The 144,179-nt window shown below is 38.3% G+C and overlaps 4 protein-coding genes and 1 pseudogene across 4 annotated transcripts; 2 read left to right on the forward strand and 3 right to left on the reverse strand.

Annotated features, from left to right (window-relative positions):
• The first annotated feature begins 7,556 nt into the window (after positions 1 to 7,556).
• LOC139725405 (uncharacterized) lies at positions 7,557 to 49,536 on the forward strand (annotated as a pseudogene).
• LOC139725398 (uncharacterized) lies at positions 21,195 to 21,701 on the reverse strand. Its single transcript, XM_071636476.1, has one exon. The coding sequence runs from the start codon at positions 21,699 to 21,701 to the stop codon at positions 21,195 to 21,197; it is 507 nt and encodes a 168-aa protein (XP_071492577.1).
• On the reverse strand, positions 21,715 to 22,344 carry LOC139725399 (uncharacterized). Its single transcript, XM_071636477.1, has one exon. The coding sequence runs from the start codon at positions 22,342 to 22,344 to the stop codon at positions 21,715 to 21,717; it is 630 nt and encodes a 209-aa protein (XP_071492578.1).
• Positions 49,537 to 60,310: 10,774 nt separating the features above from the next.
• LOC139725406 (uncharacterized) lies at positions 60,311 to 97,019 on the reverse strand. Its single transcript, XM_071636483.1, is given in 15 exon segments — positions 60,311 to 64,986; positions 67,810 to 67,884; positions 69,007 to 69,189; positions 70,269 to 70,374; positions 71,042 to 71,168; positions 72,284 to 72,367; positions 73,682 to 73,777; positions 75,988 to 76,097; positions 77,246 to 77,383; positions 79,398 to 79,447; positions 79,449 to 79,469; positions 79,471 to 79,493; positions 80,859 to 80,979; positions 83,103 to 83,179; positions 96,706 to 97,019. Coding segments are annotated over 15 exon segments (1,365 nt in total). The 5' UTR covers positions 96,776 to 97,019; the 3' UTR covers positions 60,311 to 64,902.
• An 8,085-nt stretch (positions 97,020 to 105,104) lies between these two features.
• LOC139725397 (uncharacterized) lies at positions 105,105 to 115,162 on the forward strand. The gene is made up of 5 exons (XM_071636475.1): positions 105,105 to 105,184; positions 107,698 to 107,783; positions 109,218 to 109,312; positions 111,627 to 111,752; positions 113,770 to 115,162. The coding sequence occupies exons 1-5, from the start codon at positions 105,158 to 105,160 to the stop codon at positions 113,925 to 113,927; spliced, it is 492 nt and encodes a 163-aa protein (XP_071492576.1). The 5' UTR covers positions 105,105 to 105,157; the 3' UTR covers positions 113,928 to 115,162.
• Positions 115,163 to 144,179: the final 29,017 nt, after the last annotated feature.

The raw sequence follows: 144,179 nt of genomic DNA on the forward strand, positions 1-144,179 counted from the left end.
TGTGGTGAGACATCATGTCCCTTTCGGTATGTTATATGACCTATAACATATCACTATAACATATCAAGACAAATTTAATCTTAACTAACCCATTGGTACAGGCAAACAGACATAGATATACATATGGCATCATCTCATGGTCACTCATTCCCAGACATATTAAGACATCTTTGTTACGGCAAACCATTCTGTATACCGCCTCTAAACTACGGAATGAATTGTTAGATAATCATAAGAAATTGCACACATTAAAATCCTTTTCCTTTAGTATAAAAAGTAGCTTACTCAGTAATGGTATATATATATATATATATATAATATAATACCTGATATATATATATATATATATATATATATATATATATACATGCATATAACCATAACAATGAAGATAATATATGTAAGATATATACATGTATATGTATATTATGTATATATAATACATTTACATTTTTACATGTGTTATAATGTTAGGTGTGCTTGTGTTTCTTGATGCCATGCCACCTTGTACATCAGTCAAACCTGTCTATAATGGCTACCCAAGGGAAAAGACAAAAGTGGCCACTATAGACAGGTGGCCACTATGCTGGCCGCAGTAGGCAGGTGACCGCTATAAGGGTCTGGTACACCAATTTTGTGCTGGGGATTTTTCAGTGGTCGCTATAAGCAGGTGGCCGCTATACAGAAGTGGCTGCTAAGACAGGTTTGACTGTACATAAATTGTAATTGTACAGTATATAATATATATATATATATACCATTAAATTTTGATATTACTGATCCTTAAACTAAACTAGTTAGGAACAAAGTGCCAAAAAATCACAAGAAATTGCCAACATAAAAATCCATCTAAGTACATAAACGTGTTGCTTAGTTATACTCAGTTGTTATATTTGATAACTCTGTACAATTATTGAAAACGGTATATAACTATTATGCTTATAATTTTTCCTATCATTATACATAGTGTGGTGAGTTGTTTTGTTCGTTGTTTGTTTCCTTTTCCTTGTTTGTTTGTTTGTTTATTTGTTTGTTTTAATTGCCATTGATGTCTATCCGTGGTGTGTTAATTGCCTGATCCAACAAACTGTGCTTCTTGGTGCCACACCTCCTTCATTTCCAAAATTCATTTAATTTCCAACAACACAATAACACTCATATCAATAGTAAAACAAAACCAATACGATGTTGTAACAAAGAAAAATACTGTGAATAGATGATAAATACTGTGGCCTCTCTTATCATACTGAATTAAAGCCAAAACATAGTTCTGGTACGCCTGCAAAAGTTGTCCAATTTCATTCCCAAATGTGCACGTATGCCTAAGAGATGTGTGGAATAACGCTGTAATAATAAGATATTCAATGGTTAACGACGAAAATGCGAAATAATAATCAAAAAGGTTCGCCGGAGTCGCAGTCTCAGAATTTACCCGATCGGGGTCAGGCTAAACTCGGACTTGGGGACAACTCGGCCTTTGACGGCGGGACGAGTTGTCCCTCTGGATTATACAGCATACTATGGGAGCGGCCTGTAGCCCTTCGCATTCTGGCTGGTCACAGTTATGGTCCGAGTTGATACCAAAGACGTTTAACTGAAAAGACAGGAAAGCACGCGCTAATCCTGTTGAATTCATTTCCATATGTCTTTGTGTGTTTTCTTTTTTTTCTGTTTTTTTTTTCTTTTTTTCCTGAACCAAAAGTCACTCGTATATCCTTTGTTAATTCACCAGTCTTGTGTCCTTCTCACTCTCCCTCTTCACCTCCATATATCCCTTCTTTCTCTCTCCTCTCTCTCTCTCTCTCTCTCTCGTCATATTTCCCTTTCTTTGTTTTTTTTTTCACTATATATCGTGTATATATTGTATATTTCTGTACATTTTTTTTTCTTTTCATCAATCGCATTTCATTCTTATTTTGTTTGTTATAGTTGTTTTGTACACTTTTCAGAGTTATTTGCAATTATTATTTATTGATATTATAATGTGCTATATGTTTTTCATTGGACTCCGATACCCAGAGTTTGGGTTGTGAGTAAATAAACTTTCAACTTTCAACTTTCAACTTGTTCAAAACAAATGGACAGCGCGCGGTCCTCAAGCGTATTTATGCACATCACCTGAGACGCGCTGTCTTTGAAGTTGTTTTGTTGTTTATCAAGCCCCTTTGATTGTCTTTTCAGTATGGTGATCACGAACTGCGTGTAAATTGTCTGAAATAGGGCCGAGTTTTCCTTGAGACCGAGTTGGTCTGGATCCTTCTGGAATAAAAGTCGGTATACCCTCTTTACGGAATTCCTGCCCTGTTCTCAATTACTAGGTTGTTTGATTACAAAATTATTCTATCATTTGAATTTGATCACTTTGACAGAAGTGTTTTAGTTGATTATCAAATACATGGAACTCCGTTACACAGGTATGTGTATTTTTTATCTTACTTATATAGATTACCATGGATCACATTGAACTGCAGACAAAATATGCTGTCTTAAAAACAGACACAAATTGACATGCACACAAACCATATATGGGTGAGTGTGATGTGTGTAGTGTTTGTGTATCGATCAAAACAAATAACACCGATAATAAAGGTAATAATCATGTAGTATTGATAATGATGATGAACTACTCAAGACTTCAGCGAATTAAAATGAATGAATTAGTTAAATAGACGACAAAGGTAGAAAATTTTCTATATACATCAATAAGGTTTTATACTAAGTATACCTTTAGAGTTAATTTGGCAGGTTACATGATATATATATATATATATATATATATATATATATATATACATATATATATATATACATATATATATATATATATATATATATATATATATATGTATATATATATATATTAGAAGAAAGAGTCTCAAGTACGCCATGGATCCAACGATTACAACAAATTTTATTACAAAATTTTCAGTCTGCCTCAGACCTTCGTCAGTGCAAAGACAATCAATTTATATATATATATATATATACAATTGTATATATATATATATATAAAGATAAGTAACAAAGCTGCAACAAAGTTCATGCTGTATTCACCAACGGTTTATTTCTTCACAAAGAAATAAACCGTTGAAGAAATAAACCGTTGTGTGAAGAAATAAACCGTTGGTGAATACAGCATGAACTTTGTTGCAGCTTTGTTACTTATCTTTTTATCTTGCCAACACGTGGACTACCTTATCAATATATATATATATATATATATCGTTAAAGGCATAATTTACCATTTGCAGATGAAACAAAAACTCAGCATTAGTGCTTCAAAATGGTTCTAAAATGTGAGTTAGGGATAGAAACAACCACTGTAAAAATTTGAATCTGTATTATCAATGTCAAGTATTGTTAAATGCACAAAATGTGAACAATAGTTATAATAAAAATATTTCCAGACTAAACCGTCTACAGTTATGGTTTATTGAGAAAAATACTGATATCTCTTTGTATTTTAGGCTTTATATGCATCATATGTGATATCTTGAAAAAATTTTTAAATCACTGCTCCCGAAGGTAAACTGGATCTTTAAAGGACAAGTTCACCTTCATAAACATAATGATTGAGAGAATGCACCAATATTACACATCAGTGAAAGTAGGGGCTTCACCAGCTTTTTTTTCAAGGGGGTGCGTTTTGACAGTAAATGTAAACTGTGAGGTTTTCTTTTATTTGATTTATTGGCTCCTGTGTCATCATGTATACATTTACACATACTCTATTGTACCAGGGAGGTGAGAGGACGAATCTTTCGCTATGAAGGACTATACGGGGGTATGTGACGGTGTGGTGTGAGATCCTCGGCGAGGGAGCGAAGCAACCGAGCGGGAGAGGGTGTATACTAGGAGGGGGATACCCCTCCCACGGAAGGACTTTTTGTGAAAAGAAAAAAAAAAGAGGAGAATTGCATAACAATTAAATGCGAGCGAGCTTGAAAATTTTGATATTTTACAATCCCAAACTGCGGTTTGTAGCTATATTTTTTCGTTTGGAAATGAAGGGGGGCACCGGGCGCAACTGCTGGCAATTACTGGCAGCAACATGAGGATAATGGCGTAACGATTAAATGCGAGCGAGCTTGAAAATTTTGACATTTTACAGTCCCAAAAATGCCGTTTTTAGCTCTATCTTTTCGCTTTGGAGATTAAATAGGGGGGGGGGGGTGGCGCACCGGGCGCAACTGCTGGCAATTACAGGCAGCAACGTCAGGAGAATGGCACAACGATAAAATGCGAGCGAGCGAAGAGAGCGAGCTCGACAAATTTGGCATTTTACTGTAAACTAAAGATGTCGTCTTTAGCTACATCTTTTCGCTTTGAAAATTAGGGGGGGGGGGCGCACCGGGCGCAACTGCTGGCAATTACTGGCAGTAACATCAGGAGAATGGCAAAGCGATTAAATGCGAGCGAGCTTGAAAATTTTGACATTTTACAGGCAAAAAATTACCGTTTGTAGCTATATTTTTTCGCTTTGGAAATTAGGCAGGGCGCATCGGGAGCAACTGCTGGCAATTATACTGGCAACAACATCAGGAGAATGGGATAACGAGTAAATACGAACGAGCGGAGCGAGCGACTTTGAAAAATTTGACATTTTACTGTCAAAAAAAAGCTTCCGTTTGTAGCTATATTTCTTCGCTTTGGAAATTAAGGGGGGCGCACAGGGCGCAACTACTGGCAATAATTGTACTGTCAGTAACATCAGGAGAATGGCATAACAATTAAATGCGAGCGAGCGGAACGAGTGATCTTGAAAATTTTGACACAGTCAAAAAATTGCCGTTTGTAGCTATATTTTTTTGTTTTCGAAATTAAGGGGGGCACCGGGCGCAACTGCTGGCAATTACAGGCAGCAACATCAGGAGAATGGCATAACGATTATATCGTCTGTATCACTTCAGTCAATCAATTTTCCTTACAACGTTTTTGTTACCCCAAGGTTCCACAATTACGTTTTCTCAATTTATTGTTTTGATTATGCAACCTTATTCTATGTTACCAAAGAAAGTGAAATGTTTATGTTCTTTTTGAAAAATGAAGTTTGAATTGAATTGAATTGAATTGAATTGATTAAAATGCGAGCGAGCGGAGCGGAGCGAGCTGGAAAATTTTCACATTTTACAGTCTAAAAACTACCGTTTGTAGCTATTCCTTTTCGCTTTGGAAATTAAGGAGGGGGGCGCACCGGGTGCAACTGCTGGCAATTTAATACTGGCAGCAACATCAGGAGAATGACATAGCGATTAAATACGAGCGAGCGGAGCTAGCGAGCGTGAAAATTTTGACATTTTACAGTCCAAAAACTGCCGTTTGTAGCTTTTTTTTTTCGCTTTGGAAATTAAGGGGAGGCCGGTGCGCCACTGGTAGTCAAGGATGTCGGTTTATGTTCATGATTGGGAGAGGCATGACTCCAGCGAGGGAGCGTCGAAGTGACCAAGCGGGGGAAGGATGTCCAAATCTGCACTTTAGAGCATCCCCTAATTGTTTGTGTTTGTGTGTGTGTGTTTTATATATGGAAAAGCTGGGGAATAGCCCAGGTCAAGTCTTATTATTGGCAATGCAAGGCATTTTGATATAGACTATACAGTATGTAAAGCAACAGTCAGTGATCTAGCTTTGATGTAACGAAGAGTAAGGTACAGAGGTGTACATTCCACATCACATTGCGCAACATTGCAGCGACTCTTTGCCGTTCGGATGTTCTGAGTACACTGCTCCATCCTCCTTGTCATTCAGAATGCCAACCAGGAATCACGCTGAATCACAATCTTTTGTCGGCTCCGGGCTTTTTGAACAATGTTTCACACTATTGATGTCTCTTTAATTATGGTTTTAAAAAAAATCTTAGAGAAAAAAAAATAATTTCTTGCTCACCCTTTCATGTCAATTTCAAAACCATTTTGATATTTTTTTTTTTGGTACCAGCGGATTGGGGGGGGGGGGGACGTGCTTCCCCCCCCCCCCCCCCCCCGCAGTTACGCCACTGATTGGAGACCTGTAACGGGGGAGGAGGGTGTGGGCGGGGTATCTCCCTCCCATGCGACTGAGCTTTTGCATTTTCTGAATTGATAATCCGTTGCACAATGAATGAAATATACCTTACGTATACAGTACGGTCGATAGATATAATAGATAGTAAACACTGTATGTATAGCATCAGTGCTGCCAGAGCCGGGGCGCGATTGTTTTTGTTTTTTGTTTTTATTTTTGTTTTGTTTTTGTTTTGTTTTGTTTTTCCTCCTGGTGCAAAATTTAAAAAAAAAAAAAAAGAAGAAAAATGAAAAAAGAACAATTATTTAGCGTAAGGCGTTGAGGTCGCTCGCAGACTGAAGCATTTTTTTGTTTTTTTTGTGTGTGTTTTTTTAGGGTTCTGAAGGGGGGTGCGTTCGCACCCAGCGCACCCCCCCCCCCCCCCCCCCCGTTGACGCCCATGGAAAGTTTGAGGAAAATTGGACAATTGATGCAAAAGTTATGCATTTTTAAAATTTTTGTGTTGGAACCACTGGATGAGGAGACTACTACAGCTTGTGATGCCATATATGCGTAAGAAAATTCAACATATTTTCATTTTTTTCATATAACAAAAGAGCACTTTACTTGCCTCTTTCTAAACACAGGGCGAATAATATTACCCATAACATATGTTGGTAACTAGTCAAGGTAATCTGTAGTTTTTTCAAAAGATGAAATTTTGTGAAATTCTCTTTATATTTTCTTTAAAATTGTTGTGCGCGTGTAACATCATACACTGCAGTAGTCTTCTCATCCAGCGGTTACTGCACAAAAACTTTTCCTCAAACTTTCGATGTGTTCTACTGATATTGCTACATTCTCCCAATCCTTAAGTTTATGAAGGTGAACTTGTCCTTTAAGTAGAAGGATGAAGGATAGTGTGTATAATATTCATATACTTCTGTATTTTTTTTTATTGTAATTTCTGATGTAGATTTTATGTACGACAGCTCAATGTGTTCTATCTAATTTGGAGTTATTTATATGTCATTGCAATGTAGTTTTAGCCTTCGGGCTACGAGTTTGCAAGTTTTTACCAAATAAACCATAATAATGATAATAATAATAATAATAATAATTAATAATAATAATAATAATAATGATAGTAGTAGTAGTAATAATAATAATAATAATAATGATAATAATAATAATAGTAATAAAGATAATAATAATGATAGTGATAATAATAATAATGATAATAATAACGATAGTGATAATAATAATGATAATAATAATAATAATAATAATAATAATAATAATAATAATAACAATAATAGTGTCTTTACTTAAAATTGACATGGACTTTTAGTTTTTCAAAAGTAGCTGGTGTTAGTGCATGTAACTGCTTTCACTGTATCGTTGAAAAATGAATCGAGAGCGTCATCGACAAAACGAAAAGTTCTAACTGTTACATGTTACTAGTCTAGAGTTCTAGAGGGTGATGTCATAAGCGGACTGGAAACCGCTTTACCCAACCAACTGGCTACGCTGCTGCATCCTCTAGCTAGCCGTGTGTCAAGGGTCATAGTGGCGTACGTGAGCAGCACCGAAATGATCTTGCTTTGTCGGATGAAAAATTTGGAAATGACGGTCTTCACATAAGGAGAGGTATGATTTTATAGTGACATAGGCCGAGATCTAGTGCTAGTACTATTTAGAGTTGAAAGTATTGTCACCCATCTCTGCCCCAAGGCATTAAAACACGAATAAGACGACTCTACTTCACGTAAAACTAAAAGCGGTCAGGCAGAGCAGAGCAAGACATGTTCTTGGGAGGGCCAGGGCAGGGGTGCACAAGCCATCGAGACCTAAAAGCAGTTACATGTCTAACGTTACAGTACCTAGTGGCGAACGGCGAACAGATGCCGATGACAATGCCAATTGAAATGGCCCGGCCCAGCTAGCTTAAACGTTAAACTTAAATTTTACCAATTTCTAGTCGTCACTTACATGCGTAATTTTCTAGTAGACTCTAGAACTAGTACTGTAGTAGCCATTGTAAAATACATCATACATGTTTTGTAGCGTATTTAATTTAAATTTACTCTAGCTAGCCTAGGTCTGGAGTAACAACCCCGTGCTGTGGCTGTGCTGTGGATGCGGCAGGGTGCCTATTTCTGGCAGGGGCACTTTCATCGTTCATTCATCAATAAAACGGCTAATAAACCTTTGCTTTGTTAGAGTAAAAGCACCCATTTACAGACACTTAATGGACAAGTTCACCTTCATATACATGTCAGTTCGGGAAACCCACTCACAAGGGGGGCCCCTCCTTATAAGTAACCCGTCCCCCTTATAAGTAACCCCGTCCCCCTTATATAAGTAACCCCCGGGGCACCCCTTATAAGGAGTCTCCACGCTTTTTTGCAATGTAACGCGAAAATGAAAGGACTGCGGCAGTTCGCTTGATTATGTCCATAAAGCTTCACAAGTTTCCTAGTTACTCACGAAATTTGAGCAAAATCGGTTTGAGGCATCATATCTAAAATCATGGATTTAAATGCGATGTCAAACGACCCATGCGAATGCTGAAATGCGAGCGATTACTGGCGTGAGTGTCGCCAGGCGCGGCGGCGCGGCAATGCTTGAGTGCAGACGTGGCGACTGAGTACGTACTCAGTCGCCACGTCTGCACTCAAGCATTGCCGCGCCGCCGCGCCTGGCGACACTCACGTGTACTCAGTCGCCACGTCTGCACTCAAGCATTGCCGAGCCGCCGCGCCTGGCGACACTCACGCCAGTAATCGCTCGCATTTCAGCATTCGCATGGGTCGTTTGACATCGCATTTGAATCCATGATTTTAGATATGATGCCTCAAACCGATTTTGCTCAAATTTCGTGAGTAACTAGGAAACTTGTGAAGCTTTATGGACATAATCAAGCGAATTGCCGCAGTCCTTTCATTTTCGCGTTGCATTGCAAAGAAGCGTGGAGACTCCTTATAAGGGGTGCCCCGGGGGTTACTTATAAGGGGGACGGGTTACTTATAAGGAGGGGCCCCCCTTGTGAGTGGGTTTCCCGAACTGATGTGGATTGAGTGAATGCAGCAATATTAGTAGTATAGTACCGTAGTTATGGGTAAACTCGGCCTAGCGGATAAAGTCGGCCCCCAGCGCGCACAGTACAACTACTTCAACGTAGGCTACTTGTACTGTGCGGGCTGGGGGCCGACTTTACCAGCTAGGCCGAGTTTACCCATAACTACGGTAGAACACATCAGTGAAAGTTTAGGGAAAATCGGACAATCCGTTCAAAAGTTATGAATTTTCTAAGTAGATTTCTATCTGCATAGTCACTTCTGGATGAGAAGACTAAGTTTACTACAGTAGACTCTAGGTACCAAAAAAACAAACAAACTGGTAATCATGTAGAAATGCACACCATGCATACCTACCATTTCCTTCCTTAATTTGTTAATGAAAACTTCTTGTAGCTATCAGAAATGTCAAGATGGACCATATCTGACGGTTTCATGAAATTTCATAGAGTAAAATATCCTGTTTGCGGCAGCTTGAGCATTATTAAGGGTTTTTCCAACTTGTAAACAAATCTGGCAAATTATTTTCAACCATTTCATTTATCATAGACAAGATTATTCATTAACGCAGTTGTTTTCATAAAAGAAATTTACCATTGACCAACGCAGTTTTCATGATTTACCAGGGCAAAACCCGGCACATTCTCGCCGATAAGGGCGATATGCGACGTAGTATTTCTGCTTGCGGCACGATGTACAATCACTATGCAATACGCACGTGCTCCGCGATCTTTAGCTGAACGCCTTCACATGTCTCGCGAACATTGCGTAAGCGCCAATTCCCATTGTGAAAGCACGTGAAAATAGCGGGCGCACATGCATTGGCCGCAAACAAGATCGTAATTCTGGCGGTGTTGTTGATGTCTTTCTCGTGTTTTTCTGAATTTTTTCGATGGTAACATCCTCTTTCCGAACAAAAATGGCGGCCCACATGGGCTCGCGAAAGTTCTATTTTACGTGGGGATATGTTTTCAAAATCCATGAACATCGGGAAAACGACAAAAAATCAAGTTTTTTTGGACCATTATTCCTTATTTGTTATGTTAAGAAGTACCGGAAATTTTATTTTGGATGCGATATGTTGTCATTTAGGTGAGAAAATTTCACTTTCATCAGAGATCGTGCCCATTTTATCGGTTGGTTTTTGTTGATTGCTAGTGTGTTAGTATAGTGCGCATGTATCAGTGCAATGCTGTGTTTAGCGGTATATTACCATGTATGTTGTACCTGCCGCGAACAGCTGCACGGCCGCTTACTGCCGCAGTTACTCTAGTCAATTACAGAAGAAAAGTAGCTAATTTTGACTCAAAAGTACACCGATCGACAGCTGTGTCAGTGTAGCATGATGGATGATCGATTATGTGGAAGAGCGATATAACGATGATAATCGATCGTTGTAGTCTGTGATACAGCGGCTTGTTTGGTGTTTAACCACAATAATTACGTTGGCTCAACAGTAAAATGTGGAAGAAAGAAAGTGATCTTGATGCGTCTGTTTTTTTATCATATAGTTAATTTTCTCCTGCGTGTGACTGTATATCTGTCAACATTTTTTCCTGACTAAATGATGGATGGATAATTAATATGTGTACAAAATGTCAGTAAAATATATATGAAAAAATGGGAATTATCCATCATGAATATTGCTCAATAAAATGGATTTTTACTACAAAACAAAAGCAAATACTGGGGTTGCAGTTTTTGTATACATAATTAAAAAAATGAAATGGAAAAAGTAAATACTATCATAAAGACAATTACTTTCTACTATAAGATGAACCTATCAATTAAAAACAAATTACTATTTCAATTTCAATATTCTGTTTCTTTTTAGGTAAAATGAGCACTTTATGAGAAGTCCACCATATTAATACATGATTGTATAACATAACATATACTTTTTGTAATACTATTCTCATTAATTTATTAAATTAGGCCTATAAATTATGTAGATTACTAGAAACAAATCCCCTTTGAATTCAACTTCCTTCTCATTTTCTTTTCTCTCTCTTCTCTCTCCCTCCTAATACCGTAATAGCCTAACCATTTTCTTCCACTTTTCCTTCAACCTCATTCTATTCCCTTCAACACTATTCAAATTGAATTGTTATTATCAACTTTTGTCATGATGAAATCAATACTTGCCACAATATTTAAAGAAGGGATCGATGTCTAAACCCTGGTATGAATAATCTGTATCAATAATTTGAATAGTGATAATCATGATAGTGGCAATGAAAACAAAGAACTATCACAATAGCTCACTTGAGCCTTCGACTCAGGTGAGCTAACAATTAAGAAAAAAATATGAAAAAGAAAGTAGGGGCTACACGTATTGCACGAGTCAAGTTCGATATTGTTAGTAAGCGGCTAATTAGAGACTACCAGAATCGATTATAATCGTTGACATCGTTCTCTGCGAAATCGGTGCACTACTTACATCGGAGACTATGTTCGCGACCGACGTACTTTTCAACTCCGATTTCTCATTTTTCTTACCTTTTCGGCTTTCTAATTCCATGAAAACTCTCTGATATGGTTCAATTTAGCATCTCCAATAGCTGCACAAAATTTTATTGACAAACGGCGAAGCGAGTGGTAGGTGTGCATTTCTACATGATTACCAAAAAACTAAATCATACTGACGTTAGGCCCAACGCTGAAATTTCACGTATAAGAAGCTTAAGTACTCCAAAATGCATCTCTGACACTGTCACTTCACAAACTTTGTTAATATTCGAATTAAAAAAATATTTTTTTCTTTTTTTTACATGTAATTCTAGCATGCTTTTACGGGCCACACGCACTTTGTAACCGTGAACTTGAAAGAGGGAGACCGACCATTATTACATCATCATGTGCGTCTGTTATGCGCGCTGAAAAAATGAGTCGGCTGCTAGCGCTGTGTAGCATGCATGCATACCAATGGGCATTGACGCATAGCGAGCAACCCCCAGAGCAAGCTTGGCAGCGCCGCGGGAGCAGATGGGCTGAGAACAGCGGCGCGAACCTTTTTAATTTCATGCACAGACAGACAAATTTCATTAATCTATGTAAACAGTCATGTCTTTTGTCAAAATAGGTTTACAGTCTATGTAACAACTTCTCATTGAGTCGATTTAAAACTTAACCCTTTCAGTCAGGATTACATGCAAACGAATGGCAACTTATAATACATAAGACTGCACAGACATACGCACGGTGATTTTATTGTATCCTGCAACAGTTGCCATAACATACAAAATTCTGGCCTAAAAAGTAATCCAGATGGAGTATGGGAGATGGGTTCGGGGGATACATGTGCTCGATTGCGAGTGCTCTAGTTTCATTAACTATTCATAACCACATGTTCGTCAACTTATCTTCCCCATCTTACGAGTATACATTCCTTTGAATACCACTTTTGCCTTCAAATATTGATTCTGTGTTGATTTACTTCTATTTTTCAGAAACTGGTCTATCTTGGTCAAATCTACATACATGTCTAAACTTAATGTAATGCTCTTTCATGGATCCTTTTTTTTTTTTTAATTGGGACAAATATCACATTTTCATTTTTGTCTTGCTTCCTCTCCGGCAATCACCTTTTTTTTTTTTCAGTTGATTCCATTTAGACTTGTAAGGAGTATTATACATCTGCTTTACTCTGCCTAATTTTTTTTGTCGAGCCCACCAGAGGTGTGGGGAGACTAAGGGATCACCTGTGGCGTCTGTCCGTCCGTCGTCCGTCCGTAACGCTACAAAAACTTGAATAACTCTCTACTGAGAACTTCAATATCAATCAAATTTGGAGGGAAGAGTGGTTATACTTAGGCCGTGTTTATAAGATTTTGCGTGCCTAGAATCACTGTTTTGAAACACTGTTTCAAATCACAGTTTCGTCAGGAGAGCATTTATAAGATTTTTTTCCGAGCGTGTTGAAGCTCTCGCTCAGACTGTGCCATTGCGCAACTCACTCTGCGCAGTTTTTCCTCGGCAAAAGGTCAAACAGGGTAAGCGCAAGGCATTGTGATGTCATTTAAACAGTGTTTGAGATCGCGGTCGCGTTTATAAGATTTTTAAAACACTGTTTGTACAGAAACACTGTTTTGAAACGCACTATTTTGTGCGATTTGAAACAGTGTTTCAAAACACTGTTTCAAATCACGGTTAGCGTTTATAAGATTTTTTTCGACCTAGAAACACTGTTTGTGAAGAAAAATCTTATAAACGCACCCAAAGTTACACATTTTACCTAACATGAAGGTCACCTCAAGGTCAAAGGTCACAGACAGGGGTCAACAAACTTTTAGGGCCCAATGTTAACTTTTTACGGCGCGTTTTGATTATGACTCATAACTTTTGATGTATATGTCCGTTTGTGGCCAAACTTGGATGGTAGATGTCCCTTGGGGATTTGAAGGTCATCACAAGGTCAAAGGTCACAGGGATCAACAAACTTTTAGGGCCCAATGTTAACTTTTTGTAGCGCATTTTGATTATGACTCATAACTTTTGATGTATATATGTCCGTTTGTAGCCAAACTTGGATGGTAGATGTCCCTTGGGGAGTTGAAGGTCATCACAAGGTCAAAGGTCACAGACAGGGATCAACAAACATTTAGGGCCCAATGTTTAGTTTTTACGGCGCGATTTGATTATGGCTCATAACTTTTGATCCCTTTGTCCTTTTGTGACCAAACTTGGATGGTAAATATCCCTTGGAGAGTTGAAGGTCATTACAAGGTCGAAGGTCATAGGCGGGTCAATGAATTTCTTCTACGCGAATGGGCGAGACACAATTTGGTACTTGCCTTGTATTCTGGTACTGCCTCAGTGTTCCATCTTTTTAGGTCAAATGTCGCATTATATGTCTTGCATGCACTTGACAGTTATATTTTAGACTGACTTCTTGCAGATTATATATAGTATACATCATAGTTTACTCTTCCACAGTTTTTGATGCTCCTACTGATGTTCCTTATACATGGTCAAATATCACATTTTAAGCCCCAGTCACACAGTCACTCAAACAATCCTCTGCGTCCATTGTTGCATCCAAAAAGTCCATTTAAAAATAACACTTTTTACGATGTGACGCCAGACGCAAAGCATTGTTTGAGCAAGTGTGTGACTGGGGCATTAGCGGCTATCCTGTAGCCACTCTACATGCACGTGACATATCTTCAGATATAATTGTACCCCCGCCCACACATAGTGTGTATGGTGGTACAGTCAAACTCGGATACCTCGAACTCGGATAAGCCGAATATCGCTTACCTCGAAGGCAAAATGAAAGTCCCGATTGTTCCTATGGAGTTTTCGTGTTTATAAGATTTTTTTCCGAGCGTGTTGAAGCTCTCGCTCAGACTGTGCCATTGCGCAACTCACTCTGCGCAGTTTTTCCTCGGCAAAAGGTCAAACAGGGTAAGCGCAAGGCATTGTGATGTCATTTAAACAGTGTTTGAGATCGCGGTCGCGTTTATAAGATTTTTGAAACACTGTTTGTACAGAAACACTGTTTTGAAACGCACTATTTTGTGCGATTTGAAACAGTGTTTCAAAACACTGTTTCAAATCACGGTTAGCGTTTATAAGATTTTTTTCGACCTAGAAACACTGTTTGTGAAGAAAAATCTTATAAACGCACCCAAAGTTACACATTTTACCTAACATGAAGGTCACCTCAAGGTCAAAGGTCACAGACAGGGGTCAACAAACTTTTAGGGCCCAATGTTAACTTTTTACGGCGCGTTTTGATTATGACTCATAACTTTTGATGTATATGTCCGTTTGTGGCCAAACTTTGATGGTAGATGTCCCTTGGGGATTTGAAGGTCATCACAAGGTCAAAGGTCACAGGGATCAACAAACTTTTAGGGCCCAATGTTAACTTTTTGTGCCCAATGTTAACTTTTTGTAGCGCATTTTGATTATGACTCATAACTTTTGATGTATATATGTCCGTTTGTAGCCAAACTTGGATGGTAGATGTCCCTTGGGGAGTTGAAGGTCATCACAAGGTCAAAGGTCACAGACAGGGATCAACAAACATTTAGGGCCCAATGTTTAGTTTTTACGGCGCGATTTGATTATGGCTCATAACTTTTGATCCCTTTGTCCTTTTGTGACCAAACTTGGATGGTAAATATCCCTTGGAGAGTTGAAGGTCATTACAAGGTCGAAGGTCATCGGCGGGTCAATGAATTTCTTCTACGCGAATGGGCGAGACACAATTTGGTACTTGCCTTGTATTCTGGTACTGCCTCAGTGTTCCATCTTTTTAGGTCAAATGTCGCATTATATGTCTTGCATGCACTTGACAGTTATATTTTAGACTGACTTCTTGCAGATTATATATAGTATACATCATAGTTTACTCTTCCACAGTTTTTGATGCTCCTACTGATGTTCCTTATACATGGTCAAATATCACATTTTAAGCCCCAGTCACACAGTCACTCAAACAATCCTCTGCGTCCATTGTTGCATCCAAAAAGTCCATTTAAAAATAACACTTTTTACGATGTGACGCCAGACGCAAAGCATTGTTTGAGCAAGTGTGTGACTGGGGCATTAGCGGCTATCCTGTAGCCACTCTACATGCACGTGACATATCTTCAGATATAATTATACCCCCGCCCACACATAGTGTGTATGGTGGTACAGTCAAACTCGGATACCTCGAACTCGGATAAGCCGAATATCGCTTACCTCGAAGGCAAAATGAAAGTCCCGATTGTTCCTATGGAGTTTTCGTGTGTTAAAATTCGCGTAGCTCGAAAAAAACTAACTCGAAGTTCGGTTACCTCGAAGGGAAATCTCATGTCCCGATCTTAATTAACTTATTGTTTTTCCCAGCACGTTGCTCGAATTAGAATTGCAAACATCACTCAGCATTTCCGATGAAGCGCGCGTGGACAGCGAAGACATGTCACAAATCTTTTCACACTCGATTGTAAATATTCTGAGCCCCAGAACGATCGTGCGCTCAAAGAAATACCCGGTACACAGCAGACAAGGAAAATCCCCAACACCTACTGTACCTGCACACGTACACAGTATGCATATAGCAGCCGTGCAAATGGAGTGCTTACAATAGCACTACGCTCTGCCCATCATCTTTCTTTGACCACTCTGTTTTGATTTGCGATCGTGATAGTCATGCCGTGCGCGTACATTTCTTAACCATCGTGGCGTACCTGCTTAGGTGTTGACAGTCATATATCTTTGGCATTAATCACGGTCCACTGTCCAAACATCAATCTCCCGCTAGTGTTTTTTTTTTTTTACTTTTTTCCTTTCACGAAGTTTGTTTCATTAATTCTCCCCCGAGAACGCAAGCTCTGAATATTTTTTTTTTCCAGCAATGCGATTATGAAAATAGTGTGGTATATGATCTGGAAGTATAGGCCTAGCATAATAAAGAATAGTATAGATATGATTTAACAACAGTTTATTCTGATAAATTTCGAAGTAACGGAATAATATGCTTTACGATTTTCAGACCAAAAAAAAAAAATCATCATGTATTTTACCCCTGTTTTGACTTGAATCTTTTTTGAGTTTTCGGTATTTTTTTCTTTTCTTTTCTAGCACAATCGTCAAGGCCCCCTAAGATTGTTTCGCTTTTTTTTAATGCGAACAATCCTCTTCGGTAAATGTTTATGATTACAGTAATAGCAATGTCCTCAGAAGCCACAGCCGGAATCTGATCTTGCAATATTACTCACTACTCAAGTAATCCTTCTGATCTTGCAATATTACTCACTACTCAAGTAGCCCATCCTTCATGTACTGTGCTGCACTTATTCAGGGCTCGACACTTACAGTGGCCCGGGCCACCAAAACGCACGCCGGGCCACCAAAAAAAGTCGGATGTTTGCCTTTACTTTTGGAGATGAACAACGGTAACAATCGGCCCCGAAAGTTGCTGCTATGAATGTCAGATGATTGCTTTTGATTTTGGAAATGAATAACAGTAATATTCGATTCCATATATACGATACTAAAATAAATGTCGGATGTTTGCTTATACTTTTGGAAATGAATAACGGTAAGATTCAGCTCTGTACGGTGCTTAAATTAATGTCAGATATTTGATTTTGCGTTTGGAAATAAACAAGGATAACATTCGGCTCCGAAAGATACAAAAATAAATGTCGAACGATCCCTTAGACATTCGGAAATGAATAACAATGGTATTCAACTCCGTATGATGTTTGCTTTTATATTCGAAAGTAAATAGCAATAACATTCGGCTCCAGAAGATGCTAAAATAAATTTTGAATGTTTGCATTGACGTTCGGAAATAAATAATAATATTCAACTCCGTACGATGATAATATGACTGCCGGATGTTTGCTTTTACGTTCGAAAGTACATAGCGATAACATTGAGCTCCGGAATAGGCTAAAATGAATATCGAATGATCCCTTTTACGTTCAGAAATGAATAACAATAACATTCAACTCCGTACGATGATTAAATAAATGTCGGATGTTTGCTTTTACTTTCGAAAGTAAATAGCAAGAACATTCGGCTCCGGAAGATTCCAAAATAAATATCACAGTCTTGATTGCTTTTACATTTGGAAGTGAATAGCAGCAACATTCTGCTCCATACGATGCTAAAATAAATGTCGGATATTTGCTATTATACATTTCGAAATTAATAACACTAACATTCAGCTGCGTGTGATGGTAAAATAAATGTCTGATATCTGCCTTGACGTTCAACAATGAAAAACAGTAACATTCAGCTCCATTCGACGATAAAATGATTGTCAGATAATTCATTTCACTTTTGGAAGTGGACAGCAGTAATATTGGTCTCCGTATGATAGTAAAACGAATGTCGGATGTTTGCTTGGAAATTTAGAAATGAATAACAGTAATATTCTGCTCCGTACAATACTAAAATAAATAACTTATTGTTGCTTTTACATTTGGAAATGATTAACGGTATCGTCTGCTGACTGTGAGTGCTGCTGGTAGACACATGGAAGACCGTTGCGTAGCGGTGCGACATTGCGGTCGCTCCCTGTAGCCCTAAACAGTCTTAGTGAGCTACATGTACACCCATAGTTGTGCGAAATTTTAATAGCTTGCAAAGCTAAGACTGTGATTCTTGTGTTGGATATTGTGTAAGAGATGATGACTTAGAGAGAGAAAAGGAGGAAAACGAAAAGTAATCGAGGGGGTACCTACGCCGACGCGACAATGTACATTCAGCACGCATGTTCTGCAACCCTGTCTTGCACTCGATTACGTACCGGTATTTTCTTTTTGTTTTTATGGTGATAAGTCATTTAATTGTCCACCAGAAAACACTGATGAAAGAAGAACATCGATTTTCATTCAATTCATTCATATTAAAGTCGATTCAAATCCAATTGACAAGCATACAAACAATCGGTAGGCACTGTAACAGATACCATGTTGAACATCAACAAAAATCGGATAAGTCGAAGAAAATTTGACGTACGCGTACCTCGAAATTCGCGTACCTCGAACCAATTTCTTCAGTCCCGACGACTTCGAGGTATCCGAGGTTGACTGTATATAGGAATCACTTGGATGGCGGGTGGCCGGGTGGTAGGTCCATTGCAAAAAATCTTGTGGATCGAACTACTCTCTCATTTTTTGAGCAGTTGACCCCAAATTTGGCATGTGTGACCGCTATCAAAGGTAGATGTGCAAGACACCTTTTTTGTCAGTATCAAATAATGCATTGCCATGGCAACGGAAGATTTTCATGAAAATTGTGGATTGAACTACTCTCTCATTTTTTGAGCAATAAGCCCCAGATTTGGCATGTGTGACCACTGTCAAAGGAAAATGCACAAGATACCTCTTTTGGTAGCATCTTATTATGCGTTGCCATGGCAACAGCAAATTTTGTAAAAATCCTGCAAAATGTTGTGGATTGAACTACTCTCATTTTTTGAGCAATTGACCCCAGATTTGGCATGTGTGACCACTATCAAAGATAGATGTGCACGACGCTTTTTTCGTTAATATCACATAATGCGTTGCCATTGCAACAGCACATTTTTGTAAAAACTTGTGGATCAAACTACTTTCTCATTTTTTGAGCAATTAACTTCAAATTTGGCATGTGCGACCACTATTACAGGTAGCTGTGCCTGTGCAAGACATCTTTTTTTATTAGTGTTTCATAATGCATTGTCATGGCAACAGAAGATTTTCATAAAAATCTTACAAAATGTTGTGGATCAAACTACTCTCTCTACTCTAGTTTTGTAGCAATTCAGTTTGAATTTGGGACATGCGACCAATTTAATGTGTAGTTGTGCAAGACACCTTTGATGTGTGTATTGATAAATCTGTTGCCATGGCAACAACAGTTGTTTTTTTTACCAATCATACAAAAATGTGTGGATGAACCTAACTCCTTCAGTTTTTAAGCATTTAGCTTGAAAATTGGCACATGTGAGCACTATGTTATGTAGATGTACATACTTACTCTTTCGTCATTGTTGATCAGTGCGTTGCCATGGTAACAGCATATTTAGAATGAAAAATCATACAAAAATATTGTGGAAAAAGTAGTCAAAAGGGGCCTGAGCTTTCGATCCTAGCAGAATCTTCGTCAGAGGCAAAATGACAAACAAGCAGGGAAAGCAATCGCATATAAGGACTTCACACAACAAGAACAGACAGGGACAGGCTGGGTACACAGAACAAAGAAAACAAAGGAGAGGGTGGGAGGTCATGGGCAAGGAGCCCAACAGGTGAAGGGAGGGGGATTAGAGCAGGAGGGTGGACAGACAAAAGGCAGAGGAGGGTCAGTGATGATCATGAGGATCAAGGGGGCAACCAAAGAAGGAAAAGGATGTATAGGGAGGCAACATCAAGGAAGATAAGGAACACCAGTGGGATAAAGAAAGGGAAAGAGTGAAAAAAGCAACAACAAAGGGAGGGGGGCTGAGAAAACAGTGAGGCCTGGAAGGTGTACCAGGAGGAGGCAACAAAAGGAAGAGATCAAACATATCAAAGTGTATACACACACACAGTAATAATAATGACAATAAAATAACAGTAATGAAAAAGATATTGATAAAAGGAATAAAATAAAGCACATATGAAAAACTGGGGGAGAGAAAATTGTGTACATTGTATGTAGATAAGCAGGCAAGGCATAATAAGCACAAGTATGTATAAACAAACAAAACCAAGTGTGTGTGTGTGTGTGTGTGTGTGTGTATGTGTAGGTGGAAAAAGGCTGTATAAAAGAGACTCGGACTAGAGGAAGGAATCAATTGGGAATAAAAGGGTCTGCAAATGGAAAAAAGCGCAAAGAAAGAACAAAATGAAATTGAAAAATGAAAAAGCGAATAATAATGGTAATAATAAAATAATGGTGGTTAGTCATTTCCCTCCTGGATGTTGAGGCCATGGGGTTGGATGGTGTGAAGTCGTCTCATCCAGAGCTTCTCTCTGCTGGTTCTGACTGTGTCTGGACTTGTGGTGCCTAAAGATTAAATGCCCTGTAGAGTCATATCAGTGATGGAATGATCGGGTAGATTGAAATGGTGGCCCACTGGAGTGTCGAGCTTGGCTATGTTGACAGTAGATCTGTGTCCATAGAAGCATCTTTTGAGTGTTGTCTTGGTTTCCCCAACATACTGGATTCTACAAACTCTGCAAGTGATGAGATACACGACATTAGTGGTAGTACAAGTGATGTTTCCCTTTGTGTGGTGAGAGAGGCCGGTAGAGTTGCTGGTGGAAGAGTTACTCTCGTGGATGTGTATGCTACAAAGGATGCACCTACTGGCTGAACATTTGAATGTGCCATGCTGTAAAGAGGAAGAATTGTCAGTGAGGGAGGGTACTTCAGCACGAACGATGAGATCCTGGAGGTTGTGGGGGTGTCGGTATGCCAGGATGGGAGCATCTGGGACGGCCTGTAAGAGACGATCAGAGGTGTGAAGGATATGGTGATTATCACGAAGGATATTGTGGAGAAAGGGTAGATTGGGATGGAAAGTGGTCACGAGGGGTATTCTGTCAGTGATGTCCTGCTTGTTGGTTTTCGGTTTGAGAACTTCAGATCTGGGGAGAGAACAAACTTTGTTGATGGCTTGTTGAACTCTCCTGGTACCGTAGCCCCTGGCTGCAAGATGTCTCTTCAGGTTCCTGGCATGGAAAGAAAACTCAGAATCCTCAGAGCAAATACGGCAAAGTCTGAGGGCTTGACTTGACTGTAAGGGATACTGGTTTTGCAGTGGCGGGGATGGCAGCTGGCTGAGTGAAGGTACTGACGGGTATCTGTGGGTTTAGTGTAGAGAGTGGTGGTGACATGGTTAGACTCCTTCCTAACGGTGACATCAAGGAAGTTGGTCTCTTCTTGGGAGAAATCAGAAGTGAATTTGATGGTTCTGTGGAAAGAATTGATGTGGTCAATGAAAGTATGGAGGCTTTCCTCCTCCCTGGTCCAGATGAAGAAAATGTCATCGATGTAGCGCCACCAAATCCATGGACGACAGGGGGCTGAATCTAACATCTTCTGCTCTAGCTTGGTCATGAAGAGACAGGCGAAGGAAGGAGCCATCCGGGTACCCATAGCTGTGCCAGACACCTGTAGGCAGTGCTTGTCCATGAATGTGAAGTTGTTCTTCGTCAGTACATGTGACATGAGGGATTTGATGTCAGATATATATGGGGGGGTTGGAATGGCCGCTGCAAGTCAAAGCCTCACAGGAGTCTAGAATACCTTCATCGTGGGGAATATTGGTGTAGAGAGAGGAGACGTCGAAAGTGCCGATGATTGCTGTCTCGGGTATCTGGTCCTTGATGTCATCGAGTTTCCTGAGAAAGTCTGGTGTGTCATGAATGTAGGAGGGTGCGAGTGAGACAAGAGGTTTAATGTGGTGATCAACAAAGAGGGAGATGTTCGCTGTTGGGGAACCATTTCCAGAGAGGATGGGACGACCGGGATCGCCAGGTTTGTGGATCTTGGGGAGGAGATAAAATCGGGCAGGTTTGGCATTAACGGGGGAGAGAAATTTGTGAGCCTTCTTGGTGAGGTGTTCATGTTCCTTCATGTCATCTAGTGTCGACTGGATCTGTTGGGAGAAATTATCTGTGGGATCAAAGTCAAGAAGTGTGTAGTGGGAAGGATTGCGGAGATGTTTCATGGCTTCATCAATGTACTGCTGGCGGTCCATTACTACAACAGCTGATCCTTTGTCTGCGGGCTTGATGATGATGTCAGACCTGTTTTTGAGAGATGAGAGAGCCTGGCGTTCTTCCTTAGGGAGATTGTCATGTGATGCCATGTCGAGGGTATCTGCAGAGTGGACTTGAGATGAGACAGCTTCGATATGTACGTACGATTCCAGGGAGGGAACTCTATTCTTGGGGGGAATCCAGTGAGCTTTTTTGATGAAAGGCAAAATATTGTGGATTCAGTTAACTCCCTCAGTCTTTGAGCATTTGGCTTGAAATTTGGCACATGTGACCACTATAGCATATAGATGTGCAGACTTAATCTTTTGTCAATGTTAAACAATGTGTTGCCATGGTAACAGCATTTTTTACTAAAAAGCATACAAAAATATTGTGAATTCAGGTAACTCCCTCAGTCTTTGAGCATTTGGCTTGAAATTTGGCACATGTGACCACTGTAGTATAGAGATGTGCATACTTAATCTTTCGTCATTGTTGATCAATGTGTTGCCATGGTAACGACATATTTTGAATGAAAATCATACAAAAATATTGTGTATTCAGTTAACTCCCTCAGTCTTTGAGCATTTAGCTTGAAATTTGGCACATATGACCACTATAGCATATAGATGTGCGAACTGAATATTTCATTAGTGTTGAACAATGTGTTGCCATGGTAACAGCATTTTTTCACCAAAAAGCATACAAAGATATTGTGGATTCGGCTAACTCCCTCAGTCTTGGAGCATTTAGCTTGAAATTTGGCACACCTCACCACTATGGTACGTAGGTGTGCAAACTTAATCTTTTGTTATTGTTGATCAATGCATTTCCATGGTAACAGGATATTTTGAATGAAAATCATACACAAGTATTGTGGATTCAGGTAACTCCCTCAGTCTCTGAGCATTTGGCTTGAAATTTGGCACATGCGACCACTATAGTACAGAGATACGCAAACTTCATATTTCATCATTGTTTAAACAACGTGTTGCCATGGTAACAGTGTATTTTAAATGAAAATCACACAAACATTTCGATTCTCCTAAATCTCTCAGTTTTAGAGCATTGTGGCTTCAAATTTGGCACATGTTACCTCTACATTCACACCTAGATGTGCAAAAATTATCTTTTGTCAGTGTTGAAAATGTGTTGCCATGGTGACAGTATATTTGGAATGAAAATGATATACTGATATTGTGAATACAACTAAGCCTGTCAGCCTTTTAGCATTTTGCTTGAAATTTGGCACATGTGACTGCTATGATATATAGTTGCGCAAACCTCATTTTTTCTTAATGTCCAACATTGTGTTGCCATGGTAACACAATTTTTTATGAAAATCGTAGAAATCTTCAGTTTATTTATCTTGCTCACTCAGTTTTTGAGCACTTGACTTGAGATCTGGGACATGTGACTAACAGTGAGCAATACATTTATTCACTGCTGAACAGTGCATTGCCATGGTAACAATTTTTTTTCCATTAAAAAGTAAAAAAATCAATCCTGGTTGAGCTAATTCCCTCAGTTGTGGATAGAGGTCTATCAATCACAATAAGTGATAGTTCTAGTTACTTTTGAATTTTGTATAGGCCTACAGATGCATTATACTCTAATTTATATACAGTACATAAATATTGTTTTGTGAAGCTGCGTCTAGTCTTCATAATATTCACCTTTATGTTTGAAGATGAAGCAAAAGCTGCTGCTAGTGCAGGGGGATACAACTGCGTTGCGCAGCAATGGACATTTCTAGTTTACATGTCATATGATTCCTCCTTGATGAACATTTTATCGGGTTTTCCCCTCAAGGTACTTATTAGGAAACGCAGTATGAAAAAAAAAAAGACAATCAATGCCTATTATACATCGAGAGATGACCTATGAAAACATACATGCAACAAACATATTCTGTACGTTGTGAAAAGGAACTGTTCTTTTTGAATGACCTTGATCTTGGTTGGTGGAAATATGAAAAAAAAAAGGAGTACAGTGTATCACTATGTTATCAAATCCAGATGATTGCGATTATGGTGCATTCTCACCTTTTCTAGACAGGTGAATGATAAAAAGCTTCATGGTATGCTATCATATAAAAGCCTAGAGCCAGAAGAACTGATTCGCGATAACCTTTAACCTTTCATTAAGTTTACCTCTTAACTTAGTGACGATAGCTTGTAAGAGATAAAGTGAGTTTAATAGCATCCCTGACATTAACACACAAAAGAGAACTGAACAATCCTTGTACAAATTAGCAGACATCATGCTGATTCTCCAACAATACCATCCTATTACGTCACTGCGTACGTTCACTGATTCTTGCTATCAATGATGAAGAAAGAATGATGGTTGCTTGCCCTTGATAGCAGGAAACTCGCCTTTCATTGTTCAAGGTTTTGTTACACATGGTTTATTCAGATACAGGGCATGAACAGCGTTCTCTGAGTTTTTTTCATTCAGAATACACATTTCAATAGGCAATTAGCACTGCTATTTCGCAAAGCTGTTGAGGCAAATTCTTTCGTTAATGAAATTATCATTTTGTCGACATAATGTTAACATTTCGTAACTAAATGAACACTTCATCGACAAAATCGACGAAATGACTGATTTCGTAATGAGATAGGCCATGCGACACATGCCCTATACAAAACTGTGGTCTTTGTCCATGGTTTAAACCATGGTTTCAATTGTACCACCTTCGTGAATTCGGGCCTTAGTGTGCAACTTATGCAACATGTACAGACAAAAATGCAACAGTGAAATTTTACAATAATTGAAAATCATGTGTGGGTGAAAGGTGCCAAGCAATTGGACAAAACACCAGCCAGAACAGCACTGAAAAAAAAAAATGCCAGCTGGAGTGTAATTCTTTTAACTTTCTTTCGGGTTTGTCTGATGTTTTAGCACTGAGATGAGAATGTAAACTGCAGAAAAATTGTGATATATTATGTCGAGTCTTTATTCCTACGCAAGAAATATGCAGCAAGCTGATTAAGCTATTGTAACATATTTATATGCAACAAATTTCACATTCCAATTGTGCATACATGTGCCCAACTCACAATATTTATGGTTTTGTGATTTTCAATTTCAGAGTGAATATCAAGCTCAAAATATTGCAATTTTCGGTGTCACAATGTTTTGCAATGAGAATGAGCCTTACATGTATATCATCAACTGCTTGGGGCAGTAGAGTCATATCATTGTACACAACACTAAACATTGGATGGTTGGGTGTTAGAAAGAACACATAATGTAAAAGAAAGAGAAAGGCAGAAAAGCAGTGTACACAGCAAACTTTCCTTTGTACATTACTCGCTCACGCCTGCTATTGTGATTATTCATTGTGCGACATCCATTATTCTTTCTGAATTTTACTGTTTACATTTCCAGCTTCTTCTTGAAAAACCCCATGGTGGATTTCTACCAAACTTGCCAAGTACAAAGTGTAGCATCTCAAGAGTAATAGGATCTCAGTTTGTTCAGTGGACACAATACCCCCCCCCCCCCCCCCCCCCCCCCCGCGGCAAAATTAAGGAATATACCGGTAATATTGGAATATCTTCTTCTCAAGAACCAGAAGTGATAGAGCTGAATTTTTGTTATGAGCAAGTACATTGGTAACTATAATTTCAGGTTTGTTCATGGTGGATGTATGGGTGTCCCCTTGGGACCCTGCGGGAGACCATATTGGGGCCCAGTTTTCACATTGTCATTCTCTTCATGAAAATGCATGGTCAAATAGTATACACTAGGCTGGTGTTATGGCTTTGCTATGTATAAAATACATACATTGTGTGTGTGGTTTTTTTTTACAAATAGCACCATGCCCCACTTACCCAGAACCTGCAAGTTTGAGAATCTTATCAAAATATTCTATAAAACCAGAAATGCTCTGAATAAACACAATGTACATATGAATACCTTAATAAATGTACTTTCAAATTTGTGGCAGATTCAGAGGTGGCAGCCTTTTGGCCAGGATTGATTTAAACAAATGAAATGAAATGAAGACAGGGGGCACACATTATATAGATGATGACTGGCGGGAGGAGGGAACATACCAAATGTTCCACCCGAAGGGTTTGAAATGCTGTTGAGGGAGGTTAAGTCGAGGGACTTATAGCCTCCCGAAATAGCATTTCAAACCATGAGGGTGGAACGTGTGGTACATGTTCCCGACAACAAAAGTCATCATCTGTTATATTACATACTAATGGGTTAGTCAAATCTGCTTTTTCACATTGTATGGAATAGGCAAATTTATCCTGTCGATTGCGTGAAAAATATGATCGTTCAATCATTTGGTATCATTTGTCATTTGTTGCGTGAAAATGTTTTCCCATGGGAGAACATTACAAAAATGTTCTGCCCATGGGCAAACATAACCAATGTGCCTCCATCACGTGACTGTGTTTAGCCAATCACTAAGTGGTATTTGACCAACCCAGTTAATCTAACTATTTGTACATCATGTCACTGTATTGTATTCATATCAAATGTAATTATAATTTCCAATTTAATCACACCAGCTCATCTAAAGTGTAAGCAAGGATGGGATCTCTGGAAAAACTTGTGCTGACCTGCAAAGGCCACTACAATGACCCTGAACTGCCTTTCAAGTTGGCATGGCTAGTTAAGGAGCTTTCTCTTCTAGCTGAGACAGGTGAGAAAAAGATGGACTGCATTGTTGCTCCTGGATGTCATGTGATCAAAACCATTTATCTTTGCATAAATGCAGTTGTGTTTGGGAGATTTTAGCTCAACTGAGCCAAAAGCTCAAGACAGTCTGATACTAGCATTCATCACCTGGCGTGAGGCATGTAAAGCTCATTATGCATTATAAACATTTTAAGTTTTCAGCTTATTTTTGAAAATCCCTTCACCCGTTGAAGACGAGTCCCAAGTATACTCGAGCAGGTGTCTAATGGAAATGCGTGTTGTAGCAAAATCAGCCCGTCCTCAATGGGTTAACAGATTTTCACCAAACTTGGCCGGTGTTATTGCTAGGATGATGGAGATATTTAAATACAAATGGGCACCATGCCCCACCTTGTGGCCCTCAGGGGGGCCCAGAACCCCCAAATTAGAAAATCTTTAAAAATGTTCCATAAAGACTGAAATGATAGAGCTAAGGTGCTATAAGTATGCATACTTGTGAATGCTGTTTTAAGTTTGTTCATGTCAGACCCAGGGGTAATCTTGTTGAGACCCAGTAAGGTAGGGTCAAAGTGATTGCCAATTTTCACATTTTCATTATCTTCTTGAATACACATAGTCAAATTAATCGGCAATCTGTGCAGAAATGCATGGAAGGTGAATTTCTGACACTTGGGTGAGAGCTAGAACCACTGGGTCTCTTGCCTTTGGTTTGTTTGTTTCTTTTTGTCAAAGTGATAGATGAAAGGTGAAAGTGCAAGCTTACTTTAATAAATATCCATTATATGTCATTTTCTCACATTTTATTGGTCTTGCCAGCATAAAAGACAAATTCAACTTTCTCCCCATGTTGGCATTAAATTTTGTTTAATTGTCATTTCCAAGATGGATGGTACAGTACTCTCCGCATAATCGGGTAGGCTCGGGCAGAGCGTTTCTTACCCGATTAAACGCAGTACCCTATTAACAGAAGAACACGTCTCATTCACATTGGACACACATAATGTGCATGTACATGCATTGTACCCTGCACCAAACACCTACACTGTATGCTTAACACGCGTGCTTGTAAGGCACATTCGGAGAGCAAGTGAAGTGTGTTCAACTCCTGTCTGTCTGTGCAATTGTGAGTGCCAGCTACATGTGTAATATTCGTTTACGTGTGGCAAGTCGGTACTGGTACATGTGTTTTCATTTTTAATCACTCCCAAAATGATCGTCTTCTTTGCTTAAGCAGAGAATGCCATTAGCCGTGGAAAATTTGACTTTCATGATATCTTAAAGTGTCATATCTGCGATAAAATGTGGGTAGAAATTAGATTAGAAGAAAATTATTTACCCATTTATGCAGAGAGGCAACCCGATTATCAGGTAATTTTAATGTGCATTGGAACTGATTTTGACATTACTACCCAATTAAACGGAGTACCCGTTTAAGCGATACCCGATTACGCAGAGAGTACTGTATCCATCAATTAATCTTGGATAGGATGGAACTCCTATGCTCTAATGTCTGCATCTGAGTATGACATTGATAGTACATGTATGTTACATTCTATTACATGACCAAGATAGAAATATGCTTGTGAACTTAGGAATAATTGTTAAATACTTGTGCTGAATTGATGACCTTGGTAGTAACATTTTGAAATATATCTTTCATGACACAGAAAACTTAGTAGAACTTACAAGATTGCTTAATTACTTTATTGACAATTGACATTTCACAATTCTCTTCACAGACTCACTGTCACTGCACAAAGTGGAACCATGGAACAGTATCAAGGTCACTTTCAATATACCACGCCATGCTGCTACTCACCTTCGTTCACTGGCACAAAATGGTGACCCCTCTCTTAGAAACTTGGGAATTCTTTCTGTACAACTTGAAAATGGGGATGTTATCCAACTCAACACTGGTCCACCACCGCCACCACCTCCACCACCAGCAGCTCCACAGCAACCAGCAGCTCACTTACAACATCAAATTCCACAGCAACATCATCAGATTCAGCCACAGCAACCACAAATTCACCAACAGCAGCATCAGCAGCAACATCAACAGCAGCACCACCAACAACAGCACCATCAGCAACTTCAGCAACCACAGCATCAACAGATCCACCAGCAGCAACAGTTGCAACAACAACAAACCCCTATTAATCAAAATACTGGATTTCCTGCAACACTAAATCAGAATCAAGGTCTTGGGACAAACATGAGTGGCCCTCCTCAAACTATAACCTCTAGAGTGACAGTCAATCCATCCCCGGGTCCCATGGGAATGCATGGCAATGCTATCACACCCTCTCAGTCTCCTCTTCCACAGAGTATGGTACGGGGATTTAGTCCTAATGGAAGTCAATTTCAGCAGAGAGGAACCTTTCCTCCAAGACCCAATACCCCAACCGTGCAGTCTATGTCTCCTAGCCCGATGAGTTCAATGGTCAGTCTGGCACAGGGACATGGTGTTCCACCAAATACTCATCTTCCCCCAAGTAGCATGATGCAAGATAACCAATCAGGGAACATTTTCCCATGGGGCCCACTGCCTGGATTCCAGCCAAGAGGACAGCCACAGCAGTGGAATCAAACACCATTTCACCAACAGCAGCAGCAACAACACCAGCAGCAACAGCAGCAGCAGACACAGCTTCCTTTTAGTGTTCATCAAGGTATCCCACAAGGCATGGATATTGGTATGACTCAGTCCCAGCCTAATACAATTGGAAATATGCAACAGGCGGGCATTCCATCACGCCCTCCTCCACCAGTTCAACAGACAAAGCCACCTGCTCCACCTAAAAAGAAGCGTAAAAGCAAGAAGAAATCACAGCCCAAGGGTCCACAAATTCCTCTGCCACCGCCTCTGATGCCGCCTGATCCCCTGACAATGAACAATCCACCTCCTCAATCTCTCAACCAGAGCAAGCCATCAAATCTTGCTTTGCCACCTAGTCTTGTGAATAATCCAATCAGTCCAAACACACCTGTGCAATCTGGAGTATTACAACCATCACATCCTCATTCACACCATCCTCAACCTCAGGTAACAGATACTGCATCAACATTCTCTTTTATTGGGGGATCAATGGCTAGGATGCCTGTGTCACAAGGAACGCAGACACAACCTAGCCAGCTGCCACAGCCTCATGTTGCACAGTCTGATATGACATTCCCTCAGTCCCCGCAAACACAGGTGCCTTCATCACAAGTGGCTCCTGGACAAGTCACCACTGCTCAACTCCCCATAACACAGCAAAGTATTTCACCAGCTCATCATGCTGCACTGGCCCACCTGCAAGGTCAGCATCAAAAGAAATCAGCTACTGCATCCTTGACCAGCCCTCTCCTTGTAAATCTACTGCAAAGTGACATCACTGCAACACAGTTTTCATTTTCTTCAGAGGAGATTGTGAAGTCCAAAAGAACATCTGTGGTTGCCTCTTCCAGTGATGTGACAACTACACTTAGTGAACAAGCACTGCAGCAATTGCAGCATGATCATTTGCAGCAGCAGCAGCACCACCATCACACACAGCAGCTGCAGCAGCAGCATGCACAGCAGTTGCATAGCCAGCAACAGGTCCAGCATTCCCAGTTTCAACAGTTGAATCCTCAGCAACATCAACAGTTGCAACACATATTTTCAAGTTCAGGACCTTCCCAGGTATCCTCTGCAGCTAGTCATCCACCATTCTTGCAGCAGACATCAAGTAACTCGCAAGTTCACAGCACTCCTCCTTATTCCATGTCGTATCCACAACCAATATTTAGTACCCCTCCCATTCACATGGGGCAGATTATTCCAACTCCACAGAGTACATCCTCTGTATTAACATCATCAAATAAAACCACCTTATCGACTACTGCTGGATTCCCTGTGTCCCTGCCAAGCCAAATTGTACCAAATTTGGCAAGTCAGCCAAGCCCAAGATCAGACCCCCATGCAGTACCAGGAGGTCCTTCCCCACGGATGTCTGCTGGTTTATCTCCACAGTATGATCTTGGTAGAAGTCAAAAACCCCCTGTTCCTCCATCTGTAGTTGCTCTCATGGCAGCAGGGTCTCAAACACCATCAGGCATGGGGACAAGGCCTCAAACATCATATTCTGGTCCAGTAGCACATACAATGAGGATTCAGCCTGGATTCTTGCCACAATCTATCACATCACCTCATATTACTGCAGAACCGTCAAAGGTGTCATCAGTTGCCCCAAGGTCTGTCACACCTGGAAATTTAACATCAACTGTTCCAGCTACAGCTCCATCAGTAAGGGCTACATCCTACATTTCCAAGATTGAGCAACCAACTAAGAGTTACACTGAGGGAACTGACACCTCAGATTCTCCTGGGGCTAAATTAGAAGAAGACCATTCCTTTGATGAAGAATCTGCAATGGCATCTATGACAGAAGCTGAGAGAGACACCTTTGCCATGGCAGCAAGGATAGCACAGGAAGCTAAAGAGGAACAAGAGCAAAAACACAAGCTAGTTTCAACAGCCCAAAAGACTGTAGCTGATCAGAGCAGTAAGCAGTCCTTACAGACAGTCACAACAAAACTCTTGTCTCATCCAAGCCCTTCAATACCTTCCCCCATGAGCCCAAATCCACCAGCACCACCACCACCTCCCAGCACAAGAGAACTGCTTGGAAACATATCACATCCTATTAGTGGTGGTCAAACCCACAAACAAGAGACCAGTTCCAATTTCGCTGGATTGCCCTTCCAAAGAGGTTTTCGTGGTCTGCCCACCTATACATCAGGGACTGGCCAGCCTGGTACTTCATCACAAAGCTATGTACATCCTTTCATAGGAAGCACTCAAACCAATCCGATGATATCCCTACCTCCTCCACGCCTGGCAGCTCCTCCTGTGGTTACTACTTCATCAGGACAAAACATGGGATCAGCAGCTAGACCATCACTTCCTACAGGTGTTGATGGAGGCATTGTCAATCCTGTGTTAACAACAGAGAGTGAACAAATATCCCAGCCTTCTAGTAGGAGCCTTACAAAGACACAAGGAAATTTGATTGAAGGGGGTAAAACTATGGATAAAATGGTAGAACTTGGTCATCACATGAGCTTTAGTTCTGTGAGTGTTGCTGATCAAATGCATGGAGTTCAGGGGCAGCCAACTACAAAGATTAGTCAACAGTCACTTCCAGGTGCCATGCAGGGTAATAAAGTTCCAATGACATCAGCCCATGCACTACCTACCCCTCCAAACACTATTAATTTATTGCCAAAGGTACCTTCACAAAGTGACATTCCACCACCACTGAACTGGCCCTTAGGTCTCAGTGCTAAACCATCTGCTAATATGACAGCAGAAGGACTTCTGTTTATGGAAAAGCTGGCAGACAACCCAAGGGATCCTTCTTTATCAACTACAATCCATCCCTTGTCCTGTATTCCTCAAGGGGGAGAACTGAATGAGACAGAAAAGAAAGATGACAAGTCACAACTTAAAGCCCTACTGAGTGAAATTAATGTTGTTCCCACTGGAGCTGTGAGTGCTTCATCTACACTGGCACATTCTTCAAATGTATCCACACCATATTCATCAGTTTCCAGTCAAACTCTGGCAGGAAGTCATCTCCCCTCTCTTTTGCCACCACATAGTTGTGCAAAGGTTGCAGATCAAAGTTGCGATCTTCTTTCAGCGCAGAGCAGAACAGAAGGAATGGGTGTTGAACCTAGATCAGAGGTTAAAGACTTACTGAAAGAAGATAATTTGCTGAAAACCGTGATTACGCAGTCATTTCCTTCAACATCACTCCCTACAAATGCCCCACAAGGAGGAGTCACAAATGAAAGTGTGTTCACACAAGATACGGCAACAAAGAATGAAGCTGCAGATGGTGAAGCAAAGCAAGATGATATGCCAGTATTGAAGCCATATGGTGGTGCAGCTAGCCAGGTGCAATGTTCAACTGTCCAAATGCCAAGACTGGCTGGCAACGGCAATTCCTCCTTGGGAACAGATGCTAATAGAGCAGTAACATCAAGTCTGCCTGTGCAATCAATACCAACAGTGCCTGCCACATTACCTCATGTTCCCACCATGCACACTTCCCCTGTTCAACAAACTGGTAACCAAGGATTACAGGCACACCAGCAGAGAACGGAATTGCCCTTGGGACCAGCTCTATCATTTTCAGATTTATCTTCTGCTTCTGACATAGCTGATTCTCAAAAGAGCCATTTGCAGGACAACAAAACAGGACATTCTTCCCAACTAGCGCTTCAAGCTAATCTTCCACCTTCTGGTGTATCAAGTATAGCTAATGATGACAACAGTCAGTGTGAAACAGCGAGAGTGTCATCTGATACACAATCTTCATCTACACAATCTTCATCTGCAGAGAAGTGTTTGAGACGTCAAAGAAGCATTAGTCCCCAGTCAGAGAGGTCACATGCTATCACACCGCCTGCCCCAAATTTGAATTCATACAGCAGTGCTAGTGCATTGCTGAGCTCTATAGCAAAGTCAGCAAGTAGTCGCACAGGCACTGCTACTGGAGATAAGTTGTCTTCCTCAGGCAGTGTAGTGTTGCAGAGAAACAATCACCCATCACTTCTGAGCCTTCCAGTGTATCACCATCTCCAGCACCAGCACCACAAGTGTCTTCGCCGATGCCAATTCTACAACCTGCAGAGGCACTCTGCAGTATACCAGACTCTGCAGACCTTACCAAATTGGCAACATCTGCTATTCGAGGCTTAAGTCCTCCACGCATTCATGATGAAGAAATAAAGCCGCCACCTCAACATACCATTGATTTTCCAGCATTGAAGCAAAGAAGGAGACGATCATCGAGTGGGAGGTCATTGACGCCACCAAGATCTGGAACACCCCCTTCAAGTTTGAGACAAGCAATGATGCAAGGGTCTTCAGTAATGAGAGCTGGAACTCCGCCATCACAAACAGAAAGAAGACATTCACCAACAGTTTTAGGTGAAGTCATGGCCGGTGGCGGCCATGGCATGAGGTCTCTGATGTCCATGCCTCAGAGGCTGATGGGGCCTGTCGGGGAATATGCACCTTATGGAACACACATTGTGAAAAACATGCAGTCACAACATCAGTTACCCTATCAGGATCAATTTTCTGGACAACTACATGCCTCTCCTAATCTTCCATCTGGCCTGATGGATCTCCATGGGCAACACACAATGTCTCAACATTTTGTTAGTGGTGTTATACCAGCTCCAGCAAATTTGCAGCAACAGAACTCAGTGCAAAATCAACAAGGGCAATTGTCAGCACATTCTCTAGGTTCAAGGGGACAGCATATGATACCTTCCATGCAAAGTTCTGGCTCTGTGCCTCATAGCATGGTACCATCTGTTGGTGCACTGCAACAATCTGTAGGTAGCCCTGTTGGAGGGCACAGACAGTTACAGAGCAACCCACCTGGTGCCCAAGCACAGCAATATAATAGGAACATTGCTGAAGGGGGTGTACTAGCCCAACAAGTAAGCCAAGGTATATCCCATATCTTGGAGCAAACACACAGTGCCATTCAGCAGACCGGGGTACAGCAGAGAAGTGACATCAGTGACTCTCCTGAGGGATGTCAACCTGTGCAGAGAGCAACAGAGGCTGAATTCAGTGCAATCCTCCCCTCAGACCACTCTGTCAAAGTGCCAGTTAGTGTCAGCACTCTTGCTGCTCATTCTGTCACCATGACTGGAGAGGTCCCAAGTGATACAATTGACTTGTCATCTGTTCCTGTACCAGCAGTGATCCCATCAACAATTGCAGATCAGTTTCCAGCAGTTACAGAAGAAATAGGCATGTGTAAAGAGAAGGAGTCTGGCTTTCTCTCTGACAAAGAAGTGGTTCATCCTTCCGCTCAAAGTAAGTGTATAGTGCCATCATCTCAGATACCTTCAGTAGAACAGATAAGTAACACAATTTGCAGTGGAGATACTGGGATGACAGATACAGCTGTGTCTTCAGTGCATCAACAATCTGCTCAATCTCTTCCTCCACCCTCTCTGGCATCTTCATCAGTTCCAGATCCTTCTGGCTCAGCAACTGTCTTGGACACCATTAATGCCAACTCACAGGAAAATAAGGCACAGATTCCTCCAGAACTCTTTGCACCAGCAGCTTTGAATGCACCTCTTGCCACATCAAGTGTGACTGGCTCATCTGGTGATGACATAGGGCCTACAGATCAGTTGGTGTCCGAAATAATGCAGCAGGATGTGGCACCCCCATCAGTTCAAATGGAAGAAAGACCTGTTCAAGACTTGACCAAGAGTGATGAAGAGCCATCATTACCTGTTCTTACAAGGGAAATGAGTGATCCTCGTAAGTGTCTAACATTGAAGCATGTTGTGTCATCACTAAAGATTTTCCTTCTCCCCACTTGAGTGTTTCTATATGTGTTGCTTACATATCACAGCTAATCCTGACGTGGCCCCATGTAGATATATTCCTGCAGCAGGCTTTTAATGGCAAAATACTTACCGTGTAAATTGAAATAATTGGAAATTACTGTGCTTTTGTCCAATCTTTGGAAGATGTATGGACATTCATATTCAGCACATTATTTTATATTCTTGCAACAAAGTGTAGTAAGCCTCGCCCATTTCAATCTCGCACGAATCGAAAAATTTGCCAAGTCAAAAGAGAAATTATACCTGGGATGGATGTAAACATATGATAACCTTATTGTGTAAGTCAAAGGATTTTTTGCGGTCCCATAGGATTCAACTTGGGCGAGGTTAACTGTCATTCAAATATAAGACTTGTCAGAGCAATGTTGTGAAGCTGTATTGTTTATTGTTCAGATGACCCCTAGATCAACTAAGTCTGTTTATTTCTTTACACTTTCATAATTATGTCGTATTTTGAAATGAGAATGTCTTACCCTTTTTTTACAGAAACCTATCAGAATTCACAAATATGTGGCGTGTGGATCGCATTATAAATTTACTTTTTGAAAGATGACATTTCCTAAACAAGGCAGTCGATATGGAAAATGCAGAAAGATTAATGAAACACTGCGTGAATGTGTGAATGATATTGAACAGTCTATTCAGAAGTTATTATCTTTTACACTTTTGGTTCATTCCATGGCATGCCATTTGTAGATGAGAACTCTACAATTTGTGATGTTACAAATATTAGAACAATATAAAGAAAGTTGAAAAAGTGTTTCACAAATCTTCATTCAAAGGTCAAGGTCAAGTGCTTGTTTGACATCCCAGACAAAAAAAAAAAAGTGTATTCTGTTTTCTCACCATTTTGAGAAGAAAATCTCTGAAATATGCAGTTTTGTGATTTTTTTTTATTTGTATATATTGTCCCACTATCTCACTTTCACTATCAGCTGTGGAGTTCCCATCCATATATGGCTGCACATCAGATGAACTAAAACTTAACTTTTTTTTTAATTGACAGTCTGATTTTCTTCAGACTTTTACTGGTCGTTTCGCTGATTCTTTTGCATTCACTGAATCCATGTTTGGAAGAGTGCCCCTTTAAAGAACCAGTTTTAAGAAAAAAAAGCAGTTTTTAGAATTAAAGAATGCTGGAAAAAGAAGCTACCTAGAAGATCAATACCAAGGGGAAAAAATAAAGAAAAACATACTTGGGATATTGATATTTTGTATAAAAAAGACAGCTTGATTTGATTAGTGAAATTAGATTGGACATTTTGGCTTTGAATTGAACTTGTGCATGATCAAAATTTTGTATTCAGATGCAAATGCTGAGGAAGATTCATCATTACAAAGGCAGCCTCCAGAAGTAGATTCTCTTGTGAGCTCTGGACCAACTCCTTCACCATCAGCGAATTGTCCAGACTCTGTTGAAACTACATCAAAAGCTGCAACTGATGAAGAAACACCTTCAGAACAGTCCAAAACATTGGCAAGTCCCCCTAAGGTGAGCATGGAGTCTGAGTTGGGACAGGCAAAAGATGATGGACATGTCCAAGAAACCTCTCAGGCCACTACCTTGGATCCTGAAGACACTGACTCCACAAGTTCCAGGCCAGACACACCACGTTCGCACCAGTCAGATTATGTGGTAGAAGATACTTCCCCAAATCTCAGATCACTGCGATCTGGTCGCAAGTCGCCTGCTGCTGCCACAGCTCCAGGGCTCGAAGGTGGGCCTATAGGAACAAGGAGCAGGAGCTCCAGTGGAAGCACAACAGCTTCTGCAGAGAAGGAAGGTGAGGGAACATCAGACCAAGAAGGTGTGACTACAAGAAAGCGTAGTATGCGACACAATACCAGAGGTATGTTGCAAAAGTATCTAGAATATTACTACCAGTATGTACCAACATTATGCATTTATTTAATTTTTTTTTTCCAAATCACAAGAGTTAGAGTCTGTATAATTTGGAAAGTTTTTGCAAAAACTGTACTTGAATTAAATACTGTATACGCGGTTATTTTCGCGAGGGTTTTATTTTCGTGAATTTTGCGAGTTTCGGGCTGATTGTGAAATTAAAAACACGCGAAAATATTACCTCGTCATACCTTAAGTACAAATCGATGACAAAATGCATCCAACGCTGGCCAGACCAACGCGGCTGTTACACCGGCCAGTACGTAGACACACTCCTACTAGTACGTACACTATGGCCGTGGGGCTGCGGACTGTAGAATTTAGGATCACGACAGAGTAGGATCGCGGACAAATATCAACTTGATATCAAAAAATTTCTTCAATTTGAAGACTTACCAGTAAATAGTCCAGGCTAGAAGGCACCCAACCTTGTTTTTTGATATATACAATGTTTTTTTATGGTTTCTTGTCAATTCGAGGGTGCTGATTCCAAATCCGATTGATGCCACTCGCGTAACCTTGAGCATTTTCGGCAAAATGCAAAAATCCAAAATGGCCGCCAGATATGCTAATGCGGCCGTGATAAACACAATAATGTGCCTTATATGACCAATTATTCCACCAAACTTTATACATTTCTGTTCCTAGAGTTACTCCATCTGCATTTGCAAGAGAATTTTCATTTCATATAGGTTCATGTAGTATTTAAAGCTCATTTTTTATTCAAAATGGCCGCCATTCCTATGCTTATGTGCTATATGAATGGCAAAACATATGCATGGAAATACAGAACAAATTTACTGTATTTCCAGTCCCGTACCTACGCTGGCATGAAGTATTGCATGTGTAATACAAATATGTTGGGTGTCACTTACAATATAGAGGGCCTCCATGTATATTTGAGCATTTAGTATTCATAAACCTTACGATGTTTAACACAATTTCTTATATACTTCATTTTGTCTCAACAACGAATTCAAGTTCACTAAACGTCTCGCAAGACCATCATATTCTACATGCAGGTTGAATATAGAAATGTAATACTAACACAATATATTAAGAAGTCTACATGAATGGTATTTATCAAATAATGTTGAAAGTGGAGGGGAAGCTAGAAAGCAAAGCTTCTAATATGCATTCCCCTAAAACCATATCAACAAAGTACAGAAAAATCCAATACAGTAAGTGCAGAGATATATGGTTGCAGACAAAAACACATCGGACATTAATGACCCAACTAAAAACCCTTTACATTGTAGATTTGTTTTTACCAGCAAGGAGTTGGGGGGGGGGGGGGGGGGTGCGGGGAGGGAGGAGTCCTGAGGCGAGTTTGAAATGGATCATAACCTCCATCACTTTGATATGATATAATTTAGAAGTACCGCCTTGCTATTATCGAGCAAACTTGATTTTCTTCGTGAATTAAAACAACAAAAACTGGTGAAGGCATAAACGAAACTATCCAAACGCAATATCGTACAAATTATTCATTAAACATCAACCAAGGAGCAATGTGAAATACCTCTTTCAGTTCTCTCACAGTTCCCAGGTGTTGATAATATACACTTTGACATCATGATCTCATTCAGTCTTGTCTTAAAAATAGAACTGTCATTTTTATTGTCTTTAAAGAACCCTTGGATGTTTGGTAGCAGGCGACATCAGCTCCAAATTTCAAGAATTCTCAGGCTAAAGATGCATATTAGTCCTGCAATTGCTTTAATTGCAACCACATCTGGTGATGTTCAGCACTTCCTCAGGAGTCAGAGGGCAATTATTTGCCATAGAAACAGAATGAAGACATTAGGACATGCTTGATCACCACCCGTTGAAGCCCTATGGCTTTGTTGCCAGGCCAGAGACAGTTGTAGGTAATTTGGGTGGTATCGGAGATGACATCAGACTAGCATCTGCACCAACCTGTTTTGGGGTCAAAGCTTTCAAGTTACGGGAGGGAAATCTAGGTTTGTGGGATTTCAGACGCATTGATGGCAGGTTGTTCAAGGGGGCATTTCACACTATAAAAAAAAAAATCCGGGTCAGAACTGACCCGGAACTGGGTCCGTTGGGGTCACACACCGTTCCAAGTCAGAAATGACAAGGAATGGGGTCAGATATGACCCAATCCAGAGTCATGATTGGATCAGGGTGACCCCATTCCGGGTCTTCATGACCAAATTCCAAGTCATTTTTGACCCGGAAAGGTGTGTGACGCCAACGGACCCAGTTCCGGGTCAGTTTTGACCCGGATTTTTTTTAGAGTGCATGAAGCGCTTTGTCAGATCTTTTCTTTTTGACAGCTGTTATAAGCTACTAAAATCCTTGCATCTGATTGGCTGAGAGCAAATTTGTCAGACAAATTTGTCAGACAAAACGCTACATGAAATGCCCCCATGCTATCGTGTTTAGAAGGTCAGGGTATGCGTTGACGGCACTGGTGAGTGGTGACACTTGTCATCCTTTCCTTCCAGCGTGAGGGAGAGTGATCGAGAGCCAGTGAAGGAGGGTGGACTTCCTTAGCCTATGCTTGGAAGGCTTGCCACAGAGCATAGCATTGGCAAGATGGTTATTAAGATGGAAGGCATGGGTCTGATGATAATCTTACAAAGGTTGGGGCAAAGTCTCCAGAAGGTGAAGTACTCCTCTATTGTCTTGAGATGGGTCAGTACTCAGCTGATGTCATCCAAGGACTTTCTATGAGACGTTATAAAGGCGAGATCATCTGCAAACTTCCTACGTGAAGCGAATGTGATGTCACCATGTATTTGTATGTTAGAAGAGCTCTAGTGGAGTTAGTTTACAGCTACCATTAAGGAGGCCATCATTCAGAGTCCTAACAAAGCTGGTCTGGTTACCTAGAGCAATCATGAGTCTGCAAGTGCTGAAGATTAAAGACAAGCAGTGTGAAGTTGTTATAACACTGCTTTCAGAATGAGGCAGCACTGTACAGATCTCAGAGTCTCCCTTGACATCATTATACGCAAACACATTCACTTCGAAAAAATGGTGGTAAAATTCATCTACCATATATAATTCATCTGGGTTAACATGAAAAATTTTGGGGCATTGTTTTCATTTCAGAGATTTGACGACAGGAAGTGAGGTGGTCTGTTTTTTTCCTTTTTCCCCTGCCTCATATTCTTTCTCGGATGAGGGGACTGAAACGTTTGTATAATGTCGCTTTTAGATAATGTAGAACAGGACAGGAAATTTGAATTTTCATTTGTCTCATCATGTAGGATTCAGCCTTTTAATTCAGTAAATCAGAGTGAATATTGTGCTGTCAAACATCTCAAGGCAAGCAAGTATCAAATGTTCATATCTAATAATGCCTGATAAACAATCTCGATGTTGGCTTCAATTCAAGCTTTGGTGGATTTTTCCAAATTCCTAGGGAAAAATTCAGATTGAGGTACGTAGCAAATTCAGATGTTTGCATCAAAAAATAAAACAGTTTTTGTTACTAACAACCTTCTGATTTATAATCAGCACACAAATTGATAAACAGTGTACCTGAGTGACAGAAAAAAAAGAAAATTTGTTTATTTCCATGTACACTTTGCCGTTCATATTGTGCAGGGGTATATGAGTGGCATCCATTTTGAAGTTTTGTATTAAGAAGAATATAATAAGCCTAAAAACAATAGATTTTCTGTTTGTTTGCTTGTTTTGCTATCGGCACTCATCAGATTTGCATTGCACATGCAAAACTTGATAAAAGTGAAGGTATGTGACTGAAAATTCGTCTTCTATTTCTATGCATATTTTTTTTACCATTCATATAGTACATGAGTATAGGAGTGGCGGCCATTTTGAATTGAAAATAAGCTTAAAATACTAAATGTACCTCTTAAAATGAAAAATTTCTTGCATGTGTAAGTAGAATTATTCAAGGAACAAAAATTTAAAAAACTTTGATGAAATGATCAGTCATAAAATTGACATAACTGGGATTATCATGGCCAAATTAGCATATCTGGCGGCCATTTTGGATTTTTGCATTTTGCCGAAAATGCTCAAGTTTACGCGAGTGGCATCAATCAGATTTGGAATCAGCACCCTCGAATTGACAAGAAACCATCAAAAAACATTGTATATCAAAAAACAAGGTTAGGTGCACTTTCTATGGAGCCTAGCCTGGACTAGTAAAGTTAAAGTACAGTCAACCTCGCCTAAGTCGACCTCGCACAAGTTGAAAACTCGGCCAAGTCGAAGCTCCAGAAAGGTCCCGATTTTCTCTTTACTTATTTCTTTAAAATAATCTTTCACAAGTCAAAGTTTTACAAGTCGAATTTCGCCTTCGTCGAAGATAATTTCAGGTCCAGATTTGTCTAAATACATGTTATTTCCCTCGCACAAGTCGAAGTTTTTTTTTCCTCCGTACGTCATTCAAACATTGAAGTAAAAAAAAAAAATTCTTTCATTCTTTAATAAACAAACGAAGGAAAAACGCACTACTGTTGTAATAAAATACTCCCAAGGGTCGAATACAAGTTAATCCTAATATCCCTTGTATCCTCGATGTCCAGCTGAGAAGAACATAAATCAGAATCATGTACCAGGTTAGAGGCGAGCCATGTGCGGGCGGTGCAGCAGGGTTTGTGGGGAAAAGACAAGAAGAAGAAAAAAATCCTTGCACAAGCCACCAATCAGCGGCGAATGTTTGCGAGCGTAGCGTGTTGAAAATTTGCAGCAACAAAAACTGTTTCCGACAGTAAAAACAGTCTGCGAGTTTGACTGCATTTGTTTACGAATTTGCTTGCAAATTCCCTAATGGAGTGCGCTACGCTCGCAAACATTTACAGCTCAGTGAGATTTCGCGGAGCACGCGAACAATTTGCGAAGGACACGAATGGCAAAATCCAAAATTCGAAAATTTTTGTCCGAATGTGTAAAAGCACCAGTCTGTTATTTATCTTATCATCGTACGGAGCAGAATATTACCGTTATTCATTTCCAAATTTAAAAGCAAACATCCGACATTTATTTTATTATCGTACGGAGCCTAATGTTACTGCTGTCCACTTACGAAAGTGAAATGAACCATCTGACAATTATTTGAGCATCGCACAGGGCCAAATGTTACTGTTTTAATTTTTGACCGTCAAGGCAGACATCATTTACCATCAAACGCAGCTGAATGTTACTGTTATTCACTTCCAAACGTAATAGCAATCATCTGACATTCATTTTGCCATCTTCCGGAGCCAAATGTTATTGCTATTTATATACTTTCGAAAGTAAAAACAAACATCCGACATATCATTTAATCATCGTACGAAGTTGAATATTATTGTTATTCATTTCCGAACGTAAAAGGGATCATTTGACATTTATTTTAGTATCTTCCTGAGCTGAATATTATTATTTACTTTCGAACGTAAAAGCAAGCATCCGGCATTTATTCTATCATCGTACGGAGTTGAATATTATTACCTGGTATTATACATTTCCGAACGTCAAAGCAAACATTCGACATTTATTTCAGCATCTTCCGGAGCCAAGTGTTATCCTTTTTCATTTTCGAAGGGACAATCAAATATCTGACATTAATTTTAGCACCATACGGAGCTGAATCTTACCGTTATTCATTTCCAAAAGTATAAGCAATCATCCGACATTTATTTTAGTATCATATGGAGTCGAATATTACCGTTATTCATTTCTTAAATTAAAAGCAAACATCTGACATTTATTCTAGCATCTTACGGAGCCGATTGTTACCGCTGTTCATTTCCAAAAGTAAAGGCAAATATCCGACTTTTTTGGTGGCCCAACGTGCGTTTGTGACTGAAATTTAGTTGCCGAATTAAAAACGATATCCCCAAACACATGACGACGCCCCGAACTCCCGCGTTCGTTTGGCGATCTTTGGCAGACATTACGTGCAACGCATTTCAATCATCGCAGTCCAATTATTGGGCTTCAGGATTCTTTTTTAAAACTTAAACAAAACAAACACACTAATTATAACATATTAATACCGTCTACTATAATTTCACGGCCAATAAAAACATAAAAAGACATTGCGTTATGAAAATTCGTCACGAAATACAAGTCGAAAAAAAATTCGACTTTCGCGGAAGTCGAATTTCGCGTAAGTCGAAGTGTTTTCGTCGGTCCCAATAGATTCGACTTAGGCGAGGTTGACTGTATTGACAACAGGGTTCGTGCAACGTTTGGTTCTGCCAATAGCCCCTTTCTGTTTGAATTGATGACTTAATGTGACTCGGTCGAGAGGAACCTGGGAGAGCTTGAGAGCCACGCTGAATTGACGTTCCTCTGGACCGAGTCACATTAAGTCATCAATTCGAACAGAAAGAGACTATTGGCAGGACCAAACGTTGCACGAACCCTGTTTTCAATACTTCATCTTTACAAGTAAGTCTTCAAATTGAAAAATTTTTCGATTTCAAGTTGATATTTGTCCGCGATATTCCCCTGTCATGATCCTGCATGCTACAGTCCGCGGCCCCATTATACGCTATGCGTACGGGGCTGCTGGTCGCAGTTATGTGCTACGTTTGCCTACGCGAACGAACACCGGCTCGATGTGGTTGGGTGAGGCCAATTGATGCATGTAAAACTTTCGCTAGCGCTAGCGCAGCTACATTTTGTTGCAACATTTGGTAGGTACTTGTGAATGCCGTGTGTGAGTGTCTCGCTGCAAGTTCCCGTAATTGTTTCATTTTATAAATCTTCTACTGTGTCTTTTCTATTGTCATGTTTGGGAAGTCACAATGCAAATGGAAAAACGTTACGAGTACGTTGGCAAGTGTTTGAACGTGTTTCTTGGGCTTGGTAGTAGACCCTACTACTAACGTTACTAGTATCAATCGCGAATTTAACAACACGCGAAAATGCCGCTGATACCGCGATTCGCGAAAATATCTGTACGCGAAAATATTGGCGTATACAGTATTCATTCTGGCCAGAGCAATTGAATACAGCCCACCTAACATGTATTTGTGAAAATAATTCTGAGCAAGGGTGATAATGGGAACATTTTCAAAGTAGCTTGGACTGTAATTCAGTCAAATGAAGTTTTTTTTTTAATGCTATTATGTCCCAGTCATCTATTAGTTTTGTGAAGCCAAGAAAGCAGATGAGACCGAGGCCTGCAACAAACAGTAGACCACACAACACACCTTCAATAACACTAAACAGTTTCAGGTTTAAATAATGAAACTGATGCACATTCTTAACTTTGAGCTTTCAATCATCATGCCAATATTGGCTTGTGTGCAGTCTTTAAAGCAAAAGACTTTCCGAGCAACAAGAAAGTTCAAGCCTGACACACATAGTACCTAGAAAAGCACTCGTAGAGTGCAGACCTCGGCCAAGCAGCTTGTTTTCAGCCATAATATGCTAAAAATGGCATAGATGGAAAATTTGATGTTAATTGGTCAAGTCATTGTTGAGATATTGCATTCTCAAAATACATCAGAAAGAAGAAAGAATGAAAGTTGTCACTGTGACGACATTGTAGTATTGATAGTTGAAATGTTATTTAGAATTCATATGCTTCTGGAATATGCAATAAACACAGGGGGTACCCTTGCATGTTGAGGAGATTGGCGAAATGAAGAAAGGCAAGTTTTGTCACTATAATTGCACATAGACATGCACACGGAATTTCAACTTTGGCGTATGCACATTACCTTGTTATTGGTCAAGACTGACCAGAAATGGTACTCCTGGAAGTATCAGGAATCCAAATATGGCAAAAAAAGTTTTTGTTTTTGTTTTTTGTTTTTTGCTTACGTGCTGTGTGCACAAAAACCGTGCAGAAATTTTTAAAGCACTTAGAATTGTCTAAAACGCATGGAAAATTGTTTGGGAAGTGATTTTGAGCATTTTAAAATTTTGATGTGCACCTCATGATAGCCCGACTGATAAGGATTGTGCAGGAAGACCGGCAGTCACATGAACTAACTACAGTAAACCTCGCATGAGTCGAAGCTCTTGAGACTGACAAAAATGCGTCGACTTAAGTGAACTTTTTTTTCGACTCACAGTTATGTACATGTATTATAGTACATTTGCATGCATGTGTGTGTGTGTGTGTGCGTGCATGTGTGTGTTTGAATTCAAATTTGTCTGTTCTTGAAGATAATGTTCTTATTTTGTTCTAAATTGAACATGGAATTTGTATCAATACTAGTAGTTAAACGTAGTTCTGAGAATGTCTGCGCTAATGTGGCAATGTGCATGTGCTATGTCTTTGATGCAACATAGGTAGCCATCTCTGTCAACCTACCCTGAGACAAACACTCTCCCAGGCCCATCCCACCTCCATTGAACAAAACTATACAGCCAGACGGGCACGCACAAACAAGCTCCGCCCACTTGGCCTGTCACTAAAATATTAAAGCAGCGATTGGTTGACCAAGGAGTTCTGGCTTGACATGGATAAAGTATGGATGTGCTGTGTGTATGGATAAAGTATGGATCGATGTGCTGTGTGTATACATGTATACGTGTGTATATATTCGACATGCGTGCGGAGCGGTAAGGTGTAAGATATTGAGTGTGCATGCTTACCTGCAGCAGGTCAGGGATGGGGTTCTGCGACATGCCGATTTTTTTGTTCTCCTCTAAATGTAATGAGAATGCCAGACAAATCTTCGGCTCAAGTGATGTAAACTACGTGTATTTTGTACAAAAGGGACTGAATGTTTTACTTCGACACAGCCGAAATTCGACTCTCGTACTTCGGCTTATCCAAATATTTCTCAGAGAAAATACAAAGGGAAAAATCAGGACTTTTTATTTTGCTTCAAGTTAAGTGATTTTCGACTCACTCGACGTCGACTTATCCGAGGTTTACTGTATTAAATGATATAGATATGACATTTAATTTATGAAGATACGATCGATCATTTAATGTCATGACAAAATCACAAAATGGCGCCTAGTTGTAGATGACGTCACAGATAAGTTAACTTTAGGAACAAATTTCTTTATCTTTATGATTTCTTTATGTCATTGACATGACATAGGATAATAGAAAATTTAATGTTAATTGGTCAAGTCATTGTTAAGATACTGCATTCACAAAATCAGTCGAAAGAAATGGGAATAAAAAAAAAAGGACGATTCTGTACGGATACAGATCACGATGCACTTCTAGTGTATCACCTTATTATCCATTTCTTGTGTCATTATCAACTTTTCACAAAAATTTCACCCAAACCTGACAAAACTGACAAACAAACTAGATAAAACCAACATTGGCAAAAACATAACCTCCTTGGTGGAGTGAACAATCGATGCAAGTACAATGTAGCTCAGCCTTCAGCAAGAAACTCACCAAATACTTTGTGAAAGCCAAAATGTCATTTGTTTGGAATGATGTCTTTGTTTTGCACACACTTTAGAAAACATCTGGTATCAGCCAGGCCAGCAGGAAAACCCCTTCGATTTAATGTTGATACTTTTTGCATCATAAGGCATTTGCCTGTTATTATGCTAGGGACATAAGTTTGAAATTCTGCAACTTTCTAATTTTAGATATGACAGACAACATTTGACGTCTCATGAACTCAATCTTAAGCAAAAGCTGTCACAATAAATTGATATCTACAGAATATGCTTACTGTGTAAGATTTCTTACCTTGTTAAATTACATTCCACATCATCCATGAATTCAATACCTTGTGGTTATGCGATGTGTCCCTGAAGTACAATTTAATAGCAAGGGGAAAATGTATAACAACCTGCCAGTTAATAGGGAACTATAGGTTTTCCCATCCATTTTCGCACTTTTGTCATTCAATTTCAAAGATTTATTATTCAATTTCGTCCCGAGAAGCACGTGGAACGCAAATCCTAACTTCAATTTCGTCAATTGTCATTGTAATTCGTTTTTCGTCAAACATTTTCGAAGACATAGCATTCAGAATCGTCAATTGTCATTCAAATTCATCCCTCCCACTGACGGACCGCAAAATGTGAAGATCAAATTCGTTTTTGTTCACACAATTTCATGAATTTTTCATTCAAATTAGTCAGATGTTGTCGATTCTTTATTTTGATGGTGAACCAACTGTAAGCTGACATATTTTTACTTTCTCTCGTAAATGGTATCGTTACACATTATTCCCTAACCATTTGCTTAGACAATACACATGAAAAACATGACTGCCAACCAAAATTGATTGAAGGATAAACAACAGTCAAAAGTCATAACCCAGGACAGTATGTCAGTGTCACCTTTTGAACTTTAACTCGTAATGTTCAGGTTTTCGCATCGTAATGCATGAAGCAAACTTTAAATTTTGTACCCTGGAAAGCAGCAAACATAATTATGTTATCCATTCTTTGACATTAAACAGGCTACAATTCTACACTTAAATTTTGTCTTTAATCATGTTTGCCTAGAAATCGTTTGTCAGTGTTTTCGTTTGCGAGACGGTACGTCTGCTTGTATCAGTGTGTACTCGGATTGCTTGTGTGTGTGTCTGTATCTATGATTCTGTGTGTTTGGGGGGGGGGGGGGGAGGACACTTGTGTGTATGTCAACTCCTGAATGTAAAATGTGAACGGTTACAGGAAAAAAAAAAATACATGAATGACTGGAAAATCACACCGGATAGAGATACTAGACGAATATGAATGAAAATTTAACGAAAATGATTGACAAAAGACGAAATCGATCCTGCTGTTTTGAGTGCTGCAAGTGAGACTAACGAATTTGAACTGTAAATGACGAAAATGTATGCCAAATGAATGGACTTTATTTGAAAATGAACGACGAAAGACGAATTTGAAAGTAAGATTGGCCTATTCCCAACATCCTGCGACGAAATTGAAGGAAAGATTTGTGAAATTGAATGAAAAAAGTTTGAAAATGAATGGGAAAACCTATACTATGATCCCTATTTTCTGTCCCTTGTGCTCTGTGTAGTTAAGTAGCCGTGAGTTGTATTATCACTGCTCTGTTCTGTATTTTCTTGACAAGTTTTCTTTCTGATTTATTTTGCTTTTTTGCTTTTTTGCTCATCACTTCAGTGATCCCTCAAATTTATATCCAAGTTGATTTCTATCCCTTGGTTTTGTGTCCAGTTTATTATAGCTTCTTACCACACGAGCAATGAAAATTAAGGGGTTTCAGGGTCCTAGGGATAAATACTGTACTAGGGGTTTCCATTGCTCAGTTGCTAACAGCACTAATCTAACAATCCTGAGGTCTCAGGTTTGGATCCCCAGAGTCCCATATCTGTTGTATTTTTCCCCTCATTTTCATCCAAGTTTAAAACATATGTGATAGATTGGGATGAAACTTGCTGAGGGCTTATTCGTGACGTTCTCCATACAGTCTTAACTTGTTTCATTGATGTGTTTTAATAGCATTATTTTTTTATTGCCTTTTCTCTCCTTGCTCTTCTTCTTTACAGCTGAGATGTATTATGGGCCAATCCCTGCGTACAAGCGAAGGAAAACCAATCAGAAGTGAAGAATGGATCTGAAATAGAAAGACTGGTCTAAAAGTTGTAACCATAAAATAGTGACTATTTCTTAAGTGTTAATGTTATGTGTCTAATTCAGTTTAGAGCATTGGTGTTTATCAGGAGACATTTTCAGGAAAATATGCATTCATGCAGATGAAAATCAACAACTTGTATTGCTGCACTCTAGCAAGCTACAGTGACTTATATTGCAAGTCTCTTTACATCTGATGTGGTTAGATGTAAACTGCCCATCACAAAAAAATTCTGATGAAACTCTACCCCCCCCCCCCCCCATTTCTTTGCAAAGGAAAGAAAGTCTTGTTAGGTATGGCACTGGAGAAACAATAGTCCAAACATAGTGGGGAAGAGTCATACACTTACAAATGTACCACTGTACTAACCCTTAATACACATGTCATGTTAGCATTGCTAAAAACAAGCTCAAAGTGGTCACTGATAGTGACACCTTTTTCCTCGACAGTTTTGATAAACAGTAAACATGAAGATACATGGGACAGGAGAAAATCTTTCAGCTGATACAAAAACTCAGTATGCATGTTTTCACAGAGCTAGGAGTATCTCCATGAGTCACCTTTACTTGTTAATTAACATGTGTATGGTAGGAGGATGATTTTAAATTGACTGCTAATGTTGTGAGCTCATGGAGGTTATTGGTCTTTGAATTGATCTCCCTTTATTTAGGGAAACCTTTGGAATTGTAAGGCAAGTTCAGCTATGAGTCTGGTAAATAAACCTCTACTGGCCGACATGTATGATCAGCTGCAGTTTGAGCCTTTCACAGCAACCCATTCTGAGCATACAGACAATCCATTTTTAACAGTAAACTCTTTCCTTATCAACAATTGCCCATTTTAAATCATCATGAAGGTCAAGAGGAATTTAGTTGAGTTTTCCCACACTTCAGTTTGAATTGAGGCTTCAGAAAGTCAGTAACAGCTGATCATGCAGCACAAGTCAAGGAGCATAACAAACACTGGGTGATTTCAAGTTCGGTGCTAGTGCTAGTGCTAGTGCTATCTCAGCACTAGCACCGGCGATAAAACCGAACTTGAAATCACGTTGGTGTTGGGAGTTGACCTCAAAATTATGACGTATTTCTAGTTGCTAGTGCTGGGCTCGGTGTTGAATGTTGTCTGCTGAACCGAACTCGGCCGTTTGTGTTAGCGATTTACGTGCTTTTTCCCCATTGACTAACACTAGCCCCTAGGGATTATCATTTTCGTAATTTCAAGTTCAGTGCTGGTGTTAGCATTGCTGTGCAGACCCGCATTCACTCCTATAATAGATGCCCGTTTTACGTGCAAAGCCTATTCTAATACAGCAGTTGCCCACGTAACGTACATGAGCACTGCAGACGTGGCTACATAAATTTGAGCCTGGGAGCAAGATTAAGATAGTTGTGTTTTTAGGAAGGGATGAAATTTGAGGCATTTTGATTTGTTTTCCTCATTATGAGTCTAAAACTAAGCAGTCATGGCTGCATCTTTTAATATTTAACTGTAATCACGCACAATAATTTTTTTCGTCACACAATTCCCGTGGACTGCGCAGTGGTGCTATGCTAGCACAGCGGTGTTGGGATCGATAATTTTGATCGGTATCGCTTCGTTAATAATCTGACCGTCAATGTTGGAGCTCGATTTAACGCAGTTATTTGGGAGCTAGCACTAGCACTAGCACCGAACTTGAAATCACCCACTTGCATCGAATATACATGTATGCATTTTGCACAATCACACTCATGGTTGCAATGTACTGACATACAAAATATTGCTTTTTAGATGTGACACTGCAGAGCATAAAATTACATTGTTGAACAGTCTTGTTATCATAGTTTATGTGTTTATCAATGGGAGCTATCAAATCATGTTGACATAGGTAATTTGTTGGCTTGTTGTTGAAGTTCCCTAAGAGTCTTTTTATATAAAAGGCATCCTCTATTTGCATGCATTACTCAGTATGGCAAAGGGGACATTCTCATTGACATGAATAAGGACAGTTTTCAATACAGTGCACTCCCGTTATAACGAAATGCTCGGGACCGGCAGTTTTCTTTCGTTATAACGAAATTTCGTTATAACCGAACAAATACAATATATAACGAAAACAAGGAACCACGTATATATATCCTATTATGTTTGCTTAATACTCATCAAACACTGGAAAGCTATGTGAAATGTGATGGGATAACTGTATTACAATAATAAATGCAAGTTCCCCTCAGAAACTGTGCGTGACACTAGGAGCGAACACACAGTGGTGTGAAGCGTTCACCCATGCAGAGACGCTATAAATGCATGTTCCACTACGTATTTTCGAAAGCAATTCGCATTTCGTTATAATGGAGCACATTTCTTTTGTTTTTCTTTGTCTGTGGCGCTCGGAAAAGACTTCGTTATAACAGAAATTTCGCTATAACCGTGTTCGCTATAAGCGAATTTTGTACCATAGACTTTAATGGTGATAATTTTGGGACCAGAAGATTTACTTCGTTATAACGAAATTTCGTTATAACCGTGTTCGTTCTAACGGGAGTGCACTGTACACTCAAATGAAATAGTTGCTAAATAGGATTCAATCTGTGACATTTAAAAAATTCCTGATACTTTCTGTGAAAGAGTAATGGCTTGTGTTTAGTAGAGGACATCTGACAGCAACCCTCCCTTTACGTGTACAAATGCCATACAGTATCTGGTATATTCCATAGAAAGACTGATTTTCAACGCACTGAATGAAATGTATGATAATTTTGTTATCTGCAAGAGAGAGCAGTGATATTTGAATTTTGTATTCTGTGAATGAAATTATCATCGTTTATTAAAGTCAGAATTGTGTTTTCCTTCATCACCTTGAAAATTGTGTAGTATTAATGGAAATTATTTGATATGCTTTTTGTTTTCTGTAATTCCTCGTGCTTGGAAATATCGATGTTTTTTTTTTTCATGCCTCCACCACTAAGTGTTGCCAGAGGCATTATGTTTTCGAGTTGTCCATCCGCAATCAATTTTGTGGACAGCATAACTTAAGACCCATTTGATGTATCCAAATGAAACTTGACATAGGTAATATGTATGAGTGGACAAAGTTGTGCCTATCAAGTCTTGAGTGCACATGCTTAAGATCAAAGGTCAAGGTCAAATTCTTAAGATTTCACTATTTCCCCCATATCTATGTAGTGACTGAAACTTTGTAGTATATACATGTACATGTATTAAAAGATTATGATTCCCTATGGAAAGGGTTTGGCCATGGGATCAAAGGTTGAGTGAAAGTGCTTAAATTTCACTTTTTCTTCACATCTCAGAAATGACTCAAGGTATCTTCATGAAACTTAGTACATATACATTTACTGCATGGAAATTGTTGAATCATGGAGTCAAAGGTCAAGGTCAGGTTGAAATGCTAAACTTATACGATTTAGTGCTGAAATTACACTTTTTTCCCATACACTGAAGATCACTCAATGCATGTACTCGATCAAACTAGGTATATACAAACATTAATGCATAGTGATTCCGTAGGGGAAAGATTTGAGCCATGTGGTCAAAGGTCAAGCAAAGATGTTAAACTGTCACAATTATGTCCCATATTTGGAAAATAGCTCAAAGTAGGCCTATACTGTGAAAATTGGATGTTACCCGTTAAAGATAATTTGAAAAAAGTTGTGGGCCATAGGGTCAAAGGTCAAGTGAAAATGCTCAAATTCTTGAATACTTGCCCTCTGAAACAATATAGCCATCCATCTAAATGGAACCTAATTCAAGGAATGTAAACACTCAAAACATTGAAATGACATGTTTGAAAGTTTGACACAACCACAAATGTGGTTGTACCAAACTTTCAAACATGTCATTTCAATTTGTTGCCAATCATATAAAACTGTTGTATCTCATTGTCAAGATATACTCTATGCCGATTAGGAGAACCATGTGATATGGTGGAGGCATACCAGTCGCCATAAGAACATTTCTGTTTTGTCATATACTGTATCAGTCATGTAGGCGAGATTAGCATTGCTGTGATCACAGTGGAAGAAGACCAAATTGGTAATAACAGAGTTACTGTTATGTTGGGATCTGTATCTCCCAAGTAGCCAACTTATCAGAAGTTGTCTTTCAGCTTTGAATGGATTTTATTCCTCTATTGCAATGACTATGAATGGAATGAGAAAATCTGAAATCCAGCAATGGTTGTGGCATGTCACGTTTTATAATTAATTTCAGTCATGGCACTGTATGAATGCGACAAATTACACCGAATATTTAGTGTTAAAGCATTGTGATTACATTACATGCTTTACAAGTTCAACAAAACAAAGAATGTCAGCATCCAAGGATGCCAACATTTTATTGTATGGTCAACATACACAAGCAGGTGTCTCTTAAAAGTTACAGTAGTGGTAAAATCACAGCTGATGGGATATTCCCTACCTGTTGCCATACTTAGGAACTGCCATTATCACAAGTGCTTTATAAAACAGGGCCCAGGTCTTTCACACTTTGAAGATGTTGACAGACAACCTGACACAAGATATCTTAGTGGCCTTCAGGGGCAATATCTGTAGTGAGTATGAGTACCCTGTTTTTCTTTTTTCTTTTTTTTTTTTAAATACAGTTCAGGTTTATGTAGGTGTCCCAGACATGCTGCACACACATGATCTTGGTGCAGACAGTATGTCATATTTTGTGATGAAAATTTGCTTAAATGGGAGTGAGAGCAGTGTAAATATTGCCCTCTGGACAATAATTTCAGTAATACCAGTATGGTTGTGCATTATTGAAAATCAAACTTAATTGCTCTGTTGATTGTTAAGTTCAATGCAGAGATATTATAATTTTTATTTGATGCAGGTCACAGTGAAGAAAAACATCATAGACTCATTGTCTCTGATCATTTATGCTAATCATTTTTAGTCACATCACTTCAGCCAAAAATTCTTACCTGTATGAGTGCAAAGCCCTACTCACAAAGTCCATTTTTTAAACAATATATACACAGTACATAACAGTAGAATTAAAGCATAGCAGTAATTCTTTGACTACATGAGTGGATGGTTTCCTACAAGTGTTAGCACAATGGTAACGGCAAGAGTTGAGCATTGGTTTCTTACATGATTTGAATTTGAGTGATGTACAATTTAGTGACTTTCAGAAGGGAATGAACATGCAAATATCATTCTAAACTGACCTGACATATCCACTTTTTCAAATTCACATTTTCATGTGAGTTGTGGTTACAACCAGGGAGGCTCACCTCTCTGTTACAACCAATCTTGTGAATTGAAACAGGATGAAGTTGATATGTGTCTAAAATCCTGAATGGCATAAATGTAGATTTGATTTGTGTATACATGTACATTAGTAAATTTGGTAAAATTTGGATGCTTTTATTAAATGGGTCAATCCATGTCAAATCATCCAGTGCTTGTCACCCGACCCCCTCCGATTTTCTTTAAAATCGCACCAAATGTTCCCCAAAGTGTCTGACAGAAAATCCCAAAATATTTTGCCCCAAGGTCAATTGGTTGCTAAGATACAGCCTCACATAGCAACCAATGCGCATTCCAAAATATTAGTTAAAAGAAAATTATGCATTTTTGATTGATTGTGGTAGCATGGATATTCATGCAAAAGTGTTCATTATCTGGAAATTGAGAGAACTTTACAGTCTTTGCAAGAAAAACTGACTGTGACGCGGAATTGACTTTTCGTTAACGTGCACGAGGTCACCGAAAATGGTGTTAAATGTTAATTTTGACAATTTTAATGCATATTTAGAGGCTAATATCTTCCGCATTTCATCACCTTAGGTTCTAAAATATTATGCTGTTGAAGGCTTTGACTTGCTCAGTAATTTTGAAAAAAATCAGCGGATTCGTGCCCACAGTTTTTATGGAGAGCGCCCTCAAAGTTGACAAAAATGAAAAATGTGCCAAATTCAAGGTCACGGATCACCCTTCGTCCCACCTAGGAATGACATCAATTTTTGTGTATTGATAGACATTTACCTATATTATCTTGGGTTACCAAAGAAATTTTGCTACCGAAATGTTCAATGGTATATTTACCCCACTGAAAATGGTCGTAAACGGCCAAATTCCCATGAAATATCACATATTGGGTTTAGAGGACATTTCAAATGTCCATGCTTTCAAGATGAAAAGCCCTAGCCCTGTGATATTTGCTGTAGGGATAGTCTGTTATACATATTCTAGTAATATATACCACAAAACACTTGTATTACATAATAATGACCTTGAAATTTAACCCAAACTTTGATAAAAACAATTAGTCGTTCCATTTTCCTCATTGCACTGCATGTAATATGTGCTTTGAAAGACTTTTCACAGAGCAATATTTCAAGAATTATGAAAGCTGACAGCCTACCATATTAAGGTTCTAAACTATTTGTGCTCTTCTTTCAGATTTAGTGTCAATTTGATCATGAATGTTATATCCTTGACCTTGAAGTGCTTCTAAAAATAGCTGTAAATTTGTTAACTACAAATTACACACACGAGAGGTGTTTTATGGCATAACATACTAGTGATTCTTTCACAGACACAAAAGTTTTTATGGTGTAAATGTTTTATACTGGAATAAATCTATAGGTTCTTGCAAGATATGTTACAATTAATTACTTTGTTCTGACAATGGCCCTGAATTTATGACCTTCAAAATCAGGAGAAATGCCTATTCCTGCCCATAAAGACCTGTATTTAAGTACATAATAATAGTTGATATTATGGACATTGCGCCCAACACATAAGATTCTTATTCTAGCCTGTGAAACGCACATTAAAAGCACTGACAGTCTTCTTTTTGGGGGGATTTGTTCTGTAACTTATGACAACTTCCAAAATAATTTCCATTCTTATGTATTTTCTTGTTTTTGGAAAATTTGTTATGTATTTCTTTGTTTTTTATTTTCTACAGCATTTGTGTTTTTTTTTTAATTGGAAATTGTCACAGCCCACTTTATCTACCATAATTTGAACAGAATTAATCAATCAAAGTGATAGGTAGTAAAAATGGTCAAGTTTTTATGAGTTTCACCACACAGCACTGTTTTCCATAGGAAATGCACACAAAATCACAAAATATTACTGTCCCCTTTCGTGATTGAAATTGAGGGTCATTGTCAGAACAAAGTAATTTATTGTAACATACTTGCAAGCACGTATAGATTAATTCCAGTATAAAACATTTACACTATAAAAAGCTTTTGTGTTTGTGAAAGAATCACAAGTATGTCATGCCATAAAATACCTGTCATGTGTGTAATTTGTAGTTAACAAATTTACAGCTATTTTTAGAAGCACTTCAAGGTCAAGGGTATAACATTCATGATCAAATTGACACTAAATCTGAAAGAAGAGCACAAATAGTTTAGAACTTTAATATGGTAGGCTGTCAGCTTTCATAATTCTTGAAAGATTGCTCTGTGAAAAGTCTTTCAAAACACATATTACATGCAGTGCAATGAGGAAAATGGAGCGACTAATTGTTTATATCAAAGTTTGGGTTAAATTTCAAGGTCATTATCATGTAATAAAAGTGTTTTGTGGTATATATTACTAAAAAATGTGTAACAGACTACCCCTACAGCAAATATCACAGGGCTAGGGCTTTTCATTTTGAAAGCATGGACATTTGAAATGTCCTCTAAACCCAATATGTGATATTTCATGGGAATTTGGCCATTTACGACCATTTTCAGTGGGGTAAATATACCATTGAACATTTCGGTAGCAAAATTTCTTTGGTAACCCAAGATAATATAGGTAAATGTCTATCAATACACAAAAATTGATGCCATTCCTAGGTGGGACGAAGGGTGATCCGTGACCTTGAATTTGGCACATTTTTCATTTTTGTCAACTTTGAGGGCGCTCTCCGTAAAAACTGTGCGCACGAATCCGCTGATTTTTTTCAAAATTACTGAGCAAGTCAAAGCCTTCAATAGCATAATATTTTAGAACCTAAGGTGATGAAATGTGGAAGATATTAGCCTCTAAATATGCATTAAAATTTTCAAAATTAACATTCAACACCATTTTTGGTGACCTCGTGCACGTTAACGAAAAGTCAATTTCGCGTCACAGTCAGTTTTTCTTGCAAAGACTATAAAGTTCTCTCAATTTCCAGATAATGAACACTTTTGCATGAATATCCATGCTACCACAATCAATCAAAAATGCATAATTTTCTTTTAACTAATATTTTGGAATGCGCATTGGTTGCTATGGGAGGCTGTATCTTAGCAACGAATTGGCCTTGGGGCAAAATATTTTGGGATTTTCCGTCAGACACTTTGGGGAACATTTGGTGCAATTTTAAAGAAAATCGGAGGGGGTCGGGTGACAACTTTTCTGAAAATTGGATGATTTGACGTGGATTGACCCACATGCAAGGATTTTGCTAGAATGAAAATATTAGGTGGTATGCACAAAGCAAGAGTTTGTTGCCATCAGGAGTACCAATTCACACTCTCCAAACACTTTTGCTTGTAACAGAGGCTGAAAATGAAAATGCCTACACTATTGTACACTCGTACACTCGTGAAATTCATACTTGGGAATGCCTATTGGAAGCCAGCAAATGATAACAGCACTTGTCTATGACAAATTCACTTAGACAGACCTAATGTACATGTATTAATGCATTAGTTGTCGTGTTACTGTTCTTGAGACAATTTTGCATGTACGAGTAGAAAAAGAGCTGTAAAGCTGTCTCCAGTCTGTATGGCAAACCTTTTGCGATAAAAGTTCCAGTGTTTTGAAAATGCAGACCATCACCTGGTCTTGATGAATTACACTGTATTTTATACATATGCATCTCTGAAATGTCAAATCAAATCCTTATTTGGGTGACTTGTGTAAAGATGAAGGTAAAATACAAGTGTATGATTATGCAATTTAAATCTGATTAGCCTTGATAGCAGACACTTGGTTGCGAAGCCCAAGTTACACAATTTATCTCAAAGCTGACACAGATTAAACTGTAAGCCAGTTTTGAAATGTTAAAGGAAGTCTCAGATATTTTGTGTGTAAATACATAATTTACTAAATGTAGGTGCAAAGACACTTGTAAATATGCATACATGAAAAAGGTTTTGATATGACTATATATTTAGTTTGGACAAATTTGAGTAGCGATGTACCCGTAGTATGGCTGCTTAAAAGTGGTGGTTACATCACTACAGGCTGATGCAAAAGTTGCTAGAAGTTTAAACAATAATAATAATCAGCATTCATTGTCCCTGTACTTGTCAGAAGGCAGTTCTGTCCTTAAATGGTTATACTATATATGCCATGAAAACAGTTTGGGACTTACAAATTGACTCCATTATTGCACACCGTTATGAAGGTGTGAAAATGAGATGATGGAAGTACATACGCTCTTTTTAGAACATGTACAGTGATTTTGGGGGGCATCACTGAACACATATACGTGTCAATAGTATTAAACTACAAAATTGTCATATATGTGTGTAGTCTTTCTCTGTGTGTTCCTTGTTTATAGAAGCTTTCCTTCTGTCTGAGTCCACTTTTGTGAGGAAGTATGCATATGTAGTTGTGAAGCTTTATTTCTATCCAACTGTGTTTTGTCAAAAAATGTAGTACAATACTGGTTATTTTGAGTAATTACACTCACTTTATTTAGTTGTGCATTATGTCATCAGATATTTGTGCTGTGATTCGTTTTGTATGATTTTGGAAATAAAATTGTTTTTATGGAGAGAAATTGTTTTTATGGAAGTATTACATTTTTGTTCTGCTTCTGAAGCTAGTGCATAACAAACAGTGTGTTATGACACACTACATAAATCAGTCAACATAATGTACATTGTATGCAGTTGTACTGGAAGGAGAAGAAAGAGAAAGAATGATGTTAAAGAGTAACCCTAAATAACTCGGGCTGTTTTGAAACTGTGTACAGTACCTTCTTAAAGTGTGATAACCTAGATGTCATATAATAATCCATTTCGTGTTGTGGATAAAATGTACAGTCGACCCTGCTTAAGTTGATCTTGCATGGAATAATCGCCTATGTTTGGTTTGTTTTTTAAGATTTTCATCCCTCATAACTCAAATTTTTCTAAGTTGAAGCTACTTCTTCAGATCAAATAGATTCGACTTTGGTGAGGTTGACTATATGCTTTTTTAAAGGCATACAATCGTGGCGAGTGGTTTGTGCAGCACAGAGACGAACGCAACACACTGCTTCCCCCATTCTGTTTCAAATGTAGTAACCCCGAATGAGAATAGCGCTGGCTCAATGGGTCAGCAAACAACACTCTAGACTACAAGAGTTCTGTGCTACAAATCTCTTGACCCAAAATGGCTGTCCGAGCGAGTCACGAGAGCTTCCAAATGGACGCACATTCTCAGTGCACATGCGCATGAAGAGAAGCCAAAAGAGCCACGCGTCTTCTGGCCTCTCTCCTCCAATCACCGCAGCTGGCGGTTACAATGTTTGTGTATGATGTGTACACACACACGTGTCTCAGTGGCAGCATTGTCCCACACGTTTATGGATATAGCACCGAGTCTGGCATTGCGCAATTGCATGCACAAACTTCAGTTGTTTGGAGTTTACGTACCATTAGGGATTAGGCACTTTTTCTCCATACCTTGAAAATTACTCAGTGCATAAACTTATGAAAGGGTCAAAGTCAAGTTAAAGTTCTTAAGTCCCCAAATACATGCTCTCCTATTCATCCAATTAAACACAGGTCAAGGAAGGTGAACATTCAATACATTTGTGACAAACATGTCATTTTAATATTTTGCCAATTTTGTGAAAATATAATCACACATTGTCCACATGTACTATAGACCTATTAAAGGAATCATGCATTATGGCGGAGGCATACCAGTCGCCATAGCAACATTTCTAGTTCCATTTTGATATATGGTGAAAATGCAATCAGATGTGCCATGTTTGTATAGCTCATCATATAATCTAAAATGCAACGTAGTCATATGTATTGAAATTTTGTATCTATAATTGTAACTGAGCAAGTATGCTAATTTTGTCTTAATTCTGAATTTGCGAGCATTTTGATTATGTCAGGGCAGAAATCTTTTTTATGCCTCCGCCACGAAGTGTTGCCAGAGGCATTATGTTTTTGGGTTGTCCGTCCGTCCTTCCGTCCGTCCGTAATCAAATTTTGTGGACAGCATAACTAAAAAACGGTTCGAGGTATCCTAATGAAACTTGGCATATGTGTGTATGAGTGGGCGAAGTTGTGCCTATCAACTTTTGGGTGCACATGCTCAAGGTCAAAGGTCAAGGTCAAATGCTCAAAATCTCACTTATTTCCCCCATATCTATGCAATGCCTTAAGGTATTTTCTTGAAACTTAGTGTATACATGAACTACCAAATTAAGATTCACCAGAGAGAGTTTTGGGTCATGAGGTCAAAGGTCAAGTGAAAATGTTAAAATTTCACTTTTTTCTTCATGGAACTTAAGTATCTTCATGGAACTTAGTACATATGCATGTACTAACTGGCAGTGATCATTTAGGGGTCATGGGTCAAAGGTCAAGGTCAACTCATCAAAATGTCACCATTTCCCTCTTATCTATGCAATGCCTGCAGGATTTTTCTTGAAACTTTAGTGTTTGCATGTATTACCCAATAGAGATTCTCTTGGAAGTGTCTTGCCAAAAGGTCAAAGGTCAAGGGAAAGTGCTAAATTTCACTTCTTCCTTACACTATTAAAAAGGGTCAAAAGTCAGGTACAAATCCTCAAATCCCCAAATACCTGCACTCTTAGACAGTATAGCCATTCTTTACAATTAAACCTAGCTCAAGGAAGGTGAACATTCAACACATTGGTGACAAACCTGTCATTTTAATATTTTGCCAATTATGTGAAATTGTCATCACACATGGTCAAGACATTGTACTATAGACCTATTAGGAGAACCATGCATTATGGCGGAGGCATACCAGTCGCCATAGCGACATTTCTAATTCTACTTGTAAATTGAAGAAAGTTGATTTTTCAGTGTATGTTCTGACTATACATGTATGTCATTGAAAAGTGGGAAATGCCTCTGCAAATTATAGACAAAAGATTATTCATTAGCACCAAGAAAGTTGAATGTTTCACAGTGATTTATTACAAGCATATATGGTTAAGTAATACTTTGCTCAAAGGCAATGAAGAATGACAGTTATAGAAGGATGTTCAAAGTCTACTGGTAACATTTATGTAAATAATATGCATAATTCATTATAAACCACCATCTACAATCTGAAATCATTAGACTATTAATTTTCTTGTTTTTCTTTTTTCCTCATTTCTTATGAATCTCTATCTAATATGAAAACTCATGCATTGTATGTACATACAAGAATCATCGGAAACTGCCATTTTTTGTGAAGTCAAGTCATGAATATGTGCTATTATCTCTGCCACCATAACCCTGATTTTTTTTTTAATAGGGTCTTAAAAAGTGCATATATAGATGTGATAGAAAACAAGTTGTGAATTTTAGCGTGGGATCTTTTTGTATTTAAAAATTATCCCAAATGATGTTGAGGGGGACTATTCCAGCACCCCCAACCCTCAGGCTATTGAGTGCAAAGTGTGTAATCAGTCCACATGATCATTACATTCCATGATGTTTATTTCTTGTACACTGTACATAGTACATGCGCAGGAACATCTTCAAGTCTGATGCAATCCCTCAATATGACAGAATAATACAGTCATCCTTGCTTAAGTCAACCTTGCGATAGTCGAATATTCGTCTAAGTTGAAGGTCTTTTCAAGTTCTCTTCTCTTTATATGCTATTGATTTTAATCCCTCATAAGTCAAATTTAGTGTAAGTTGAAGCTATTTCTTCAGTCCAAATAGATTTGACTTGCGCAAGATTGATGGTAGAATTGATCACACTGGTTTGTCAGTGAGTCTGCTTTAACAGCATAATTACTCATTCACTACTTACAACTGGTGTAAAAGATCACAAGGACTGTTTCAACGTTCTTTGTAACACAGACTTTACTTAAATGACAAATGAAAAGTAATTGTACAGGGAATGACTAAAACACCCAGTAGTTCCATCCCTGGAACTATTCAACACTGTACTAAATAGATGTACAGTACAAATTGTACTATATACACTTTTTAATACTGGTATTCTGCAAAGGTTCACAACAAACTTTCCTTGCACCAGAAAGCTGCCAGAGGATTGCCTGACATAGTTACAATTGCTGCATGCAGAATGGATTCCACAAATTGAAGAGTATTTGATCTCTGAACAGGGGGTGTATTCAATAAACCACTTGAGCATGTTTAAGACATGAAATACATCATACAAGTCATTCCGCTTACCTCCATCTCACAATAATCCAAAAACTTCAGACTACCAGTACGAGTTTTGACTTTGCTTGAGATGAGAAAAGTCTTATTCTTACCATAGGTATACCATAGGTAAAAATTAGCCAGTAAAATAACACTTTCTACTATGAAAATATAGTCTCAAGATCATTGTCATCAGTTTACACATGCAAGTAAGATGCTGATCTGTCACTTGTCTATACACAGTACTAAATCTTGCATCTTCTGCAAGTGGCAGTTTCTCACTTTCTGAGAAATTGGCTTTTTGTCTTTTTCGATCTAGAAATGCCATTCTTTTTTACATTCAATTTTATTTCTCACAGGCTCAAACTGTCGATGTGAGATATGATCACTCCTGCAGTAGGATTGCCATAAACCACACAAAATACTGTAGGGAAAAAGTCAAAATAGTGACTGCTTTGTGAAAAGACTGTGTGGAGTATTTCATGATGTCATCGAAAATTATATTTCTTTTTTGGCTGCAGTTTTTTTAAAAAAGTTGCTTGACTCTTTGGTAAAGAGTATAAGCATTTTGACTGAGCTGTAGAACATTGCTAAATATTCATGCTCAGACTCAGACTGAAAACAACTGGAGCTGAATCACATGATACATGTAGGCTACTAGGTCCTCTGGGTAGGGGTATAAATCTATTTGAATACATTACTAAAGTAGACTAGCTTGTTGGGAAAGGATGAAGACCTTGCACCTCAATGCAACCACCTCCCTGAAGAAACTGACACTTAAATTGCAAGGTGATGACTGTCTCATGGTTGGCCACATAGACACATGGAAAGGGGTGAGTGATGCTGCCACTTGTGGATAGCCCTAAATGAGTCGTGCGAAATTTCAGAGAACAGTACCAACTAGACAGAGGGTGCCTTTCAAGAAGAAGACATGTAGAGCACACCAATAGCTACCAGAGTTTCACAAAATGGAAGAGTACCTCTTGGTGTTGACCACTTGGATTGAACAAACCTACCTTGGCAAAGAACTGTATCAAAATAGTGCTTCACACAAACCATACTACTGCTGCCATGTTCCTGTGAATTGTACTGAGTGTACTTGTGTACCTTACAGTTTAGAATACGTGTGTACTGCACTGCTTATGTTAAATAACATTTGTGGGATTTTCAAACCTGAAATGAGAATTCTACTGTAGACTTCTTCCATATCACTCCTCATACACTCGACTTTTACTTGCTTCTTAAATTCAGGTCACTGGCAAACTGAATGCAAGGTCACAGCTTTTCAGGCTAATGACAGCAAAGAGACAACGCACTTAATTTACTGGACTACAATGTAGTAAAAACTCAGCACATCCTTACGTAGACATTGTTACTTCCAGTTACAACTGAGACACAAAGTGACTCTGTAATCTAAGTCCCACAGGCAAGAAAGAGATAGACAGTGCAGACTATTGTAAGTATCGCTGATTGAAAGATGTATTCACACACGTACAATATACATGTAATTAGTTTGATATACATGTATGTAATAATAATAATGATAACAATAATAAGGTCTTATCTATCCAGGGTAGCCTCTTAAGTGTTGCCACTGCTCTACAAGAGGGCCCTGCCATTATTATTACCCCAGCGTTGCCAGGTACCCATTTATACACCTGGGTCGAGAGGGACATGGTGGGTAAAAACATATTGTTTAAGAATGTATGCACTTGGCGGGAATCGAACTCGGGTCCTCCAGTTGTGAGTTGGGAGTCTTATCCACCATGCCACAGCGCCCCCACATGTACATTATACCATGTTCATTATAATTTCAAGAAATGATGGAATTAGACATTTTCCTTCTCCAACAGCACTGATGGATATGTATGCATACTGAAAGAAATTGAGCCTTCTTCCATTGCTCTTGCTGGGTATTTGTCAAAAGACTTATTTAAATTGCAATTTATTTCAATTGATGGCAAGATATTAACAATTGAATACAATAAGGGATATTAAACATTTTGTCAACAAATAAACACAGACAAAGAAGTTTTTACACATCAGCTTGTCATGCTCAGGGAAAATGTGTGAAATTTTTTTGAGCATAATTTTCTTCTATCAGCTTGCAGTTGCACAAAAGCCATACTGTACATTAATCAATAACATCAATACATTGTACAAACAGTGAAGTGTAAACCGATGTATATTACAAAAAAATAGAAGTCCAATATATCTTTATGAAAGGTATAAAAAATAATTGTTCTCACACACATTCACCTGATGATGTATCACAAGAGAAATGAGGTTACTCAAAACTGCATACACAACCTGATCATATACAATGTGTAGGCACTTACATCCTTAAAGTAAGCAGTAAGGATACTGTTGTGTACTGGGTGTCATCAAATTTGGAATAATAGATTGATATTGCCCTAAAATTGTACATTTAGCATGTATACATGATTATGCATAGTTTGCTACAAGTTTCATAAAAATTCTCCATGTACACTGCATAAACCACCAACATTACGAATGTACACATACATTATCACTTTAATAATGGAAGGCTGATAATATGTTATTTGATACAGTATGTTTACCGTAGTATTATCTAATAAAAGGAACAAAAAAGTCTGATACAAGTTTATGACACATACAATTAAATGTTTTAAAAAAATGAATGCAAAGGTACACATACAGAAGAAACAAATTTACTCTAGATGAATGACTGGTGTAAACATTTGCCAATCCAACTACACATGCATATGGGAGGCCTTTTTTGAACTGCCTGAATAGACAGAAACACTGAAAAACATGCACTAATAATTGGAAGTGTTATGTCTCTCTCACAACATGAGATATATTGAGCTGAGCAATAAAGGCTAGAAGTGGAATCTATGCATCTATATGTAGCGGTTGAAGAGGCTCTCATATTTTTCCTGCTCTCCAGATGTAACAGCTGGTTCCCCAGTCTTCATGATGAATGCCTGCAAAGAAAGAAAACAACATTTAGAATTGGCTCTAAAGACATGCCAATAGCAAGTTTCAAAGTTCAACATAAATTTAGACTATACGAGATACGTATACGTATACAAGATATCTCAATTTCAACTTTAAAAAGGCAAAAGCTCCCTCGTAGGGTAAGGGTGGGGATAGCACTCTCCCACGCTTTCTCCCTGTTTGCCCCCCTCCCCGCTCTGCGTATACAAGTAGACTATGGCTACACTTTAAGTTTGTCAAATATATGCCACAAAATGTGTGCACCAAAACGTTTAACTGCGATCAGAAAATACAGAATCTCCCTCATGTAGGAGGGAGAATAGGGCTTATCCCCTCCCATATCATCCTGCTATATCTCCTTCCACAGACTTGCACTTCTCTGATTGACAAATTTCCAGATATTCCAACAGAAGTGCGTGCAAGATTGTTGAATTTCAGTTCTAAAAATGAAAAAAAAAAAGCTCCCTCGGATATGGGAGGGATATGTTGCCACCTCCCATTTATTGGTCCCCTCTATAGACTTGGTACACTTTGGGGAATGACAATTTCCGAATATCCCACAAAAAGTGTGCTTCAGATCACTTTAATTTCAATTTTAAAAAACGCAAAAGCTCCGTCGAGCGGGAGGGGGCATCCCCCTCCCACACCCTCCCCCTCTACCTCATTAGACTTTGTACATACACACAGATGATGCACACGCGGAATAAGAGCTAAATGCCGTGATTTTGCTATTAACACTTCTCTGAAAAAAACCCTAAATTATTTCCATTATTATTTTTTTGTAGGAGGGGCAGCTGGAAAAATGTCCAAGTATGGCACCAAATGTTTACACCAGATCGCTGAATTTCGCACCAGATCGCTGAATCGCACCAGATCGCTGAATTTCAGAAAATGTAAAATCACCTTCGTGTGGGAGGAGAAATATCCCTTATGTACACCCTCGTGTGCATGCTTTTTCTGTTTGATTGCTTAACAGACAACGTTCATGAGTTTCATTGTAAGAAATAATATAAGACGTTTATTTAAATGCTACCACTTTATAATAATAATAATAAGAATAAATGACAGTGCTTATATAGCGCATAACACAAAGTGATAATGTCCCTATGCGCTGAAAAAAAAAATGAAAAGATTATACAAAAACATACAATTCCAAGTTGGTCAATAATAATCCACATCAAAATATCCTGCTACCTTAAACAAGTGGGGCCCTTTCAAGTCAATAAAACATGCATCAAATTGAACCATTTACAACATCAAAATGCAAAAAAGTTCTCACCCACCGTGGGAGGGGGAATACCCCCCTCCCACACCCTCCCCCTCTCTCTCGCTCCGCTCACTTGGGCTTGGTCGCTTCGCTCCTTCGCATAGTAACTGCCGTCCCGCAGCCCCCCCCCCCCGGCCTCTGATCATTACTCTACACCCTATTGTGCCCATTTCCCCTTTTCTCCTAGAAGTTCCACATTATACAGTCACAACTACAGCTGGTATATACAATTTATTGTATTTTGTGCAATACCAGTAGGCCTTATGCACCATCAAGAATCAGATGTAACAGGTGTGTATTTATTCTTTGGACCCATGGAAGTTAGTTGCCCCTGAATTCTACAAGGGCTAAGTCTTAAAACTTCTAAACTGTCTTTGTGCATGAATGAGGCATAGTAGACCCTAAGAGATAGACTTCAAATACTAGTGGGAACACAGCACAAGTCCCTCAGGTTGACAAAGTCAGTTTTAAGTCAGCTGTTGTAAATTCTACTGCTGACATCTTGAAGCATTTTGACAAGACTACCAACATTATTAAAACTTTGGCTACTTGGTGGCACACCAGGGAGATTGACCTTGTAGATAATTTTGCACTGCTGTCTCATTCAAGCAGAAATTGAGCATAGTTACAATATTCATTTGTGACAAAGTCATTCCTGGCTCAAAATATAACTCTTGATAAAGTGTGAAGTATTATAATATCATTTTTCTGTAAATGCTCACACCATATCAGCACAAGGCAAGATAATGATATGTCAAGCAGATTCACAGAGGAGCTCTTGCTCATGGCTTGGGTTATGTAAACCATTTTTCCTTCCATAATTACTCCATATCAATTAATTGCAAAATATTTTTTTTTTTCCTAAGGAGATGACTCAGAGCTTCAGTAGTAGTTACAGCATTTTCAGGCATATCAGAGAGGTTGCCAGTCACATGATGAGGATGTTGCTTGTTTCTAGAAAAACAAATTTTCCATGAGAATGTACTCTACAATTATATATCAGGGATTTTACCAAATTATGATACTTTAGACATAAATTAGTCTGAATGCTTCAATCCAAGAAAAATCAGTGTTTGTTTTCCTTGTGTCCTGACAAATGAATATTGTGTTTGTGTAATACCATTGACACATAAGAAAGATGGCTATTCAGAGCTCCCGTTCACATAACTGGTATTCTGTCTGTAATGAAATGAGTTGCTTAATATAATTGCCATGTTTTATGCAATGTCCATAGTCTCTGATAGAAGTGATTTATCTTAAGTATTTTTCCTTTGAAATTCTATATATCTTTTAGGCTTTTCAATTATCATTTTGTTGTTTTGTGTAAATGCTGCGATATAACTTATATTATGGAAAGCATACCATAACTATAATATTACTATTATCATTTGATATAAATCCCACTTATAATCATTCTCGTGACCAAAGTGGGTCATTTTTAAAAAAAAACACATTTTTAGCAGGTTTGCAACAATTCTACACACACACTAACATAAATGATTACAATGATATTTACGTGGTGGTACATAACTGTAGTTCTTACCTCACAGTCTTGGAGTGTGGCTGTCCCTTTGGCAATCTTCAGACCAATGCCTTCTGTGAAGCTTGAGTAGCGATCCTACCAAAATCAAGAAGTAGCATTGATGTAATGCCCACTGGTGCTTGTGCCATGATTAGGAAAGAGGAATACATCATCTACATGCTATTCCAGGGTATGAAACTATAACTTGTTACCTACATCTTGCAGAAAATTCCATTCTATTTACTCCAAGGATCAAGGAGAAATGTTGATGTTTATAAAGCATGTCATGGGTTCATTTCTTTCAAGTTTTGCACTTCGATGCTCTTGGCATCCACATGAATGAAAATATTTTATTCACAAGTGACAGAGTAAACAACAAGCAAATCTAAATTCTGTGCATAGATTTATACCAATGGTGTGTACTCATGTGAAGTTTTGTTGTTGAAAGATGTATTGATCTCTCAATTGCCATTTTGCATTTTTTTGTTCCCTAATCTGTCGACAAGCATTTCACTTTGATTCTTACCTATCCTATTCTCAAACTGCAAATTTGGTATGGTTAATCAGCTATGTAGAACTCCTGTTAAGAGAGCACTCAATGTGTAAAGGTACCCTGAGTCAAACCACAATATTGGCAGGGTAAGGGAGGAGTTTAGAGAATGGGTTGATTGGAATGCCCTAATGAAAAAGACAATTTTAAAGAAAGTCTGGAAATGAGAAACGAACTGTTACTCTTTCAAAAGAGATATTATTGTGCAAGAACACAACAAACAACTTCATATTCGTAAGATGTGAACACAATGGACGACGCATCTTCTTACAAAACTTGGAGGGAACAAACTTCTGACATGCTTCACAAAGATCCACATTTCTCTGTGACATCTGAAGCAAATGCACCAAATGGGATTTTCTGCAAGATGTCGGTTACAAGTTATATTTTTATACCCTGAAATTTCAAGGTTAATGATTTATTACTATTTATTAATCATTACTATTTTCATTTATTACTATTTTAAAAGTTATCAATGCAGAAAGTCCTATTGTAATTTGGAGGGAATATACAGTACGCTTATATTCAGCTGATATCGCCATGTATAATTTTCATTAGAACCATTCTTACAATTGTGATGCCACAGCATTTAGATCATTACAGGCTCTATACAAGATTGTAATCAAATTATTTGACTCCTTTCAATTGCATAAATTCTGAAGACTTACAGTCACCAGTTTTTCCAGGTGTCCGTCAGTCACCAGCTTGGCAGCATTGCGCAGACCCCTGGCAAAGGAGTCCATAGCCCCAATATGGGCGTAAAACATGTCCGCCAGAGCAGTAGACTCACGGCGAACTTTGGCATCAAAATTGAGTCCTCCTGGTGCAAGGCCTCCTTGATCAATTATGCCCTGATCAAAGCAAAGATATGATATATTTCCATTAAATGACACAGGACAGTACACAACACATAATCATCCTTGAAATTTGTGCAATTTCCTGGTCTATGCTTATCCCAGTATTCATCTGATTTCCTCCAAAAATGTAGATAGTAAGGTGTCTGTCTGATAAACAACATTTACAACAATATCTTCACATGCAGAAAAAATTGGTCATTCATTGATGTTCATAAAAAATGTCAAAATGATAATGTACCACATTGTTGATGAAACATGTGTTTGTGTGGAACACTTGGTACAAAATATAGCAACTATGGAAATACAGTGCACTCTCATTGCAACGAACACAGTTATAATGAAATTCCGGTTACAACTACTTAAAAAATTCAGAACACAACATTATCCACTGTATGTGGCATGAAGTGTAAACTTCAGGTCATGAAAATATCTTGCTTCACAATATGTACCTGTGATGTGAGTTTGATGGTCATAGCTTAAAGCTGAGGAAAGTTATTGAGAGTACACCACAATACCATCAGTATAGTGCTTATCTGGTTAAGTTCATTGAACTTTTGACCTTTGACATTGTCAGACCTTACCAATATTCAATCCTGGTTGGCATCATTATGTGATGTACCTGTGGTGTGAATTTAGTGGTCAAAGATCAAAGCTCAAAGCTGTAGAAGGTCAGTAAGAGGAAACCACCATACTGTGAGTACAGTGCTTATCAGAGAAAGTTCATTGACTTTTTGACCTTTGACCTAGTTGGACTTCACCTATATTCAAACTTTTACAAACCAGAATTTATAGGTTATGTACCAGCGGTGTAAGTTTGGTGGTCATAATTCAATGCTGCGGAGTTCCTGAGAGCAGACAACACTGCCGACGTCAACGACAATGATGATGACAGAAAAGTGACGCTAGCTAGGTCTCGCTTCTGCTACACAGATAGACAAAAACGGTTTCACTGATAGCTGCAGTGACTACAGTATTCTTGCTTTCTAGGACCAATGATGTTCTCATATCATGTGAATGTGTGCAAAAATGTGGTTGAACTACAACTGATCACAGTGAACACCAAGTGCCATTACCTTGCAGATAGCAGTAGCTCCTCTGATGTCCATAGGGAACTGGTCAGTGTCCCAGCCAAGATCTGGAGATCCTGTGTTGGCATCAATGGAGCCCAGCATCTGAAGCCTACAATCAGCAGTTGACACAATAAGTGAAGCAGGTTGTATTAGTGAATGCCATGTTGCTTACACGTGTGTGTGTGTGTGTGTGTGTGTGTGTGTGTGTGTGTGTGTGTGTGTGTGTGTGCACATTTCAGAATACATCAAATGACCAAAGATGGTCTTTGAAAAGACTACAAAAAAATGAATTTTACATCCATGCATGTGCGTATGTGAAATACAATCTATCATGAACATAACATTAACTGCTGCTATCTAAATCAGTGTATATACAATATACTTGTAACTCATCCCCCTTTCAAATCCTACGTTTTGCTCTGTGTCATAATAATGTCTCTGCCCTCATCACCTTTGTATGTTGCAATAGCAAATGTTTCAGCGACCATGCAGGTCTAATACACCTGCATCTAACATAGTCTTAGGTGAGTAGACTAGACAAATTGATTGCATTTCCAAATTTCTCTTTTCAATTTATTGTAATCGTGACATTTCTGTTAGATGCATGGGTTTGTTGTTGATATTGTTGTTTAGTGCAAATATCTCTGTGAAAAGAAAGCTTTCCTAAAAAGAAAAATATCATTGAAATTCAACTTTCAAATGAGTAGTCTTTGCATAAGAGATTTTATCTATACAAACAGAAGCTTTTACCAACTGTGAAAGGACACCAAACTTACGCAGAAGACATAATAATGTCGTGTTCATAGGCATGCCCAGCTAGCATGGTGTGGTTGGGCTCGATGTTGAGCTTGAAGTCATTATCAAGTCCGAAGTGCTTCAGAAATCCAATCACAGTCATAGCATCTGCCAAAGACAATATATTCTACATACATTGTATATGTAGTCTAGAGGTCTCATTCAGTGGCATAAAAATTGACACATTTAGCCAAATGCATAGATGTATATCATCATACATCAGCGTTTTGTATCTTTGTGCTAGATATGAAGCAAGTTCATGAAATCTATACCCTGAATTCTACAGACTTGTACCTGAATGTATCAATATCACAACTGTTTGTAGCACTTTATTGTAGAGAGCACTGGCTAATGAGTAGCACATCCTCGTCTGTCCTATCTCCATTGAGTTGTGATTATATGCCTATCACTCCAAAGGGTTGCACAGTAATCTCAATTGATTCCCCTCCCCATCCTCATACACCACAGACATGAATAAAATCTACCCATACGGGACAATGACATTGCGATCATATATCATATTAAGTACACTCTCAATAGCTTTATTCTGGAAAAGAGCGCTAATGTGATAAAATGCCACTGCATACAAACATCATGTAAAACTAACATTCTACTTGTTTGCATAGACACCAATAGGTTTATAATCCATAAATGCCAATTCATCATGACATTATCAAAGCAAATTACCTTTCCTGCTCAGATGCAAATGGCAAAATTCATATAATGGGAATACAAAGTGGTGTTTTGTGACATATGCAGTAATGTACATAATATGAATATCTACTTCTTTATATGATAGTCTACTGCACAATAACACCAAATAAAAACACCATTTATGACATTATTGCAAGGCACAGTCCAGAAAGATATTAACGTGAAGAGACAAGATAGTAATAAAAAAAAGGTGCTAATAAATGTGGCAGATGAGGACCTAGCGACAACAAATTTGTTGCAAAATTTCAGTTCATAATAAAACTTTTGAAAAATATTGCTAGAGGTAAATGGTGGCATGACAGCTTATATCATATGCTTTGAAATGTTTCCTTTATGAATGCAAAAATAACATTTGTTACCATGGACACTGCATAAGAGCATGAAAAATTGGCAGTAAAATAATTGACCTTGCAAACCTTGATATCAGACTAGCCTTTTCTAGGTTGAACCATTCTCTTCAGTTCTGACAGAGTTGTGTGATTAAAGTAAAAGCACCCTGTTACTCTTACCATAGTCATACTGATGCTTTGTTGGTTCCTTTGGCTTTGGCTCAATCAACAGCTGCCCTGTGAACCCAATCTCCTTCTTGTATTCTAGACACATCACAGACAAGATTATTTAAAGTTACAAACAGTTGAAATGCTTATGTACTGCACAAATAATACATGAATAAATTTTTTATAATCATGCTATGATTGCTATGAATACACATCTGTTTATGAAGTCTCAAGCTATGGGGTGCATAAAAATTTTGCATCATGTGATCAAAGTTAAAGATTAAGCATATTTCTGCCTAGCTGTTTAGATACACACATCACATGAAACACTGAAGAGGGTTGAGCATCTAACACGTATGAAATATAAGACAATTGCACATTGATTATTGTAAACCAAGTATACTTTGGAAATTTACGTAACAACCCCCTCCCCACCAACAACAACAAAAAATGAATTCCACCAACTAAAAAAGGAAATAGAATCTTTTTCTCTCTCTCTCTCTTCAAGGTACACATTACATGATAACAGAAGACATTTGTAAGGTAATTGTTTGGGACAAAATGTAATTTCCATTAATGCAATTTCCAATGCTACGATCATACACACAGGTTCCCGATTGGATAAGATGAGTTTGTGAATGTGTCTAATTTCGCAGTCTAGGTGAGCACAAGATACACAAGATGAATGAACAGAACTTCTTGAAATTTCTCTTAAAAACAACTGTCATTATGAGAAATTAATTGGAGTTTTCCAAGTTTGCACTGTTCAATAGAGGAGAGAATAGTTCATCAAATTTGACAAAATCTAGATGGCAGTAGATGACAAAACAACAGACCAATGTCACCCTGACATAAACATACTTGAAATTGCACTAAAAATGCACTCACTTACAGCATTTTAACTCCATCATTTCAGGTTACAGAAAAGAAAGTTTATGAAAATTACCTTCTAATAGTGTGGGGCTTTGGGGCTCCCTGCCCCCTCCCAGGGGGGCATGGTGCCTATTTGAATAATTGAGATCCTTCTACTCTAGGGATGCTACCTGCTCAGTTTCACGAAAATCCATCATGAGGTTTTCAAGAAGTTGAAAATTTATGAAAAGTTTACACACAACATACACCGGATGGTGAATGACCACCATTCCTCATTTAAGCCTTTGGCTCAGGTAAGCTATTAAAGTCGGTAAGCATTATATTTCTATGGAACATTATGTTTCTTGTCCCTTCCCTCCTCCACTCTCCTCTTTCTAGGCTCTTCTTTACTAAACCAATCTTTTCAAGGACTACATACACATGGTGTTACCGCAAACCTCTCTTACTCTTTTTATATTCATACAGCCTCTATTTTAGCCTCATAGGTTTTGTTACAAAGAATGCGTAACAGGCATATATTCATGTACATGTACTTACTGACAGCCATCTTGAAAAAGTTTGCCATGTGGGAAAGCTCACTTTGGAGATCTGTGTTGAGCAGACTTTGATAGCCCTCACGGCCTCCCCAGAATACTATGAATGAGAAACATGTTTCACACATCAAACCCTTGTCATTTGCAAGTCATTGATTGTCAACTCTGCAGAATACTGCTTCAAAAGTTTAGAATGTTTCAAAGATCATAATGTCCTGATATCAGGTAACCTTGTTTCAGTGGATTTAATGAGGACATGCCTTTATATTACTATGCTTTCCTTGTTTGCTTCTTGTTTACAAAAAATGTTTTAATGCTGGAGAATATCCAAAGACTGTTCTACCCACGATAAACATAATAAATGGTATGCTTTTGTGTCAATTTGTTTATTCAATTACTGACTGGATTTTGGCTACTCACAGCTTGGCTTTCATTGGTGTGGTCAACATGTCATATTACTTTAATAGGCATCTTGTGTCATGTAATTCAATAGTAAGATTTAAAATCTGTGTCTCTAGGCATGTACAGTGTAGAAGATGCCTTGATTATCAAAAAATATGAAGCAAAATTTGATTAAAACTTCAGGAAGAGGCTGTAAAATCTTGTGCATAAAGCAAATTCATTCAGGGTCCTTTAAAACCAAAGTCAAGCGGAGCATAATAGCAACCTCTCCTTGACTGAGCAGAGTGCTACACATAATGTAGTTAAATAGCCTCATCCATCTAAGTGCCAGGGATCCTGTAATAATTATCTTTAGGACAGATGAGTGAGTGTAATAAATGGAAGTCTGCAAAAGTGAACTCTCTCCCATAAAGTAGGTCACCGATTTAAAGTGAAATCAAAATGCTGCCAAATGCTGCAAAGACAAAATGTACACTTGAGAGAATCTGTAAGCTGCTGACAGGAAGCAGGCTACAATCTAGGGACTGACTCATAAAATCAACAGCAATGGACGTAAGGCAGTAGAGAATGCTGGGACTACAATCATCCATGTTTCCTTTGACTACAGTGATGCTTGGTGTAAAGAAATATGAAATCACAAATTCACATTGACCTATTGTTGGGAAATGAAGAATGACAATTCAAAGTTCAGAGATGACTCTTCACGTAAATCCATTTGTAGTTTATTATGACTGATCAAAACAGTCAAAACTGAAAAATTTCATACAGGGCATATGCGGAATTCAAAAGCGATTTTGGTAGTGTCAATAAGGCATAAATGTGCCTGAGAAAACTAGAGAACAGCTTAGATTAGGGAGTATTTCTAAGAAAATTGCTCAACTTGCACTGACATCATGAGGTCATCCAAAGGTAACAAAGTATACTCTTCTGGAGAAAAATACAGAATAAAAACACGGGGTACGATGTCATACATGTAAGATATAGGTCGTTTCGTGCAGGTTGACTTCTGAGAGGTAAAGTAGCATTACATTTGCCTTTTGGGAAAATATGATATTTCTCGAGTGAGACTAATTTTCTGATAAAGAAGAGTGATCAGGTCAAAAATCTTCCTCTGGTCAGCTTGGTGAGCATGTGTGACTTTCATTCAGTCTCAAAATGGCCAGAGAAAGAAGACACGTTTTTGCACCACGGGAAAGTTCAAAGTTTTGGACAACCATCAAGATTTTGTTGAAAATCCAGGTTTTGTCAAGACTACTGAAAGGCTGGAGCTAATAAACAAAAAAGATTCCTGTATTGGATTCAGGGATTTTTTTTTAATAGTTTTTAGTTGGATCAATTTAGTGAGATTAAAGGCCCACGTTCCCTTAAATTGAAGTGGTTTCTCTATACTGAAGTCTCCATACATTTTCATTTAGTGTGAACCCTGTGGACCTCACACACCTATATCCCATGAAGTTACCCCATTTCACAACAATACATTTCACGTTTCACGTGCTATGGTCAATGCAAAACTAATGGGTGATGGCTAGCATTTTGAATGTTCATGCCCCATCTGCTTTCTATGTGGGCAAGTCTAATCCTACAACAGTTCCAACTGAGACTAATCCAACTGAGGAGGTAATTTCAGCTCACATTACATAGACCTAAAATGATAATGGCTGCCACTGTGGATGCATCTCGCATACATCTTGAACAGACAACAGCCTATTCACATGGACCACACATTTATATCGTTGCTCATCACAAGGTATATCACTGCCACTATGTGAAAATGTCACCTGTCCAACATAGAAAATTGTGTTTCCTTCTGACTGAAGAAATGATTGCTTGGAATTACTATTTTTGTAATTGTAGAAAACAAATACAGAAACAGATACACAAAATTTAGGAAAGGGCAAACAATATTACCAAAGTTCTCAGCTCCAAGCTTCTTGCCAATTTCAAGTCCCTTCTTGACTGCAGTAGCAGCATAGGCAACGACATGGGCATCAGGGTTTGAAGCTGCACCATTCATATACCTGATAGTGGCAATATAAACATATCAGCACAGGAATGACAGCACATGTCACTGTTATTATCATCACGAAAGTCATAATGCAAATCATCATTTATCTGTCACTTTGGCTTTCTGATTTGCAGCTGTAAGGCTGAATTGCATAGTATCTTTACCCTCAATCCTAGTGGTCACAAGTTCATCTATTTGTATCAGCATTATGAACCAATTCATTTATCACATTAAAGGGATTGTGCAGTTTCGTTTGAGACCTAACTTCAGATTTATAACATTTTTTGGTGAGATAATGAAAAACCTCTTATGAAATATGAAAGAGCATGTAATTTTATGAGGAATTCAACGTTTATTTGATGAAAATTGGTTTTGAAATAGCTGAGATATCCAAAAAGAGCAATTCTAATAAAGTGTGGGACCCACACTTTCACACAATCGCTTTGTTTTACCTTGTTTTTGGATGTTTCCGTCATTCCAAACCCGATTTCCATCCAGTAAACTTCGAATTCATCTTAAAATGGTATGCTCTGTACTATTTCATAAGTGTTTTCTTGGTATCTCGCAAAAAGTTAAAAGCCCAATTCTCACCTCCACCAAAACTGTACTATCCCTTTAATTACATTGTATCTACAATATGAAGTACAATGTATCTCTAGTTACCAAACAGTCATTGTGAGTATATGTGATGCAATATTTGGTACCCTGGGGTACCAAATGAAAATTCACCATTTTGTTGATTTTTTTTCAGCGCTGTACCCTTGGTTACTAAAAAATGTGTAAAAATCATTTTTAGTATTATTATGCACAAAATGTTTTGTTTGTGACTATACAGCAATTAATGCACGTGTAACTGTAAAAAAAAGATAATAATTAGATTCTGAATACTAACTTAATAACTCTGTGAAATTTGTATTATCATTCTGATTAGATTACACAAGTTGACATGGAAGAAAATCGGCATTGGGACTGTTATCGCTGCGCCGATTTATGCCGGCACCAATGATGAAAAAATAGTTGCCGTGACAACATTGCAGAAATGTATGATAATGGACACAAGATGGAGATACACAACCTCTTAACCCAGGGTACAGTGTGCCGAATCATGTAGCTTGGCTCTTACCGCAAAACAATCTGCTCTGAAATCAACTAAACACTGACCTCTTGTGAGAAAACAGGTTACAAGTGTTCCACAGTAGCTTGACTCCTGTCTGTTCCTGGAGTTCTAAGGCTAGGTCAACAATCTCATCTAGGTTCCTGTTTGTTTCTTCAATAGTGGCACCCTCAGGGGCAATGTCTCTGTGTTGTAAATAATGTTAACAGCAGTCACAAGTTCAGCTGTCATTTTGTTTTCTTGCCACTGATAAAGGCGCAAAGACTCTCACTGGTCCAGTTGCAGAAAAAAAAAATACATACATAAGTTTATTCAACAAACATATCTAATTTACCACAGCAGCTATGAGTATCTCAATGGTACCGGAATTTCATTTTTAATGTGAGTTGTTGCATTACAACTAAATTTATATTTTTTGGTTTTAAATAAGTGTAAGCAGTGCTTTTCTTCGAAGATTTACGCTATGTCATTTACATTATGACATTAAATATTAATAGCAAAAACACGATTTGGAGTCAAACTTTTAACTTATTCGAAATGAAGAACATGCTACCAAAATTTTTGCACGACGGTCCAGTATAATGGTGGTCATTTTAGATGACACACTAGATAACATGATGTCGACCTGTAATGTCAACAATGCATCATAAAGCCTTCCTGTGCTAATGACCATAGGTTATATTGCTTGCCAAGCTTTTTCCATCACCATTCAGTTAATCCCTCTAATCTGAACCTAGTTGTGAAGTAGGGCAATCCTATTCAAGTGCTGCAATGTGCCTCAGTCTCACAGGAGGCCATGGTGACACAGAAGGGATTAGAGGGATTACATAATCTCTATTGGCAAGTAGTTTTCCAGACATTTCTTCCAATCAGTGAACAAAGCACAGTAAGGATGAATGTCCACACTTATTCAAAGGAGACTCCAAACCTTAAAAAATATTTGAAGTTAAAAGGTCATGGACAGCTTGTTCATTGTTTGCTTCAATGAGACTGAATAAAAGCTCTCTGTCCTTTGAGGAAGAATACATTCTAACCAATCCCATCCCTTACTAATTTACATGAACTCTTTTTTCCATATAAAGCCTCCTATCTTTGGCTCTAAATTTAATTAGTGTTGCTACCTATCAGTACTTGGTAGAGTGACAGAAGAAACAGACTTTTGCACATACTGATGTAACTGCATTTCTAAGCACAAGCATGTTGCACAAGGTTTAGCTTATTAACCTAGAAAACAGCTCTGATAATAGTTGTTTAATTCAGTGATGCAACACTGTTTTGCTGCATAGGGCTTATCTCACAATTATCAATGACAGGTAAAGCATTTTACAGATTCTGTGTCAAAAAATATAAATGTTTGAAAGAAAGAATGGCAGATGATCGTATATGTTGTCCTACTAATCAGTCTCAATTCAATAGCAATATGAATATATGACCCACTTTGGGCAAAAATCCAGATTTCATTCCATGAAACACCCAACTTCATAGAGCATTTTTGTAGAGCAAGATGAATGGTTCCCTATGATTTCATAAACATGAAGATGAGCTAAAGTATAAAAAAAAAAAAAAAAAGATCACAAGTTTACTTGTTGAAAAAAAAAAATTGATCCTATACTCCTCTTTTAAAATATAAATGTGATGGCATCTTACAAAGTTTTGCAAACGAAAAATATATCCTTCACAATCAGGTATTTGGAGTCAGGACATCAGTCCAAGCCAATCAGACAGTCAATATACCAAGCTGTGATTAACTTAAAAGTGGTTAGGTAAAAGCTTAGAGTTCCTTAAAAGTCTGTTTGGAAAAGTAGGACCCATATTCTTTTTTTATGCTTGATATGAATCCTAACTATTATTTACAGTCCATTTTCAAAAACCTTCTGTCTATATCAAAATATTTTGTGAATTAGGACTTCTAAGATAATTTCATGTGTGGTTTTAGTTTTCTAATGAGGAACTAGTTATGGAATGAAGAAACAAGTATCATCCCCTTTTCTGGGAAAAGAGTTAGTGACTTCTCATCTGGAGACAATGAAACAGCACATTTCAGGAGGCAATATGTTTTGCAAGTTTATTTCATTTCGACCCTCTAAATAATAATAATAATAATAAGAAGAAGAAATAGATATACTCCAAATAATTTGCATACATGTAGTACATGTATGTTAGGGTGACCATGCCTCAACTGGCCAACATTGCAGGTACCTGTCATGAAAGGACCAGTACTTCACACCCAACTTGGTGAAGAACTCAAAGGGCTACTCTCATCCGCCGCTTTTGCATTTTCCAAACTGTCCGTCCCTACACATGAGTGCAAGTACACACATTACAGTCAAATCACATGTAAGACAAAAAAGAAGAAACAAAAAGCAATAAACAGTTGATTAGGATTCTTCAGCTCTCTAATGGCATAACCATGTCTCCTATAACTACACTGTACTCATTTTACACTTGATAAATGCACAGATTTTGACAGTAAGGACTGACTTTTAAATCTCTCTGCACACTGGGGACAGGACCTGTGTAAGAGTGTAATACCACCATTTCACTGAGATTTTCTCTCATTGGTCACTCATTGGAAGCTACGTTTATCGCATAATGCCACCAACCAAAGTGTATCAAATAGCAGCAGTCCTGATGGATCCGATTTGTGTTGGTCGACTATCAGGTTCAGTGTCAGACATGTTGGGGGATTATCCGATGAAGATCCTCCAATGAGGAATCACATGCAAAATGTCTGACACTCACCTGATACTCGATCAACCAAGTCGGATTCATCCGACTTGGTCCAACTTGGTCTGACATTCAGTTGGATTCATCCGACTGCGGTCCGATACACTTCGTCAGGTGGCCGGAAGCAAACAATTTTTTGCTTCCGATGAGTGACCGATTTGAAAAAAATCTCTATGGAAGGGGGGTATAAGAGTCCACTAAAAACAGTTTCTTCTTTTGCTGCAATTAAAAAAAAAAAATGTCACATAAAAAAATCTTGCATGGACAGACAGGACAGATGGACACCTGAAAAATGTAATGCCTCTTGGCACCCTTCAGGCGAAAGAATGGGAAAACATACTGTATGACCAAGCATGGATGGCAAAGTAAAACTAAGACAAATTCAATGAAGACCATGTATGTGAGTAGGTGTGCACTATCATTCTTAAATGATTATATTCTACTGTATTACTTCACTCAGAATAAAGAATCAATACACACATTTATACATGAGAAATAACTGATTTGCATAAATCATGGCAACTGATAAAACAATCATAGCAGTAACAGACTATGAAGGGCAAGACAAGTTTTACCGTATTTTCAAGCCATAATCAATCATGGAGGTTAACACACATATGGATTATGTAACAATGAATTAACAGACCATAACATAATTGGCACAAAGAGCTTTTGATTTCCATGAATACCTGATTAAACATTATCCTCACCCATGTGATATCAAATACAACTGAACATTTCCATATATCATAACACAATCCAAACTTCATTCATTCTCAATAGGTGTGTAATTGTAACTCAAGTAATGCATCATAATCTAGCAGAACAGCATCTTCACTTTTAGGAGAGTACTCGTTCATTCAAGAATAAGTAGAAATATCTTTAATGTCTTCCACTAAACTTGTCAGAATATTTTGAAAATAAAATCTTTACCATCCTCCCATGGTCTGGAGATTGTTGGTCCACCAAAGGGGTCCAGACCAACCCCTCTGAATGTGTGCCAATAGCAGACAGAGAACCTTAGCCAGTCCTCCATGGAACGTCCCAGGACTTCCTGTGTGAATCACAACAGTTGAAACGGTTTGCTTCCCGTTGATTGCACATATCGAACAACTGTCTTACGTGACAAAAGTTTAATTACCGGTAGAAGGGAATTTAGACCTTGAGGAAGATGACATGGTTTTGAAGAATTCCAACTGAATTCTAATGTTGCAATATACCTACTATAGTACTAAGTGAAAGTTTTACAAAAAAATAGACCTTTTTATGCAACATTAGGGGCAGAACTCTCGGAAATCATGAATCTACTTACACTATAAAGTATAATAGAGGAAGAAAATATACTTTAAGTTTCCACTCACTTTATCCCATCTTTTATCTGTGCATCTTGACAAATGGGATGTACTTCACCGATGAGCATGCCTATAAGTAAATCATTTTATTGACCAATGTCCATATTTTTTTGCTGCAAAACTCTTGACAAATATAACTCACAAGAAGATATGAAGACTCAATCATGAAGTGTTACATTAAAGATAATAAAAAGTTTTGGTACCTCAAAAGTTTCCCTGAATTTCCTTGTCTTAGTTTGTGTTTCAGGTTAAAGTACCTTTCATATAACTAACACTGTGAGACTTACTCGCCCCAAAGTGCTCTCATGTCTTAGTTATCATGCAATTAACTGCGACCAGCAGCCCCATATGCACAGCGACATGCAGCCACATACGCATAGCGTAATGGGGCTTCGCATTGTAGCATTCAGGATCATGACAGATTTAGTATCGCGGGTAAATATCAACTTAAAATCCAAAAATTTCTTCAATTTGAAGACTTACCAATTAAGTTAAAGTATTGAAAACAGGCTTCGGGCAACGTTTGGTTCTGCCAATAGTCCCTTTCTGTTCGAATTGATGACTGAATGTGACTCGGTTGGGAGGACCTTGGGAGAGCTACATACACTGAATACTACGGCCAGTGCATGCGAACACATCACATGCGCACAAATTTCAAATCCATGAACGGATAAGATGTTTGTGTGCGCATGCGCTGGCCGTAGTATTACATACGTAGTATACATACACTGAATACTACGGCCAGTGCATGCGAACACATCACGTGCGCACAAATTTCAAATCCATGAACAGATAAGATGTTTGTGTGCGCATGCGCTGGCCGTAGTATTCAGTGTAGGAAGCTCTCCCAAGGTCCTCTCGACCGAGTCACATTCAGTCATCAATTTGAACAGAAAGGGACTATTGGCAGAACCAAACGTTGTCCAAAGCATGTTTTCAATAAATTCAACTTAATTGGTAAGTCTTCAAATTGAAGAAATTTTTGGATTTTAAGTTGACATTTACCCGCGATACTAAATCTGCCATGATCCTGACTGCTACAATGCGAAGCCCCATTACGCTATGCGTATGGGGCTGCACGCGCTGCTGGTCGCAGTCAGTGGTTTCGTACAATACTACCTCGCCGTCGTACGGCGGCGGCTCTGGTACGAAACCATTATTGCATGATTACTAAGACATCAGAGCACTTTGGGGCGAGTAAGTCTCACAAACAACGTACTATATACGCTATATATTTCGCGGGGGTTTTATTTTCGCGAATTTCGCGAGTCGGGAGCTATTCGCGAAATTAACAACACGCGAAAATATTACCTTCCAAAATGAATCCCTTGCCTTGATGATACGAACATTTCAGTACTAGTATACCATGTCACGGCTTACCGAATAGACCATATGTACTGGCTAAGCTTGTTTACGCACGTCCACGTCTACTTACGAATACTGTAATGTTAGAGAGCCAATCCATTATCGCAAGGGGACCACTCGTCAGAAGTCTAGCGCGATGGATTAACCACTTCAAAAATGTTGAATTCTAACTTACTAGTTCGCAGAGTTTGGTAAGTTTTTTTCATGCAGTGTATAACTAGTATCATTCTTATTTGCTAGTAAGTTGAAAATTCACACTTTCTTTGCCACTTCATATTTTCTCTGGTCCCCCAATCGCGAATTTAACCACTCGCGAAAATGTGTGACAGCGGCAATTCGCGAAAATTTATGTACGCGAAAATTATAGCGTATACAGTACTTAAACCTGAAACACAAACTAAGACAAGGAAATTCAGGGAAACTTTTGAGGTACCAAAACTTTTTATTATCTTTAACCTACCTCATCAGCCTTGTAGTATCTGAAGCACAGTAGGTCTGTTGGACTTGCATCAGGTCTATATTGGATTTTACTGATCCCTGAGAAGAAAAAGAAAATGGTTCAACACTGAAATTTGATCATGAAGTTACATTGAAAAGAGAGAAACATAAACACAAATGAAGGAATGAGATAAAAAGAAAAATGGCATAAACTTTGTGTGTTCTATAAAGAGACAGACAGAAGAATTGTCATAGTGTGTGCTATGTATAATATGAAGACACTGGGAATTCATATACATGTAAGAGAGGTCATTAATTACTAAATTGTTGAAACACACACTTAATGGCTTAGCAAATCACTCAGGGATCTTATTATTTGTGTTTGTACTAAGTCCCACAGGCACGGAACACATTACTCAATAATGCCTATTTGTCTTTGCTGCAAAGCCAACACAAATAAGAACTTAGCCTTCAAAGGCATACTGCAGATATGTTCTTTCATTATTTCAAACATAGTTATCACTTATGATATCTTATTTGGAAAATACAAAATCAAACAACCAAACAATGCAGAAAATAACACTGAATTAGATTAGTTTCCGTTGAGACATGTACTGTACATGCCACTGTTAGCTATTTTAGAATTTAATGGGCATTTGTGCTGATGAAATAACATCATAACCATACAGTGGATCATCAAAAGGTAACTAACTGGGAAGTAATACATCTTGATCTCACTCTCTATTGTGTATGCAAGCAAATGTGTGTTCATTGTGGGACTAGTTGGCTGCCTTCTTTCACTAAACCACAACCAGTAATTCAAATTTTGTTCTTTTTTTATGCAATCCATTGCCTAACACAGTGGAAGCACTGTCTATGAATTTGGGGCATGTAAGGTATTGTCCTGAACAGGTTTCAGTGGTGTTAATCAAAAGTAACAGCAATCACACAGAATATAAGGAATGTGGTTGCACACATCCTGTGCTCACCACACTGAGATTGTGGTTTGTGTGTACAGAAAGACAAATTTTTTTGATATACAATGACGTATGTGCCACAACTGTTTAAACAATCAATCAAAACAATACCAGTATCTCATGTACCAGAGCTATCAAGTCTCAAGGGGTGATTTCAAGAAGCACATGAACGATTTACGAATGACGCCAATGGCAATATCCAACATTAGTATTTCAATCTGCAAAACATAGCCAAACTAACGTGGGGATTAAAAAGCACTGTCAATTGCTCATGGATGTTGTTTTTACTTTCATTGGTAAGAATTACCTTTTCCACACACTAGATGGTGATTTGCTCATGATTTATTCTTGGAAATGTCTTTAAAGCCTTGTCATACGCACAAAACCTTTCCACGATGTTTGCAAAATCTTTGTGACACCCCAAACAGACCCTGAAAGTTTGAAGAATGTCTTGTGTATGTTTTGTGAAATCTGTGAAGTTCTTCCGATCATTTTACGACATAGCCTCAAACTGTTCGTGTACCCTTTGAGACATTCTCACGAACATTTGGTGCATGTTTGGGGGCAAATCCCCACCCTTGATGTATGACCTCTTCAAAGCATGTTTTTTACAAATCAAAATTGTAGAATACATCCACACATTAAACAGCCATAGGGGTGTATAGTAACAATTTTTTTTGTAAGCAAAGAGAACGAAATGGGCGATATGAAAACAAAATTAAAGAAAACAATTGAAATGACTCTTAAGTATGCCAAAATATTGTGGGGGAACCTGCAAAAATCAAATGCTTGTGGGGTAGGTCCTTAGAAAAAATGTCGGCACACACAACAGAGAAATGAAGGGGAAAAAAGAAGATATAGCTACAGGAAAGAAAGAAACTTCAATTCAAGACAAGTATCAACTCTCCTTGGAAACATTTCTCCCAAGATTATTAAAAAATCTGAGCTGTTTGCATTTCTGTAGCATGTTCTTCGTCCTCGTAACTAGCCATACTTTGGTAATGGTACACATGACATTCGCACATACGTCATGAGAACTTCACACAAACTGCGCAAGAATGGTTTTTGGCTTAATTGTACAAACACAGGTTTTGCCATTCACATCCTTCTCAAATCGTTCGCGTGCTCCATGAAATCAGCTCTTTACATGAACATGAGATCATGAGGGGCCACTACATCAGTAGCATTCCAAAATAATATTAATTGTATACATGCCCAATGTACATCTTTTACTATATATTTGGTACATGAACAGTGTAGTAATGCACACCAAAAATGTTCTTCTGAACTATTAGCTTGGTAATGGTATCTGAAACTCCATGTAGCTTTTTCAGATTTATAACAACTTCAAGCGTATGTTGTTATTGTTCTATTTGCACTTTGAACACAGAAAAGAAAAGAAAAGATATTGGAAGAAGAACTTAGACGATTTGCACTTGAACAAGGAAGTGCCGAAATGTGCGTCGCCTACAAATGTACAACACATTTGTAAAAATTGTGACCTTTGTGACCTTTGACCTCTGGTGACTTTCAACTCCCCAAGGGACACCTACCATCCAATTTTGGTCACAAATGGACATACCAATCAAAAGTTATGAGCCATAATTGAAACGTGCCGTAAAAACATTGGCCTCTTAAAGTTTGTTGACCCCTGCCTATGACCTTTGACCTGAAGGTGACCTTCCTGTTTGGTAACATGTGTACTTTGCATAAACGCTCTTAATTCCAAGTTTGATTGACATTGAAGCACTCAGAACAAAGTAATTCAAGTTTTTGTAGCGTTGCGGACGGACGGACAGACGGACGACGGACAGACAGACGCTGCAGGTGATCCCTTAGTCCCCCCTTACCTCCGGTGGGCTCGACAAAAATTAGAGATAAACACTCTGAGAGCGCAGACCTCCACCAACCAGCTCATTTCCACCAGTGATCTTGTTCTCCAATTAATATCAGTGATTTCCACTCATATAAAAATGCATGCTGAAAAATCATCTGATTTCCCAATACAAAAGCCTTTTGTAACGTCATCAGCTTCCAGCTGCATGGCGCCTCGCCTGATCAGTGCATGCATTTAGTGTGCATTTAAGCAAACCTCAAAAAATGTGCGGCTTGCACTCCCAAGCTCACTAACCCTACCTGCCAAAATGATGCAAATCCTTCATAAAATCCAGAAAGATTCCCGGCTCACTACTACATTAAATCATCTGTTCCTTGTGCCATTCTCAAACTTTCCTGCAAGTAAATATCGAAATTGGTTCACAACTTTTTAAGTTATTCTGCACACAGACAAACAAACAAACTAATGTCAAAGAAAAAACAAAACTTTTGTAACCACCTTGGTGTGGTGGCAGGTAATAACCCAGCAAACACAGACTGTTTTTTGACATTTCCTAAACGTTTTTTGGAGGTACCGTATGTCATCGTACTATGGATGTTTTTAAAACGTACATAAGTCAAATTGGGGACTTAGCATTTACCGCAAAGCACAGATGTTTTGGAAAACGTTTTAGAAACGTCAATGGACGTTACAAAACGTTTTTTATTATGTCTGCTACGTGACTTCGTCTTTAATGAACGTTTAAAAAACATTTTTATTTCGTCCTCTGTACGTCTCTTTATCATGAATATTCATGCATAATTATGAATATTCAAATTAAGGTGTGTGTGATCTAATTTTAGTAACCATGTCTTCATGCATCACAACATTTTGGTGGTATTAAATGAATGTGATACAGATTCATCAATTGTGAACAGGGTGTTGTAGGTGGAGATAGGACATTAGGAATAGGTTAAGATAGGATTATATAGGATTAGGATACTGTAAAAGTGGATATAACCGCGCGACTAATTTTTCGCACTCGGCTAGGTAAGAAGACTTTCGCATGTTTTTAATTCCGCGGAATCACGACATCACACACAGGAACATATGGCAAACAAAAAATATTTGTGTGCTTTTATTTTCGCGCTAGTTTCTGGTTGCGCGAAATGCGCAAAAATTTCAACACTGTGTCTATAATCTGTACGAGCTGAAATTTTCGCGGTGGTGTTATTTTCGCGAATTTCGCGAATCGCCTTTGAACTGCGAAAATAACAACAAGCCCAAATGACTAAGTTCAGTTAGAGCCTCGCAACCGCGAAATCAACAACACACGAAAATGTTCTTCAAGTAGCAATTTGCGAAAATATCTGTACACGAAAATTTCAGCTCGTATAGTAACTACAAATTTTTTTAAATACCCTATAAAAAATAAACATTTGACATTCTTAAAAGGTTTTCTGGACGTTCTAGACGGATATGGAAGGTTCTCTGAACGTTCTGGAAAGGGTCATAAGACTTTTTAGACGTTCTTAAAACATTTTTTGAACGTTCTAGACGGTTTTCAAAGGTTTTCTGGACGTCCACAAAACGTCCACAGAACGTTTTGAATATTCTTAAAAGCCAAAAAGGTTTTACTGACATCCACAACGTTCAAAAGGTTTTCTGCAGGTCCTTAAAAATTCTGAAAGGTTTTTTTTTATTAGTTTTCTAAACTTTTAAAAAAATGTTTTTATAAGGTCCATTTGAAATGTTTTAAATACGTCGAAAACCTTCCACGAACAGACGTTCTGAAAAAGTTTTGACAAAACGTCCAAATAACGAACTTGGAATGTTTCAAGGACGTTCAGAAAACGTCCTTGTGTTAGCTGGGAAATCCCTTATTGGATCTGTATATGCACATGAATATTCAGAAATAGTACAATTTAATTGATTAAAACCATTTGGAAAAGTCTATATATAGCAGGTATGTGGCATTTCATGTAGCCCGACCAGATGCTGTGCAAATAAAATATACAGTGACTGGGCTGTGTATATAAACATAAGTTACATTTCATGAAGCATTTTGTCCAACAAAGTTTGTGGACAAATTATGTTTAGCCAATCAGATGCAAGGATTTCAGTATGGCCTAGCTTGTAACAGTTTGTCAGAAAAATATCCAACCAAAACGCTTCATGAAATGCCCCCTGGGCCCCGTTGCAAGAAAGTTGCAATCAATTGCAAATAATTGCTAATTTTGAAACAACCATTCTGATTGGCTCAAGGTCTACCCTATTAAGAAGACATGCACGCAACAATGATTTTGATTGGCCAGAGACAATCAGTTGCAAGTTGCGTTTAAACGCAAAGTTTCTAGCAACGGGGCCCTGATGCGATTTTTTTTTCCGTAACCCTAACGCGTCGAAATTGCCCATTGTGTCACTTGAGCAAAGACTATCAGTGTACAAGTTGGTTTTTGTACGCATGTGCGTGGACTTCGCAGTTAGGCGTTGAGTTCGTACTGTTTGTTACACAGTATACAGAGTATACCAGTGGCATGGTCGTCTGTTAACTACAGAATCAGATTACAATGTGAGAATGGGACGCCGTCCTTCAAGCAGAAACATAACAACGGGTTTGTGTATGGGTATGTGTATGCGCGTGTGTGAGTGTTTGTGTGTGTGAGTGTGTGTGTGTGTGTGTGTGTGTGTGTTTCCACTTCACATGTCATCGCCATCGCGTTCGGCTTTGCCTTAGGTGGTATTTCTGTAGTTTTGTTAGCCGTCTGCTGACACTTTTCCTGTGTCTCGCGAGACTTGCGTTACTAGGATGCATGCAAACTCGACGTCGTCATCAATATCTTGCAAAAAGTAAATTGGAAATCTAATTGAAGCTTGGAATAAATCATAATCAAAGTATTATGTATATGTATCATAGCGACACGTAGCGGTATATAGGTTAGTGAAGGAACCTTCTTTGTCAAATTTGTAATCTGCTAGTTACATGTAGATTAACGTCTGTATATCTGTTCATTTTACTCATGTTTGTATTCCCATATACGCTATAATCTTGTATATCCTTTGTGTCGTGTGTAATCTTTGAGTATTGTATTCACTGGTTTGTTATATTGTTATTTATACTCTTTGTTTGCTACTCTCATACCCTGAGAGGAGGTCGAAAGAGTCAATAAAATTCACAAAATTCACAAATATTTAGGTCTGCAGCGATTGCTGTTGTTAACATTGATCATGTTTATTAAGCCCCACAAAATCAGATTCGAAGAGGGAATTTGGTCTTGGGTAACATGGATGAACTCCTAGGTTAATTTGGGTTTATCCTCCAACTTCACAATGATTCAGAAAGGCGTAGTATAGGCTCCTTTTTAGTTCAGGTTCTTATATCAACGTATATGATTACATTCTCATGCAATAACATCCATGATGAAGATGGGGGAGGGAAGAGAAACTGCGGGAGGGGGGGGGAGCTAATAATCATCGATTTTGATCGATGAAATCTCTCTATAAAAGTGAAAGCAGCAACATTAGTAGAACACATGCAGTGAAAGTTTAAGGAAAATCGGGCAATCGATGCAAAAGTTATGAATTTTTAAAGTTTGGATGTTGGAACCACTGGATGCATGACATCATGTGTGGGCAACGACATAAAGAAAATATAAAGAAAACAAACATATTTTCACTTTTCTTGAGTAATGGAAGAGCATTTGATTAACCACTTTCAGAAAGTAGGGGGAATGATACCCTTAACATAAGTCAGTATCAATTAAGTTGATGGAATGAATTCTCTTCATATTTTCTTTACATTGTCGCCCATGGTCTCTAGTAGTCTCTTTATTCAGTGATTACAACACAAACAATATAAAAACGAAAAACTTTGCATCGATTGTCCGACTTTTCCTCAAACTTTCACTGATGTATAATGCTAATGTTGCTGCGTTCACTCAATCGATATTGGTCTTTGGGTTTTGGTTTCCTTTAATATCAACCAATCATCACTACCATCATTGCCTTTATTAGATTACCATGCACGACCATAAACATCATTACTATCATTTCACAATGGGATATCCTCTTATCATCATCACCACGATTATCACTCGTATTACCATCGTATACATATCACCACAAGCAATATCTTCCACCACTATCAATACTTTTTTCCATGTCATCAATCCATCAACAACTTCACGAAATCTCTTTCAAAGTTTTCAGCAGCATCATCATTATCATAAGTCTAAATAAGCATTGCGACTGGCAATATATTCATACTCGATCCCTCCCTCCATTGCCCACATGGCCTAGCACCCGTAATTGAAATGATGAAGAGAAACGATTGAATATTAAAACACTGATTTGTTGGTTTGTTTGTTTGTTTGTTTGTAAGAACACTAGCTGCATTCACACGTACAAAATAGCTGGTTACCGAGCGAGCTCCAAAACTCGAGAGTTCTTGTTATACTCGCAACTTTTTATAAACTTCATGATCGATATATTATAGAAACAAACACCAGGCTTTATCTGGTATCAGATTCCCAGGTGGGTTCATGACTTTAAATGTGTATAAACCATTTGTTGTCGACTGACACCCAAAAAGGGAAGCCATGCGTGATTTGTTGTCTCGAAGTCGTGCAGTATCGTACACATAGAGCTGTGATAGTAGTTTACCAGTATATGAAGTTTATCAAAATGAGCATAGCCATATGTTTACTATATATGTGAGAGAGAGAGAAAAAAATCAAACCCACAGCTCCGATTCTCAAGTAAAACACATTTGTAGAAGAGATTTGAAACGCTCGTTTTATAATGTGTTAGTTGGCACAAAATAATTTCACTTATTTTTAATAATATTAATCGATAACCAAATGAAAATCAATTTGCCCGATAGTAGCCAAATTTAAGATCTTTTCATTAAGTTGGAGCAACGAGCATTAGTTCAGAGTCACAGAGGCTACTTTCGAGTTTTTATGAAATACATTCATAGGAAACTGATAACTATAAGTTTGAACGATGATAGCACCCAAAATATCATGGTTACAGTTCGTTATTGAGAAGGTTCGTTATTCAGAAGGTTCTTTATTACGAAGGTTCGTTATTCCAAAGATTTGTTATTCCGAAGGTTCTTTATTCCGAAGGTTCGTTATTCCGAAGGTTCGTTAATCCGAAACTGAAACAAAGCTCGTTATTTCGAAGGTTCGTAACGGACCCTATTTCATTGTCGGATCAATGAACCTTCGGAATAACGAACCCTATTTTATTTTCGGATTAGCGAACCTTCGGAATAACGAACCCTATTTCATTTTCGAATAAACGAGCCTTCAGAAAGCGAACCCTATTTTTTCGAATTAACGAACCCTCGGAATAACGAATATCCGAAACACACAAATTCCCTATATACTTAGAGGTTTGTTAACCCTAAATTAAAGAAAGGTTCGTTAATCCGAACATTTGTGACGCTATTCCGAAGGTTCGTTAGTCCTAAAATAAAATAGGGTTCGCTATTCCAAAAGGTCGTTTATTCGAAAATGAAATAGGGTTCGTTATTCCGAGATTCGTTAATCCCAAAATCAAACAAGGTTCTGGAACGGGTCATAAGACTTTTTTTGAACGTTCTTAAAACGTTTTTAAACGTTGTAGAGGGTTTTCAAAAGTTATCTGGATGTCTATAACGTCCAAACGTTTTTCTGTCGGTCCTTAAAACTTTAGAAAGTTTTTTTAGTGTTATCTTACCGTTTAAAACAACGTTTTTATAACGCCCAATTGAAACGTTTAAATACGTCGAAAACCTTCCACCAGAAGACGTTCTGAAAAAGTTTTGACAAAACGTTCAAATAACGAATTTGGAATGTTTTAAGAACGTTTAGAAAAAGTATTTGTGTTAGCTGGGTAAAGACGTAAAATTCAAGTCAGTTTTGAGACGCATTATTCACTTCATATTTACGACATATTAGTGAAATAAAATTTACTTCGCTTTGCAACCTATTTACCACGTCATATTAATGACGTGACGTTAAATTTACGTCAGTTTTGCGACGTCTTTGTGACTTCATATGATAAGGCCTAGGAATTATAATTTTATAGAGTTATATCAGTTTGCGACATATTTATTGTCGTCAGAACGACGACAATTTCACGTCAGTCAACTGTCAAAAATAAGATCTTTTTTTTTGCTCAAATGGAAGACATAGAGAGACGTCATTATCTAGACTTTATAAAAAGACGTAATAACTGTCGTTTGTTTGCGGTAAATAAGCAAAGAAAACAGACGCTATTAAAATGTCTCAAACTGACGCCAATAAATCGTATTGTTGTTTGAACCCATATCTAAAAGACGTCATATTTGTGACGTCTTTCTGACGCCTGGTTGGTTATACGAAGACGTTGTAAAGACGTGTAGATTACTACTTTAAAGTCTTATAGACGAAAATAAACACAGATACTTGACATCATATATAATAGGGCCTAAACGTTTCAAACTGACGTGAATATGTCGTATTTTTGCTCAAATGGAAGTTGTCCCAAAGATGTCATTGGTGGTCATTAGATTCGTCTAAATGACGTGTAAATCACAATTCTAAAGACAAGATTTACGTCAGAATAACGTCAAGAGCACGTCATCTACACGTTAATTCATGCCTTTTTGATGTATATTGGAAAAGAAAAAAAGGAAGACGTCTGAAAGACGCCTTTTTCACGAAAACTATGTAAACAAGAAAAATGGACGTGATTTTGACGTCATTTTTAGATCGTGGGTGGTTAAGGTCTAATAAAGCGCATGTGAGTACCTCAAAGTACAACCATGATACAAATCTGCATGGGTCCTAGCTGACATTTGGACGTTTCTAAACGTTCTTGAAATGTTCCAAGTTCGTTATTTGGACGTTTTGTCAAAACGTTTTCAGAACATCATTTTTCTGGAAGATTTTCGACGTATTCAAAACGTTTCAATTGGACGTTATAAAAACGTTTTTTAAACGTTAAAATAACAAGAAACCATTCTAATTCTTTAGGGACCGACAGAAAAACGTTTGTATACGTTATAGACATCCAGATAACTTTTGAACAAAAAAAAAGTCTTATGACCCATTCCACAACCCTGTTTGACTTTTGGATTAACGAACCTTCGGAATAACAAACCCTATTTCATTTTCGAATAAACGAGCCTTTGGAGTAGAACCCCTATTTCATTTTCGGACTAACGAACCTTCGGAATAACGTCGCAAATGTTCGGATTAACGAACCTTTCTTGAATTTAGGGTTAACAAACCTTTAAGTATAGGGAATTTGTGTGTTTCGGATATTCGTTATTCCGAAGGTTCGTTAATCCGAAAATCAAAAAGGGTATGTTAATCCGAACATTTGTGGCGTTATTCCGCAGGTTAATTATTCCAAAGGTTTGTTTCTCCGAAAAAATAGGATTCGCTTTCTGAAGGCTCGTTTATTCGAAAATGAAATAGGGTTCGTTATTCCGAAGGTTCGCCAATCCGAAAATAAAATAGGGTTCGTTATTCCGAAGGTTCATTGATCCGACAATGAAATAGGGTCCATAACGAACCTTCGGAATAACGAACCTTTGGAAAACGAAACTTCGGAATAACGAACCTTCGGAATAAAGAACTTCGGAATAACGAATCTTTGGAATAACGAACCTTCGGAATAAAGAACCTTCTGAATAACGAACCTTCTCAATAACGAACTGTAACCATGACATTTTGGGTGCTATGCATCGTTCAAACTTATAGCTATCATTTCATAAAAACTCGAAAGTAGCCTCTGTGACTCTGAACTAATGCTCGTTGCTCCAACTTAATGAAAAGATCTTAAATTTGGCTGAATATCGGGCAATTTTATTTTAATTTGGTTATCGATTAATATTATTGAAAATAAGTGAAATTATTTTGTGCCAAATAACACATTATAAAACGATCGTTTCAAATCTCTTCTACAAAGCACATGTGTTTTACTTGAGAATCGGAGCTGTGGGTTTTTATTTTTTTTCTCTCTCTCTCTCTCTCACATAGTAAACATGGTTATGCTGATATTGATAAACTCCATATACTGGTAAACTTTTATCACAGCTCTATGTGTACGATACTGCACTTCGAGACAACAAATCACGCATGGCTTCCCTTTTTGGGTGTCAGTCGACAACACATGGTTTATACACATTTAAATTCATGAACCCACCTGGGAATCTGATACCAGTTAAAGCCTGGTGTTTGTTTCTATAATATATCGATCATGAAGTTTATAAAAAGTTGCGAGTATAACAAGAACTCTCGAGTTTTGGAGCGCGCTCGGTAACCAGCTATTTTGTACGTGTGAATGTGGCTAGTGTTCTTACAAACAAACAAACAAACAAACAAACAATCCAACAAATCATTGTTTTAATATTCAATCGTGTTTCTTCATCATTTCAATTACGGGTGCTAGGCCATGTGCGCATTGAAGGGAGGGATCGAGTATGAATATATTGCCAGTCGCAATGCTTATTTAGACTGATGATAATGATGATGATGCTGAAAACTTTGAAAGAGATTTCGTGAAGTTGTTGTTGATGGATAGATGACATGGAAAAAAGTATTGATAGTGGTGGAAGATATATTGCTTGTGGTGATAAGATGATATCCAGTTGTGAAAATAAATGATAGTAATGATGTTTATGGTCGTGCATGTAATAATCTACTAAAAGCAATGATGGTAGTGATGATTGGTTGATATTAAAGGAAACCAAAACCCAAAGACTAATATGGATTGAGTAAACGCAGCAACATTAGCATTATACATCAGCGAAAGTTGAGGAAAAATCGGACAATCGATGCAAAGTTTTTCGTTTATATATATTTTTGTGTTGTAATCACTGAATAAAGAGACTACTAGAGACCATGATGGGCAACAATGTAAAGAAAATATGAAGAGAATTCCACCCCCCCCCCCCCAAAAAAAAAAAAATCGATAAAATTATACATTCCATCAACTTAATTGATACTGACATAATTTATGTTAATGGTAGTAATCATTCCCCCTATACTTTCTGAAAGTGGTTAATCAAATGCTCTTCCATTACTCAAGAAAAGTGAAAATATATTTGTTTTCTTTGGTTTTCTTTATGTTGTTGCCCACACATTTTCCTCAAACTTTCACTGATGTGTTCTACTAATGTTGCTGCTTTCACTCAATTCACATTTTTTTGGGGTTTTGATTTCCTTAAATGATGGTCGTGATGGTAGAGGTGACGATGGTAAGTGATGAGAAGGACTATAGGGTTGGCAATGATAAAGTGAACATCAAAAAATTATTGATAGAGCAATTCAAACCGTGATACTAGAGCAATTTGCACATGTATGGACTAGGAAAATGAATTGATTTTGATGGAAATAGCACATCTTTTGATTTTTGAATGCCGATTCAAAATGCCTTTTTAAAGTTGATTAAATTGAAATATTTATAGAGAGATTTCATCGATCAAAATCGATGATTACTAGCTCCCCCCCCCCCTCCCGCAGTTTCTCTTCCCTCAACCATCTTCATCATGGATGTTATTGCATGAGAATGTAATCATATACGTTGATATATATGAACCTGAACTAAAAAGGAGCCTATACTACGCCTTTCTGAATCATTGTGAAGTTGGAGGATAAACCCAAATTAACCCAGGAGTTCATCCATGTTACCCAAGACCAAATGCCCTCTTCGAATCTGATTTTGTGGGGCTTAATAAACATGATCAATGTTAACAATAGCAATCGCTGTAGACCTAAATATTTGTGAATTTCGTGAATTCTATTGACTCTTTCGACCTCCTCTCGGGGTATGAGAGTAGCAAACAAAGAGTATAGATAACAATATAACAAACCAGTGAATACAATACTCAAAGATTACACATGACACAAAAGATATACAAGATTATAGTGTATATGGGAATACAAACATGAGTAAAATGAAAAGATATACAGACGTTAATCTACATGTAACTAGCAGATTACAAATTTGACAAAGAAGGTTGCTTCACTAACCTATATACCGCTACGTGTCGCTATGATACGTATACATAATACTTTGATTATGATTTATTCCAAGCTTCAATTAGATTTCCAATTTCCTTTTTGCAAGATATTGATGACGACGTCGAGTTTGCATGCATCCTAGTAACGCAAGTCTCGCGAGACACAGGAAAAGTGTCAGCAGACGGCAACAGACGGCGAACAAAACTACAGAAATACCACCTAAGGCAAAGCCGAACGCGATGGCGATGACATGTGAAGTGGAAACACACACACACACACACACACACGCGCGCGCATACACATACCCATACACACGAACCCGTTGCTATGTTTCTGCTTGAAGGACGGCGTCCCATTCTCACATTGTAATCTGATTCTGTGGTTAGCAGACGATCATGCCAATGGTACTCTGTATATGATACTGTGTAACAGTACGAACTCAATGGTTAGCAGACGACCATGCCAATGGTACTCTGTATACTGTGTAACAGTACGAACTCAACGCCTAACTGCGAAGTCCACGCACATGCGTACAAAAACCAACTTGTACACTGATAGTCTTTGCTCAAGTGACACTATTGGCAATTTCGACGCGTTAGGGTTACGGAAAAAAAAACTCGCGGCCCTGCTAACTTAACTCCACACAGCCCTGGGCTGTCGCTGTACAGAAATTTAGCAGTTTAGTTTAGGGTCTGCTACTAGTAATTAGTACTGGTAGTATATCTAGTCTACAACTGCACTGTCGAGCTCGAGCTGTCCAGGCTCCCTTGGCCGTACAGCTGTGAACTGAACGCTTCGCGTTCGGGCTGTAAATTACTAGTACAAATGTACCTGGGAAAAATTCCGAGTGAGACGATCCACTGTTCTCCCTCCTTGCCTTCTTTGTTTGGTGCTGAGACATGCTGATCTGATCCTTAGTCCCTGGTGTGACAAAAAGTAAGGTCTGGTATAAGTTCAACGTCGTCAGAAGTGTTGTAAAGTTGATATCTTCTAAATCGCATCAGTGCGCTTCCTTTCCGCCTCTGCGCTTTTCCCTCTACGTAGCTACCGTACCAAAGCTCCTACACTTTGCCTCTCAGCTCAGTGAGATCGACACACGACACAAGACGCGACGTGGTACAAGCAGACGTGGACTCCGTCGTCGATCGACTCCGAGTCCTATAGCTAGCTCATGTGGATGGGCCTTGAAAACATTACCTCCCACTAGCCTGTGCCGAATTGCATTCCAAATTCCTAACTCAACACACACACACACACGCAGACGTAGACGCCGTTTGACAAATACTAGTACACGACGTAGTCTGATTTCCAGTCTCATTAAGATACTTCACGCTATCAGATAAAGTCAAATTGATATTGTGGAAGGATGAGTTGTTTGTGTGTTTTTTTAATCAAATCATACACATTTGGCAAATACGAAGAAAGATGACGGTGGTGCATCGATTCTGATCTGTTAAGTCAATAATTTTCTATTTTCTCAAGTATTTCAGACAAAATTGTAGAACAGTCAGGAAGCAGACTATTTCAAAGAAAAAAGGGGCGTGTCTCTGAACCGATCCAAACACCTGTTTCTTTTGGATTGTACTCCTGCCATGGTGCTCTGTACAACCAAGGAGGTACTAGGCAAGCACCTCCTTGGTACAACGAGGGCAGCTGGGAAAGGGGGGGGGGGGGGGGAGGGAGGGAGAGTGCATGATACCTTGCAAGTTATCCGCCGCTACACATACTTAATAAATCCTCGTCGGTCGTGAAGGAAAAGCATCTCTTTCATTATATTCCTGCTTCCAGGGAGCAGCCACAGTACATTCAATTTCAATTCAATTCAAATGATTTTATTTTCATATAGAGTAATAAAAAGCTATATACATAACGCTTACATGAGTACATAATTTAAGGAATTTTGAATCACATAAGTTTAAAAAAACGTGGATACAATATTATAATAATATGAACTTTGGTTTTTAGATAAATAAACAAGTAAGCAATACAATCTTATTTTGTAAATCTATATGCACTGAAAGAGGAATTCACAAGAAAAGCGTAGCTTGTAAAATTTGTGAATTACTCTAGAAGATGAGGGCATCTCAAGATCCATCAAGGACTCCACGTATGAAAATTTTGATATAATAACGTCAGACGGAACACACAGAAAGAAAGGACTATGACAAGGACAAGAATGAAAGCAGGGATGGAACAGGCTGGAAAACAAACTAAAGATAGGCATAACAAAGAAAGGGAGAGAAACACGAAGAACAAGTGTCTGCCATTCAGTTATCAAAGGTCACCAATGTACGAGTATCAACTTGAAAATTTATACAAATTTAGCTTATGATTAAAACACAAACTCCTGATGTTTTATAAAATACCTATCAATTATTTAGTCATTTATTTATTTATTTATTTACTTTATGTACCAGAGTACACTAATAGAAGAGCATCACGCCGTGCAGCTACCGCGGAAGTAGCAGGAGTTGATGACATATCGGCTGAATTGCCAACACATCACGCTGGAGTACAGACAGACAGACAAATGTTCACTGTTATCTCACTGAGGCGTGCGATTGGCCGACACCCTAAGATATAACGGTCTCAGTCACTTATCTTGTACTATCCTCGAAGAACTAAAGGATTGGTCTAGTGTGATCACATTTACAGACTACAGGGCGTATCAAAAAAAAAAGTTATACTTTTGAAAAAAATGTCTAAATTACATTTCAAAATATTTTGAAGATTTTTCCATATTTATGGATGCCCAATAGTATCATCTATCAAGTACAATCAACACAACAAATTTTTGTTCACGCTTGGCTGAACACTGACGCTCTTTGTCCAGAGTGTGGAAAATGGCTTGCGCCAAATTGAAAGCCTGAGATGGAGAATTCAGTCAGCAGTCCAATTAAGTGTTCTCATTCAAACAAATTGCTCTTTTGCTCACAGTTTTGATTTTGTTATGCTAGTTTTACGAATTTTCTGGCGATTTTCTGTCATGTTTTAAATGATTCCATTGTGTTATGGTTTTTATGGAAGGTTGATTAACAACATCAAGATCTTTTAAGCACAATTATCACAAATCAGGCACAGACATATCGAACCCACATGCCAGTCACTCAGTCAAGAAGAAAAGTACAAAAACTAATGCATCCTCATGCTAGATCATTCAATCAATACAAACAATCAATCAATCAATCAATCAATCAATCAATCAATCAATCCAATTAATCAATCAATCAAGCAAGCAAGCAAGAAATCAAGCAATCATTTCATTCATTCAATCAATCAATTAATCAATCGATCAATTAGTCAGTCACAATATTGTATGCATGTTTTATAAAAAGTGGCAGATCGACATAAGAAACATCACCTCCCCACCCCACCCCCCCCCCCCGCGGCTTAAAGGCTGATCAATGTTTGAAAAAACTGATTCACTTGTTAATTTATTCGTTCAATCAGCCGATTGATGATTTCAATGACTGAAAAGTGATTTAATTATTGATTATTGGGTTGATTCACTGATGGATTGAACGACTCAATGACTGACTATAGATAACTGATAATCGGTTGATGTATTGATGGGTTGATTGATTTATTGATTGATTGATTGATTGATTGATTGATTGATTGATTGATTGATTGATTGATTGATTGATTGATTGGTCAATCAATTGATTGATTAATGGGATGAATGATTTGAATGTTGATTAATTTGTACCACTACCGCATTAATGAATAACTGGCAAATGGTGATTGATGTGTCCGTGTGTTGTGAAAACTGCGCTTTAAAGATCTTGAAGTAATTACACACTCTAATTCTCACCCAATTGATTTAGAAATGAAATCATTAAGATCACGATAAAGTTGACAAAAAAGCTCAGGCTATCAAAACATAATCAAAGCTTTACGCAAAACAGCAATTTGTTTGAATGAGAACACTTATTTTGATTGCTGGCTGAATTTTCCATCTTCTTTCAATTTGGCGCAAGTCATTTTTCGCACTCTGGACAAAGAGCTTCAGTGTTCAGCCAAGCGTGAACAAAATTTGTTGTGTTGATTGCACTTGATAGATGAGACTATTGGGCATCCATAAATATGAAAAAATCTTCCAAATATTTTGAAATGTAATTTAGACAATTTTTTTCAAAAGTGTAACTTTTTTGATACGCCCTGTATAGTGTATAGGCCTATACATGTAATATAATGCTGATGATCATTGCTATCATAACATCTGGAACATTACTTTCATAGCTGAAAAAATGAGCTACATAAGGTCCACACAACAATATCCAGCACTAAATTGGGCCAATGGAGAGGGCTCTGGCATGCCATATTCAATATGCATAATCCAGCATAAAAATGTGTTTGAACTTTGCTATATATGATTGATCGGCTGCAGGGAATTGTATAAAGAAGAGAAGACAGATAAATTAAGGGATGAACGAAAGGAAAATAGGCAGAAAACATTGTAAAGAAACATTTGCAAAGACCTAAACAAGGTTATAGAGCGCAAACAACACGCATCGGATGGATATAGGCCAGATATACCCATTGCATCAAATAGCGTCGGCGCGGCGTCTCGGGCTCGGACGTCTTTGGCAGAAGCATCTAAAACCGGTATATAGGCCTACAAACTGGAAGTCATTGAGTTGAATGATCCTACATCGGCCTTGCGTTATTAGTAGACTCTGTCAAATCTACATAACAGCCATGCCGTAATACAGTATGAGGTCAAAATGAGTTTGAATATCAATGTGATATTCTGTGTATCGCTGAGCCTGTAATAACGTTTTGCTATGGTATTCAATGTATAAAACACTGAGAGGTGTTTGGTTTTCTCGTCTTGTTGTTGAAATCTACACTCCAAAAAATCCGTGTCAGAACTGACCCGGAGCTGGGTCCTTTGGGGTCACACACCGTTCCTGGTCAAAAATGACTTTGAATTTGGTCATGAAGACCCGGAATGGGGTCACCCTGACCCAATTCATGCCTCTGGATGGGGTCATATCTGACCCCATTCCTTGTCATTTCAGACCCGAAACGGTGTGTGTTGACCCCAATGGACCTAGTTTCGGGTCAGTTCTGACCCGGATTTTTTAATATACGGAGTCCAAGGTGACCAGAATATAGTATTTGCTTAATGACCATTGACTCGCATCTTATGTCACATCCTGAAGTTAATTTCCTCCTTTTGTTTGGCTTGAATCATCAAATCCTAAATGAAAGGGAGAAGAAAGAGACAATTAATGAGGTATTATGTAACTGACAGATTCCACATTATCAAACTGTTGAGAAAGCAGACAGTGGTATTTCCCTGTACATCGCGCTCTGTGTACCAATTGTTCTTGGGGATCGGAGCTTCTTTTTTTTTTTCTGCAGACCGACTGTGGATCCATTAATAATATTGGGTCCTACTAATTGAAGCAAATTAGAATGCAAACCAATGCAAACTGATGCAAACTAATGCAAACAGATGCAAACTGACGCAAATTAATGCAAACTCATGCAAACTCAATACAAACTCAATGCGAACTACTGATTAATGCAAACTAACGCAAAGTATACTAATTAATGCACACTAATACAAACCGTTAGCAGTGAGTGAAAATAAGGGTGAATTACAGCACCTGGACCTGGCTCTTCCTAGGCCACTTAGTGGTCTCGAAACAGATATCAATCAAGTTAATCCATCCTATCGAAGAATGACTAACGTCACGTTTACTTCAGTACTTGCTACTTCAAGCATCTCACCTCAACAGTCAACAAAAACTCGGAAAATCATTTTATAGAAATATCATTAAATTATTTTTTTTGAAGAAAACAGATGTCGTTTACATTTTATTTTGCTTTCAAAATTCAGAAAATGTAGAGCAGAATGAGGCACAGAAATACAGATTTTAATGATCGATCATTGACAGACGAAATACTAATTAATGCAAACTCAACGCAAACTCCAAGACACAACACCATCCTATGTAAAAACCACGTATATCGATTACAAATATTGGAAAATGACAAAAAACATTAATTCCCACTTTGATCCTTGATAGTTTAAAAACTGTATCAGATAACGCTGACATTGATAATGAGCAATAGCTGAATATTATAGTCTACAATTTTGTTGAAGGCAATTTCAAAATGACAGCATAATCACAGTTTCATTAAATTAAACATTAATTTTTCAGATAGTTTTCAGATTTTGCTCTATTTTCAAACCTCTTTACAAAACTTTAAATTCGCACAGAAGTCAATTGGTGTGTGTGGGAGTGTGTAGTTGACACCCAGACAATGGTCCTGGACAATGATACATGAGAAATCCTACTATCACAGCTAGTCTTTATTCATTCTGAAATGTGGTGTATGCAAGCACGTGGAAACATGTACTACTTTTTTCATGTGCATGCATTTCACTCTTTGCTAGGAATTCAAACTAGCAGTGCCCAGGCAATCCATCACGAATAATCAATAAAGCATTCAGTGCCTTGGAACAGAGCTCTGAACAGGTGGTATCCAGGTCCATTGTTCAGGGTCATTGCATGTACACACTCATATAAGTTCCTGTGTATATAGTTCAGGTTTTGTACAGAGGGTTAAAATGTGACCAAAATCTGGAACCTAACTTTGAAATTAATCATGGATTTCATGAAACTGATATAGGTTTTCTTACTCAAATCACCTCCAACTAAAATGTACACTATTCAGCTATTACTCATATCAATGACAGTTTTATCTGATATATAGTTTTTGAGCATCAAAAGTGGCAATTTTTTTTTGTAACACCTAGTACTAATTAATGCAAACTCCAAGATGCAACGCTTTCCTATGTGAAAATCACCGATAACGATTACAAATATCGAAAAATGACACCCGATGTATAAATGCAAACTCATAACGTTTTCCAGTGTTAAAATAACCTAAATCGATTATAAATATCGGGAAATTACACATCGAAACACTATAATACATGTACTGCAAATTCCAAAACAAAAAGTTTTTCTACCTGAAAACTACCTACATCAATTACAAATATCGGAAAGTAACGCCTCGATATTAAAAAAAGCCCACAATATTATTTATAGGACAAAACGAGACTAACAAAACACTATTACTTTCCTGTATCAAATTTTCACTCTTGCAGAAGCGCAAATTTAATTAACACCAGACAGAATAACAGTTTCTAGCAAGAGTGGGGTATAGTGATGTGAAGGAAATTGTAATTCCAAATGTTAAGAACCTCGAATTTTCAAGCGGGAGTTTTATTTTAAGAAATACTTCAAACACTTTAATGATTCGCAATGAAATTTTTAAGCAAATTCCGTCGGACAAATACCAAATTGCCAATTGTTTCTGGAAGATATCACATTCCTAGAAATTAAAGATTTTGTACCCAATGCAATAAGAATGAAATTGGTGATTAATTTTTCATTGCAGCCTCATAAATGAGCAGTGAAAGAAATACTTAATAAGATATCACAGGAAATACCCGAAATGAAGATGGATCAAGTGGGAGCTGTTCGTTTTTCCGAAAGTTCACTATTCCGAAGGTTCGTATATTCCGCAGGTTCGTTAATTCGAAACACACAAATTCCCTATACCTAGAGGTTCGTTAATCCGAACATTTGTGGCGTTATTCCTAAGGTTCGTTATTCCGGATATTCGTTAATCCAAAAATGAAATTCGGAATAACGAACCTTCGGAATAACGAATGTCGGAAAAAAGAGCCTTTGGAATAACGAACCTTCGGAATAACGAGCTGTAACCCAATTATATATTGCGAAAAAAGGGTAGTCCTTTCTAGTCAAACCAAGTTTTAAAGTTGATAATGAAATATGTTTACATGACTAATATTTTTTCAACCTTTTCTTAATTCCTACATAACCCTTTTTACAGCCTGTGCCTTATCTGCAACATTAGGCGCCTATATCCCACTCTCCCCTCATTCTCTTCCTTTCTCTTCTCGCTCTTGTGTCCTTATTCCATGTAATATTTATTCGACCAAGAGTAAAGAAATAGGATACATATCATAAACATTTCAAACATGAAACAATACCAGAATGAACATTACAAAGGAATACACTGGAACTGTATGTGTCACACAAAATGAAAATGAAATAAATGGAGCCAAAATGAGGGTCAGGGGACACAAAAGTTATTTACTATTGCCCGTAGACATATGTGAACCCACACGTGTTGCCCCTATAAGAAACATTTAACATTCTTTATTCGTCGTATGAATATATTTCTGTACGTTTTTACGTTTTTTTTTTATTTTCTTTGTTGTTGTGTTTCTCAATTATATGTTACTCATATTTCTCTTGTTTGTCCAAGGAATTTGTCATCAGCTCTGTGTCCTTACTGTTTCCTCTTACTCTTTATTTATCCTCTCTCTCTCTCTCTCTTCTTTCTTTCTTTTCAGAAATATAAGAGGAATGATGGCGGAATTGCGTCAAAAGCCGCCAGAACCTATTATCAAACAGTTTTGTATTTGTTAATAGGATCGAGTTTCTGCAATTTACAAGCATTGCTTCTCAGCAGGTCTCTTATCTTTTCCACCTGGGCCCTGTTGCATAAAACCCTTACCGCTAGACTTATACCACTCCTTTCTAGCGGTAAGTCTTCAAATCAGCGGTAAATTTTATAATCATTGATGCTGATTGGCTGTGACGCCTAATTTTGACGGTAGTTATCATTGAAATTCAATGGTAAGTTTTATGCAACGGGCCCCTGATATATGTTAAGTCCGACTTATCAGCTATCTGTCATGATTGTCAAATCATTGATTTTGTCTTCACCCAATATTACAATATTGAATCATAAATCAGTCATAATACATGTACACCATAAAAGATGCACTAGTCTGCCAGGTGGGCTGAAAATCCTCCAGAGATTTTTGAGACGTTTGTACATATCCGCCCGTTGATGCAATATTCGAGATTTGTATATTTTCCGACGAGACGTTTGTACATTTCCCATCGTTTGTACAAATCCCGACTTCTGAGCTTGTTTACCAAAGCAGGATCTTACTTGGTAGGGCGTTAGACAGAAAGATCCGTCTGTCCGGAGGAGTCTTTTATTTTTTTGACGTTTCGTTATCGCTCTCTTCTGATCCGTGAAGCCAAGACGCAGTCTCCGCGGAACATTTTCTCCGACGACCAGAGACCGAGATCTTTGTTTACGCCATGCCTATGCGCGCTAACGCGCCCATCCATGTGTTCGTGTTATTAGACAGCTGACGAGTATCTATGAGCTGGAAGCCGTGGATTGTCTTCTGACACTCCTCATCTCCATCGGAATGGTTGCCAGATCAAAAATAGTGAAGGTATGAATTTTACTATGATAATCATTTTTATGAAAAGTTGTTGATAAACGGAGAGAAATAATGAATACTAACAAGTAGTCTAGATAAATTGGCAAAGGCCATCTCGGCATCTGATGTTCACGGCAGAACTATTATAGTACAATAGTAGTAGTCCCACCTATTCTACAATTTGTAGGTGGTACTTCAAATGCATTTGTGTCGTCGTCTTCTTGGCAATCAGTAAATTTAGACTACTAGTACTTAGTAGTTTGCTAGTGGGGTGTACGTAGTGCATCGACATTTGCATGATTACCTTTCTGATAGAACCTAACGTTAGTAGCGCGACCATACAGCGACTGGGCTGTCTATAGTCGATTTAGTTAATAAAAGACAAGTTCACCTTCATAGACCTGTGTGGGTTGAGTGAATGCAGCAATCAATAAACTGGGACAATAGTAATCAGCTGGTAATACTGTCTGTATACTGCATATAGCACACATCAGTGAGAGTTTGAGAAAAATCGGATAATCCGTTCAAAAGTTATGAATTTTTAAAGTTTCTGCTAGTCATGGCTGGATGAAAAGACTACTATAGCTTGTGATGTCACATGTGTAACCGTTACAATGATATAAAGAAAGAATAAAGATTATTCAACCTATTTCCATTTTTCTCGCATAACAAAAGAACACACGACTCCTCTCTTTCAGGAGGCAGGGGGAATAATATTACCCTTAACATACGTCAGTAACAAGTCGAAGAAATGTGTACTTTATTCAAAAAGTAAAGTTTTGTGAGATTCTCTTTTTATTTTCTTCATATGGTTGTACGCATATGACATCGTACACTGTAGTAGTCTTCTCATCCAGCAGTGACTACGCAGATACTTTAAAAATTCATAACTTTTGAACGGATTGTCTGATTTTCCCCAAACTTTCACTGATGTGTTCTACTAATATTGCTGCATTCACTCAATCCTTATGTATATGAAGGTGGACTTGTCCTTTAAATAAATCATAAAAAAGATTGTTTGCTTCCTGAGATGTTCTTATAATAAATTATGAAACCTTTGCACAAGCAGACTGCATCTGCCCAGGCATGCCCCACTCCACTCCTTACAAGACTAAGGGAAAATTTGGACTTTCATGAGTATTCGCTAGAGTATTAGGCAAGTGTACACTGTTGTATGCAGACATACACCTCATCTATACACTAAATGATAGAGTAACTTCTTTTGTTTTGAGGCAAAATATTTTTTTCAAGTACACATTCTCTCAATTTGTCGCTGATTTGTGTTGAGGGTAATATTATTCCCCCTGCCTTCTGAAAGTAGCAAGTCAAGTGCTCAATTATGGAAGAAAAATTAAAATGTGATGAATGTACTTTATATTTTCTTTATTAAAAATAGTGTTCTTCACATGTAACATCATCAAGCTGTCAGTAGTCTTCTCATCCAGTGATGATGGCACTGAAGCTTCAAAAATTTATAACTTTTGAACAGATTTTCTGATTTTCCTCAAACTTTCACTGATGTGTTCTTTTTAATATTGCTTCATTCCAGCTATTAACATGTTTTTTAAAGGGGCATTCCAGACAAGTTTCATAATTTCACATCATGTAGTACATAAATCGACAACTCCATGTATTGATTTGTAGAATTTATTGTGGTTCTTGAGCAGAGAAACAAAACTTTGAAAAACTGTAAACAAATTACACTGAAAAAGGATGATGACATAGGAGGTTCACATATTTCAGAAATGTAGCAGTGTAATTCCATTACAATATCGCTTACTTGAGAGTTCCCAATTATCCCAATTATCATAAATTCTGAAACTCTGTCCTCAGTATAACCAATTTTTTGTTCATTTATAATGTAAAACTCTGAAAATCATCCGGAGGTCTCCTTTAAGAAGGTGAACTTGTCCTTGAGATGAAGCAGATTGAGAGTATCAAGATGTGATAAATATCAATTTCATGCAATATTTTTCAGTAAAGTTCAATTGCATGTTTTAGTAAGTTGGTGACTGATACCTACAGATATGATTACACATTTATGAAGACCACAGTTAAAAGAAAAGAGATTATTTCTAAAAATGAAGTGCTTTAGGAACATTAGAATGATACTGAAAAATTTTGCTCCTGATTGATCTCAATGGAAAAAAATTACCCACCCTTTCGATTCATCATAGATGTTTGGTGTACTCTTCAGCAAATCACAGGAAATGTAGACTCGGCTTTCTGTGATTTAAAGGTGGAATTAACATGGATTATGATAAAGTGAGCTGTTACCCTCTAGAGTGGAAAGGTGACCATGGTGCTAATCCTTTCATGGCCTGAAGTCTTTTCTCAATATTGTTAAATGCTGATGAGAGAACATTGCATGTTACTAATGAAACAGTACACACACATCCTTGAAATCCTTTTATGTTGCATCTTGGTCAGCTTGTGATGTTCTTATGTAATCCAACTTTCTAGTTAATATTGAAAATTTGAATGACACTGCTATGTGCAATTTTATTTTTCTGTTTGATATAAAGGAGATCCTGTTGACACTTCTAGCTGCACTGTTTACATTTTATTCAGCATTCTACATAGCTGCAGCTTTACTTCATGGAATTTTGAGGTAAGAGTTTGTGATTATACTGACACCACACATTCAAAGGGGATTACAGAACGGGTTGAGAAAATTGTGCTACATTGTATCTCATTGGTCAAGAGCTGTATAACAGTTTTTACTGGCTGCATGTTTGGTATCAAATAAGTAGACATGTAAACATGCAACCAAGCACTTATAGCAAAAGAGTTGGCACACTTGGCAAGAGTTTGCGCACGCATGTACATTACATCAAGAGACGGCCAACAGCACATCCAGTACTGGTATAACAAGTAGCAAGACTTCATGCACAATAGAAAGTGTTCGCGACTTAGCAAGAGATTGCTAGCCATGACTGCAGTAATTATCCCCCGAACAGAGTTTGGAGGATGCTATGGATTTGGCCTTGCCACGTACGTGGCATCTGACGAGAGTCTTGTAGGCTGTTGTTTTCATTTCTGGGGAGTTAATACGGAGGTTGCGTTGGAGGAAGGCAAGAGTGTTGTTGGCTTTTTGACAAATGTTGTTGATGTGTTGGTTCCATTTCAGGTCAGGTGTAATTGTGATGCCCAGATATTTTGTTGAGTTGACAGATCTAAGGGGAGTGTTGTTCAGAGTGTATTGGTGCTGTATCTTCTTCCTTTTTCTGGAGATGGTTATCACCTCACATTTCTGTGAGTTCAGCTCCATCATCCATGTGGATTACCCATTCTCCCAACCTGGTGAGGTCATCCTGAAATGAAAGTGTATGATGGTAAAATGAAGAATTGTATCGTTTTTGGTGATGGCTCCCTAGCTTGGTTTGTCTTTAGATACACAAAAAAAGTAAATTGTTGACCAATTTTTTTAATTTGGTATATAAGTGTGTCAAAGTCAAATCTAGATGCCTATTGGTAATGCTGCTCCAACTGTTCCACCTTTCACAGGTTCAAAGGTCCCCCTCAGGTAAAAATTTGCAAAAATGAAAAGGGTAACTGAATCATGGATTGAAAACATAATTTCCATGATATCTTCTTCTTTTTTTTTTTCATGGACAAACAAGCTGCAGAATTATGAGGCATGCACTCGACTTTCCTGGGAGCATTTCAGGCATGCTGCCATTTTTATGCAGACAGTTGCATATAAGGAGTCTAATATTTTACGAAACTAGACTTCATGACAATTTCACGAGTAGTTAAATCCATGACTGTGGAGTACAGCATTGTCATGCACCCTTTGTTCGTGGGCAGTGTGCTGCACACCAGTCCATGTATGTTAATATGTTTGCATGATATTAAATTTTTGAATAGCACAAGACTCGAAAATTTGGACAAATTAATAATAATGATAATAATAATAATATGAAATATTTATTAAAATCCCACAAAATGTAATTATGGTGTATACTGTAGATCTTTTGAATACCCCGACCACATTTACTACCATCTGACTTATTTGAGTGATATTTTTTTTGTCTCTTTGCAGACTGGATGACTTTGATGGCACCATTCCATTTCACTACCAAAGCTTTGATAAAATCTTCACCAACTCAACAAGATGGAATGATCCTGTATTTTTAGGTAGTATTATAGTCTTCCCTTTTCATGTTAAAGATATTTTCCTTATGAGGAATATACATTTCCAAATTATTTTATGAGATGACTCCTAGATAGTAGTAGTACAAAGGTTTTAGGTAGATCCAGATACAGTAAATAACGGTGTATTAACTGCACCTTTCTTTTCAGCCGTCGCGGGAAAAAAGATATTAGCCCGCCGACGAGCATGGATACTGCCATGTAATGGGCAGAGGTACTTGCGGCATGTTGGTTGAATTGAGTAAAATGTTTAGGGGAAAAGGAAATATACAGTAGAATGCCTAATGAAAAGGAAATTATTTCACCACCATTCAAATATTGAACATTGTCTGCACACTGTATGCAGACATGCAGTAGGTATTGGGTGTAACATGGTATAAACCGCTCCCTGAATTTGACCTGTCTCAGTGGGGAAAAAAGTGCAGTTTATACACTGTAAGTTATGGTAACTATTTCATTTTGCAAGATACCCAAGAAACTTCATCCATGGGAAACATTTTTCCTGCTGTTGATATGTCATTGACAAGTGCTTACAGCAACAGTATGGCTGAATCATTATCAGTAATGGTCCTTGTTTTTTTAGCTCACCTCAGCCCAAACCTCCCAAAATTAAGTTAAAATCTTCTTCTGTACAACCAGAAGTGATAGAGCAAAGTTAGTACTATGAGTTACCTGGTAGTACATTGATGAAAGTAGTTTCAAATTTGTTCATAGCAGATCCAGGGGTGCCCCCCCCCCTCCCCCCCTCCCCCCCCCCCCCCCCCCTCCTCAGAAGGAATGGCAAAAGTCCCAAGGAATGTTATTATCTTAACTACATACGGGGACTGCGAAATACCTGCGTGGGAGTTGCCTGCGAAGTGCTGCCGCTAAGGGCCCCCTACTGATGTTCTGCTTGGACCTCTCCAAGCATCCCCGCGACTCACCCAGAAAAAGTTTTGGTCATGCTCAAAACTTGGCTGCGGTTAAATCGGACTTGCATGCACACCTCCGGGCAACTACAGAGGAGATACGCGCTAGGTACTGTCAGGTGCGTACCAACTGCGGAGAGCTCCGGATAGCAAATTTGTTTCCCCGCAAGTCAAGCCGCAAAACTTCCCCATATACGGTATGACAAGGCCTTGAACATGCTCAAAACTTGTTCCGAGTGAGTTGTGGGGGTTCGCTCGCAGAGGTACACGCAGAACATCAGTAGGAGACCCTTAACGTCAGCACCTCGCAGGTAACTCCAACTCAGGTACTTCTCAGTACCCATAAGTCGCTCGTAACAGAAAACAGATCGGTTTCAAAGCCCTCAAGAAGGTCACATGGAATGCACGCAAGTATAAGCTAAGTAGCACGCGTCTAGTAGGTAAGAAACAAAAAATGCGAAACTTGCAGACATTCTTGTTCGCCAGTGGAAAATCTCGTGCGTACTGTAAAATGCCTCCTCGCCACAAGCCCGCGTAGCTTGCCTGGAAAGATGTGACATGGCCTTAACGTTCTCTAGTAGTCTCCTCATCCAGTGGTTCCAACACCAAAATTTTAAAAATTCATAACTCTTGCATCAGTTGTCTGATTTTCCTCAAACTTTCACTGATGTGTACTACTAATGTTGCTGCTTTCACTCTGTCCACATTTCTCTTTGGGTTTTGGTTTCCTTTTTTATTTCTTCAGATTACTTGGATACGCAAAAAAAAAAAAATCCTTCCAAACCAAATTTGAATGCACTTTTCCCTCAATTCAGAATAACTTGCATGTTCCCTTGTCATGTCTTTTGTTAGTCACATCAATAGCACAGAAAGATGCAAGGTATGCTGAGTTGAGGGGGAAGGTGCATTCCAATGTCTTTTGTTATCACATATCGGTACTTTAGGAATGATTGACAGATGAGGTCACAACAGGAATATTGGTTTGGAAGGATTTTTTGTGGGCATATCAAAGTAAACTGAAGAATATAGAAGAATTATTAGTTAAGAATATATGGAATGTTTCTAGATGTTCGTATAACTGCCAAATCAACATGCATTTGTATTTCAGAGAAACTTTAAAGCACCATATATTGTGTACTGCTAACTTTCCACAGCTTTGAGCAATCACTGCAAAAATCACACCGTAGGTACATTAAGTCGGACAAGGTCAGAAGTCCATTTACAAGTGAGATTGATTGTGTTTGATGCCAAATTCATTCTGTATATATTGAAATACAGTTATCTATGGAAAGACATCATGCAGCATTTATCATTGATTGCAATTCTTTTCTTTACACATTAGATTACTTCCTAATGTAAGAAATACTCATGACTCAATTTTCCTTTTGCAGGAGATTTTATATCATTGCAGTTGACATACTTGGCAGTGCCCTTTGCTCTGATCACCTTTCTAAGACACAATCTTTGGGACTATGCAGTCACTGTTACTTTTATTCACTGCCTGGTTGTCTGTGCAGGTAAGGACTGCTCCAGCATGGTCTACAGATACAATCCTTTGTTTGATTCATTCAATGTTTTAATGTGAAGTCACCATTTTCTGCAAGCTCACATTTTCAGTAAATTTCTCTCTTTTAAGGTCCAAGAGAACTTTGAATATCATGAGGTGGATAGCACCGAGTAATTTCTGTACTATATCTGGTGCTGTGCAATAGCAGCACAAATGGTTACAGGTATCCATTGATATTCACTTTTGTGTCATTCATATGTCACTGCCAAATCTTGTTTAAGCTTGAACCTCGCAACAAAATGTCTAATTTGCAAAGGAGATACGGGAGTTTTGGTTGTTGATTCATTTCAGTGGTAGTCAGTGACACGTACATGTATGCATAACTGAAGTCACAATGATTACAGACTATAAAAGGAGCAGGTTAACACAATTAGCATCTGTGCAAGTGGCTACATGCATATAGAGAGTTCAGTGGTATAATTTTATTGTTTAGGTGTGCCAGTCTTCCTTCTTTGTTTTTCTCTAAGCTTTAGATCTAGGGGGAAGGGGAGGGGGCACCAGGGGGCTCAACCCCCCCCCCCCCCCAAAAAAAAAAAAAAAAAAAGAATTAAGGAATCTTCTTTTCTACAAATAAGTGACAGAGCTAAGTTATTATTATGACTATTAGGGCCTACATTGATGACTACTGTTTTAAGTCTCTTCATGGTGGATCCAGGGGTGCCCAATTGCACCCCCCCCCCCCCCCCCCCCCCCCTCTGAAATGGGGACCTGAATTGTACATTTTCATATTCTGGAAAATGCATGGCATATTTTATTTTCACCAAACTTGTCAGGTATTATTGCTTGAGTGATAGGATATGGAATATGTATTTGTACAAATGGGCACTATTCCCTATCTGGGGGCCCCCTGGATTATTGGGGGGGGGGGGGGGGGGGGGAACAGACAAAAGTACACTTTCAACTGAAAATGTGTGCTAACATACAAGAATAATCATTATCATCTGCAAATTTCAACTTTATTGATTGAAATTAACAATGATTAGGAAACCCACTTGTTGTTTGTAAAGTCATGCCTAACTTGTGCAAACAGCTTTATGAAAGAGGGCCCAGAAGAAATAAGCTAAGTTAGTGCTCTGAGTAAGTAGATTGGTGACTGTAGTTTTTACCTTTTTCATGGCAGATCCAGGGGTGGGTTGGTGGAGGGACTAACACACTTCTTATTGAAAATGTGGTCAAATTTGTCTTCAGACCCGGTGCATTATCACAAGGGTGAAAATTTAAATATTCTCGATACAAGACCCAGAACCCCTATTAAAAAAAAAAAAAAAAAAAAAAAAAAAAAAAAAAAAAAATCACAAAATATATTGTTTAAAACTTGAAATACTCTGAGTAAACGAATTAATGAGTGCGCTTTCAAGGTCATTTACAGTAGATCTAGGGGTGTGGCAGGATCAAATGGGGGGTGGTACAGTTTTTACATTAATTTTTTTTTTCTTTACTGCATAGTCAAATTTTCTAAATACAGTGTACGTGGCAGGTATTTTACCAGTGTAATAAAAATATGCAAGTAGACACCATGCGCCCATAGAAGCCCTCAAAGCTGCCCCCACCCACACCCCCCAAGTCTGCAATGTTCTCAGCTTAGAGTCGGCAAGAATGTGTGGGCAGTAAACTTGTGATACACTGTACTCAGGTGAGTGCGAGATCTCCAGGTCTCTTGTCTCTATTGCAATACACACAGAACATACATGAATTGCAATGATTAGGAGAGAGTATGCTGAGAAGCAGGTGCCTACCTGTGCATTTGAGATGTCAGCAAGAGATTAAATTGCTTCACGGAGTGTGTTATATAGGTGAATATAGATTGATAAAGGAGAGTGTTAGTACGCCTGAGTGACTGCAAAATCAGTTTTTACTATGCAAGCTAACCCTGCATCTTTCCCAGGTACTTGCATGCTGTTTATTGAGAAGAGTGAAGCATATATGCAAGACTGGTCCCTTTCTATTGTGTCACTTTGTTCTTTCAGTGAATTTAGCTTTCCCCTTTGTCTGGGAATGGTGGGTATGTGTACTCATTGGTCTCTCAGCAATGGTTGGCATTGGGGAAATCTCCAATGGCCTCATCAGGAAGAAGGTGACGGGGAGCTTCAAGCAGCAAGGGAAATATGATGGCAAGGTCACATGATCAATGAGGTTATTTCTTATTTATTAGCCTTATGAGTATATAACTCTGTATTGTGCCATGTATAATGAGTAGTGCCTATTAGCATTCCATTTTAACATTATTGAATTTATATTTGTACCAAATCGACTAATACTTGAATAAATACCGATGTTAAGAATAATGTATACTTCTGTAACAAATATCTGCAATAAAGAAATATTAAGATTCGGTTCTGATCGTATAACGTCAGGTCACTCGTGAGGGAGCTTACCCATCGTATGAGCAGTGGAGCTTCTCAGTCTCTCGTAGCAAATTCATGAGCGGTGGCAAAATCTTTGGCAAGCCACAAAATTGCCCAAAGACCTTGCAAAGGTTTTTATTCATATTGCCATCTTGTGTCACATTTAAGGCAGTGTGATGCCACCCTTACAGAATGTTTTGATATCAGAGAATATGGGTATTCTTAAATACTTTCCTATATTGTAACATAAAGTTTGTTTGTTTGTTTGTTTGTTTGTTTGTCTTTTTACATTATCAGAGTAAGTAGAGTGTTCAAGCATTGAAGGCATCAGCCAGCATTTTACATCCGTTTATGTCTTGACATTATATTTATTAAGAAGATATAAGGCAGTATAGTGTATGTAGTACCTTTGCAAAACTTTTGTCAAGCACCTGTTATGTTATTATGATTTTTTTAAAGTCCCCCTCCCGCTTTGATTTTCAAAGGTTAATTTTCTGCTTATTTTTGTAAGCATTTTTAATAGATTTTGTATCTGTGAACCTGTTCAAAAGGTAAACAAAAATTTGCCTGAAAGTTTTAAAATATTCCACCAAAATTGTGCACCAGATCATTAAATATCAACTCTAAAAGTGTACACAAGCTTCCCCCTCCCTTCCGTTTACCTCCCAAGTGTGTGCAATGTTTATGGTCACAGTAAGTGACTACCCCAGTGACAAGCACCACATACATGTACCTGGTACACGTGTGCTCTGTATTATCTAAGCTCTGATTGGCTTTTGTAGATAAAAGTAATGTAGGTTTATTGATTGCAGGTCCTGTCTGTGACATGATTATTGTCAAATGTAAACCATTTGGCAACAAATGTCGATTTTCTTTTTTTATGCTTCCGCCACAAGAAGTCACTGGAGACGTTATGATTTCAGGTCGTTCGTCCATCCATAATCAATTTTGTGGACAGTTTAACTTTACAACTGTTTGAGGTATCCTAATGAAGCTTGACATTATGTATGTATGAGTGGACCAAGTTGTGCCTATCAAATCTTGGGTGCAAATGCTCATCACTCAAAATCAAGAACATCTTCAAATATCAATAGTTCCCCATCTTGAAACAGAACTAGTGTATAGGATCCTACATATAGTACAGAGTTTGTACTGGTCAAAAATTATCTTGAAAAAATGTTGGGTCATGGGGTCAAAGGTCAAGTGAAAATGCTGAAATTCCATTTTTTTTTCTTTCTCAGAAATGGCTCAAGGTATCTTCATGAAACTTAGTATATATGCTTAGATTGCCTGACAGTGGTTCTCTTGGGAATTTCAGGGTCATGGAGTCAAAGGTCAAGGGTCAAAAGTGTAGTTATAATGGTAGAATTCTACTATTTAATACTGAAACTACATTTTCTTCGTACCTTAGAGATTACTCAATGCATGAAACTTAATCAAACTAGGTGAATACATACGTTATTGCACAATGATTCTGTAGGGAAAGATTTTGGCCATGGGGTCACAGTTTTTCCCATATTTTGAAAAAAAAGCTAAAAGTAGTGTCATGAAAAGGGATGTTACCAGTTGTCATTATATGAAGAATTATTGGCCATGGGGTCAAAGGTCAAGTGAAAATGTTTAAATTCCCGTATACTTGCTCTCTGAAACAATTTACATGTAGCTATCCAGCCAAAGGAAACCTAGTTCAAGGAAAATAAACACTCATCAAACTTGTGACAAACATGTCATTTCAGTTTTTTGCCAATTATGTGAAACTGTTACCATCTCACATCGTCCAGACACCATGCAACATGGAGGATGCATACCAGTTGCCATAGCGATGTTTCTAGTTCTGAGAATACACGTGTACTTTAGTGCTGTCACATTTCCTGTTTTCCTGTTCCGCAATGTATTGTAGAGTATTATGTCGTGTACCTCTTGCATGGCAGTATAGGCGTACAAGTGTAGGCCAACAGATTCTAGGGACTGGATGTAAGAATTACATGTACATTAACTGGACCTGATGACTTCATTTGGACTGGATTCCCCTGTACACATGCATGATTGTTCCTTGTCTGTACACATTCAGCTGAAATGATGGCATGCATTGTACAATTCTTTTTGTTGTGTGTGTGCTAAGTGGCAACATTTTGTGAATTTTTTGGCATGTTACTTTTTGTCATTCCAGCATTGGTCTCAGATAAGAGATTCTTTATTGATACACAAAGAGTTGAGTGGCTTGTCGCGAACACTGAAAAAAAAAAAATGGAACAACTCTGCTTTAACCAGCTCAGCACATTGCCAAAAGCCACATTATCATATTCAGCAGTTTACTGTATTTGGGTTTTTTTTTTTCATATTTGATCTCAAGTTTTAATATGTGTATAGCAAATCATTGCCAGCTTCAGGAATTTATGATTACCCATTGAATTAAGTGTAGATAATTAACATGAGTCAGCATACTGCTTTGGTATGTGAACAAAGCTGCTATACCAAATTTCATGAGTAATGTATGCACTTCTTTCCATTTTTTTTTTTCTTTCTTTTTTTTTGGGGGGGGAGGTTTAGGATGCATAGAGACATGTCAGTTTTTTCAGACTTGAAACTGATATGTGAGGACAGATTTTAGATTTGGAAAATAAAAATGTCTGTCAAATTTCAATACAAGTAAGTGTGATGATTTTACAGCAGGGACTTTCCCTGATAAAACATGTCATAGTTGCGTGAAGGCCTGCACATTCAATGTTATCAGTTTGATAGTAATCATTTACTTTTTTGGTCTAATATTCATTGAATTGCTCATCGGGTATATATTTCTATCTCTTTCTTCTTCTTCAACCTTCTTATGTACAACTATATAATGTATGTTATTCTATGTCTCTCTGCGCCTCAGAATAGGCCACTAGATCGATGGCGCATTACAAATGCTGTACTTATATACTTGTATACAAGTAGATTATATTTTTCCTGTACCTATTATATCTGTATGATATGTACTTTTACATTAATTCAGCTCAGTTGAATATTATCATGAGAAATTTATGCCTTGTTAAACTGCTGTGATCAAAGGTGTATGGGAATGATCAATTATAGCTTTATTTTTAATTACCAGTGGTTATGAACTCTTTGCAAAGTTCCATACTGTGTAATACCTGTGGGTATTTAGCGTGGAGTAAAAACTCTGTTGATTTTAATTGCAATATACAGTGGTGTATGTGACAATTAATGGAACAATCCTGTGACAGTACTGTGCCTTTCAACTCAATGGATGTAAAGATGATGCAATATTAATGGAATTAAAATGATTGTCAGTGATGTCATAAGGACAGAGATGTGTTCAGAATTTATCATTACATGAGTACATGCTAGCTAGGGAACATGACTTGCAGATATTAAATAACATATACAAGGAGTGTGTGAATTCATTACTTCTAATGAAAGTAGATATTGCTTCAGAAAATGACTTGATATACAATATCATCATTAATAAAAAAAGCAGAGGGATGTGATCATTAGCATGCATTATATTTCAAAGTCTGGGACACTCTTCAGCTTAGATCTCACAATGTGCAACATGCTGTGAGACTTCCTGAACATGTCTACATAGGCTAGCTCTTCAAAATGTCACAGTTCAAGTAAGAGTGAATGAAAAGTGAGAGGGCTAATAACACTCTGAATCTAAACACATCATCTACCTACCTTGAAAGAAACTGATGAAAGGAAGAAAATTGGTACAAGAGTGTATTGTCACCAATGAAATGCAACAAGTACTATACAAATGTGAAATGTCGATAAATTTACCTCTTGATTATAGACACATTGTTTCTATGCATCTGTATCTGAACTGTAAAACCAAAACATTTGCTGCAATGTGTGACTTGGAGCCAACAGCCTTTGCCACAGCATGAAACTTTTGGTAATTGCCACTGGCACTCAATGCATTGTGTAGAAGAAAATAACCTTCAAGTGTATTTTGCTTTCTTGAATCTTGCCCCTCACAAAATTTGCAAAAGTTTCATGCACAGGAACATTACTTGTTTTTCATTACATGTTCTTGTCCAACAATCCATCCATACATGGAATGATATGTGAGTGTATGTGTTGTGTGTGTACAGGTATGTGTGCGTGTATGCACAAAGGGGGAGAGAGAACATGATAATGTAATCATTCTATATAATGCCTGAAGAGATCCTTGTCATTTGATTGGTTGTTTGCCCTTGATCATTCGGCCCATTTCACTATGAAGTCATCATCCATGTAATTGTGGCTCCATTTACTGTGCAATTTTTGATCCATACGATTTGCTCCATTGCACGCTTGCTGAGAGACTTGCACACTATGCATGTAAAATGCTTGCGTTTGCAGTGTGTATACGCGACAGCGTGCTAACTAAAGTGCTTAGTGACCACTCTCGCAATCTCAGATTTTCTCTTGTTTCTAAACTAATAAAACATCAAATGATAAGGATCTAGTTTGGGCGTTATATAAAACAAATAAATAATAAATGTTTTTCATTTGTGCAATGGACAGAATATTTCATTCGGTGAAAGATAAAATGGTCCATTCAACTTGGCTGCATCTTGTTGAATGGACCATTTCATCTTTCACCTCATGAAATATTCTGTCCATTGCACTAAACATTCATTATTTGTATACTATTCAGAGTTCATTCCAGTGTGACACAGTGTACTAATGAGGTAGCATGCAGGTCAAATTGAAAATCAAAGGTATGAGTATAATAGTTACAGTATGTACAAGTATAGTACAACATATTATCAACCATATAAGACATCTGAGCAATGTAATTTTTAGCTCACCTGAGCCATAGGCTCAAGTGAGCCATTGCGATCGTTCTTCGTCCGGCGTCCGTCGTGCGTAAATTTTTTACATTTTCATCTTCTTCTTGAGAACCCCGTGACCAATTTTCACCAAACTTGGCAGGTAGCATCCCTAGGGAGATAGGATTTCAATTTGTACAAATGGGTACCATGCCCCACCTGGGGGGCTCCCAGAGGGGCCTAAATCTCCTAAAATTAAGGAATTTAAAAAAAAACTTCTCTAGATCCAGAAGTGATAGAGCTAAGGTAATACTATTCCCGCGTTCACGTTAGTCCCCGCGACGCGGGGACAGCCACGAGAGATCTTATCTTTTTTACGACTGACCATTCACATTGCTATCTCATCTGTCCCCGAGCTGTGGGGGCAATTTGGGTTTGGGGCGAGCTCTGCCACTTGAAACCAGGCATAGTGCATGTGCACATTTGATGACAACAGCTGGACGCTATCAATTTTGCCCCAAGGTCACTCTCCCCTCCAAATTTTGTCCCCGTACCCGACTTGCTTGGCGGGGACGAGGGAACAAGTCCCAGCGAGCATTCACATTATGGTTTTGGAGGAGAAAGTCCCACAGCTTGGGACTTTCCCCGCATTGCGGGGACCAATGTGAACGCAGGGTATGACTTGGTACATTGATGACTGTTTAAAGTTTCAAGTTTGTTCATGGCGGAATCAGGGGTGCCCCCTTGGGACCCATGGGAGGGGGGTGTGGAGGGGTCCCAACGGAGGCCCAATTAAATTGTACACTTTCATCTTTTTCTTGAAAATGCCAAAGTGAATTTTCACTAAATTTGGCAGGTAGCATCCCTAGGGGGATAGAATCTCACTCCCATCATATGAGCACCATGCCCCACCCTGGGGGCCCCCAGGAGGGCCCAACCCATGGCCACCCCCAGTAAGGAATCTTTATAGAGATTTTCTCTAGAATCAGAAGTGAATTGAGCTAGGTCAAACAATGACTCGGTATATTGATGACTGTTGTTTCAAGTTTGTTCATGGCAGAATCAGGGATCCCCCCCTCCCCCCACCCTTGGGACCCAAGGGATGTGGTGGAATGGGTCCAAATGGTGATGTAAATTGTACATATTCATAATAATTGAAAACCCCCTGATAAATATTCACCAAACTTGACAGGTACAACATTGTAGCATGCCAGGGGGTTAAGATCTAAATTTGTTCCACAGGGTAGGCCCTACCATGCTCCCCTTGGGGGACCCGAGGGGGCCTAATCCCCCCCCCCCCCCAACATTAATAAGGAATATTAGTCCATAGGCCAAGACCCGAAAAATGGGTTATTGGTACAACCACATGAGGTGGCAAAACCTTTTTGGTGTCATTTTGTTTGTCGGGTTTAGATATGCTTATCAAGCTATGATAGCATTTCCAAATAAGTAGCTTAGTCATAATAAATGAATTTTTAATCAATTTGGTCTCATTTTTATATCCCTACATATACTTCTGAATCGAAACTAACCGCTATGCAAAGAAGAGCACTGTCTTCTGTATGTCCACAGGTGTTCTGTTGTAAACGCGGCGCGCTTAGTCTTTATTCAAGGCAGCGAAGGGAATATCCAAAGGGTTATGATGTCCCCAGCTGTCATGCGGTGCGCTTAGTCTTTATCTATATAGAACAATGTACCGTTATCATATCTAAAGTTCCTAATAAAAGGGATTATCTATACTGTTTTTATACTACCCTCTCAACAAATACATCAGTTTCAAACAAAAATCACTCTGTTCATTTACGATATTATTTATTATAATGCATTGTAGTGTATGGTACCGGTACATTGTTTTTATGCCTCCGCCACGAAGTGGTGCCGGAGGCATTATGTTTTCGGGTTGTCCGTCCGTCCGTCCGTCCGTCCGTCCTTCCGTCCTTCCGTCCGTCCGTAATGAATTTTGTGGACAGGGTAACTACCAAAACCTTTTGAGGTATCCTAATGAAACTTGGCATGTATGTGTATTAGGGGGTGAAGTTGTGCCTATCAACTTTTGGGTGCACATGCTCAAGGTCAAAGGTCAAAAGGTCAAGGTCAAATGCTTAAAATTTTACTATTTCCCCCATATCTATGCAATGCCTGAAGATATGTTTTCTTGAAACTTAGTGTATACATGTACTACCCAATTAAGATTCTCTGGTGAAAGTTTGGGGTCATGAGGTCAAAAGGTCAAAGGTCAAAAGGTCAAGTAAAATGTTAAAATTTCACTTTTTTCTCTGTATCTTGGAAATTGTTCAAGGTATCTTCATGGAACATAGTGTATATGCATCTACTGACTGGCAGTGGTTATCTAGGGAATTTAGGGTTCATGGGGTCAAAGGTCAGGGGTCAAAGGTCAAGGGCAATACTTCAAAATCTTACTATTTTCCTTATATTTATGCAATGCCAGCAGGATATTTTTTTTTTACTTGATGTATGCATGTCTAACCCAATAGAGATTCTCTGGGATTTTTTTTTCGCCAAGAAGGTCAAAGGTCAAAAGGTCAAAGATCAAGTGAAAGTGCTGAACTTACTTTTTTCTCCATATCTCGGAAGTGGCTCAAGTTATCTTGAAACGTAGTACATGCTGAATTTATGTATGTTCTGCCTGACAGTGCTTCTCTTATAAATCAAAGGCCAGATGAAAATGATAACAATTTACTGTTCAATACAGAAATTGCGCTTTTTCTCCATACCTTGAAAATTACTCAGTGCATAAACTTATGAAATGGTCAAAGTCAAGTTAAAGTTCTTAAATCCCCAAATACATGCTCTCCTATTCATCCAATTAAACATAGGTCAAGGAAGGTAAACATTCAATACATTTGTGACAAACATGTCATTTTAATATTTTGCCAATTTTGTGAAAATGTAATCACACATTGTCCACATGTACTATAGACCTATTAGGAGAATCATGCATTATGGCGGAGGCATACCAGTCGCCATAGCGACATTTCTAGTTGCATTATCTTTCATTGTTGGATGGAAATAAAGCGACATTGGCATGGTATTAGCATTTTCACCGTAGCGTTTTCACCGGAAAAATGATAAATAATTGAAAAATACGGTAAAATTCACGAGGATTTGATTCTTTTTTTGTTGTTGTTTTTAGATAAAGGGATATACACTGTATCATAAGCTTTTGATATTCCCTCCGCTGTCTTGAATAGAGACTAAGTGCTGTGGACATCATAACCTTGGATATTCCCTTCGCTGCCTTGAATAAAGACTAAGCGCACCGCGTTTACAACAGAACATCTGTGAACATACAGAAGACAGTGCTCTTCTTTGTATAGCGGTTAGTCTGGATTCAGAAGTATAGGGATATAACAACGAGACCAAATTGGTTAAAAATTCATTTATTATGACTAAGCTACTCATTTGAAAATGCTATCATAGCTTGATAAGCATATCTAAACCCGACAAACAAAATTACACCAAAAAGGTTTTGCCACCTCAGGTGGTACCAATATCTGGCCTGGCCCATGGACTGTATGTACAATTCTTCTCTAGAACCAGAAGTGATAAAGCAAAGTTACTAGTACATTGATGACTGTAGCTCCAAATGCAGACCTAAATTAAGTTCATCTTCTTGCTGAAAGCAACATAATGAATTTTCACCAAACTTGGTAAGTAGTATTCCTAGGGAGATAGAATCTCAAAATGTTTGAATAGGCACCATGCTTTCCTTTGGTGACCCAGGGGGTCCAAACCTCCTAAATTAAGGAATATTCAATCATATCGTTCTCTAGAATCAAAGCGATAGGACTTTACATCGTTTTGTTTCCCAAACTGCATAGTCCAACATATTTCTATAAAGTACAGTGTGCTTGGCAGGTATTTTGACCAGTGTGTTGGAATATGCAAATGGACACCATGCCCCCAGCCTTCAAAGCTATCTCCCACCACAAGTTTCCAATATGTTCTGTTCTCAGGTAAGAGTCTGCTGAAATGCATGCACGGGAGGTGAACTTGCGATACTTAGGTGAGCGCGAGACCCCCGGGTCTCTTGTTACATTCAAAGTCAAAAGGATTTTGTAGTTAAAATGGGCAATGAATTGAAGTAAATTTGTGTTGCACAAGTGCTTCCAGGGAAATAGCTCATGCTTGCTATGTGCCGAATTCTTACATCATGCATGCAAACTTGTGCTACAAGTGCAGGTCACAACTTAGAGCAGTTTGTTTGCTGACTTGTTTGCCTTACCAGGTCAACTGAATCTTCAACACATATATTAATTAGAAAATAGGTTTTAGCCAGATCTGTCCTTCTTATAGGTCCTGTTAAAGTAAGCTTATCTGTTTGATCCCCTGTCATTTAATTTTTAAATGTGTTTGAAGCAACCTTCTTAATCAAACTGGTTTTTGGTAACAATACAGCATGAATATACACTGTATATTGTATATTGTTTCTCACCAAACTGTGAACTTCACATTGAAAAAAAAAAATGAGAGTAAAAAAAAAAAAAAGAAGTAATAAAACTATTTTTGTTGGAGTTTTGATTTTTCATGTTCATGTTTGCTCCTTATTCGAAGGACAAGTCCACCTTCATATACATGTGGATTTAGTGAATGCAGCAATAGAACACAAAAGTGAAAGTTTGGGGGAAATCAGACAATCCGTTCAAAAGTTATGAACTGTTTCCGCAAACTCACCGCTGGATGAGAAGATTACTACGACAGTGGATGATGTCACATGCATATATAAAGAGAATTTCACAATACTTTTATCTTTTTAAAAACTGCACATTTCCTCGTCTTGTCGCTGATACTATGTCAAGGGTAATATTATTCCCCTGCCTTCTGAAAGAGGCAAGTCAAGTGTTCTTTTATTGTGCGAGAAAATTGAACATATGGTGAATTTTCTTTATATTTTCTTTATGTTGTTCTACACATGTGACATCATCAGCTGTATTAGTCTTCTCATCACGCACTCGACTGAGCAGAAACTTCAAAAATTCATAACTTTTGATTGGATTAATTGTCCGATTTTCCTCAAACTTTCACTGATGTGTTCTATTGATATTGCTGCATTCACTCAATCCATATGTCTATGAAAGTGGGTTTGTCCTCCAACACTTTCATAAAACAACATGCACACATAATGAAGGCTTTACATAACAAAAACACATTGGCACATCAACAACCATGCAACCCTAGACAGGGCAGAGAATAAAACAAACCAACACACAAACAAACAAAAACAATGAAATGAGAGCATCATAAATGTGTAAATCGAGCTCAACAGGAAGGCTGATTGCCTGACATAAAGTTGGACACTGATGACAAAATAATTCATTCAAATTTACACATCAATGCACACACAAGCACAGAAGTGGAACACACATATACACACATTGAAAGGTATAGCACATGTAACACACTGCAAGTTATATGAATCTAATAAAAATGACATATTTCTTCCTAGAAAATATTGATGTATATGTGAAGAGATGGTTCTTATCTTGAGAGATATTTCACATGGCTGGCACCATGTTTTTTAAAGTGGGGGCAGTTTATTTTTCTGGTGCCACTTCTGGGTTTCATCAGCGAACAAGCAAAAAATGAAAACGAAAAGACCTTCAGCACAACTTTCTGATTCCACTTTCGGGTTTCAAGTTCAGCTGACAAGCACACACACACACACACACAAAAAAAAAAAAAAAAAAACTTAACCACAATTTTTTTTTCCTGGTGCGACTTCTGGGGTTTTTAAAAAAAAGTGGGGGGGGGGGGGGCAAAGTGGCTACACCCAATGTAACACACCATATATCTTCACTTCTAATGTAATCCTAATCAATTACTAATCTGTTCTATAAGATCAATAAACAATTGAGTCTTATGTTTGATACAATAAGTCTTTTACAGGGCTACCAACACTGGAAACTAGATGATAGTGAGACTCCCATAGGCCAATGCTATAATTTAGGAGTCAAAATGAGTGAGATCACTAGAAATGCATGCAAATGAAATAAAGTTTTAGAGTGAGAAAGGACCAAAATGCATGAGTCTCACCCTCATGTAATGTGTGAGAGTTGGCAGCCCTACTTTTATATACTCTAGCTGTAATAGCCAAATCACTTTACATCTTTTGCATTTACTTCAGTGACCTTGGTAATGAAAATACAGTGTCATCTGCAAATTGAATAATACCCCAATTTAAGCAGAAAATATATGGATGTCATTTACATATAGGCCTACATGATAAAAAAATGGTGGTCCACATAATTCTTTAGACTGTAAATTATTGAGAACAACAAATTGTTCACGATCTTTAAGATGATCTTCAAACCATAACGACATTATAAGTAATACAATTTATCAATTAATATTAATATAAGTATTCATTCGCTCTTTGGCTATAAAATTTCAAAGGTACTAAGAGTAGCATAGTGGTACATGTATAATCAAAGATGATCTAGATGGTAAACGTCTCAATTTCACTCTCTCGTTTACTAGCAGTATACGCTATTACCTGTACTACGTAGTGTGGTTGGTGGCGCTTTTCCATACAGCTCTACCATCAACAACTGGAGGTCAACTTTGGAGCCGATCCCGAGTAAAGTCGAGTGCGTGTAAACGTGAGTTTAGCGGGGACCGCGTTCAGCGCGAGAGCTTGAGTCGAGTGCAGTGTGTGTGTGTGTACTTGGCGGCCGCTCCCAGTTTACTTAGTTACGGGTAACACGACTGGCCAGATGTTTTCGACCATTTTATCGCCAACTGGACAGGAAACCTGACATCTGTGAGTGTATTTTACAATATTTTAGATAAGTTCAAGAATGAGATATAATATTCAGGGATCTCCACACAGTGTGCTCAAAATAACGTTTCGTGATACCAAAAGTGAGGAGGGTAAAATCTAAGTCAAGTGGCCCGCACGTACACAGTACATGTAGGTAAACAGTAGAACTCTGTTTCTACGACTGGGACTAGACTAGGGGTGTCTAACGCTAGATATAGATTATCTAGCTCCATTATATGGTACCCAATAATGTTTAGATCTAAGTACATTGCAATAAATAGAGTGTTGATCGCCAGGCAGTACTGCAATTCGCGACACAACCTGTGTTTGAGCACACCATTGTCTACTGTACTCTGTAGGAGTGTAGCTGGTATGTGGGCGCATGTTGTGCTAGTAGCAATGCCAATGATTTTTGTACTTCAGTTTTAGCAAGCCAAGAAGAGAACAAATTAAATAGATCAAGTAACATGTTAGACATAGCCAACTAGCCGGCACTGCACGTCGATCTAGCCCAATAGTAGCCCCGGAGACCGCGCCGCCAGGCGCGGTCCTGGCGGCTTCCCCGCAGTTTCGCTTATGTTAGTTCCTAAGTATTCTGTGCGCTTGTGCAAGTGATTGTGAATTCTGTGAACATCGGTGAGCTGCTTATAAGACATCATTTTGTGCATCACAAGCAATGAAATGCATCAAACAGTCGCCGATGATAGTCATTTAGGTTTCATCGACCCATGTAAGTATTCCTACTTAGTTTCTGTTGAAAAATTAAGGAAATATAGCGCCGCAAAGGCACCCGTTTGTTCAACATGAAGATCTTTTATGGGAGCACGGCGCAGCCGCCACACTGTGTGGCGGCTGTCGCAGTTAGCCCAATAGTAACACCTGCCTAGTTAACGCGAGATGTTCTAGAGTAGAGCAGAGCCAGACAGAGGTCTAACGTTACACTTCAAATTGATTTAGATGTCATAAGGTGCCTGCTGGGGTAAAATGAAGGCGTGTCTCCTCTAACCATTTGGCATTACCTGTATGTATGTCATGATGTTTCAGCGTTAAGTTTATACTCAATAGGTATCTATTCTAGAGGGGGTAGACCTCTCTATATGAAATGTCTATTATCAGGTCTTTATGTAGCCCGATCAGACCGCTGTGCGAAGCACAGCAGTCTGACATGTGTTACTGTTAGTGTTTAAACGTTGTAAACGATCGTCACTATTGACGGCAAAATCACTTAAAATGCCTTTTATTTTGTTTGATTTTAAGAGTAAGATAATTTTTACCACTCACCTACAGCGTATTTTCCTGATGGTTGAGTTGAATTCGGCGTTTTGTTGGTATCCAGACCTTATTGTTGAATTTTTCGGAGTAGATTGTGCGGTGGCATCTTTTCCTTCGAGAGCTTCACAAAATCAACAAACTACCACACATACGGAACCGGAAGTGGTTGCGTTTTACGTACGCTTGTGCGCCCGTGCGTTTTATGTGTTACGTACATAAAGCTACAGCGCTCGTATCCGCGCGTGCTGCGCCGGCAATGATTTGACCTTTTTATGAGTCATCCCAACTATAGCTAGCTCATCACTTCCGCCCCGACTAGCTAAGTTGTAGTATAGTAGAGTGAATGCCATTCAAATAACACGCAGATGAGGAGTGAAGCAATACGGACGTTTACAGACCTGACTTTAGCCACAGATTTCGGTGAGTTTTTGACGTAATCAAACAAAAAATCGCATACCGATTATTGAATGATTATCATAGATTACGGGGATTCCTTATATTTTAGTTTTCCACGATTAATAAAGATATTCATGAAGGAAACGCACACCCACCGCCGAAAAATAACGTCTGCGAAGGAATAGACGTGCAGCCGCTGTCGCTTCACGACAGCGGCTGCGTGTAGTTAGTCTTTATGAGACTCTTTGTCGTATATTTTAGTGGGTATCAAGAATAAATAAAGTAATGTAAACTATCAACAGATCATTTGTCGTGTAGGTAGCCCGGTAGTAGGGCGTCAGTAGCGCGATGCGCTTTGTCATCCCTTCAAAATTCACGCACAAGTCGCGAGTTCACAAGTCATCTTTGACCTAGGTCTATATGCATTTACACAACATAAAAGGGTAATTCCATAAAATAGGGACCCACTTTGTGACATGCCTATTTTGCCAATAAAATCAGAAAATCAGATTTTTGTTCAACATAACTTTAAAAAACATTCATATTGAGTAAGTCCCTTGAAAACTGACTGAAAATTAATATTCTAAACTGAAAGTGAAGTCACCTGAAGTCAGCACACCAAATTGCAGTGTATGGGGAAAAACTGGTTCACAATGTAAAGGGGACACCATGGTGTCCCCCTTACACGGTGAACCATCCATTTTGGCATATTACTACATAATTCAAACTAGTTCTATGTTTGTTTCAATAGAAGTGATTATTTTGAAGTAAGAAATTAACTATACTATTGAAAAAATGACACAACCCCTATTTTTGGCCAGGAAAAAGATTCTTCAATGTTTCTCGTGTAAGGGGGACACCAAATATTATTTTTGCATTTTTTTTTTCAAATTAATAGAGTGGTCAATTTTTGATACCTGTTTTACAAAGAAACCACAGAGCTCTACATTGTAAAATATGCCAATGAGGAGCAATTATTGTTGTGATAAGACACAAAAGATTAGCTATCACTGTGCCCCGACGTAATATTTAGGGGGACACCAAAGCCATGTGTGAAAATTATAATTTGGTCTTTTTTTTTCAAATTTATTTATTTTACCCCAATTTTCTCTTGAAATCTTTTAAACTATGTGATTGCTGCCAAAATAGCAACAAACAGTTCAACACTGATCCTTAATATGGATTCCACACTCATGAATTAAGGTTTCTCGTGTAAGCAATTATGGGGACACCAAAACTTACACGTAAAACGTCTTTCTTGGGATTTACATGCGCAAATGTGTATCAATTGATGCATGAATTATATCAATAGTGTTCAAAATTTTTTTTTCTTTTATCATTTTTGACCCCTTAAAATAGAGATTAATCCTCAAACAAGCTGTAAATCTGTCTAACTGGTGTTACGGTAAAATGTCACTCAATTTTGCTCAAAAACGTTGTGATTTTGCACTTTTTGTCAAAATTCATGTGGAACTTTGAAGAAGCAATTTCTATATTTTACTTTGAAAAGGAAGATACCTACCTGAATAAGAGTGTTCAGAAGTAAAATTGATTCAGGGTATGTAATTTTCAAGCAATGACAATATGAAGCAAATGGAAGGGGCATTTAACTAGTGGGACCCTTTTTAATGGAATTACCCAAAACTACTTCAAAACATTTTTTTTTACAATAAGAGAAATCTATCATATTATCTTCGATACAAATTTGATATCACGGAAGGCACATTTTGGTTGCAAAAGCGCTAACAACTGTTAGCATTTTCAAATAAACTTACGACTACCAGATGCGTTCAGTGCGTGTTTGGCAATGGGCAAACGTAGGGCGCGCGTTCGGTCAAAAAGTGGACCCACAATTTTGGCTTAAAATCACCTTTCAGGCATTTTCGTGGGTTCATCCCTGGAACAAATCCCCATAAATTTGGTATCATATGAAAGCTTGTGGTGGTCTCATTCTTCTCGTCCTAGGCCGAGTTCAGATATCAAGACGCATTGCTACCTAAATTCAGATTTAAACCTAAACATCGCCATAACTCAGCAGTTCTGTCTGACTGTGGAACTGGCCGTGGTGGTGTAGGAGGATTCAATGGTGCTGAATCCAAAAATAGCATTGGTTTTTCGCTTATTCCACGGGATGAACCTTCGAAATACCGATTAAGATACCCTTGTCAGCATAGTAACAGCATCAGCGAACTAAGCGAGGCGGGGCCTACAAGTCTTAGACATGTAGTTACACGCCATGACTCATGGTTACGGCGCACACTTACGCGAAGCTCCATAACAGTCAAGTCGGTTTTGCATGCATAGGTTTTGCATGCCTCCGCACAGCATAGCGCACCGCCGGTACGTAATGTGAGTACATGTGCACATCTCCACGTAATCTGTAGACCAAAAGCTATAGCGACGCACATGCACCACTACTGTGTGCGCTTTTACTCTGCCGCGCTGTTAGACTGACATTTGTGATACGTTACTGTACTAGAATGGGTCATCGGTCTTGTAAACCTGTGTACAAATTGGTCTGTGGCCGGGAATATGTTCCGCGGAGACTACACTGTACCGGTGCGACTAGCTTCATGGAATCCTTTCTCATGGAAGAGAACCGTGAATGTAAAAAATGAGTAAAAATTCCTCCGGACCAAGAAATTTTTCTGTATACGACCTCGGTTGCTCACTTTCCATGTGATATTTTCCCAGCTAACCATAAGTGCAGTACGGTAGTTAGTGCGATAGCGCGGTACCATGCATATATGTACTGAGTATTGCTGGCATGCACGTATACTGTATGACATCACAGAGAAAACCAGTGCGTGCGAGTGCAAGTACAAGTTCGTGCCGCGGGATGGAAGCGGGCCTCGCACAGCTAGCTGAATAGGTGTGTGCTAGCTGACAAGGATGCGCGCTTAGCCTTAGAAACACGCACGCTTTGAATGTGAACGCAGCGAATAGCACTGCCCACTGGAGTGCGCTTGACAGTGAATTTTCATTACGCTCGCGACCCACTTTTTCGCCAAGGTTTTAATAGCATGAGGATGAAAAATACCCTGTTTTTATTTGCTCATAACTTCACCATTATTTATGAATATGATGAGAAATTTTGCACATATTATGTTAACTATAGACATTATGGATATATATGTTTTTATGTGAAATGACTTGTATTTCTCCAGCTGCAAAAATCTACCAGACACCCTACCGGTAGGTTCTAGACAGTCCTCTTAAAGTAGAAATTCAAAGCGAAGGCTCAATTTTTTCAATTAGACATCAATGAGAAGCTCAGAAGTCATAGACTGTAATGAGGCCACGTTCCGTCACTTGAGCTATTCTAGAAGATACAAAGCGGTCACAGAAATGCGGCGTTTTGGTAGAGCCTGAATACCCCCAATTCATCAAGAAAGCCGGACATTTCGCCTGACGTCGCGGACTGGATTTGTGAACTCTGCTCGGTGAATTTGTGTGCATGTCAATGGAAGTACTACGTGTCTCTCTAGCTGTATGTTTTCTTATTTTAAGCTTGAATGGGGTCAATTTTAACTCATAAAATATAAGCAACAATGGAGGAATCTTTCTTTTCCCACCTTTTATTCTACTTTTACTCATATTTCTCAAAATATAGAGATTTAGACAACTACTGCACAGTCATTTTCTTACGTCTTTGATGTTGAGTACGTCATAGTTTATACGAGTCATATAAACCCTTTAACGCAAAATCATGAAGATGGAAGGAAAAAGATTGGTAACTGAACATGTAATGGTATGTGTAATGATGAGCAGACTTCCGAAAAGCGACAAAATATCAAATAAGGGGAGATTTTAGACATATTCAACTGTGATATTTGCTGTAGATCAGGCAGCTCGCGATCTCATGTAGGCGATATTAATCCGCGCGGTGATGCGGCTCTGCACTGTCCGGGCGAAAACCAGCTGACAGCACTTGCTAAGCATGATGTGCATACATTGTAACACGCGCTTTGGTATCAAGGAGGTGTGAGTCAGCAAACATAACGCACCACGTGTTCTGTTTGGCATGTGCTTGGTGACTTGACTGAATCAAGTGGTGGGTTAGTCTCATTCCTCAGTTACGTTACTTTGTCTTGATGCTTTACGAGGAAGAAAAAAAACACATGATAGACTCGTTGATCAGATTAGGCCTGATTTCAGTAATAAAAGAGTGCAAATTTTTAGCATTGACGTGCAGATCGCGCAAGGGAGGTTCTGATCACACGATAGTGCTGGTACATTGTGTAGCTGGGAGTGGGTCCCCCTAACCGGAAAATTCTCCATGAAATGTACCGGATTGATACAGCATGTGAATGTGACATCTCCTTTTTAATGAAATTGCCTTGGCGTACTTTGGTACGAGTATTAAAGACCTCTCTTATTTTTTTTTTTCGAAGACATGTGACTTTGTTTTTCTACTAAAGTGAAATTTTCAACTTTCAAATACATGAGTCGACAGTAGTGGTCAGTCCAGTATACATTGTACTTTATACTTCATGACGTTTTGGTCTGCAGTCAGTCTCTGTGACCAATCTGATTGCACGTTAGTCTAATAAGTAATATATGATTTGCTCATCACTTGATATCATTGCCTGTTGCTCATTGTACCACTGAGTCCCAACTTATTGAATAAGTTGGGACTCAGTGGCACAATGAGCAACATTCAATGATACAAATTATGTACTTTGTATTAAGGGCCCCATTCACAAGTCTTGCTTCCTAAGGGGCCCTCAAACCATTCATATTTACAAAATTGTAACTCCTAAATTTTTGTATAGATCTGTGATTCCTGTAATCTAAATACATTGTATATGCTTGGTTTGAATAAAATTGAAGTTGAAGTTGAAGTTGCAGAGTAGACTTGCCACATGCAGATCAGTCTACTTTTATTATTTAAGGAATAAATTTGTGCCCATGTTTTGCATACATTCCCGAACATTATACCCAAAGTATGACCCTACCCTACATGTACTTTAAAGGGACTGTACAGTACTGGTTGAGGTAGGGATTCATGTTATGAACATTCCTAAGTGAGATAATGAAAAACCTGTTACGAAATATGAAATAGCATATAATTTTAGAAGGATTCAGCGTTTATTTGATGAAAATTGGTTTCCAAATGGCTGAGATATCCCAAAAAGTGATAATAAAAGGCGACATGCCCCAACTTTATTAGTACCTCTTTGTTTCACCTTGTTTTTGGATATCTCAGCCATTTCAAAACCGATTTTCATCGAATTAACTTTTGATACCCCTTCGAATTGCATGCTCTTTGACATCTCATAAAGTGGTTTCTGAATATCTCACAAAACGTTAAAAGCTAAATCTTCACCTCGACCAGAACTGTACACACCCTTTAAAGGGGAAGTCCAAATGATTTTCGTAATTTCACATCCTTTAGTACATACTGTAATCAACAGCTCCATACAAGTATAAATTTTTGGAATTTATCGTGGTCCTTGACCAGGAAAATTATTCGCTGCATATTCTGTATGTTTTTCTTTTAGAATAAGGAAATCTAGTTTAAAGTGAAATATTGTTTCTCCATTATTTTTGATTTAGCATGCCCAATACACAATTTCCAAATTTTCATAACCAAAATATTTCTTGCCTTAATGACATGTCACCCAAAATTGGTCTTACATTTGCAATACATTACAATGCAAAAAGAAACATACTGTCATAGAGAGTTCATTGTGGAAGGACTTATGAAGATGTTGTTGAAGTCAGTAGTAATGGACTTCGGCATATTACGCTAGTATACAGACATGTTAAATTTCCTGTCGCATGGCAATCATGAGCAGAGATTGCAGAGAGGATTATGACTGACCTGGCAGTTTTTTTTTAATGACATGTGCACATCTATGTACAGTGTCGTACAATTTTTCTCCAGCAATCTCAAGGTGAACAGTACCGTAGAGATGTACAGTGTATACAATGTACACTATGAAAAAAAAGACAACAATCACTCCAGACTCCCCAAATGGTACAGGTATACTATGTAATACATTACATATATATGTTGAATTTATTACCTCAACCAAGGGAGGACGTTATGTTTTCGTTACAGTTGGTTTGTTTGTTTGTTTGTTTGTTTGTTTGTCTGTGTGCAAAATAACTCAAAATGTAGTTATCAGATTTGAATGAAACTTACAGGAAAGGTTGAGAATGACACAAGTAACAAATGATTACATTTTGGTAGTGATCTGATAATTTTATGGGAATTTATGAAGGATTCTTTATATTTTGATAGGTAGGGTCAATGAACTTTGGAGTTCAAGCTGTGCATTTTTTAGGTTTTCAAACGCGTGCTCTAGTTTCTGCTAAGGCGAGGCACGCCGCACAGCTGGGGGTTTATGATGTAACAAAGATTTCTTTATTGGGAAATCGGGCAATTTTTCAGCATGTACATACCTGTGGGTGGAAATCACTGATCTCTATGAAGAGCCCAAGAAGAACTTTTCCCCAGTGGTGGAGAGGAGAAAAATCTCTTTGGGAAGAGCAAGATCATCAGTGGAAAGTAGCTGCTTGGGGGAGGTCTGCGCTCTCAGAGTGCTTTACTAGTTTTAAAAAGTAATTTGATGCCTCGTAATTGCAAGATAGTGAGAATGTAAGGAAAGTGATGATACAAGATTCTTTATTTGTCCAACATGACCTTCCATGGTGTACATCCCAAAGCCATTTCACAAGTCTTGTGCCATGGATATTGCTTTTCAACTGCCCATCTATTTTTTGGCACTGAAATGAGAACTAAACCATTATGTGTGTTTGTGTGTGTGTGTGTGTGTGTGTGTGTGTGTGTGGTGTGTGTGTGTGAGTGTTTATGCTCTCATTTTGATTATATCTGGCCGAAATGTTTATTAATTTGTAGTTCTTCTGTATTGTTTCCAATTTGAGTCATACTCATTATTATCAGCAAATAAAAAACCCTGTACACAATTGTAGTATACAGGATGAGAAGAAGTCAGTGATGACTGACTTACGTGACAGGAATTTACACACTACATTTCTACAATGTACACTGAAACCTGCCTGTATGTGATGTGTTTGACAAATCACACTTCTGTCATAGTTACATGTATGGCGTGATATCAATGTTGCTGGTTGTCTTTTATAGTTCTATGCAATATCATCTAAACAATTTACAACCGCCAAAAAAAAAAAAAAGAGGGGGAAAAAAACACCAATGGCCATGCAACACTTCCTCTGAAAATATGGTCATGGTCAGTCTCATTTACACTTTGTAGTGCAGGTTTAGCAGCTATGTTGACATTATATCCAAGTATGGAATACACAACACACTGTATTCTTGTTGCTGTATGGTACAAAATCCTGGCATACACAGAATTCCAACTTTACAGTGCAACTGTCCTTGTATTTTCATTTAAATCACAATTGCACTTTGCAGTACTTAGTATCAACATACATATAGCTCTTTATGTGGTATGCTGACTTCATTGTAGGAGTGTCTGAGTGGGACCTTCTAGTAGCCAGCCTTCCCACAGATATTGCTTTGGTGAAGCAAGCAGATGAAGCATTCATACTGGCAAGGGTGTGTTTCTGCAAGTATGTGTTTTTTCAATGGAGAGCAACATATTGATTTTTGTTTTCTTCAGGGGCATTCATTCCCGTACTTGTTGAAATGGCTTGCCAGTCAATAATCTCAAGACAGGTGGACTTTCTATGTTTACTCTTCCAGCCGTAACCTACTTTCTTGACAACTAACCAAACAATGATTATTTCAAAGCTTTAAATCTTGCTTCTACAGTAGTTGCTAAGTAAGGATGAATGCGTGAATACTATCAAATTGAAAGTATCTCATGTCCATTGTAAAGATGATCTGACATGGCAAGAAACATAGTTACAGTACAGAATAATCCATCTGGAAGTCCTGGGCAAAGTATCAGGGCTCATGACCTCCCTTTTTGTACTATTATGACCAAGCCCAAAGCATGCATAAATTATATAAAGTAGAAAACAGCTGCAGAAGTTGTTGTGATTTAAATTTAGTATAAGAACATGTAAATGTAGGGTTAATGCTGTACATTTATGATTACTGGTATCATGATTGTTCATATTGTCAAGACAAGTGTGCCCCTACAAACTTCATTGTAAACTGAGTAATGTGAGACTTGATATTCAACAACATTTAACTATTTCTAGTAATTACAATGTGATTACGGGTATCCTTGTTATTTTCTTGTGACTACTTGATTACATAGACCTTGGCGGACATCTTGGAATAGTTGTGAGACGCAGTGACCATGTGGGAAAATGTCAACTTTCGTCGCCTACTTGGAGGGGCATCTAAGGATGGATACCAGGGGTCTGCAAGCTTTAATACAAGAAGTGTAGAGGAAGTACCGGTTATCTTTCAGGAACCATTTGTGAAGGTAAGGTCTAAACCTATAAGAACTAAAGTAAAGATTGTGGATGCATGCATTACATCTTGACTACGTTGTTGATCAGGGTCAGAATGTTCATCACCCCCTTGCTGAGGTTCTTTAAATGCGCAAAGACAGTTCCGTGTTTTACTAACAAACAAAAACATAATTATCATTTCTAATGTCTAAACTTATAAGAACCAAAGGAAAAATTGTGGCTACACTGTGAATGCATTGTACTGTATCTTGTTAATCAGAGTCAGCATGTGTTGTACAGTATCCCATTGCTGAATTTTTTTGCTGCACAAGAAACAGTTGTTTTATTTTTACCTACAAACAAGCATAATTATCGTTTCCAAGCCCTGTGCATAGTAATGATTAGACCAATATGTTCCCCAAGACCATAGAGTACAGTTGCAAATTGTGTTTTGGGTTGCTATTGTAGCAACTGCAATACCTTCCCCCTTAAAGCCATTATACAAGGTTGTAAGATTCAAGAACATTGTCATTTTTAGGTTTGATTTTGAAGAAACCTCTACCATTGATTTTCCCCTATTAAAGCCATCTTGAATTTGATGTGGAAGTGCAATTTAAGACTTGTGTTCCTTCTCAAGAGAAGGAACACAAGTCTTGTGTTCCTTTACAAGATTGTAAAGCCAGTCAAAGTTCAAGAGTTATCAATTTCAGCTGCTTTGAACAATTTTACTCAAAAACTGTGTAGACACATTCAAATATTTGCTAAAACACTCAAGTTGCATGAAAGGTATAGTTTTCCTTGATAATGTAGGGTGATCTGTAGAAACCAAAATGGCTTTTCAGATGATCTACACCCACATTGAGCCTGCTGGTTATCCATTTATTTGTCAACTTTTCAGTAGTTAATATTTAACCTGCACTGAAGCAGAGATGTGTCATTACACTCAGCTTGGCCAGTGAGTGATGCTCTGAGGTATTTGTTGGACTTACAAACTGCAGAATTATTGTCTCACAGCCAAGCAAAGAGGATCACAGGATTGCAGTGTAAAAGCTAAGAGATGGCAAAACAGCACATACACACAACCTCGTTTCTATTAAATCAAGTGTAAAGTTTTGCAAATTTATACAGCTCTTTTTTTTTTTTTAACCATTTCATATTTTACCTTAGAAGGACCAACAGGATCAATGATTTGTTGAATGCAAATGCAAGTTGATTCCACCGGAGCCCTTAGTTTTGGGATAATTTTCAAAAAATTGTTTTACTGCACGAACCTAGCCAAGCCATTGCTACTACAGCAACAACGTAAATCACGATCAGTGACTGTGTTGATACGGCCGACTAAACTGTATCAGTTGTTTCAGTAGATACCATATGTTGACAGTACTGTACAACTTCCCCTGGTCTCCTGTTTTGTTTCATTTTGTTGTTGTTGGTTTTGTCAAATATAATGACTGGATGGCATATATGATGGTACAATTCATGAAGAGAGGCAAGGGAAGCTCTATGTGGACAAGGTACCGACAGAAAAGCCAAGGATTGAGTTGCTATTAAGATATTTAAAATGGAACTACGTACACCGTAGGATTGAATGCCAGATTTCATCATGATGCAATAAATCACGTAAATGATGAATTATCATGATATTAGAAATTGTTCAAGGGATTGACCAAAATGTTGATTGATATCAATATCTTAGGCAAAATATGGTTTCTGTCAGATTGGTTGTACAGGAATGGTGAGCGTATAGTGTGGTATGGGCTGGTAAATTGGGGTCATCCCATGAAACCGACATTATTCATTGTAGGGCCACGAGTCACAAAGCCCATGAGTTTGACACTAGGAATATAAAAGCCCATGAGTTCGACACTACTTAAAAAGGGCTCACGAGAACAGCACTACACAAACAAAGCCCACAAGACCGACACTACGCAAAAGAGCCTCACAAAACTGACACTAGGCAAAGAAGGCCCACGAGACCAACGGGATGAACAGTGCCATCTATACAACTACAAGTACTTGTATCTGTAGAGGGTGTTGCACTAATGATATAAAAGGGGAAAATAACATACGCCGTACTACGGTGTGTACTTTCATCACACCATTGAGCACAAGATTGTAAATAATTCAACAGCGCAATCTATCAATGACAACTTGCAAGTATATATTTTTGCAGGTGTTGCATAAGGAGCCAGTTCTGTCACGCTACAGGAAGCGACATTGTCACCAATTAATTTTTAAAAATTCAATTGATCAAAGCTTTTTATATCGCAGCGATGCATCCTGAATTTGTGGCTTGTGTTTGTAATATTATTCTCCTCATAACAATACATTTTTAAAGGAGTAAACAGCTCTTTTCATGGATGCATCTTCTTTTCCAGAATCATTACAAATACCTTGGTAGACGATTGCATTTACATTTATTTACATCATAATTCATTGACTTTGTATCTGATCTTCATGTAACTACGTATGAACATGTCATTATCAGTGTTCCCTATCACTCCCAGCCAAAAATAATGAAAACACTGGCAGTATGGTACATGTATATATTGCAATATTGCTTGACAACCCATAATTTGCATGTTCATGAATGTTTTGGGATGATAATGTATTCTTGTCTGCAGTCCTACCTTCTCATTATGCAATTGAAGCAACATTAATTTGTCAGTTCTGTAGAGAATTTCTGAGAAGAGTAGCCTTTCAAACTTTTTTTCAAATCAACCCAGCATATTCAAATTATTTCATTTCTTCCTTATGCCACTATCGGGACTTCCTATACCAGTACTCACTCTTACTTGTTTTATAGATGGTGCTGTAAATCCTGTCAGGCTTGTGAGCCTTCTGTGTCTAGTGTCAGTCTTGTGAGCCTCTTGCGTAGTGTTGGTCTCGTGGGCTTTGTTTGCGTAATGTCTGTCTCATGAGCTTTTTTTTTTTTTGCATAGTGTCAGTCTCATGAGCCTGGTTTTTTTTTTTTTTTTTTTTTTTTTTTTTGGGGGGGGGGGGTTTGGTGTTCTTTTTTGCATTACGTGTCAAACTCATCCATGGGCTTTATTTGCCTTGTGTTGAACTTATGCTCTGTATAACTTGTGGGCCTCTTTTACTTGATGTCAAACTCGTGGGCTTTGTTCACTTCAAGTGTTGAACTCATGGGCTGTATAACTAGTGGACTGTATGATTTGTTGGTTGTATGACTTGTGGGCTGTGTAACTCGTGGGCTGTATGACTCATAAGTGTCATTCTCATGACATGCATCCTGTAAATTGGTGTCATTTTTCCTAAGGGGCCCACTTGAATATTTCTTTTAATGTCTCCAGCACTTATTTGTTGAAAATCTTTGTTTTACATGTGACTGAAATACATGAACATGTACATGTACTTGTAGTCAAGAGCCAAAAGAGACCTTTTGCCACTGAGCCCTTCAGTGGCAATGCCCCATTACTTTGTTCAACACCAGCACAAGCCCAGGTCCAGTGCAACACTGTAATTTGATTGCTTGTGAAGATAACACACCTGCGCCCAATTTAGAGACTGGGTGAAGACACAAAGGACAATCTCGGTTGCTTGGATCAACTTGACTGCAAAGTGTGCCCTTTTTTTACTACCAGGGCATTTAGCTTTATTGAGTCATAAATTTTGCACAAGATACAAGATTGTGCAGCAAGATACTTCAAACAGAAGCATTATAGTAGCCAAGATAAAGCCGTAGTATAACTAAGGTATGATTTCAACTTCCGTGCTAGATTATTAGCACTACCAAAAAAGACTAGTATGTTTGATGCAGTCACTCCACATCAATCATGGCTGGCAAAATCAGCCATGAACGCAAGGAAGGAAATGACACAAAATGGTAGAGTACAGTACACTGCTTAATTAAATAGTGTCAGGCAGAGCATTTCTTACCTGATTAAGCGGAATACTCGATTAGCCGGAGAGCATGTTTCTTTAATGTCACAGCTAACTGTACATGTACCATCATGCACCTGTCTGTACCACATACATTGTATACAGCATTCATGGTATGTCACTACAGCCACAGTTTGTTTAGAGTGGCATTATTTGTGCCTTCGCAGAAACCCCTATTTTTCCTACTGTAGTAATGGTTTCAAAGAAAATGGCACAAAAACCCAACAGAATTATGTTTTACTGAACCTTTACAATAACCAATGGCAACCACAAAGGATGCTGATCATTGGTAATCCATGCCGAGACCCTGCTTGCATGAGTGCAAACTTGCCATCCATGAAATAAAATGTACGTCGGTGCTCATTTGTTGAAATGAGCATGGTGCCCCCTCCCCCAACCTCCCACCCCCACTCTAGTTTCAATCATACTGCATGAAATTTTTTATTACTGTAGTCAGTGCCTAGGAAGAATATTTCGTACTGTAATGGGGTTTTAAAGGACAAGTTCACCTTCATAAACATAAGGATTGAGAGAATGTAGCAATATTTAGTAGAACACATCATTGAAAGTTTGAGGAAAATCAGACAATCCGTTCAAAAGTTATGAATTTTTGAAGTTTTTGTGCAGTACCCGCTGGATGAGAAGACTACTGCAGTGCATGAATAACTTAGATGTCACATGCGTACAACAATATAAGGAATATATAAAGAGAATTTCACAAAATTCCATCTTTTGAAAAAGGTACACATTCCCCTGACTCGTTACCGACAAATGTTATGGGTAATATTATTCCCCCTGCCTTTAGAAAGAGGCAAGTCAAGTGCACTTTTATTATGCCAAAAAAGTGAAAATATGTTGAATTTTCTTTTACATTTTCTTTATACTGTTGTACGCATATGACTCACAAGCTGTAGTAGTCTCCTCATCCAGCGGTTCCAACACAAAAATTTAAAAAATTCATAACTTTTGAATCGATTGTGCAATTTTCCTCAAACTTTCACTGATGTGTTCTACTAATATTGTTGCATTTTCTCAATCCTTATGTTTATGAAGGGTCCTTTAAGGACATTCCTCAGTTAAAGTGAAGTCCATGTCATCTTCTTCAAACTTTCCATACCGTCACTTTGACCCATCCGAAGCCCAAATAATATGTAAATAAAACCATAGGTTCATGTGCTTGTTTTTCTTCTACGGGACTTTGAAGAATATGACTAATCTGCCGTCCTGTACCAAAATGATAGCGTTACAGGATCTTGTAAAGTTAGTCATCTTGACAAACTTAAATCCCCATAATTCTTTCAAAATCCACGTTATTTCCTCAAAATTTGCAAGAATTGCTGAAAAAGGTACCCAAAACGAGGAAAACGTTTCAAAGTTAGGGTTTACACTCTCATTCTCGAGCAAGCAGCGCCCTCACGTGGCAGAAAACACCGAAATCTCTCAAATCGTTCTCATCGACGTTTTCTGTTAGGGGTGAGCTAAAGGACAAGGTTCATAAAACTTATGCTGTACATTTGAAACCCATGTCATTTTCACAAAACTTGACCAAATTGTAGAAGAAGGCTTACTAATTCCAGAAAAACAATAAAAAGGTGGGGTTCATGTGCTCGTTTTTGTGCTAACAGCGCCCCCATGTGACATACATCATCGTAAGTCCCCAAAATCTGGTCAGGAACCTTTGCAGGGATGCCTTGACAGGGTGGGTTCATAAATCTCACACTGCACATTCAAAACCCATGTAATTTTCACAAAACTTTACCAAATTGTAGAAAAAGGTTTACTTATTCCAGAAAAATGATAAAAAGTGGAGGTTCGTCGGCTAGTTTTTGTGCTGGCAGCACCCCCCATATGATAGAAATCGTCATAGGACCCCAAAATCTGGTTATGTACCTATTGTGGGTGCCCTGATTAGGAGGGGTTCATGAATGTCATGCTGGACATTCAAAACTCATGTCATTTTTACGAAACTTTATTAAAATTGTAGAAGAAGGGTTACTTAATGCAGAACATTTGTAAAAATTGGGGGTTCATGTGCTCGTTTTAGTGCTAGCAGAGCCTCCTTGCGACCGATATCACCGTAAGACCCCCAAATCTGGTCAGGAACCAATGCAGGGTTATCTACCCTGCTAGGATGCATGAATTTCATGCAGTTCACTCAAAACCCCATTAAAAAAACAAAACAAAACAAAACAAAAAAATGTGTCACAATTGCAGTGATATGGTGAACAAATATTCAGAAAGGAAGGTCCATGTGCGTTTTTTTGTTATTATTTCCTTCACACAGCCATAATAGGCGGTTTTCGCATCCTCAGCACAGACGTAGAAATTGTGGTCCGTGCGCAAAATCGACATGTTACTATAGTAACAGCGGGCAGCCTGCCGTAGCGTAGAAATCTGGAACGGGTCTTGCCCAGATTTACGTCGGTCGCAACGAGGCCAGACACAGAATCAACAACCAATCAGCGCGATTCTAGCAGTGTAGACACACGCGTGCCACGCTTGATTGAGTCACACGTGCATTGCAAGCCTCTATACAGTTCGACCTCGATTATCCGGCCTTCTTTTATCTGGAAATCTTATCTTATCTTATCCGTTCATGGATTTGAAATTTGTGCGCATGTGATGTGTTCGCATGCACTGGCTGTAGTATTCAGTGTATGTAGCTCTCCCAAGGTCCTCTCGACTGAGTCACATTCAGTCATCAATTCGAACAGAAAGGGACTATTGGCAGAACCAAACGTTGCCCGAAGCCTGTTTTCAATACTTCAACTTAACTGGTAAGTCTTCAAATTGAAGAAAGTTTTGGATTTTAAGATGATATTTACCCGCGATACTAAATCTGTCATGATCCTAAATGCTACAGTGCGAAGCCCCATTACGCTATGCGTATGGGGCTGCTGGTCACTATGCGTATGGGGCTGCTGGTCGCAGTTAATTGCATGATTACTAAGACATGAGAGCACTTTGGGGCGAGTAAGTCTCACAGTGTTAGTTATATGAAAGGTACTTTAACCTGAAACACAAACTAAGACAAGGAAATTCAGGGAAACTTTTGAGGTACCAAAACTTTTTATTATCTTTAAAAATGTGTAACTTTTGAACGGATTGTTCGATTTTCCCCAAACTTTCACTGATGTATTCTACTACAGGTAATATTGTTGCCTTCACTCAATCTACATGTAGGTGGACTTGTCCTTTAACTTCTACCAACTACTTTTTTTAATACCACAGTACTACATTGTACATATTGTGATTTTATTTACGTACATAAATTGTGATACCTATCTTCTAAATGGTACCAAACAAACGGCAGCTGTATACCAAAATTATCTCAAATGATTAAACTGTTTAACAGTTTATCATTTGAGATTATTTGGGTATAGTACTATGGATTTGCCAAAGATAGTATTGAAGGCAGTATCTACCATTTGCAGATGAAACAAAAACTCAGCTTTAGAGTTTCAAAATAGTTCAGTAATGTGATTTAGGGATAGAAACAACCAATGTAAAAATTTGAATCAGTATGTCAATGTTATCATTGCAACTGATTGACAAATTGCCCTACATCGACACTGATAAAAAAATCATGGGCATACATACTCGAGCAGGATTCGAACCTACGACCTCCTGATCACCAGACAGGCGTCATATCCACTAGACCACTGAGCTTTCGCCCGACAGGAAGTGTTGGTTCTAATCCTTATAGCATGCACCAGGTAGCAGCAGGTGCTGCCTTACGTCGATGTACAGATGTACAAGTAGGGCAATTTGTCAATCAGTTGCAATGAAAACATCTCGACGGAAGAATTTCATGAATTTGAAGAATAAAGCAGTACATGGGCGTCACCAGGGGGGGTGCGTTGGGTGCGAACGCACCCCCCTTCAGATCCTTAAAAAAAAAAAAAAAAAAAAAAAAAAAAAACAGTCTGCGAGCGACCTCAACGCCGGACGACGCTAAATACTAGTAATTACTCTTTTCTTTTTCTTTTTTTAAATATTTTCCACCAGGGACACACACACACACACACACACACGCACAAAAAAAAAATCGTCGGCAAAAACAATTCGCACCCTTGGTTCTGCAGCACTGTATTCTACAGTGTTATACTATTTATCGACCGTACTGTACATCCGTACGATACGGAGCACTTATACACGTTTGCATGTACGTGAGCTACTTATATATACAAGTATGTAGGGTCTATGTACGTTACTTCTGACCAATCCATATTGCCAGCCCTAGAACGAGCCTTAGCCTCATTAAAAAAAAAAAATGGAAAAAAAATTGAGGGGGAAGCATATCATTTTGCCCACCCCCTCCCCCCCCCCCCATAATTCCAGAGACGAGAAGATTTTCTTATTTTTTTTTTGACAGAAAAACAAAAAGTTACCCCCATAAAAATATTGGAGGGGCAAGCATATTTTAATTTTGCCCCCCATAATCAATAATTCCCGAAGTAAGATTTTCTTGCTTTTGAAAGAAAACAAAAATGTTGCCCCCATAAAAATATTGGAAGGCAAGCGCACCAATTGCCCCACCCCACATAATCATAATTCCCGCG

Source organism: Diadema antillarum, unplaced genomic scaffold, assembly GCF_040938485.1.
Source record: "Diadema antillarum isolate AM-2024a unplaced genomic scaffold, OU_Dant_1.0 seq00000039_RagTag, whole genome shotgun sequence".
NCBI classification, from domain to species: Eukaryota; Metazoa; Echinodermata; class Echinoidea; order Diadematoida; family Diadematidae; genus Diadema; species Diadema antillarum.

Coding starts and splice junctions, on each gene's coding strand:
- LOC139725398 (XM_071636476.1), bottom strand. CDS start 21,701: ATGTCACATGTACTGACGAAGAACAACTTCACATTCATGGACAAGCAC.
- LOC139725399 (XM_071636477.1), bottom strand. CDS start 22,344: ATGGCATCACATGACAATCTCCCTAAGGAAGAACGCCAGGCTCTCTCA.
- LOC139725397 (XM_071636475.1), top strand. CDS start 105,158: ATGGTTGCCAGATCAAAAATAGTGAAG. Junction 105,185..107,697: donor CCAGATCAAAAATAGTGAAG/GTATGAATTTTA, acceptor TTTGATATAAAG/GAGATCCTGTTGACACTTCT. Junction 109,313..111,626: donor GAATGATCCTGTATTTTTAG/GTAGTATTATAG, acceptor TTCCTTTTGCAG/GAGATTTTATATCATTGCAG.